The sequence below is a fragment of the Colias croceus genome, chromosome 18 (genome assembly GCF_905220415.1).
Source record: "Colias croceus chromosome 18, ilColCroc2.1".
NCBI lineage: Eukaryota > Metazoa > Arthropoda > Insecta > Lepidoptera > Pieridae > Colias > Colias croceus.
In genome coordinates, this window is record NC_059554.1 from 6,294,316 (window position 1) to 6,410,722 (window position 116,407).

At 34.6% G+C, this 116,407-nt stretch overlaps 6 protein-coding genes across 10 annotated transcripts; 2 read left to right on the top strand and 4 right to left on the bottom strand.

Annotated features, from left to right (window-relative positions):
• Nucleotides 1-1,102: 1,102 nt before the first annotated feature.
• Nucleotides 1,103-2,461, bottom strand: LOC123699911. Its single transcript, XM_045646959.1, has one exon. It carries the CDS (start codon nt 2,459-2,461, stop codon nt 1,103-1,105), a length of 1,359 nt encoding a protein of 452 aa, XP_045502915.1.
• Nucleotides 2,462-2,898: 437 nt separating this feature from the next.
• On the bottom strand, nt 2,899-38,427 carry LOC123699992 (transcription factor kayak, isoforms D/sro). Of its 3 annotated transcripts, none has more exons than XM_045647070.1 (5): nt 38,013-38,427; nt 7,607-7,778; nt 6,090-6,645; nt 5,419-5,557; nt 2,899-4,951 (listed from the first exon to the last, which is right to left on the bottom strand). In XM_045647070.1, the coding sequence occupies exons 1-5, from the start codon at nt 38,142-38,144 to the stop codon at nt 4,742-4,744; spliced, it is 1,209 nt and encodes a 402-aa protein (XP_045503026.1). In that variant the 5' UTR covers nt 38,145-38,427; the 3' UTR covers nt 2,899-4,741. The 3 variants fall into 3 exon arrangements, with proteins under 3 accessions (XP_045503026.1, XP_045503027.1, XP_045503028.1); XM_045647071.1 differs by lacking the exon at nt 38,013-38,427 and adding an exon at nt 28,598-28,887; XM_045647072.1 differs by lacking the exon at nt 38,013-38,427 and adding an exon at nt 8,945-9,342.
• LOC123699991 lies at nt 32,889-35,972 on the bottom strand. Its single transcript, XM_045647069.1, has 2 exons — nt 35,514-35,972; nt 32,889-34,986 (listed from the first exon to the last, which is right to left on the bottom strand). The coding sequence occupies exons 1-2, from the start codon at nt 35,606-35,608 to the stop codon at nt 33,249-33,251; spliced, it is 1,833 nt and encodes a 610-aa protein (XP_045503025.1). The 5' UTR covers nt 35,609-35,972; the 3' UTR covers nt 32,889-33,248.
• A 641-nt stretch (nt 38,428-39,068) lies between the features above and the next one.
• LOC123699733 (transcription factor IIIB 90 kDa subunit) lies at nt 39,069-67,742 on the top strand. Its single transcript, XM_045646746.1, has 11 exons — nt 39,069-39,504; nt 39,820-40,044; nt 40,826-40,930; nt 62,676-62,825; nt 63,089-63,315; nt 63,650-63,782; nt 64,050-64,172; nt 64,519-64,755; nt 65,146-65,431; nt 66,074-66,276; nt 67,005-67,742. Exons 1-11 carry the CDS (start codon nt 39,288-39,290, stop codon nt 67,124-67,126), a joined length of 2,028 nt encoding a protein of 675 aa, XP_045502702.1. The 5' UTR covers nt 39,069-39,287; the 3' UTR covers nt 67,127-67,742.
• Nucleotides 43,146-51,167, bottom strand: LOC123699734 (BTB/POZ domain-containing protein 6-B). 2 transcript variants are annotated; one of them, XM_045646747.1, is made up of 7 exons: nt 50,916-51,167; nt 47,190-47,359; nt 45,556-45,837; nt 45,255-45,402; nt 44,880-45,096; nt 44,021-44,386; nt 43,146-43,931 (listed from the first exon to the last, which is right to left on the bottom strand). In XM_045646747.1, the coding sequence occupies exons 1-7, from the start codon at nt 51,020-51,022 to the stop codon at nt 43,437-43,439; spliced, it is 1,785 nt and encodes a 594-aa protein (XP_045502703.1). In that variant the 5' UTR covers nt 51,023-51,167; the 3' UTR covers nt 43,146-43,436. The 2 variants fall into 2 exon arrangements, with proteins under 2 accessions (XP_045502703.1, XP_045502704.1); XM_045646748.1 differs by lacking the exons at nt 47,190-47,359; nt 50,916-51,167 and adding an exon at nt 46,026-46,217.
• A 2,344-nt stretch (nt 67,743-70,086) lies between the features above and the next one.
• On the top strand, nt 70,087-115,967 carry LOC123699737 (protein pellino). 2 transcript variants are annotated; one of them, XM_045646751.1, is made up of 10 exons: nt 70,087-70,342; nt 79,528-79,632; nt 86,868-87,099; nt 106,557-106,751; nt 108,834-109,013; nt 109,421-109,528; nt 112,198-112,354; nt 112,978-113,158; nt 115,252-115,384; nt 115,763-115,967. In XM_045646751.1, exons 1-9 carry the CDS (start codon nt 70,176-70,178, stop codon nt 115,376-115,378), a joined length of 1,452 nt encoding a protein of 483 aa, XP_045502707.1. In that variant the 5' UTR covers nt 70,087-70,175; the 3' UTR covers nt 115,379-115,384; nt 115,763-115,967. The 2 variants fall into 2 exon arrangements, with proteins under 2 accessions (XP_045502707.1, XP_045502708.1); XM_045646752.1 differs by lacking the exon at nt 70,087-70,342 and adding an exon at nt 70,816-71,259.
• The last annotated feature ends 440 nt before the right edge of the window (nt 115,968-116,407 follow it).

Consider the following 116,407-nt stretch of genomic DNA (forward strand, 5'->3'; position numbering starts at 1 on the left):
TTGCAGGTGTTCTAGGCGACAGACTCTCGCAAAATGTTTGCCAGCCTGCTTTCTTTTTATTTTTAAGAAAAAGTTTGGTACGCGCGGCTATTCTTTTATAATATATAAAATTGTCAACGGACATGGAAGCATTATACTGAATTTCGGCCTCTCTCCTTGAGTTGACAGAAGCTGAGCATTCATCGTCCCACCATGGCGGAGAGATTTTGCGAGAACCAGAGTTAGAAACAGACTTAAGAGGGATGTTATTCGCAGCTGCGTTTTTAATACAATCCACAAAGTCAGAATAAGTACATAGATTATTATCAAGAGAAACAGAAGGAAGGGACTCAACCAGATTGTCAAGACCAGTAGCATAATCCTGCCAGTTTGCTTTACAAAGTCTATACATGAGAAGGGGTGGAAAAGGGGAAGTCAATGGGATAACAGACTGGGAAAGAGAAGAAAGAAGAGGAAAATGGTCGCTACCGTGAGTACTAGAAAGAGTTAAATTGGTGAGGGATGGAGCCAAGGAGGAAGAACAGATACATAGATCGACTACAGAGGAGAGACTCTGATTAGGAAAGACTCTCCTAGTGGGAGATCCATCGTTAATTACACAGAGGTCAAGGTCATCAAGCAGATCCATTAGCAGGTGCCCAAATGTATTGCAAACAGAAGATCCCCAAGAAGTGTGCTGAGCATTAAAATCGCCCAATACTAAAAGAGGAGACGGTACGGAGGAAAGTATAAGTGAAAGATCAGGTATAATAGAAGGATGAGGATGAGAAATGTAGACAGAAATAATAGAGACATTATTGCATCTCGCAGCAACAGCGTTAATACGCTGATCATGCATAGGTAATAGAATACGAGAGAAATTTAAACAATGTTTAAGTAAAAGTGCTGTTCCAGCATACCCATCGGCTCTGTCATCTCGGAGACAGAAAAAGCCAGGAATCCGAAAGTGACTTCCGGGAACTAACCATGTCTCCGAGATGGCAAAAGCTATAGGGTTGTGGGTTGAAATAAGGTCAAGTACTTCATGACATTTCGGACGAATGCTTTGAGCATTCCACTGAAGGATGGTGAGGGCCATTGTTAAATAGAGAGAGAAGATTTATTAATCTATGGGCAACGTTGGTCGGTAATGTATCTGTTTTTTTAGAAAAGTTTCTAATGCTGAAACATAAAGCTCAACATTAGAGCTCAGTACAACAGGGGGATCTGGGTTCTGATATAAGGCACAACCATTCGGTTGGGTAGAAGGTAATTCCTGAGTTATTTGGCGGTGTGCAGCTACATCATACGTTTTACCTAGTGGTGCATGAGTGCGAGGGGGTATAGAATAGGTCTTTTTGTATGAAGTTTTATTAAGAGGACGAGTTTGACGAACACTATTGGATTGTTTCATAGAAGGGGTGGGAAAAACAGGTGATTGTTGTGATCTGGGCGCAAAAACGAAACTGGCTGTTTCCGAAAACGGTCTGTACACTGGAGGGGTAAGCTTAGAGGCTTCCTCGAATGAGATACCTTCTGTGGCCATCAAAAGTTTAATTGACTTTTGCCGGCTGTGTTCCGGGCAATTTTTGTCAATGGCAAAGTGAGTGCCATTGCAGTGGACACATAGTGCTTGAGATTCTTGAATGGGACAGGAGTCACCCGAGTGGTTTTGTGTACATTTGTAGCACCTCTCTTTTGAGCGGCACTGGTCTCGGATGTGCCCAAAGCGACAGCACTTGTGGCACTGGATGGTTGGGTAGTGATAAATTTCTACGGGGAGAGAAGTGTACCTACAGTAGATTTTTGATGGCATTACTTGGCCCAAGAAAGTAAGTACCACTGTTTGGGACGGGACCCAAGTTGTAATCCCATCAAGGCTAGATTTTTTATTAAGTCTACGTGCTTTAAGTATGCGACCGTGTCTGTTAGGGAATTCTGCACACTCCACCAAATCATCCATGGTCCATTCTACAGGTATTCCTTTTACAATACCCATGCGGGTGATGTGATAGGTAGGAATGAATGCCTTAAATTTAGCTTCGGCCAAAGCAGGTAAAGATAAAAAATTATTAGCATCCTCAGCCGATACAAACTCAACTGATATTCGATTGCGGCCAACAGATTTTACTCCATCTCTTAAAATATTAGGTACTTTTTGTCTATACAAGAAAGATCCAAATTTGATAGGACGGATGGACAGGCCAGCAGAAGGATCGTTTTCTACGCGAGATACGTGGACAATGTATGGTCCAACTTCATCACCACTATATCTTATAGGATTATTTAAAATAGGATCAACAAATATAGACGGATTAACAGAAGGTAAAATGGGATCTGATGGAACAAAGCGTTTAATTGGGGATTCATCTGTAGACTCAGGTGACGGACACCTTTGCCTCTTATTCTGAGAGATGTCCAATTCCATGCTTCTTTCCTGGACGTCAGGGGGCTTAGGGGGATCGGGTGGATCAGGGCCCATATTAGTGAATTGTTAGTACACTTACCACTATAACCACTAACTAAACACTTAAATACGAACACAATACAGCTCAAAGTGAATATATTATTGTTAAAATAGCCAAAACACTAAATTAAAAACCCAAACACGTGTGACAGAAATCACGCCAAATGTCAAAGTCCCTCTCAAATTCCTAAATAATAATACTTAACCCCAGTGTCTCCAGATAATTTAGATTCATTGAATTAATCATCAGTAAGTACGACTATTATTTTTAACTAACTGCTATCCTCGGCTTTGCCTGTGTGGTTTAAGTTGATTTAAAAGTGTAAATAAAACTAAAATTGCACTTGGAGTTGATGGCACCCAATGTGGTTAAGCCATTTTAAGAAGTGACTATAGGGAAAGGAAATGGGATAAATGGGATCGATTTATATCAAATAAAATAAAAAACACTATTTCGGGTGTACGTAAACAAATCTATATTTTCTGTTTTATATAATATATATTTTACTACATCTGGCGGTAATAAGTATAATAGATTTATCAAATATATTGCTTCGCTAACAATTTTATTTTATTTGCAAAAATACAAAAGTATTCTAGAAAGGCGTTACAAAATCTTTTAAAAAACTACATCTCGTTACATCTAGATGTTCATATTATGCATAAATGTTTTCAACGTATGCTAAAATATAAATTGTCGTATATAAAAGGCAAATCGCACCAGTCATATTGAATTAAGCTTTAAAATACATTTAAAATAAATACTCCGCAGTCATCCGCGTTCTAACCAATAATATAATAATTAATACTTTTCGGAAACGGAGGTTATGACTTAACCTAAAATAACGACGTAAATCAATATTTGGCTTAGATTTTAATTATATCTAAGATAAAGCACATAAAATAATAATTTGGTCTAAGTTATGCGTATAGTTAAACGGTTAAGTGCCCTTAGCCTAATTATTGCCTTAACTAATTATTCAGTATTACGAACCACTCATGCCTTTCCGATGCTAAATTTCGCTAAAAAGAGCTATTAATATACCAAATGTACATAGTGAAATGTTCGATTATTATAAAAAGGGTTTATATTTATCATAAGATATAAATTTGAGCTAACAAAAGCATGAGTGAACTACACAAAGGTACTCAATACAATTCCGTCCTCCCCACGGAGCGCTCACTGGACGTATCACAAATATTCCTTAAAAATAATTTTAACACTACCAGAACCTAATCCAATGGAACGGTAAGACATTACATCGACATTGAGCTAACTTACATTCAATATATTAATTATATATTAAGTATTATTGCTGTTAGTCTACGATTAACTAAATTCCGTTATCATAATTATTGTATTCCTGAGAGTAGACAGTAAATGGCACGAGGTTATTATGACAAGATTGACCGAGGATCATTGGATACATATTGTGCCTAGAGGTGTAAAAGAGATCTTTTACGTTAATATACAATAAATCTATTCTAGCCTCGCTAGATTAAGCACAACTCGAAACGAATCCCTGAAATGCTTCAAATAAAACTCTGTTTTATTTTTACATCACAATTATTATTAATGCAGAAATACAAAGGTATCGTATAAAAATATTCTTATTATAGGATATACTACAGCTCATCGAATTGACTCTAGAGGGCGTCGCCGCGCCGCTTGGGTAAAAATTTTTAAATAAAAAGCAATAGTGAGCAAGTTCGCACCTCCGTAAGTGTTCGAAACGAAATAAATAGAGGGAAAGAGACGGCCGATCGACGGAGGTTCGAGAGTATAGAAAGATAGAAAAGGAGAGAATAAATAAGTCGCTTTTACGAACTAAGTTCGGTGCGGTCGCGTTTGACGCGCCGGCAACGAAGGCACTACCTACTTGCGTCCGGGCTCAGCCTGGTTAATACGAGATACTAATACATCGCTAAGATATCAATGAATTTTTAATGCTATAGTAGAGCGGATACTGTCATTTTAAAGTGGCTGAAATTTTTCTTTAAGTTCTCTAAACTTATAAATTCAATTCTAAACTTTTTTAAAACATAAATTTGTGGATAACAATTACATCATCAATCCGAACAAGAGTAATTTTGGGCAGGTCCAGGCCACGCCTACAAATCTGCGCCAGAACAGATATACAGTCTACTTGGTATCCCCCGGACGCTAACGCTAAGCCCAATCACCGGCAGGCGGTTACATTCCACGATTATACATCTACAGCTAGTTCCCTTGTACGGGGCCGCCTATAGATCTGCGAGCGGGTCGAACAGACGGTAGGCGGCGTCTAGCTGGTCTCAGAGGCTGACCAGACTGCCGTGGTCGGGAGACGCGAGGTCTGGCGCCGCGCGGGTCTGCTGCGCGCACGGGTGCGGGTGCGGGTGTACCGGCGTCAGACCCGTGCCGCCCTCCATCAGACTGTCGAAGTTGAACGGGATCCCGTTGCTTGGTGTGCTGATCTCGATGCCTGCTATCTTGTTGTTCCCTAGTGCTTTGTTGTTGTGTATCTGTAAAGATAGAGAGAGAAAATTTATGAATTGTTTATGTAATATTTGTGATAGTTATCAGTTGGAAAGGTAGATAGGGTATCCATTGTTCATATCTCTACTAGATATAATGACAATTCTCAAAATAAAACCACTATCAAGAGAATAAGTTTAGATACAAATAGTAAATAGATTGACAGTACATGATCATGACACAACGATTGATCGATTGAATTTCATTGAAATATATTTTTCTGTACAAATATCATTTTAAATGGATAGTCTCTGACTATATCAGCAAGGAGTGAATTTGAATTATACTGTTAAGAATAAGGGACCTTACCTTGGACCATCCGTGTCCCGTCTGTGACGTGAATGAAGTGATTCATGCCTGACCGTGTCTAGGACGGGCCCCGGACGGGGCATGACGTTGAAATTTGTATGGATATTGTTTAATTTGTTTCGTAAACCAAGCTTATGTATCTCACCTGTGCGGGTGTGACAGTGAGCGGCACTTGCAGGAAGTTGGGTCTGTTGGGTCGTGCGGGCGCGTGCGCGGGCGGCGTGTCCAGCGACAGCCCCGCCGCGCTCGTCACCACCGCCGGGTTCGCCGCCGACAACATTATCCTGCAAATTTATTGTTTTATATTAGTATTTATATAACTTTCTTAAGTAGTAGACTAGAAAATATAGGATAAAAAAATTGAGAAATATTCAATTCGGACTATGTTTTCGCGAACTAGAAATATGGATACACGGTTGTGTTAGTAAATTTATGGTAATCATTTAGTAAAACTGAAGTGAGCAGTGGTGGCTCAGTGGTGAGACCTCGGATTTCGAATCGATAAGTCCGGGGTTCGAGACCAGGCGAGCGCGCAGGAATTAAATTGATTATTCAATTTATCTGCGCAGATACATGTTGAATTCTGATATTTTGTATCAAGTTAACTAACTATAGAAATATGGATACACGGTTGTGTTAGTAACAATGCAATGCTTAAAAGTTCAAAATTTAACATAGACATGTAATTATATAATCGTTTATAGTAGATGACGCTAAAATTACATCATATAATTATAGGTCAGATTCATTAAATCAACTTTTTGCGTCATGTCTCGTATCATGCCTTCCGAAATTAATATTAATGATGCTTCTCACCTTTTGTCCGGTGTCGGCGAGGTAAAGATATCATTATCTAAAGCGAGCACGGGGTCGACCGCGGGATCCATAACTTCGACCTTCACTCTGACGCCGTCCTGTGGTATTTCGGGAAGCACGTACGAGTCTTGGAAGGGCTTCACGTCGGGCGGACTGCTCGACCGCTTGTTGAGCCGGCACAGAGGTAAGTGGTTGTGCAATATCGCTTGCAACTGATCTCTATCAGAATTTAGCTTTCTAATTTCATCCTGTAACGCTTGCTTTTTCTCTTCCAGCCTGTCAGTTTCCTCTTGGAGTTCATTTGTGTGATCGAGCCTTCGTTTTCTGCATCGAGCGGCGGCCATTTTGTTTCGTTCACGGCGTATCTTTCTGCGTTCTTCCTCTTCGGGCGATAAGTCCTGTGGGGCTTTTGTCGGTCTCCTGCCCCCCATGTTGCGTCGTTTGGGCGCGGGAAGTCCCGGACTACTGCTGCTGTCTCCGCTCGCTGATAATGGGCCCGGCGACACATGGAGCGTCGTCGGACCCGAATCACAGTAGCCCACTGGATTCAGTATGCCTGCAAAAACAATACAGAAACGTTCAATAAACAACGTAGAACACGACGCTCGCACTGTATCGCGAGCGTTTATCAAAATAACGAGACAGATTGTAAAATAGAAAACACGTTTTGTATTTGCAATTGAAACGCGAACCGGTTTCACGTGGGATTTAGTACAATTGACATTTGTATCAACATCGAAATGACACGAGATACCCTGAGCGGAAGATCTAGAATAACTTTAGATGATGTAACAGACGTACGGTAAATAAATAAATGTTATTGTAAATATACGAGTTAACTATTTTGTCACAGTATAGATAGGTATGTGTATGTTGCAATCTAACGATACTTGTAACTTGTAAGTTATTAATTGCGTTGTATCTAATAAATCTACAATATTGACTATTGACTAACCTATTAAAAAAGCTATCAGTAACCCGATCGACTGCGCATAAGTTGAGTGTTCGATTCCCATACTAGAAAAAAATATTGTATTTCGTGATTATGACTTCATTAGGTACCGATTATATTTTTCCTTAAATGAAGATCGGCTTGCAGTTAATCGTACCAAGAAATATTAAAGGAATAATTTCATGCTTTACAACCAAACGATGCATCGAGGAATCTGCACTTCTCTTATATGGTTATTACTTATGTCACAACCAAATATAGTATTATAAACTTATGAAGTATGCGTATTATAATATGGAATACACTAGCTTTCCGCCCGCGTGTTTACCCGCTTTATCTAAAACCTTATAAATGATATAAATGAATGATGACTGAAATCTTTCTCTTGAATCACTCTATTAAAAAAAATCATGTTTCAATCAAAATCTGTTTGCGTTTAAAGATCTAAGCATACAGACACACAGGCAGCGGAAAAAAACGTTATACTTTGTAGTGATTACCAAATACCAACTCTATTAGGAACTCTGAAGTACCTATATGCCTATGTGTATTATATCATCCATACCGTAATTGGGCTGCGTGACGGACGGGGGGACGAAGCCCGCGTGGTTCGCCTGGTCACCGTGGCAGTTGTTCAGCTCGATGTAGGTCTGCTCGAAGTTGCGCAGCTGCGTGGGTGTGATGGTCGCCGTGGTGCGGGTTGGGACCCCCGACTGGAGGCCCTCGAGGTTTGCCAACTGGAAAAGAACATTCGGATGAGTACTTTGAAACATTCTTGCTGATTGGCTGGAGGAGTATAAATGCTGTTGTCTCAATATTGTTTGGCGGTTTAACGCTAACTTTAAATGTGTCTAAATGATAAAAAGAACGATTATGTGCATTGGGAGCACCAAAAATCATTATTACAGATTTATGATTTGGACCTGGTGATAGAGAAAAAGTTAACATTCCGATTTTTTTAGTTACGGAGTGTTATAGTAAAATTCCGATTTAGATACACCTATTCAACATTAGCTATTGTATTCTAGATATCGATTAAAACTTGCAAATCAACAAGCCAATAAACGAACATATAAAAACGTCTTGCACATTACACAATATTTGGTAATCAAACACATCCTTAGAGAACTATAAATTAATATCAATTAATTTCATAAGATATTTTTAAACATGCTGATAGTATGTATACCAATCGCCATATTATTATGCAATGTTTGTTGCATTGTAAAATTGCTATAGCTTCCACATTCCAATGGTACTTTTATCAACAAAACATACATGCAATATATATAAAACAATAACATACTTGATAAAGTAAACATAAATAACTATTTAACCAATTTCAATTATTTCAAGATTATCTCTTGGAAGTAAGAATTATGATAATAACATATTCGTATAAAAACCTGCCGCTCGTGCGCATTTAAAAGATTATGACATTCCTATTTAACTATGTAGTTAGTACTACAATTAATACTAATGCCTACAGATCATAATTTTAAAATTTTATTCCATTTTTCGTGCGTATATTTAGACATTAGCTTTATGTTCGCCGAGGGTGTTTCAATAGGTTGGTACATTTTGAAAGCAAACTCATAAATCTTTCACCTATACGTCATTTGAATACGAAACATAAACATCGCATCGGAGCTAATTTTGTTTATATCTTTTATATAAATTGTATTTACATTTAACGCTTAGACTTGCACTTATAGATCAATTTTAAAGATGTAGAACCGACAGATATAGTTGAAAGATCGACTTCGCAACGTGCGAAATTGCCGAGTAAATTGGTGACCTACTTTTATAGTCAGTAGGAGGATCTAGGTATATCTGCGGCTTATTCATTGGTAAATTAGATGGATGATTCGGTTGCACCGGCAACGTGAGCCGTAGCCCGTACCTGTTGGCACCACAGCTCGGTGGCCAGGATGTTGGCGAACTCCAGCGGATCAATGTTCTGCATCTTCGCGGTGCTAACTCAACCACGTTTAAAATTAGCCGCTTACTCTATTGTGTTGCGCTTTTTGCGACGCGACACCTTCGAGCGGTTCGTGTTTGTTAGTCGATTTATTCGTTATAAACCGCCCTCGCGAATATTAAAGATGGTGCACTATGTAGATTTTTTAGAGTTTAACGGTGCGAAAGAAAAGGGGTTCGTTTAGTTAGGGGCGGATCGGTATCGTTATTTGTTGCGATATATCGCAATGCAATTCGTGCGCGGGAGTGCGGGTCGTTCGTTCGTTGCGCGCGTGCGGCGTACGGCGGCCGGCCGCGGCGGATCGCGCGCTACTGCCTCGGCTCCCGCCGCCCTCGCCAGAACTCTTCGCCCACGAGCGACGTCGAATCATATATTTATAGAACACTCCTCTAACTCCGGAAATATTTCGCATCATTTCGCATCACACGCGGCTCTGCCAGTGCGAGTTATCAAAGATAACGTAGCGAAAACAAAACATCAACTAGATAACGACGCTTCCTGCTTTCGAGTGACATTATACTGAGCATATTGGCACCTGAGTCATCCATATGAATTTGTATATTTTTGTTATAAACCTATCAATTACATATACGATAAAAAGAAATAAGCTTATTAATTATATTGTTTGCGATACAATTTTGAATCGAATCAAAGTAGGCGGGAGGCACGGCCGGACCTTGGGGCAAGGCCGTTCTTTTTCATCGTGGGCGGCTAAATTTTGATAATGAGCCTTATAAGGTTATGTATAGGCAATCACCAAAATTGGAAACACAATTAAGATGCTTATTTAAATGATTCAAATCATATCGATTTTGCATTATTAAACTGTTAAAGTTTGGTAGATTCAAATGGTGACCTGTCACGTATTTAAAAAATCTACTTGAATCAACATCATGTCGTACTAAAAATATTAAAAATGTTGATCTATAACAAATGTAACAGGACAAAGCTGACGAGCGCTCCGGAAGACGCGCACTCCGGCCAATTACTACAATTGCTTAAATGAATTTCGTCTGCGCAAGCGCAGGCTCGGGCCGTGCGTTAATTGGTCACGGTGCTTACCTAGCAATTACCTAAACTTTGTTTTACGATATACATTCCTTATGATTATTTCTTAAATCAGTTTCTTTTATCGTCTTATATAAACCTCTAATCAATTATTACGAGGGCATTCACTTTAGGAAATTTTTTATCACGGATCCGACTGAGATATCGTAAAACATGGTACGCATTCATGCATTTGACGTGATACAGTTTACTCGAAGGATGTGGCAGACGCACCTACGTTCAAACGGCACTTCGCCGGTGGTTTTGAAGCGGCAATATTGTTATCGCACCGCGTGGCCCATGAGATCACCGCTAAATCTAGTTGTGACGTACCTTGAGCCACAAGTAGGCGATGTTGACAGAGGCGTCGATTTCATTGCATTAAAATTAATTATACCGCACATATAATTGCTACCTTTATCTTTAACCAAAAGAGAAATCGCATAGCGCACAAAATCTCGAAACTTCAAACCATAAACAACATCATGTACTAGTGCATGTCAAGCGTAAGCCGCGGAAAAAATAAATTCGAGACAAAAAAACATAAAACAAATACGTATAATAGTTTATAATAGAAACTGAAGGGTGGTATCAATATTTCGTAAACGATGAGCTAATATTTGCGGTATTTGATACACATATGCGAGTGTGTACCGCCTATCAGAAGTATCAGAGATAAGACCGGTCCGTTAACTGCACGTGTGCTTTGAGCTCACCCATGTATCAGAATCGGTTTGAACTCTACATTAGCACAAACTCGTTAAGATACGTTGGTTCTTGGTTATAGAAACAATGGAAACTATCACTTGAATACAATACAATACATTATAAGTATAAACCGATACTATACTGATTTCAGTAGTAAAAAGATGACTCTTTTTACCTACTTCACTATGCAGAGATCAATAACTATTTTTAAAACCATATTGAAAAATAGCTTTATGATATTACAGTAAATCCTATTTATAATACCAATTATTTGAACATTTCCTCAAAACAAGTCTTATTTTACTCGCTCGCAAGTACTGTCACCGTTTTATTTAGATACGTACCTAATCATGTACCGTGCGTTCCGAGAAGCCAATTGCATCTCGATTGTTCCAAAACAAAATCCAAGCTCACATAATAATATTATGTATAAGTACATTTGAATTTAATGTTATAAATCAAATCCAAAAGCTAGAAGTAAATAACATTATCATAATACAAGAACATAACAGATGAAATGCAGTAAGTACGATTGCCAATTGTTTTTATAAAAAAAACAAAATTGTAACACAAATAAGTAATAAATTAAGCAAATAATTAGAACGCAATTAGAGGGAGGGCCCCGCAGTGTTTTCATGTGATGTTTTCAACACCAATATAATGTGTAGTTGTTATCATGCCGGCTGCGTCGCGTACTATATTATGTATAGCAAGCACGTGGTGCCCGCGTGATCAGACAGGTGGGCACGCCCACTGGACAATTCGGACTTTTAGGAAACAAAAAATAAGTTCAAAGTATTGCTTTACACAAGGAAAACACGTACGCAGATATGTATATCATTAGCTGCGATGCTGGTGTGGCACGGCAACAGTCAAGTAGTAAGAATATTTAGTGAAACATAAAAACAAAGAAGACTGCAATGCAGTTTTTTAATCCTTAAATAATCAAGAGTGAAGAAAAAAGCTTCATCCTGCATTTGAAGTACATAGGTACTACAAATACATATATTAAATAAAACTAGGTAAATTGAAAATGCGTATTTGTTGTGGGCATTGTTAGTCTAAAGATAAGGTGACGTTTTATCTAGACGGAAAAGTTTATTGTTCGAAACATGGAACTGTCGAACTTATCGCTTGTACTGCGTTAGTTACAAGCGACGAATATCTCAAGGCTTTTCCTTAGAAAATTTACAACAGCTCTGTCTTCCGTGAAAACGAGAAACAAGGCCAACGACCGTGTTCACCATAAAGTATGTAAATTTCCGAAAACAAATACGGAAAGGTGTGAAACACCTCCTGTGGCGAGGTAAACATTCAATCAAGTCTAACGAACCCGGGAAGGATTGAATACAAAAGAAAACTGCATCGATCTAAAACTTTTTAGGAACTTAAAATTATTTCAGGTCTCTTATTAATCCGAAGGCATTTTGAGAAATTTAACATTTTTTGTTTATGGTACCTATCATGACCAATTGGGGTACGATTTAGTTAGCTAGTGGTTTTTTCCAAACATTATATCTATAAGGTACATTACACTATTCCTGGTAGGTTCTGTCTTTAGATGTCAATGGTCATATTGGAACTACCTATATTCGACCTTTGTTCAATACGCGTTTCTGCGCAGTGGCTGGGGAGCTCATTAACAGAGAGCTAATTGCTAACACTTTTAACATTGCTCGAATTGTGAAATAAAACATTCCATTATTTTTATCTAAAGAACGAGGTATCTTCATAGAGTAAGTAGGTAGTTGATTCGTTCCTTCCACTTTGTTCTAGATATTCGTATCTAAAAGGAAAGGCGTCAAGGCTAACGTTAATTCAGTCATGGCTAAGGAGTCATTAACAGTTAACAAGGCTTGTCCATTAGGGTTTTTCATTACAAAATTATACAAAATTGTCTACCTTTGTTATCTCACATCTAGCTAACAATCGAGCGTGTACAAAGGAATCTGTTTGAAAATAATGCCTACAAATCAGTATGCGCAAATGGTGCTCGTGTACTAATCCCTACATTAAATGTACTGTTAATGTAAAGCATACGACACATGCAAGCAGTGTGTGGCGCCTGTACCGACGGAGTGGCGCGACATTGACCGCCACCAAGCGAATAATAAATCGACTGCTGGCACCGAGCCAACAGCCCTTCCTTTACCTTTGTTGCAAACTGCATCCTACTGCACGTCCATAACGGAAAGTGAACAAATTTGCGAGATATTGATTCAAGAGAGTGAATTAGTTGGGAAACAATTCGTTGATTTAACTTTATCTTTGCTGAGTGCAGTGTATTAGAGGATATAAGCTTCTTGATTGTACCATTTCAGATGAGCTGCATGCGAATGTCATTCAGAGTATTTGTCAATATTTTTGGGAGTAGGTTTTACAAATAGTACTAAAAAATCTAGTCTAAAAACTTCTAGATTTAAAACGAGATTTATTGTTAATCTTGTCTAGTTAATAGCAATTGATTTGTTTGACAGATTGTTTGTAAACACTCAGTTCGAGTAAGTACCCACCTAGTAGTTACGATTAAACAGAATCCATTTGCATGTTCCATATAAATAATCAACGAAATAAATTAGACGTATCGGTACGAAACCATTTTAACAGTGATCGTTAATACACTAACAAGAATCGACCTTCATTTTCATGAAAACCGTAGCATAGTGCGTTTCTCGGAAAACCCGAGTGAGTCACCGTCACTCTCTACCGTGGGTCACTACGAGCCGCGCATTACATTCGTCGTCGGCTCAATTCAAAAACTCGATTACGTCGAGTGATTCATGCGAACTATGAATCAGCATTCAGCGCACGACACTGAAAATTTCACTTATGAAAATCACTACATGGAAACCATAACACGATTTCCATTTGACATGTTGCCAGTTGCGACCCTCAAGGTCGGTGACCAGGAAGCGTTAAACGAGGAAAACTGGTAAAATTACGGAAAATGATTATTACTTAGATATCATATAAACATATTTTACATATATTATTGCTACACAACATTATATGGAATAACAGATTAGTATCATATTTGTGTTCAAGTTTATCTAAAGCCGCAAAGTATGGCGCCATTCGGAGGACCGGATGTCGTCCGGAAATGGCGGGCATTCTTCAAGCCACTGCTCGTGCCAAACCGCGAATAAAAAAAACTATACATTCACTGTAGGTTGTATGTAGGATAAACAATTGCGAATTAAGTTTTATGTCGTATTAAGTATTACCTACAATCGTTACTTTGTAATAATCAAATCAATGTTCTGGGTATTTCTGAATGCATTTTATGTGTCTGGTCGAATATTGTCAACTTCCAAGTTCATTTTTATTTTTTAATAAAAAAATACGTGGATCAACAGAACAGTAGTAACGTAGGTACTTATTTCGTAATAATATCACCTACATCAGTAATGCAATCTAAGTTATTACAAGATACAATAATTGATACGCTTAATTTAATTAAATTTAAATGCAAATTGTAAAGGGCAAAAACAGGTTATCTCTTTCTAAGAAATGTTTTAAATCGCTATTTATTGTTCGCCGGCGATAAGAAACCGTTGAACAGCTGTGCGGTGCAACAAAGAATATTATACTAACGCGTTAAAACATTGTGCAAAATCTATTGTCGTTTATTATATGCTTCTTCACATTATAATTATACATTATGTGCATTATCTCAAATTAATTATCGGGGGTTTGTGTCGCAATTATTTTTACTATCTGCTAACACAATGTTAAAAGCACGTCCCTGATAAAGCATTTTGTTTTTGTGCAAAGTCCTATATAATGCCTTTATCTAAAAATACCCTCGATAATGTTATAGTACGATACATTTAAAACGGAAAAATATTCATAAACTGATATGAAAGGAAGTTATTTATTTTACCATAACCATGTTGAAAACGTACTTGTTTATCTAATACGGAATACCATAGTTGTACTTTGTTATCTTATAATCTATTATTATTGGAACTATCAACATAATGTTTACAATAACGACATCAACTAGAAATCTATTTGTAAATATTTTTAAATGAATCCAAGTCGGTTATACGACCATAAACGTCAAACAAGAATTTTTACAGTAAAAAAAGAAACTTATAAATATATTTAATATAATATTAAAGTAACTATGTAACTTTATAGCTTTTATAGTATGTAAAAAATATTATAGTATAGTTTATAATTATACCGAAAGCTTTAGTACAAAGACTCGAATAACCCACGCACGTGTTCTTGCTTGTTTTATTTAATTTTTTAATTACGTCGCCCACATGAGCTCAAATAAGTACACACTCGAAACACTCGAGTTACGAGGGAAAAGATCTTCATATAATTATTGCTATTAAAACTTTAGGGTTCAGCATAACTTTGCAATTGAATAAATATAAGTTCTTTGTTCATAAACTATCCATATGAGACGTCATTGCGATTAATCTTAATGTTTATACGCACGAAGTATATAATCCTGATTTCAAGATATTTAGTAATTTGCAGTACGTACATTATGGGCAATAAAAAGTAACAAAGCACACATCATCCAGTTTACAAACGTCGCACTAAACGACAAAGGCTGCGTTTTCGGAATCGCAATGATGAATACATGCTCGGTCTCTTTGGCGGCAACTATTTCAAATTAGCAACTCTATTACAATACATAATGTAAAACAGTTACAACGGCGACGTGTAGACGTTTAACCCTAGAACACTAACCTTATTTTTCAACGTTTAATACTAACCTTCGTCGTTTCGACTACGCTGTTTATTGGAGGGGATTTAGGGGTTTAATTTAAAAAATATATTTGTAGTTATGTCTTTATTTTAAGGACAAGGTATTAATCTACATATAAAAATATAAAAATATTTATTTTAACATAGTTTTAATTCAAACAGTCATCAAAATGAGATCACAGTTTACACGCTTTTTGAACATTCTTAATTTTTTTGAAAAATTCCGTACAAATAATATATACCTCTAAATTGCTCGAAATAAAGTATTACTTACAAAAATAATATCTGGAAAATTAATTAAAAATATAATTTTGATAATAGCTTAGGATCTAAAACATTTGTGACACACATCAAGTTTGTGTTCCCCACACAACGATTTTTGCACCTAGTGCACCTATTTTTAGGTCTACCTTTGCTTTACAGAGGGACATAATATAGCATATTATATGTTTATTTTAGTTTGCTATGGAGGCACATTAGCAGCATTACTTTGCTCAGTCTCATTTATAACTTTCACATTATTTATTTCTGGCATGTTTAAAATTTATGTAATTGAGTCCCAAAGAGTATCAGTAATGTCACCAGTAATTATACCTGAAAAACATTGAAGAGGATCTAAAATATCTTGAAAAAAGCGTCACACACAGGTCCACGTGCTATGTATCTATGTTCTTTGAAGGTCTTCTGCTTTGTGGCCTTGACTGTTGTGATGACCATAATATGTGTTTGTCTTTCCCAAGAAGAATGGTATGCGATGGTCTTGTAATCGCTAGGGTCAGCTGAAGTGCTAGGTATCTCATCTTCAATAGAACGTGGGGAGATGTATTACTACTTGCCTCATAATCTTGATCTGGAAATTGCTCTTTATTTACAGTAGAAACTTCATCATCACCCTCCGTTTCATGCCTCTTCAGTCTCAATGTGGTCTTCAGGCTCTCTCGCAGATGAATTTTCCTCATCGCTTTCAACTTCTAAAACTAACATATGAATCGTATCTAAAAATAAAATAATAGGCACCATTATAAAACATAAAATAACGTAATTTTAACTTAACTAAATAGTACGAAAAGTTACGTTAATACTAACCTTCGTCGATGTGACGAGCCATGGTTGCTGGAACACCACGTGTGGACCTTCCACGCACAAAGCACTACCGTCCATCGCAAGCGCAACGGGTTGGCTGAGATTAGCTGAAGTCAGAAAACCATACGGTCGCACGCGTAAAAGTTATAGCGATTTTTTTGGTGACGCGTCGTCGAATCGACGAAGGGTAGTAATCTAGGGTTAAACAGACAAAGCCATTGTCTCCACAACCGACGTTATGGTGTGGCTACACTGTTTGCTCAAGCCATCAAGCGATGCCCGTACATATATAGAATTCTTTGTTAAACTGTACTTAATGGAAGACCCTTCTATAGCGGAGCTTAATTATAAACAATCAGAAAAACTTTATTAATACCTCGTACTATAAAACAATGAACATACGATAGAGTTACGACCAAGCCCGCAGCTTTTGTCTGCGCCTCGCGGACGGGGCGTGTAGCCAAAGCCTAGACAGCATTTATGCTAATTTCTTTTCAAGAACGCCACAACCTTCCTTAGCGGGTATACAAATACTTTATTGCGTTTAATATTTTACAAGCCATTGCCGCGAACGGTCGATGACATGCAGTAATAAGGATTTCTTAAATTATCGTCCTTATTCGACGTTTTCAACTTCATATATCATTATAACACAGCAAGACTTATCATTAAGATTTATGAGCTTTATACTATTTTTGGACAGTATAATAAAATCTTGGTTCTTAAAAAGTTGACCTAATATCATTCATATTATTCATTTAAGTATCTGTCATATGCGGGCATCTGGCAGCTCTTTCAGTGAATAAGCTGCGCTCCTAAGTTCTTGGTTCTTCTTGGTCATTCTGCATACATTGGAATAGGTTGAAAATGTTATAGGTTATTTATATCAAGTACATATTAATATAGTACCTATCTAACATGTCGTTTACACTTCATGAAGATGTAAATTTTAGCTTAGTCGTAGGAATGTATGTAGGTTTAATAAATAATAATTAAGTAATAACAATTGAAATTAAACCAATCACAAAACCACCTTTAAATAACATCAGTTTAAATTGGTAGTGGATAAAGCAAGGAGAACAGGATTTTACGTGCTATAAATTAGGTTGATTATATAAGCACAATAAAACTATTAACTCGACATGTCCGTTTTCATTAATATTAGGTAGGTACTTTAGTACTTTGTGCTTTGTTCTTTTGTGGACTTTGATTAGAATGACTAGGTAGAAGAAATAAATATGAGTATGTACACTGTTTTTATTTAAATGTAGGTTATTTTTTTCCCAAATAAATAGGACCACATTATTCGTTCCCACACTTAATGAATTCCTAGAACAGAACCAAAAGCCTGACGCTTTAAAATATTTCAGTAGTAATGGTAGTATGCACAAACTATGGGAAATAAGTAAATAACTAAAGGACATGGAACGTTATCAGGTGCTGATAGCAGCGACCAAAAGGTCTGGTAATACTCCGCACCAGCTTATCGGTTTCCACGAAATCATCGACAAACACTCAAACACTTGCCTTTATTGCGAAATAGTAACTAGTGCGTTAGGAAAGCATGGACAGTCGCATGGAAAAGAAAATTGTATGCCCAAGATAATTTATTTTATTTCCAAATAAGAGATAGCACTGTCTTTCTCTGATATTTAGTGGTATGGGATAACACTTAGGGATAACAATCAAATAGACCTAATTTAAAATAAATAAGCCAACATAGTTTTATTGCAAAAACGGAGCATACGGAAAATTCGTCTCAAGAAATCTAGGTACATGACTTGCATAAACAAAACGTAATTTAACTTTTCCCATTGAGAATTTTTCTTTGCACGAGGATAAAGTCACATAATCACGTATATGTCGTGGTCATATCGTAGATTTGATCATTTCATGATATGAGTGGCCATTTCACGAAATGGTCGCATATCGTGAAATGGCCAATTTAGTTTGGCCACATCATGATGTGGTTTGGGCAGATCAATGATAAGAAATCGTTTCACGATATGGCCAATTAACGCACGGTTTTTTCATGAAATGATCAAAATTATTTGATCATATCGTAAAATAGTTACATTAATCGTTGGTAGAGGCGCTGCAATCTCTGTGTTTAGGTATGTGATAAGATGGCGGCCGCTGGCGAAAATTAAATTATTCGCAGTTAAAAACTTCATAATTCGTTTAATAACAATATTATGAAGAAATTCATAGCAAAGAATTTACGACGAAGAGGTACGAGTACTATGGAAAATGTGGATATCTTATATTATGTATTTAAGAAAAAATGCGACTTAAATAAAATAATTTAAGAAACTACTACTATATTATTATAATTGTTTGTTTTTTAAAAAGCGATCCGCTTCTGGCACTCGCCGGCCACTGCCGCGGCACGCTCGCTTTGCTCGCTCAGCTCGTGCATTGTTTATCAAAGTCTAACCTAACCTAACCTAACTGTTTTCTATTGCAAAAACGATTCGCTTCTGGCATTCGCCGGCCGCTGCCGCGGCACTAACTTAAATGACATTAAACAAGTTCTTAGAATATAGTTATTCTGAAATTTTTTAATATTTTATGGACTCTTTATATTTTATACGATCTGGCCAAATGTGGATGACCAAATCGTGAAACGTTGACGATTTAACGATCTGATCAAACTATGTTGGCCATTTCACGATATGCGACCACTTCGTGAAATGGCCACTCATATCATGAAATGATCAAATCTACGATATGACCACGACATATACACTATACTCTGCTCATTAATAAACTATGACGTACCTATGTCCCTTTTCATTAAAATGCAAGGGTATTGTCAGACCTTTTTTAGTATGTAGCATTAATTGCAAATTATGCTCTTTGTTAACATTTGCGATTTGCGATCTAAATTTTATTAATTCTCAAAATTCAAAGAGGCAGAAAATTGAGATTTAGGAACCTAATTACTCAAACATGTTTTCCAATTGGTAATTGGGCAATATAAGCCAAACAGTTTTTAAAATGTAACACAACAGAAGCATTACATTATTTCTTCGCATTACATTTAAGAGTATAGGTATAAAGGGCACAGGTATTCTGTTGTCATTGGCTCCACGCCCAAGGATTTGTAGACTGTGAATTGTAAATATAAAAGGTACGATAAATAATATTTGGGATACTATATACTATATCAGAAGTTGTAAGTTTGAGATACTTCTAAGTATCCCATATAATCACCTGTATATGTTTGCGGAAGATACATACAAGTTACGTTGAAACGAAGGCATATAAAGAATAAACACTTTTCTGCTTAAGTGTAAATATACAAGTAATGAGCATTCCCTTATTTGATATGGGTTTTTCCTTTGATTATAAATTGGAAACGTAGTCTTTAAATTCCCATTAAATATAACATTATCTTGCATTTTTCTCATTTAATCCCCAGTTATTTTTTTAACAATTATGTATGTATCAAGTTCAGTTAGATAATTTCTTGGTGCAATTATTCATTTTTCGATTGGGGTAAAAATATTGATAAAGTCAGGATGGACTTTTCATTCAAACTAAACGCTTGTTGCATAAGTACATACCTACTATCTTATCAGTCTGATTATCTTTCCATGTCCCAGATATTTAAAATATCTGTTAGTTGACGGATCACGATCCGATTTAATGCTAAACGCAATAAAATTAAAAGAATTAGCAAAATTAAAAGATTAATCGAAAAATTTAATTTTAAATCCAAGACATCCTTTGAATATGCATCTTAGTACGACGAACCTGATAATGAGGTACGAGGTAGCTATTTGTGAGATAAGAAGTCGGTCATTAGCAAGTGTGGATAACAAATGTACACTAATGACATAACTAGAAGTGTGCAAGTCTCAGTAGGTACGATGATGCAAATAATCTCGATTATGGCAAGGTTGACGTCGGTCGGCTGAGGGTTCGTTCAACTGACCGCGAACGATGACACGGGGCGCGCGCGCAACGTCGCGCCGACACATGCGCAGCGCAGACAACAGCCTTTCCGACCAACCTCGCAGCGCATTCGGATGCAACACCTCCTGACCCCGCGTCCACATTATGTGCTCTGTGCATTGCAAGTGTCGTCGCAAGGTCAACTAGATGGTCTGACTTGCCATCGTAAGAGGAAAATACTGATTTCTTCGGTAAACAGCCAATACAAGAGTTTAATGACACCTCTTTATCTATCATAATAAAGTTGTTTACATAGAATTCACTCACCGAATAATAAGGACGTAAGGCAATCCAATAACATACACTTCACCACACCATAAATTTATGAAAAAAATTGCAAAAGATACAAAAACTTGTTGCAACTTGATCCGACAAGCACGCACGCGTGCGCGCAACAAAAACAATCTAGTGACAGATGTCGATCGGTCCAGAAAACCCCTCGGAAAGTGCGCGTTGCGGAATGTAAATATTGCTTCGACTGGACAAAGGTTTTGTTATCTAAACCGGTGGCAGCGAGCGTGGTGCACACGAGACGCGCGGTCAGCGGTATATCGTGGAGTGAGGCTCGCGCGCCGGCCCCGCCACCGTCTGATAAGCCTGGCGCGACGCCCCCCGGCGACGCCTACGCCCCACTCGGCGCCGCCGTCGGTGCATCGTAAACACTCCACCACCGGCCGCCCCTCGGCACCCGGTGCCGCTACCGTCGACCAGACGGGCCCGCGCGCGACGTGCACGGTGCACCACACCTACGCACAATTTCACAATTGCATAGCACCACCGCGCTCCTGCAAAATCGACAACTTTCGACTCCTTAAAAAGGCGTGGAAACAACGAAGCTTGCGAAACCTCGGCCGCGGCGGCAGCCCAGATACCGATGGAACAATGAGGCGCAACGCGAAACCTTTTTAGTATCCTCCTAATTGGGCCGCGGTACTAACAACGGACAAACAGAAATTCAATATGCAACGCGATCCGTTCACTACATAAACAGAATAATTAAATGAGTAAAGTAATATCAAGCGCAGACTAATGATAACACTGACCACCAATGATGTTAAAATTGAATTCTTATTATTGCATTATGCAAGTGTGAAGAATATAAAACATATTGCATACACACAATGAGTTTGCTATTTATTAATTTAAGCTTTGGTTGTTTGTTTAGTCACGGTTATTATTAAATTAACCTATGCATTAAAATTTTAAGCTATAATAATGAAAACTTATAAAAACGCAATGTGCATTACAAGTAGGGAAGGCAGACAGAGATGCATTGAGGATAACTCGGTAGGTCATAATTATAGACACGCGGTACAAAAAAGTTGGCTAACATAATTCGATCTCAAACGTTTTACCTAAAAACCTTTACAATAACACATGCTATTATAGCTATTATAGCTTGCTGTATATGAATAATAATGGTAAGCACTTTAACTAATAATTGTAACATAATCCAATAAAAAATGTTAAAAGCGAATAAAATAAAAACCAATGCCAAAGTGTGTGGGAGCTGCAAAACGATAAATTGGTTTCAACGAAGTACAGGAATAATCGTGTACTAAAGTGGTAAAATGGTTGCATTTATCAATTTACGCATTAACTTTGTCTCTGAAAAAAGAGCAATCAAAATCCGTCAGTTTTTATACCCGCATAGTAATAATTTCATAAAACAGTAATAAATTTACAATGATTCTTCAATAAAATCTGAATTGAGCTTAAAAATGATTTAAATAACATTGACGCTCAAATGCAGTCATAAACCTTTACGAGTGCATTACTCTCTACAAACTGACAGTTCGTAAGATCCCTCGGAACAGTGCCCACATACAAGGATTTAATATAAACATTGTATTCATCACATCACAAACGACCTCATTAAATAGTATGATAATATTTCAAGAGCGAGATACGAGGGCCACTTTTCTGGTGATCATAAAAAATTTGAGGTCCTTTGAACCATACCACCAATGTCATATAACTCTGTCAGCCGAGAAATCTGGCGAGACGCATTAGGCCCACATAAATTACGAGATTAATCTTTTCAAATAATTTGACCTTTTCATCTGACGAGGGTTCATTAAATAATGGCGTCCGTATTGGAAGTGTGCTTATTGTGCCGTCTATCACGATTTTTGTTGAGGGATTGATCTTCACACAATACAGATTCCTAAAACATCAGGGATGAAGTAGATAGTCGAAATTTCGACGACAAAGAAATCGTACGTTCCGGCATCCCATTATAATCTAATAATATTTCATATCTGAATAGATTAACATTAAATTGAGACATGAAATCTTTGTTTTGTTTTTAAATGGAACCCATTTGCCTCAAATACGGATGTTTTTAAAATATTCCTTGTTAATTTATTGTTGAAACGACGTGGTATTTATCAAACTCTTTAGAACACCTTTTAAATAAATGTGGCCATTGTGTTCCATAAGTGGCGTACAATACTATGTAAATAGGGCACATAAATGTAGGACATGGATTTTATAACAATAATCAAATGCACGTGCACTCGATGCAAGTATGACATCCTTTAATAAGGTAGTCGAGGCGGAAATATAGAAAATGTCAGTAATCTATGGAGCCTATAAGAGTCATGACCATAATCGGTATAAGGACTCAGCAGCTGTTGTAAATATCGGTTTCATGCTTATTATTATGACGCAATTGTTACTTTGAACAACAAAGAAATAATAAGTTACGATGGGAATTAATAATCCTTTGTTAGTGAAGTAGTAAACTGATAAGTACTGCAGATAATACTCTACAGCAGTGCTTATATAAAACTATTATTTAATTCGTATCGTAAACATACACGTGTTTTATTTCAACCTTAACAAGAAAATAATAAATGATTGACATAAAACAACAATGTGATCAGTAAAATTTGTGGAATGTCAGTCATGTACCGTGCGATCCGAACTTATGAGTCATTCAACACCCGGTCGCTGGGGTGAGTAAAATCTTGTCTTAACGGACCTTCACAATCTTACCGATGCAATTGTTAACACAATTGCCAAATCCCGTTAAAAGTGACATGATATTTCCAAATATTTTAACTGGCTACCATTATGCCCAAACGTGATGGCTTCATTGTATTCTATAGAGCGAGAATAGTAGCTTGTGCTTTGGAATTGCCGCCACTTTAAACGACAAAAGGAAAGTGATAACAATTAGCAGCCTTTGTTATTTCTAAGAAACCTAATAGCTAATAAATAATGGTCCATTTGCGGCTACATTTTCAAAGATAATATTAAATAGAGAGGTAAAACCCATATTTGTAAACGATGCAATGTAACTTAAATTAGGTGAAAACCTATTTGCATTACCATGTCCAATTGTCAAGTGGTACCTTCATCAGAACAAAAATAAATGTATGGGAAAACCCGCGCACCATCATCATCATCATCAAGATATATTTTTAAAGAAAATAAAAATTCATATTTTTTGCTATGTAGGTAATTTGTCTGGTAGGACTTAAATTTCACTAAATCTCTATAGAGCGTGTGAATCACTTATGCTTGACATGAAATTCAGTTTAATCAAATCCTTTTAATTTTTAATTCCCTTGGCCTTAGGTAACATTATTTTAAATTGAAGATTAAACGCTATTTCGTGTTACATATTTTCTTAATATTGCAATTAATTGTTTTTATATTAATCAAGCAATTTCAGGTTTTTCTTTTAACTTCGAAATATTATCACGAAAATTAACATTGGTATACGTATACCTACTGTAGATTATCGACAAACTATAACGAACGGTGTGATTCTGACAAGCTCTGCGCAAACGCAACAAAATGTCTGAATGACATACTGCCCGACCTGTCAAATAACAAAGCCAAGTTGGAATCCGTCACAGGCATTATTATAGAGATTAATTATTTTGTGACTTCTTGAAATGTTTTTGTTAAATCAATTTTGAATAAAACGAAATTTCGAAATACATATTTAGGTGGCCCATAAATGTTTCCAATTGCAATGTTTCAATTCTTTCATAAGTATTATCAATCATCTTGTCATAAAAAATCATCAATTAAGTGTTTTTATTTTACAGAAAGATTAATAGGTATAGTGTTGGTTATGGTCAGTGTGACAACTAGATTAAAACAAATTTAGCGTGGCAGGAGAGTACAACAACCCTCTCAAAACACTGCACCTTTTTTGTAAACATTGACGTCAAACAAAAAGCCTTTGAAACGTTTACCATTATCTTTACAGATTTGTTAGAGGAATGTTCGTTACAGCCAAAGAAAGTGGAATTCTGTCAGACAATGGCCAACACTTTGTGTAATGGACCAAAATGGATAACATTGGTCAGGTTATCTCCAACGGAGGCAATAAAGAAGTCACTTTCAAATATTATTGTTTCGGCTTGTGCAACTGAAGTGACCACTTAACTTTATGGTGGCTACCAGCAAAAGGTTGTACAAAATGTTTTATGTTGCAACGTTTACTATTCAGTCTCTAAGCTATTCAAAGGTGATTATGAGTTCGCATTGTATAATTAGGTTTTTAAGGTACTTTGGACCTTGGGGTGATGCCAGATGGTGGGATTATTCCAAAATTTTTAATTAATGCATACCAATATTAAAGTTATGGTCAAAGCAATGATAAATAAAACTCCTCTGAAGATATCTGACTCGAACTTAAGATTATTAGAAATATACCTACTAGAAAAAAAAAATCAACTCCACATGTATTTTTTTGCATTCCAATCAATAATTATTTGTTCTGGTCATAAACTTCATTCATATCTATGTAAATCTAAAGAGTAAAGACTTAGATCTAGATAGATTTTTTGAGATATTATGTTTAACACATACCTATACATTTTCTAAGCATATGCACGAAATGTAAACAAAACATCTAAGTAGCATGATCGTTAAATAAAATGACCCATAAGTTACGTTTAAAAGCTTTTTGATTTGACTTTTCTGTGACAGATGGGCCAGTCTCTCGTTATGGTCACGCTTCTATTTTTTTCTTTGTACATATCATAATGTTATGGAGAAAAATGTTCAATTATACATGATTAACATTGAAGCATATTTTTAAACAGACGCACGCTATATTCATTAGCACCTACTTTTATTGCTCGCTGTAATATGTTAATTACAGTTAAAAGTTCAAAGAACTGGCATGGTGTCCTCTATCGTTTGGTAAATTGAGAGGACTTCGTTTTTCATTACCTATTTTATACACGTATTCCCAATCAATCAGTTGTTATATAGTAACAAATATTTATGTAGTATTATGTTGTCATGCAGATGTAGAATGTTTTGTAGTTAAAGCACTTCCGATTTCGCGACATCTTGGCACATGACTCATACTTCTGAGAAGCGTGACACACAATTTTATTATAATTGTATTATCTAACCACATAGTCTGAGACGAAAAATTATAAATTCCCAGCTCTATATTATTACTTCGTTCATTGATGAGTCTTTGTAGTACTATTAAATTATTACAATTTACAAGAATATGTTGATCTGTTTTTTAAACACATAGGAATACTGCACCACAACGATAATTTTAATCCGATGGCATAGCGTTCACATGGCTCTATACCTATTGGGAAATTTACAATTTAAAATTTCTTAGGAAAATTTATTGCAAAGTATAAAACGCTTTCTCTTTTATGATTCTGGCCTCAGATTCGCTAAAAGTTCTTTTTTGATTTTAGAAGTCTGAAGTATGCAACATAACAATGATAATAAAATGCAAGTAGGTACTTAATGAGAATATTCAAGAGTGTGATTATTATTAATCATGGCAGTTACCTGTTAAAGCCATATCTTTAAGGAAAAACCGGCGAAAACGTTTTTATTTTTCCTTATTAGATAATTATAAAAGGTACTTACTATAAAACATAGTCAGAGAGATCCTTAAAACAGTGTATAGTGGTTGATCTTAGTACTGTACAATTAGAACAAATTGTCCACATCCGGCTTTTATTGGTCGCAATATAACCGTTTAATAGGTGTCGGCTAACCGAACACATCTGCTCAGGCCAAGCTCAGGCACTACTTAACCACAATCATTTACGGGAGACAAATTGATGGGTCAGTGTTTTCATATCTTTACGATTTCTTTACAGAGATATTTGAAGCCATGGTGTCCATCATGGACAGTCCATGGTCTTATTTTAGTATTTCTGACCTTAAACACTCCAGAAAATTCTCTCTACTTTTGAAGGTAACACGATTTTTATTAGTTGTATCGTCATTACTCTACTTGTAGTATTAAAAAAAACTATATAAAAAAATTACGAAAAGCAGGTAAACCAAAAATTACGTCGTCAACGCCAACTATGTGGGAATTCCCAGGCGGACGTGCGTTCTTGGAAGTTAATATACAGCGCAGGAGAAATTTCACAAGCGCAATGTAGGTCAAGACAGCCGGACTTGAAGTTTTCGCCTCGGAAAGGTTAACATTGCTACCGGCGCGCCACCACCCGAGTCCGGTTTGGCTGTTGCGCAATTAATACTCATTTATCAGATCCTAAAAGATCAGTTGTTCTAGAACAGTCCCCCAAATAATAGCATCCATATTTTCCAACTACACTAGCATCACTCTATGACTCTACGAATATAATAGGATGACGATTATATCGCCTGTAGGTACATAACCAAACACTGTACAAATAGAGACCGATAAAGATAAGATAGGTACTTAATTATAAAACCAAAGACGTAATTTCCAACAAAATACCTGTAAATAGCTTGGCGAAATTTTATTATCATAAAACTTGAAAGAAAATTAGTGTCTGATTAAATAAGATTTGATTTGTAAGTACATATTTGCATCCTGGTACCAGCCAATGGATCCTTTAAATGCAACTAAGGTTTAGTAGTTGACTGAACAATTGTTTAATATTCAGCATTTTTAATTAATGCCTTGAAATTGCGCTAAACTAGAACAGTAGGAACTTGATAAAAGTATGAAATTATGATGTAACAAACTAAATTTATTTTGTAACAATTCTTCAAAATATGAAAAAGGAAGGAAATTTAGATACTATCTACCTAGCTACTTGGGATACTAAAACCTTAAAGGCTTTTACTCAATTAGTATCAGTTTCCTTATGCTGTATTATCATCGATATTCAGAAAACGAATCCGTGTAAGTGGAACAGCTGCCAGCGAGTTCGTGGAACTCCGTGGAGGGGGGCCTCATGACGTCAGAGCCGCGAGTGACGTCATCCACTCGTACGATTTATGACGTTTTCAAGGACTAGTTTTTTAACGAAATCGCTATTGGACCGATCGACAAATTTGATTTTGATAATAGAATTAAAACGATATTCAATCATACTTTAAAATTCTTGGCTAGTTACCCGGTTGCAAACTTAGGCCCTAAATTATTAACTTGAAAAATGTTATAACAGACCTATTCTTTCAGGGGAGTATTGTACCAAATACCAATAATTGTTGATTCACAAGTTATATTACATTAGTAGGTATATGTTTAAAAATCTAGGCAGTTAAGAAAAACACTAAACTAGCTAAGGTAACCGGAACTGCAACTTTCCATTCGCTAACCTTGAACACCAGAATTAGTGCTAAATAAACGCTTTATACCGATAGCAAAAGTTTTATCATAAACTGTTATCACTTCACAAGTAGCGCCATCTATCTTCAACTGTCAATATCATTTCACATCATCAAAAAATACGGTAGGTATTTTGAATTTTCTGAATAATAAATTACAATTCTCCATGAAAATGGGCTAATAAATTGCGCTAATAATTTCTAATTAGAATTAACTCAAAATTTTGCAAATGCATATTTGTGTAATAACTAGAAGAAAAAACTTTTTTATTGCATTTTATTGTTCAATATTTATCAAAGTAATAAGAAGAATATTTAAATTCAGTGTTGAGTTCATTCTTGTTGATTCAAAATTGCGGAAATATTTAAACGTGTTGGCTTGGCATTTGTTGTTGATAAGTGCAAAGGTTAAGAAGGCAGTTGACTGCATATTTGATGGGTTTAATTAATATTTTACAATGATGTTTAAAGGTTTATAAGTAAACTCACCACTGGTTTTGCATAGTCGTCGTTCTGGTATTCAAACATGGTAGCGAACATCAGACTATCGTCTTGCTCGCCGCTAAGAAGGTGATACGGCACCAGCTGAGACATGAAGACAGTTTTCACAACAAACGTTCCAAATCAATTCACCAATATCATTAATTAAGAAACCAATAAAAAATAGTCCGAATCGTGTAAACGCACTAACTGATAAGACGATGACTCATGAGTATCCAACGCATGTGATTGTATACACGTTCGCGTAGCTAGAATGTTTTATATCAGACTGACTCAACTCTCGCGGTAGCACCTCGTTTTGTGCGATTTCAACCGGCCAAACCGCGCACGCGCACTACTCTTCAAAACGAAAACGTAGCAAGCGACAACAATTTTAGCAATCCCACTGTTGATGCCAAAATATTCAAACTTTGATAGTTCATGATTCAAGGAATACTTTCAGAGTGACAATATCTTGGAATCGTTACAATTAACTACATATATATATCTTTCTGCATACCGTTTTGCCGAAACTTGATGTTAACAAATTTTGATGTTATCTACGAACTGAAAACGGGAAATTCCCAACATGTTCTTACTGTTCTGTGTTCCCAACAAACATTCGATTTTGATTTCAAAGAAACCAAGTCTCCAGTAGTTTCGTTTCAGTGTATCATATAAACAATAATAATACGCTAACACAATTAATTTGATATGGTAATGTGGGTCATGCGACTCATCCATTTGGTACAATGAATTTATAAACATCAGACTTCATAGTACCTATTTTCTATGCAAAAATGTGGATAAAAATGTATTTTCCTTAAGTGTATAATGTGTAATTATTATAAACATCTATTTATTCTAGATTGGAACAAAGAAAGTAAAACCAAAAGGAGCGTGATAAAAAAAAGTCGGTTAGAGGAGCGTGGAGCCATTCAGTCTGATTAAATCGTACGATAGCCAAGTACTTTTCAATAACAATGAGCCAACGTTTTCCACGTAACAGTGCTTAGAAAGATAACATACTGTAATAACTGCATATCTTTACCAAGTAAAGCATCTATTTCCGATGAATGAGGAAGTAAACCCCTGTTAAATTTTTCCTCCTGCAGGCAATTTACTTTAAACTGTAAATATAATTTTCATACTTGACAATTGACATTTTGGCAATAAATGCTTAATGTACTTTGACTATTTATTTGCATTATTCATCTTCAATCGTTTTAGAAAACAATTTTTATATTCTAAAAGTCAGGAGCTCTTTTTTATGACAAATCTGATAATCTGGAAAAATTTGTTCACTTTGGACAACTTCTCAATTTGAACAATGAAGTGTTTTTTTTTTTTTTTCATAAAATAACATCCTCATAAAACATTTCTGTCACAATTATAAAATTATTAATACTTAAATACTAAACATGCATCTTGTAAAAAAGTTACACGAAAGACAAATGTGTATGCCAGTATGTTTCATAGCGCGTTGCTACGATGCTTCTATATGATTCCTATAATTTTTCTGTCTGGAGATAGATAGACTGATTTTGGCAAAAGGTCTCATTCCTGTGGGAAAATCCGTTATTTGAATTCATATTTGAATCACTCCCAATTTTATTAATTGAACTTTAAAACAGCCTAAAGAGTATGGAATTAGGTAAGATTAGAAAAAAAAGTTATATTATATTGATAAGATATGTGCCAAGTCGTGTTCAAAAAAAATATATTTCCCCACACAAATGAAAACGTGATACATACAAAATTTTGTTCACCCACTCATTCTCCAGCAAAATTAGGGCTCAAGCACCACTCCAACTACAATTCCCAGAACTTGATATCTAGTTTATGGAATGTAATATCAATAACAAAACCATAGAGTATGTAAACAAAGTCAATAAGTTCAAGGGCAGCTCAGTAGACGGTCACGCGATGTACCCTCGTTTCCAGCTAGCGGTGTGATCATAGGCGATAATAAAACGTGTACTATCCGTAACCATGGCAACTGAGTAGGAGAAATAACAAATTGATATGTTTATTGGTTGGTTAATCCAAGGGTTAATCAAATGGTAGCTAGGGAGTAGCGATTTTATAGCATAGGTCACGAGATATTATAATACCCTTAATAATACTTATGATGGTGACCTGATGCTGACCACGATCCTCAGACATGAGGGACCGACAAGAGAGAGAGAAATAATACCTATATTGAGTTGATATTGAGTAATGACGATACTTTGGCAATATGTACTATGCACCACGTCATGTTATCCAATAAATCGGTGTGCATTAAATATCATATCATGGTATAATATTATGACAACTATTGGCTAATTAAGGCAAGCCTTAGGTTTTCTTACCTTTTCTTGTCTCGTAAAATAAAATGTCGATTACTGTGAAAAATAACTTTTAAATAGTAGACAAAAATAATAGATAATTAATTTTGTCAATAATGCCACGCGTTTAAGTACTTAAAGAAGAAAAGTTTCTGTGTTTTTTCATGAAACTTTTTCTATTTGCAATATTTCCAAATACATACAATTTTTTTTTTAGCAAAACACACATTATTCCCATTCTCATCACAATAATATGTTAATGAGGTTTCAATCTCAGTCCTCAAAATAATATTGTAACATATAAGTACATAAATATCGCAGCTATTATATTGAAAAGGAAAATTATCCTTGTTATTAGCCGCAAATATAAGATAGCGTTGTTTGTATAATGTTCATGTGGTTTGAGCAAGATGTTTTAATTTGTTTACTAGGTATAAGTAAACTAATTTTCGTCCCGGAAAATGTCAAGGCGAACGTTAGTCTGATAAAGACATGCGTTTTTATCATTTACTAGCGGTCCGCCCCGGCTTCGCCCGTGGTACATATTTACGTTTTCTCTACATATAAAGGCTGGTTCACACTTTGATTAGTGTGAGTGCAGGTGATTAGTGCGAGTGCAGGTGTGTAGTGCGAGTAGTGTCCAATTCAACTGCGAGTGCAGGTGATTAGTGGGAGTGCAGGTCAATGGTGCAATTCGCGACGCTACACACTACGCTAAACACTAAACACTAAACACTCGTGTCCAGACGTGTTTAGGCAGGCACACTGCGAGTGAGGGGGAAGGGAGGGCGCGCGGGACGTGGCTACTCGCAGTCCACTCGCAAAAAAATAGAACACGCTTCTATTCACTTTACTACACAGCCTACTAAACACTTGCACTAAACAGTCGCTGTCCACACGTAGTTACTAAACACCTGCACTAATCACCTGCACTCGCACTAATCAAAGTGTGAACCAGCCATAAGAACCATCCTCGTACTTCAAGGAATATAATAAAAAAAGAATTAACGAAATCGGTTCAGTTGTTCAACACATTTTGCGATTCATTTTTATATTATAAAGATTAGTAATTAGTAATTACTTATTTTAATAACTATCTCCTTATTGAAAAAAAATAATACAAAAAAATACTTAGACAACTTAAATATATTTTTTGTCAATTTGTTGATTTTTTTTGTTTTAAATTTAACAACAACGTAGGTACCTATTGTAATAAACAAGAATGTGCATTCGAAAAGGAAAATTTTTTCTTGTTTTTACAATTTACAATGAAAAATACAACAATTGGCACAGATCCAAACACGAAGTATCGTTTTCTTTATTACTCTGACCTTGAAAAAATGATTGTCAACTAGTGTTGGCTATAAAAACAGTCCACTCATAAAGAGTTAGTGCAAACGTATGAAAATTGAAAAAAAAAATTAAACCCAAAACTATTTTCAAGTATTTTTATGCTTTTATAAAACAAATTATCACCAGCCAATTGGCTTAAAGCTGGGATTGAAAATGCTGTGTGGCCTATGCGCATGCGCACGTCGCGAGTTTTCCACGAATGTGTGACGTCAGTAACCTCGGTCCACAGACCTCGGTCAATGCCTGCTTGTATACATTTTCCTGTTATTAAACTAATGTGAGGCAAATGAGGGGTACAGAATCAAAGGCAGCTATATCCACCTAGGCATTTTTTTCATAAAGCAGAAAAAACGTCTTATTTTATTTTTACTGTAGAAATACGTGTAAAAAAAGCCTTAAAAAAGTATTAGGAATGTTGGTACCACTGAACAACACACACCCATAAACCAATCCAAATTAAAACTTTTACGCGATAATTTTAAAATCACTTAGCTGTATTTGATACCAACAAAAGGATTTAGCTGTCTTTGAATCTGATTGTAATGGATATAGCTGTTTTTGATACCAATTCTTTGGTGATGACGTCACAGGAATAGTGATGTGCAGTTATACTTTATCTAAGGATTTTCTATCCAAAATGAAATGAAAATATGCATTCGTTATTATCACGTCGATTGCTTAAAAATTGATACCGAATTATAATCCTACTAATATTATAAAGGCAAAAGTTTGTGGATGGATGGATGTTTGTTACTCTTTCACGCGAAAACTACTGAACAGATTACGATGAAATTTGGTATGTAGGTAGCTGAAGACCCAGAATAATACATAGGGGGTAAGGTAGGTGTAGGGCAGGTATAGGGTAGGTGTAGCGTAGGTGTTGGATTGATTACTGGACAAGACGACGTCTGCCGGGTCAGCTAGTTGAGTAAATAAAAGAACATTTTTATAAAATCATTTTTATTATGAATTAAATTTTATATACTTAAATTCTCTCCTTCTTCTTGAACTTCACATAGATCTTCTACAGTATCGTTCTCTTCAACTCCCCTTTCTTCTAATAGCCGCAGCTCATCTTCGTCTAAATGATTCAATACGGCGTGAAAATATCTTAAATGTGCCAGGTTTTTCCAAGAGTCACCGTAGTGTTTTTGAAGCAAGTTTCTGACATCTCGCAACTTTAATGGATTCACTTGTATGCCGCTAGGAATTATTGTTGGTCGTATATCCTCAGCTTTTTTGCCTGGTTTACACAAACTTTTGGGGTTTCCCGTGTCAGAATTGTAATATAATTCACCACGTACCAACACACTTCCTTGTTTTTTGGATCTTCGAAGAATAAATCTTTTGCACTGAGAAATCTTGAAGTGAATTTGAGCCGGTGTTTTAACAATACTATTTATTGAACTTTTCCAGTCAAGCACGGGTATATCACGTAGTTGCGTGACTGTAGAGTGTTCACTGATTACAGCGATGTACTCTTCTGGCGATGTGATTACCTCAAGTTTTCGGATTTGTTTTTCAATATTCCCGAAAACTCTATCAGGAGGCATGAAAGAATGGCCTGTGATGGGAAACACTAGTTCCATTTTTTTTACATGACGGTTTTCTAAAAGCCATCGCATGCACATGGAAATCATTATATAATTTTTATTTTGGCCAGCACATCCATCTGCCACTAAACGGACGTGGGTTACATCAGTTAGGTCAGTTTTGTTGAGCCTATCATATACAGCAGAAGCAATTTGGTTTGAACCTTTAGCATATTCATTTTCTGTCCAGATGTATGCATATGTAGTGTTTTTATTTAAAGGATCTTTCGATGATCCTTGGACTATTGTAAAATTATACAAATACAGCTGCCTGCTGTAATAACAGCTCTGGTCGGGCACTTTCGGAAGTACTAAATTCTTTTGGCAATCGAATGAGAATGTAATCATTTGCCCTTCTTTTTCCCTTAGTAGTTTAAAAAATGCTTGTGCTCTTAATTTGTGTATCCTTTTCTCTATCATCAGTAGGTTTTTCTTTGATGTATCATTTTCGTTTTTCAATTTTTCTTGAAGTTCAAGGCATTTCGAGCACACATCCGTCCTTGGACTCCCAAAACCAAGATTAAAATCCTGATTAAAGATAGATCTAAAGTAAGATGATTTGACTGGGCTGTTTGGATGTGCTTGTTTAAAAAGTTTATATATTTTTTTAATATTGAGCTCACTAGGTAGGTATTTACGTTGCTGCGATGATCCTCTGCAATAATGTGCTTCAACGCAATTCAAAGACTTTAAAAAACTATGAACTGATTGTCTTTGTGCTGCAAACTTTTGTGTCTTACGGTCACCGCCTCTTTTCTCTGTAGGAACCCGACCAGATTCAAAGAAGTTTTGCATGACGAACTGAACACGATACTTCGTTATCCCAAGTGTATTTAGAAATACTTTCTGGCAAACTGGAATGGCTTTCTTAAGTGATTTTGCGTAAATTGCATATTTTATCGAAAAAGCTCTGCTTTTTCTTACGTTTTTTACAGGCCGTTTTCTGGCTGTTTTTTTTACCGAACAGCACTTCAATATTAACGCATCTTGATGTTGTTTGTTGGGTTTTGAGTAAAACGATCTGTGAAAATGCACTAGATCTAGTATTTTCAATTGTTTACACGCAAATGATTTTGTGTTATGATTGCAGGTTATGTTTTCAGGCAAAGATGGCGACGAGTACCTGTGAAACAAAACAAACGTAACCATTACTGTTTTAGCCTATTCAATTTTCATTAAGATGAAATACTTGCAAAACAAATAGCGACGCCTATATCTCTTACGGTGTGGGCAGAGCGTCACCGATCTCATAGATAGTTTATACGACGTCTGACAAAGTTTTGAAGGTAGGAAGGTGGAAGTTTATTGCTTAAAGTATATTCGTTCAGAACGTGTCGCGGCGACGGCTTCCTTTGACAAGCGCCGGCACGCGCCTAGGCAGCAGGTACAAAGAGCGATCGCTTCAGGCTGAACGTACTTTAATTATAGGTTGTCAGCTTATCGCCTAAATTCCAATACACTATAATCCCCGGGACCCTTAATGGAATGGACCCATCTATTGATAGAAATCGAACTGAACAACATTAAACTTATAGGTAATGTTAAACCTAGAATATATACCTCTTCCATCTATTCTTTAAAAAATTGTATCTTTTGTTAAAAATTCTATCGAACTCCATCGGATTAAGTACATCACTAGACTAGGCTTACCTGTCAATTTTCGCTTTGTTCGCCTTCCATTTCTCCGGCTGTCTTTTGCGCTTTCTTCCTTTCCCTGGCAATGCTTCTATTACAGGCACTTCCATTACACGTTTAACTAGTCGTATAACACGTTTTTAGTAAGAAAACTATGCAAAATCCTATTTAATTTCGATAAAAATCACACCCACGCAAACACGGTTCAGTATGAAATCCGCCATCTTGTCATTACGAAAATGGATGCCTGTGATTGGCCGAGCTCAATTCTAGCTGTGTTCGTTTCCAAACCCTGTGGATTTAGCTGACTTTGATTCTAAACCGATTCTTTAAACGGGAATTTGGCTGGGATTTAGCTGTTTTAGGTACCAAACAATTTTGTGAACTTATGTGGAATAGTATGAAGAATAAGATGGCATTCACAGTTTAAAAAATGACTTGTTGTGGATATAGCTGCCTTTGATTCTATACCCCTCAAATTTTAAGTGCTTTTTTTTCATACTGTTAAGTCTTTCTATGTCATAAAATATTAAATAATATTACGAAAATACTGATTAAAGTGCTTATTGACAAAATCAGATATAGATAGAGCCCAACAGTAGGAAAGTTAAATTTATTAAGAGTCATCAACATCTATTTACTACTTTGGTTTCTCTTTACTGCCATTTAGGTCCTGTCGACTTGCTTGCTAGCTTGACTAGATGGATGGGATACCTAAAGTTAAATGAACCCTCAAGTGAATTTTTATATCATGCCTAAACCATATAATAATAATTGATTCAATATGTACTAAAAATGTTTCAATACAGCCAGGTGATATTGACGGTACTTAATGCATTTATTGAAAATACAAGTACATACATTATTAAAGAAAAATAAATGTAAACCAACTTTTGTTTGAATACCATACATATTCTCATATCATATTATATGTACAACATGTACTGCACACCTGTTTTCTTTAACAAAAACATTTACTGTAATTGTTTTAAAAGTTATAATATTATCATAATATTTCAGTTAGTTTGATATTGTTCGGATTATGATGTAATGCTATAGGTACCTTTACTACTAATTCCAACTTAATTTTCAATAAAATAAAAAACAATATTTTATACTTTATAGCATAGTTCTCACACTCGCTAGATTCCTTTTTATTGTAAACTAGCTGTGCACTGCGGCTTTACCCGCATTGCTCTTCTCCTGTTGGTCTTAGTGTGATGATATAATATAGCCTATAGCCTTTCTGATAAATGGGCCTTATAACATTAGAAAAGGCCTTATAACATTAGGAAAGAATTTTTAAAATTGGACCAGTAGTTTCTGAAGTTAGCATGTTCAAACAAACAAACAAACTCTTCAGCTTTATAATATTAGTATAGTATAGATTATTACATGCGTTATTGAGACACATTTTAACAAAAAATGCAAAATATAATAGTTAATATTTATTATTTTTTGAAGTGTGTGTGAATAGTGAAAATGCTTACATCATATCCAATTTTAAGAATAGAATTATTATTGTACTTAGAATGGAAATAAATAAATCTTATCAGATAAGATATAACAGGATTTCAACAAAACATATGAGATAATAATTTTATCAACTTTTTACTGCTATATAAATACATATTATATTCACATTGTTTTAAACATAACTCAAAATGTGAACACTCTTTATTCCATACAAAAGGAACTAGAATGTTTTAGTTCATCTTTTTTTTTTATTCTTTTCTGTATTCCCTTTAAATAAGAAATCAAACTAAAATATCATTGAAAGATTAGTTATTAGTTTGTAAAACTAAGCAATAGTAATTTCAAAGTTTTCACACAACTTGCCCGTAAGATACCCAAATGTGTTTAAATCATTATGTTGCCAACATACCTAATGAATAATGAACATATAGAATTAAGATCTTTCGGGACTATACAGCCAATATAGGACTTAATAATATAAAACAATATGATAATTGACAGTACTAAAAACAACTTTATTTCTCGACCATAGAATCATACAGTAAACAAATATGATGCTCCCAAACTTGAATATATTGTGGTGTTTGCAAAAAATCCAATAAGTATGAACTGATTTAACGGAGCTGTTATCTCAGAATGACCTAAAATATAAGGTACTTAAGTATTTTTAGTTAACTAATGGAGATTCAGATATATGACCCCACTTAAGTTTAATAAAGATCTTATCAAATATTCAATAACATCATCAAATAAGTTGCAGCAATACAAAAATAAGTTAACTTTAGCAACTTCAATCTAAATTACTACAGGTATTATTGCGTCATATTTTGCGCGATTATATCCAAACTGCAAGACCATAAACTTATATCAATTTTAAATTTCGAATTATAATATTATTGTACCTACCTAGGTACTTACCTACGTCCTTATAATAAAAAATTTAAAAGTTGAAGAGTTGAGAACGGAAAATCTCCAATGATATTTCCATTTTAGTTAAATGACAAAAGCAAACTTCAAAATAAAAACTTTCGAACTTACCGTGAGTAGGGACCTCGAAGATCGAGCTGATGATATAAATTCATTTGTTGATGATCCTTGGGATGATTGACTATCACTTGAAAAGTCTGAATGGTTAGAATGACTGTCACTCATTTCCAGCTTCATCGTCATAACGTCCTTAATTTCTCTTAAGTTCTAAGTGCAACATAAACACAATTTACGTAATTTATTATCACTGCGTAGTAGTTTTTAGCTCCTAACAATCTAAATGACAGTTCATTGATGACATAAACATCAAAATATTAAAACGCGCTGAAGAAATCACAAACGAACAAGAACACAACAATGATGAGTCATCAATGCAGTTTGTGCGATGAGTCGATGACGTCGTCGTCTCTTTGGGGATGCCCTTCTCCTGAGAATTTCTTAATGCGGCATAACAAAATGACTTAACCGCCCAAGTTTACTATGAATGTTAACACTTTTTTGTAATGCTATCCAACTTTGGCCTTAACCATTATTTTAGGAGTGATCTCATCGCCTATAAATAGAATTTTAGCGTCATTTTTAGCCAATGAGAGGCTCTCTTCTGCATGACGTCACGTTTACTATTCGCGAAAGGCCGAGATGTTGATACGAGATAGCTTTATGGTAATCTATGTGTGAGAGACCAGGACAAGAAGTGGAGTAGGTATTAACTTTTGTATAATATATTGTATGTATTTCACTATTTTAATTAATGATATGTACCTAAATAATCTTAACTTCTTTTCATTAGGTTTATACATAAATATTGTGTCATCGACATAATGTTATAATAAAACATAATAAAAGCTCACCAATAATAAATAAGTATATGTTTAATAACTTTACAAAAATATGTGCAGGTAATAAATAAACTATAAAGGTGAATTATAATATAACAAATTAATAATAATTTTAATATTGGAATGTTATGTATTATGGGAAGACTAGAATAGAAGAATTTTGTGAAATGGATTGCACGCAATTATTTTATGACATCTGTCACCCTGCGTGGTGTCAAAATATAATTCATAAATTCAAACTTCAAAGTAGGTAGGTAGTACCTAGGTACTTTTAATACGAAAGTTGAAACTGTAAAGCATGTTTATGTTGTTTTACACGTATATTTCAATAATTTAGAGGCAAAAAATTAATCAATATCTAATAAAGTCATTCGAAAATTATTAATTTACTTTAACATAACATTGAACAATGTATAAATATAGAGAATTATAAAAAGAAGAGTAATATTTCATTAGACAATAAAACTAAGGCTGTACTGTACGCACTATGTCGTCTGGTAAAAAGTGTAAGCACTGTGGATCGTCTGAAATAGAAGTAGATCCTGCCCGAGGCGATGCAGTATGCACAAACTGCGGTTCTGTGTTGGAAGACAGCATTATTGTTGCCGACATAGAGTTTACAGAAACAGCACATGGCGGAGCCTCGGTTATTGGACAATTCGTTTCAGCAGATTCTAAAGGAGGAGCATCTGGGTTTGGAAGGGGTAAGTTTTACAAATAATTTCAATTTATTCTCGTCTTCATGTCGCCTTCAGTAATTATTTTGTAGGTACAAGAATTTAATTACCTGTAAGTTCATTAAAACAAATCGGTCTAGTACTTTGAAATAAATTTTTGTAATCGCTGTTATGTGTAGTATACTATTTTTAACAATATACTGGAATGCTTCCTCATTATGAGAAAAAATAATAAATGATACTATACTCCTACACCTTATATTAAAAAAAACATTAACATATTTTTAAATTAAATATTTTACTGTGTAATTTAGATATTTTATTATATATATTTTACTTCAGCATACAGTTCAGGCATTGGACAAGAGTCAAGAGAAGTTACAATACGTAAAGCCAGAGATGGGATCACAGCTTTAAGCCAACAGCTACGTCTCAATCCACAGTGCATTGACATAGCTTGTAACTTTTTCAAAATGGCTCTGATGCGGCATTTAACAATTGGAAGACCTGCTGCCCACACTCAGGCAGCTTGTGTGTACATGACCTGTAGAACAGAGGGAACTGCACGTATCCTTTTTTTAAATCAGACAATAAATAGAATTTTTAAAATTTTTATGAATTAATAACTATAGCTTTTAAATGTATACTCGATCCTCTGATATCATGTTGACATTCTGATTGATAATTTATAATTATATATTGATAAGTATTGAAAATTATTTGATGACTTATTACTAGGTTTACGCCCGTGGCTTCGCCTGCGCAGTCAAAGAAAAACCCGCATAGTTCGCGTTGCCGTGGGATTTCCGGGATTGCGTCATTTTCCCGGGATAAAAAGTAGCCTATGTCCTTTCTCGGGTATCAAAATATATCCATACCAAATTTTATGACAATTGGTTCAGTAGTTTAGGCGTGATTGAGTAACAGACAGACAGACAGAGTTACTTTCGCATTTATAATATTAGTATGGATATTCAATTATTGTGTATTTCAGTTTGAATTGAACAGGCCATTTTTTATTTATATATGAACTAGCGCCTCGGCTTGCCCCTGGTACTTCGCCCGTGGTACATATTTCGCATTAAGGGGTAGCTTATGTTCTTTTTCAGAGTCTTAAGATTGTCTGTACCAAATTTTATCAAAATTGGTTGAGAGGTTTAAGCGGGAAAGCGTAACAGATAGTGTATTACACCTAATTTAATTTTTTTACAGCACATGCCATAACATATCATATAAATTATAAAACATCATTTCCATTATGAGAATTATACCCATATTATGTAATTATATTATACAGAGTACCTTAATGATTTAAGTTGACAATAATTCTATTTAACCAACAGTACAGATCTTTTGATAGATATAAGTGATGCACTACAGATATGCTGTTATCAATTAGGCCGTACTTACTTCAAGTTGTCCAGGGCCTTGTGCATCAACATTCCTCCAACTGGTGAGTAGATAATTTATTTACTAATACTATACTTAGATACTATTGAAAATATGATTTAACTAGCGTACCTTTGTGTACCTCACATTTCACACATGGACCAAAGTAGGGTAAAACAATATATTTCTAATACATGTATTATTCATGTACATAGGAAACAGCGATGCTAAGTATTGGTCCGGGAGCCAGAAGCAGATTTTATGACCAAGTTCCTCTCAAGCGGTAATTAGTAAAATGCATCAAAGTATAGTATTATGAAGCCTCGTGAACGTCAGCTGGAGCTCGGTTGGGGGGATGAGCGGTTGTAGCCTCCCACGCACGTAAGAAAAAAAAGTATATTCATTCATTTCCTCTCAGTTAAAAATTTGTCAAATTGTAGCTTACCCAATATCTCAACAAAAAATAATAATCAGCTGGTTACAGCATGGTGTATTATACGTCAGCTGGTGTCTCGAATATAATGAGACATTAACAAAATCATCGAGATACGTGGAATTCCATCAACATAAGTCCCCGTAAAAGATAAGTAATAACTTTATTAATTATATATTATACTATTATTGTTTTAATAATTATAGTTAACTAATGTTTTTAGTGGGTTATTTCATATTTGTTACACTTTTAGGTAGTTATGTGAATTTGATGATATGATAGTTATTTTTAAATGCAGTTTATAATATTTGTAAAAACATGTTTACCGATGTGGCTGAATGTACGTAGTACCCCGATCATGCGCACAACTAACCACCTCCAAGTACCTTATTACTGTCCATATTATGCTAGCGTGTGTTGCTTGAATTTTTAAAAATAACGATAATAATTAAAGATACGTCATTTCATCTCAGATGAAAATTTGTGAGCTGATTGTTAATATACTGATGCGATAAATAAAAAAAATCAGCTAGCAATAATTCGAGGAAAACCTAGTAAGTTGATGCATATAAATTGGCAATAGATGCTTCTGTCTAACTCCTATGTAATAACTTTCAAAGTATCAGCTGACGGTTTTTCCACCAAGATACAGCCAGCTGACCTATATATATATCCACAGCTACACATAAGCTATCATCAAGTAAATTTTTGTTTGAGAGGAAATCACGGAAAATAATTTTATTTTTTTCATGTTCGAGACACCAGCTGACGTATAATACACCATGTTGTAACCAGCTGATTATTTTTTTTCGTTGAGATATTGGGTTAGCTACAATTTGACAAATTTTTAGCTGAGAGGAAATGAATGAATGTATTTTTTTTTCCTACGTGCGTAGGAGGCTACAACCGCTCACCCCCCCAACCGAGCGCCAGCTGACGTTCACGAGGCTTTATAATACTATACTCTGATGCGTCTGACGAATTATCTCTTGAGAGGAAATAATTAACCAAATTTGCACCTGGCTCCCTAACCATATCATCAAGATCCATTCCGTGCCAAATCATTAATATGTCAATGCAAGTTTATAATTTATAGAGACTATTCTAATGTTTTAAACAAAATTAAACTTAAATATTATCTCCTTGCATGTAACAATCCTTTGAACAAGAGATATTTTTTTATTTGTGGACCCCAAAATACAGGCTGTCCTAGTTTGGGGTCCAAATGTTACATGTTTGTACCTAACCCACAAATTGTTCAATAAATGATTTTTATTTATTTACTAGCGGTCCGCCCCGGCTTCGCCCGTGGTACACGATTACGTTTTCTCTACATAAGAACCATCCTCGTACTTCAAGGAATATAATAAAAAAAGAATTATCGAAATCGGTTCAGCCGTTCTCGAGTTATGCGCTTACCAACACATTTTGCGATTCATTTTATATAAGATTTTATTATATTTACTAGTAAAAATTACAATTATTTGGACAGTTGACTATTGCCATTGTTATGACCAATGGAGTTTGGTTAAACTTAAGGCTGGTTGCAGAGCTTGACCGACCGTCAGTGCGTACGTCAGTCGCGCTTGTCATATGTATGGAAATTCATAAAACCGTTCATAGCTAGACCGACCATACGCACGCGTATTGTCATGCGCATTAGTGTCATAGTCATACAATTGTTGATGCGTATCGTCAGGACCGACGGTACGCACTGACGGTCGGTCAAGCTCTGCAACCAGCCTAATTATTTTTCAGATATTTAAAAATATGTATTTTAAAAATCAGTTCATAAATCTCTAGAGGTAATTTTCCACAATGGAATGTTAAAAATTAAAACAATCCATAAAGCTACTAATTATTTATTGCAAATAACATTGAGTAATAATAATTAAGATCAATCTAAAATTTATAACATCTAGAGAGCTTTACAACACCCATATCACATTGTTATGGTACTTATACCAATCTCTAATTAACAATATACATTAATTTAATATTTAACAAAATAATTTAATATTAGGGGAATGGTTGAGACTTATTTACTCTATAGAATTTAGTCCATAGTAAGTTTGAATATTACAAGTCCCATGCCCTACACTGAATAGTAGTTTATAGGACGTTTTTTCCTTGATTGTCAGTCATCGTTTGAACTTGCATTGACCAGTGCAGTGTTGACTGTAGGTCCATAGTAGATCAATTCTGGAATTTGACCTCCTTGCACTCCAGTTCCGTTTGTACTTTCAGAAGAACAATGAAATTGGAATGTCACTGTTCCCATGTAGACCTCACTCAGGCCTTCTTGTCCAAAATAGCTTAGTTCACTGCCATCAAGCACTGCAGATGCAGTGTATAAACATTCTGGCTCAATCTGTATTGGATGTTCGAAATACACATGGAATGTACTGCTAGAGCCATCAGAGAAGAATTTCGTATTATTCTCAGCCAGTACCCGCCCCAATCTCTTCAGTTCAATCTTCACGTTATAATCGGCGGCGCCATTTGATGATCCGTAAAGGCCAAATCCAACAACAAATATCCTTTTATCAACACAGAACTGAATTGAATCACATCGTCCTCTATACCTCCATTGGTTACTTCTATAAGCACAAGACTGAAATCTGTGGCATATCTGAAAAACACAACAATTGTGTTATTTTTAACTGAATTTAAAATATTTTAATGTAAGTACAATTTCAACATCTCAATTAAATTATTTACCTGTGACTTAAGTCCTGCTCTAGTTTTAATTGGATATGAAAGTTGTGGTTTACTAGATGCAGTAAAATGTAAGAAAATATCTATAGTTTCTTGTGGCGTCAATATTCCCAATTGTGCTGCACTATTAGCAAACTCTTCTAAAGTCATTGTCGGAAATCTTATTAAATATATGGCACTGCCCAACATGGCTCTTTTGTTTGTTGGAGTCGGTTCAATTTCACGTCTAACACATTCAGCTTGAGCCCAAGCTAAGGCAGCCTCAAAAAGGTTAATTTCTTTACAGTTCAGTGTTTCTCTCGCCAATACTGATTCCAGAGTTGATACGTCAATATCAACAAACCCCTCGGAAGTGAGAGCCATTTCAGCCTAAAAATAATTTTCCATTAGGTACTTGAGGTTAGACAATTAAAACTGCAATACAATTTGTTTGAATGTTTTATTTTCATCAATTAATATTAATTACAACATCGACACATTCAGCAAATGCTATCACAACATGCAAGTATTATTATATTATAAACAAAATGTATTGCAGTAAATCTATGTACAATTATCATATAAATTTTGAACTCTTAACCTTTGACTAGATAAACACATACAGAATTTTATCAATACTTTGTGCGAATACTTTAATTCACAACCAAAAAATAATGAGTATTACAATACATTAACACTTAAAAGCTTGTACTAGGTTTTAGTTTAGTTAATTACAGCTGTTAATGTTTTCATTAGATAAACCATTACTGGTACATTCGAGGCTTGAAAGGTTCTGACTGGATTCTGAGATTTCCATTAATAAGCTACTGTAAGAGGAGGACGATTGCATACCCAATGTCAGGTTTTCAGTGGATTCACATACCTGAGCGTCAATTACTTCCCAACATCGTTGCATTAATTCTGGCTCTTCGAATAATCTAGATTGGCTTAACAGCAAACAGACATTTTTTGCTGTGAGACTAGTTTCTAAATAATTGACACATGCTCTTGCTACATGCGGTACAATGTATTTCTTTGCTACATAAAGCGTTGATAGCACCGTGTCTGCTTCCAACTGAATTTCATCACAGTATAAATACCTGTAAAGTTAATTTATTTCTTACTATTTTTTGGACCAATGACAGCTTATTGAGATATGTATTTTTGATGATGATTGATCAGTGTAAAATATTTAAAAGCTTTTGTTTTATGTCTTTTGATAGGTTCAAATTTTCTTTTAAAATATTTTTTTACGTACTTGAGTAATGTGAGAAATGCTGATGGTTCTACGTCAGGTACTTCTATTTCTTTTTTACATTCTGCTAAGCCTCCATAGAACATGGCATAAAATACTGAACTGCCAGTTGCCAATACATATTTGTGCGCAGGGATTGCCTGTGTGTGACCTGTAATATGTAAAACACACTTAAATATAAATTATTATTCAACATATTACTGTCATTGGGGTGGTGAAAACTCTAATACACATTATCTGTTTACAATGTTTGTTTGTAATTAAACTGTTAATGAGTTAAATGGCTCTAGTTCTTAAAATTTACCTGGTGGCCCAACTATGAATGTCACATCAGCCATCAACTGGTTGTTAAACATAGCAGCGTTTCTTTCACGAATCGTGGCCTTCGTGGCCTGCCAGTTAGGGTCGAGTGTGGCCGTGCCTGGTGGCGGGGTTTGCAGCACTGTCGGGGAAGGTGTGGAGCTCGTAGATCCACAGGGCGATGACGGCACACTGTAGGACTGGGACACCTGTGTTCCCGTCTCTCGCTGCGATATTGTGTGAGGCGGAGACAACGACAAACCGCCACCATTGTTAATATTCTCAGCTGGAAAAACACAGAGCGTCACATTAGCCAAGTGAATTATTCAACGCTTTAGCAACGATTTATCTAGAAAACTAATAGTAGACATTCATATAATCCTTCTATAACCAGTTTTTAATTCAACTACGTCACATAAATACGAGTCTTATGTGACCCTCAAAATAAATCAATATTTGCAGAGCGAATCTCACCATTCATCCAAGTATTCGTTTGTGCAACTGACAAATTATCTCTGCCCTCTCGTAATCTTTTGTCTTGTTTTGAAACGATTCTCGAACATAGATTTGACATTTTTGCCGTCTTTTAACTTAAAATTAAAACATAAACAATGCAAGACGCTAGCTTCGACTTAACTTCGTGACGTTAAGTCGCCATCTTGTATAACCAACAGTGTGGCCATCGTGCGTATTTTCTTTCCCTACAAGAGATTCTAAAAGAGCCACCACATAAATTAAATTATCGTTAAAACAATAATTTATTATAAATATATTTAAAAAATATTATTATACTCAATAAATAAACCATTATTAATATATATGCATTCAGGGTTTTTAATTCAATCAAATTTTTTTTAAATTCGGATGACAATATTATATCAATGTGACATTGAACTTCCTATTCATAATTGGATCACATAGTAAATCTTATTTAGAAACATTACTTAGCTTAATAAACTCGTAAAATTATTTTGACGATGCAATGGTTACTACAAAATATATTTTAAATATAAGTATGCGTATTGGTATATTTAATTATAGTATATTATGTACTTAATAAATAAACCCTGATGTTATCTTTTTTTTTTTAATGAACGCGTTGTTTAATATCACCCCTAGGTTCAAGTTTAAACGTCTTATTTGGCAACACTGACATACTGTCAAAGTTGAAATCCTGATTCGCCTGATTCGGGATTCCTGACCGGAAAACGGACCAGTAGTTCCTGAGATTAGCGCGTTCAAACAAACAAACAAAAAAACTCTTTTCAGCTTTATAATACATATTAGTATAAATTTAATTATATAGACTGTGCCTAAACCTTATGTTTCTCGGATGATTTAGTTTTCTGGGATAGCTTTTTCAAATTGATCCTGTAGTTTCAGAGGCTAGGTATTTCATGATAACAAACAAACAATCAAGTCTGCGAACCCATGCCATTATTAAATATCCTGTATATTGTTAGGAATGTGTAGACTAGTTCTATACTGGATTGGGGATTAGGGCAAGATTAATTATTTAAGGAGAAAGTTGAATGCGAAATTAGATTTTTTACTGTATGAGATTGTTATTTGTATTATGTGAGGTCTCACGCTTTCATACATAAGCTCTTTAAAGTTTAAAAATTAAAAAGTGTTTACCTTGTACTTGTGGCCGTATCCTCTGCACACTAGGCCGATGTCGCGGCGCGCGCTGTGTCGGCTCTTGGCAGTTTAGCTCCGAAAACCGACCGTCCTCGTCGATAAGACTTTCGAAAAAATCCACACTGCTATTCATTGATGACCGAGTGTACAGCGCATACCACACTATACTGAAATTAAATATGTTTACGTATAATAATTATCGTAGACTTTCTATGAGGAGGGGTCAGTGTGACTCTCTTTAATGAATCCACGATTAGTCATCGCACAAAATATGTAGTGTTTTGTAATCAGAGGAATGCTCAATGCAGACGTGATAGTGATAAGTAGAATAAGCGAATTGTGCGTGCATTTTTTTTTTCTTATTATTGAAGTGAAATTTCTCTAAACTTCTCGTCCCATCAAAAAAAAAAGGACCTATGTCACTATAGGAATAATTTTGTTGTTCAGACTCAAACTAGAACCACTTCTAATATTGCTCGTGAAGTTATTTGCAAAATCAGTACAGTAGTTTCTGAGTTTATTCGTTACGGACATTCAAAAGACTAAAATAAAAGTCTCCTCTTAAAATATACTATACAGGGTGTCCCACTGTTAGTAAACTAAGCTCAAAGGAGGTTATATTTTTGCATACATTTTGTCATGTTTTCATAGACAAAATGTCTATCAAAACATAATCTTAAACGATAGCTCACGTGCGGGTGCCAAAATAGAGCGGGTTGCTTGTTAGGGGTGTACATAATATAGAGTTTTAAGAATTCATCTATTTGAAAAAAAAATCGTCTAAATTTTTTTACGTACTCAGCATATGCAAAACTATATAATATGTACTCTTTTGATCTTAGTATGTCGACGGTGGGACACCCTGTATATCATCACGATAAGATCAACAGAAGCGGAGCCATGCGGGTGAAACCACGGAGCGCAGCTAGTAGAGTATATTAGAGGAAAGATTGTTTATTGTAAGAAATAATTTAAACCAAAACCAATTATATTCCATAGAGCGCAAATATTTTTTAATTAGTCGGAAAAAGTTAGTGCGTACAGTACATTCATTTGTGTGTGTATGCTTAAATGTGGATAAACATAATAAAAATATAAGAAGGCATAGTTAAACGGTTTCCTTATGTATGTCTAACGCAACATAGTGTATTTTAAATAAATTATAATATTAAATATCTAGTGTTTTTGCTGCTTTGAAAACGATGGCGATAATATATTTTACAGATAGAATTCATGTTGAAAGTTGTTCAATTTAACCCACAGTTAATTCGGCGTCTGAATATATGAATTTTTATGCGCATCCACCCTTACAGCGAGCTCTTTTCCATGAGACTGGTTAAATAGTCTGGAGCAAAAAAATGACACACCCCGTACATTTTTTTCAACGCTTACTCAGTTACATAAAGTGGGTCACCGACCTGTGATGTATCTTCGACCAGATTTCATGCCGATTGTAATACACACAACAATTACAATTTACAATAGAATACAATAATAATAACTAATAAGATACAATTTGATGTGCAAGTGATGTTATTTTTAACTTGCACTGCTACTTGACAAGCGATTTTAGTTAAAATTTTATGTTGCAAAATACTAATAATTATTATTTTCAGGCATATGTAATAATTATCTATTTTAAGAAAGCTTACAATAATACTTTAATTTAATTCAGGTCGTATTTTTTTTAATAAGTTTGGAACATAAAAAATATGTGCGGTTGAATTGAAAATGTAGAGATATGTGATTTATTTGCACGCGAGTGTAGTTTATCTATAGCTTTTTATTAATTGAAACAAAAATTACCATCTAAATTAAATCAACGACAAACAGTACCAGCTTCTGCTTAATATATAAAAATCTACGCAAAATATATTTAAGTTTTAATCTATGAATACTATTATTATGTCAAATGTTGTAAAGAAGAGTTTCATAAATGGAATCAAATCGAATAAATAATATGAGGGTTATTAATATTTTTAAAATATATCATCCCAGGTTCATCCAAATACGCATGTTGCGGAATTTCTGCAATTTCGATAAAATTGGTTCAGCCGTTTGGGAGGTTAACCCGAGTACAACGACGAGGAGTACAACGACAAACACTAAAAATTGACTTATTACGTGTCTATATGCATAATATTATCTCCAAATAATCACTCCCAGGTAGATTATTATTATTATTACAGGAAGAAATTAGGTATTCATTACATTACTTACATTTTTATGTAAGTATGTATGTTTTTATGTAATGAATGTACCTACTTTCTTCCAATAAACGGTTAATTAATAATAATCTACCTGGGAGTGATTATTTGGAGATAATATTATGCATATAGACACGTAATAAGTCAATTTTTAGTGTTTGTCGTTGTACTCATAAGTGAATATTTACCTCCAAATATCTCGGTAATGTGACGCTTTAGGGTAAGTACTATGTTATTAGACATTTTTTGTTTGTCTATGTATCCTCTATCCATGCATACAACTTTAATCGTGCGCCGCGATTTTGAAAAAAAATCAAAATGGCGGCCGGGTTGATATGCCAGAAAGTTTCAATGCCCTTTGTTAACTGTGAGACTGACCTGCAGATATAGTGATAAATTCGTGCCAGTAACTTGGGAAAACACAAGTCTTAGAAATTAACGTCTCTTTGTTTTCTAATTTCACTTCTTATCACCAAAATAAGTATTCACTGATGGAAATTATACCACAGCGGAGCGACAGTAAAATAATTTTTATCTAGTTAATCCATTTTATAATTATATGTTTACTATTACAATTTAAACAGACATGAAACCCTAATTTTTCTTTATTTAATTAGAATTTTAGAGGCAGTTGTATCGTCATAACATAGTTTACGGAAACAGTTTCTTAGAAAAGCCGGGAAGGAACTTCATTTCCACTAGCTTTCCGCCCGCGGTTTCGCCCGATTCGTTTAAAACCTAATAAATCATATAATAAAACTTTCCTTTTGAATTACTCTATCTAATACAAAAATCTCATCAAAAACTGCGTAATTTTTAAGATCTAAGCATACATACACACATACGGCGGACGCTATTAATTCTGCATTATTTATATTTTTTCGTAGTAGAGTTCAGGGTACTTTGTTTTTTATAATTGATATAAATAATATTTGTTTTATGGCTGAGTCAATATACCAAACATACCAAGCTTTTAATTTTTTTTATGTTGTTTTAGTATATTATTTACAGCCATTTTACTTGTGTGTCCCTATACTTAGTCGAATTATGTATCTGATAAATTAATTTAAATATGTTTTTCTGTTGCTCTACTTACCGGTTGTCGTATATTAGTAGTACCTAGTAGTAGTGTAGTAAATTTTTTGATTTTTGAATATTACTATTTATGTTAAATTTCACTATGCAGTATGCACCCAAGAAACAACACAGACACAAACACAATTCGCTTTCTTGAAATACTGCTATCAAACAACTCCGGCTCGATGCATAAGGCCAATGTGATTGAATACAGTTACATTACTTATTTATTGTATTTAATTCATTACACATACATGGAAATAGCAGGTATGTATGTGCAACTTTATCATATGGTAATCAGATAGTACAATGCCTACCTACGCCTCTTGTCATAAGAATTAAATAGACCGAATTAATTTGTATTTCAAAACACTGGACACACCTCTATATGGAGCGCCTATTATGATAATAAATTAATATCACATAAATGATCACAAACCGGTAAACGAAGAACACTAGATCCGCCTTAGTAAAGACCCAGCGCAGAAATATCTTTCCCAAAACAACAGGAAATTTGTGCGACACTGCGGTGGCCCTACCCTTCATTTCATGGTTTCGGGGAACTGTGTCATATCCTTAGAGTACACTGCACAGCACAAGATCACACACTTCACGTCGACTAGAGACACAAGACTAGCACGGATTTGTTTATTGTACGGCGTTGAGTGCGCGGTTTGAAATGCGTTGGTTCGAGTGCGCCAGAGCGCCCGTCGGCTCTGCGCCACTCGAGCCACACGCTTGCGCAAGCCTCGCTGGGGATACCTGTCTCCTATACGCAGTCGATCGTGAAAGTCTGTGATGTCATTCCTTTATCAGTGCCTTATTTCAATAAATTATGTTACTTATCGGCTGTTTGTTGTAACTCACGTTTGTGTCACCTTTTCGTTAATTGTATACTCCATATTTTGATTGCAGTTTCCTATCGAGACTTTGTTTATGAGCCTTAAGTATTAATTTTAGTGTCCAACTGCTGTTGTTTATCAGTTAGTTACTTGATTTATTTTGTTTCCCATTCAATTTCCACCTATGCTCTGAGATTTATTATGCACTCGGTGACTACATCATTAACATCTAATTATTATATGCAACGATTGTCTGTAGGACTTTGTTTGTATGTTAAATCATCGATACGTGTATACGATGTATAGACGAATAAATTATTTCCATCCTCGTTCATTATCAGTATAATTACCTAAAAGTAATGTTCAATTCAAACGCAGATCACATCTCTTACGTGCAATACTTGGTGACCCACATGTCAGGGCTTAATGTATGCGCTCGGATATTGATGCATTTCTACTGGCGAATATGTTATGATGTCTTTACATTGGGTACCATTGCCGTTTGCAATTCAGAGCACGCAAGTGCGAGCGATAAACAGACTATCAACATGCAGTCACTCGACAGGATGATGCTGGTTTTGATTTTTTATTTTCCATTTACACGGGCCGATTGCTCGCTATTGGCAGTGCGTTCAGGGACGGTGTGCCCAAGTTCTAATAGTACGTGGTATGAATTTTCTCGATAGCTTGGTGATATTTAGCCTAGGAAGCGGAACAATGCTTGCTATTTATGTGGAACCAGATGATGAAACTTGTTTTGGTTGCCAACAGCCTGTTTAACAATGCAAGCTGTAAAGGTTAAACGTTTTCTTTTTATTTTATCTATCCTAATACCGAATAATATAATTGTTGAATGTTAAAAATACTTATGTAATGACGATTCGAAAGTGCTACTAAAAGAAGTCTAATTGAATAAATAAATGTTTGAGTTTGAGTTTTTGAAAATAAAATTCAGAGTGCAAGATTTTTTTTATATTTCTTCACCACGTATTGTGGAAATTCTGCTGAAGCCTGATGAAGGGCAGGGTTACCAATCTTATTAATTTTAACAATTTTTCATGGAAATTTTCAAAATGGACAACATTGAAATGATGTTGAATGCCTGTTTTATTGTCTGTCTCAATTATAGATTGCTCAAATCGTCTGAAATTTATCAATAATTTAATACAGAAGTTTGTGCGGCGGTTTGGCCTTGTTAATATTGCAATAGCCACGTGAGAAATATTTGAATGTGTTTTCATTTGAATTTTAATTCATAAATCTATAAGTTATTTATTTTTATGCAATTGATTACATTTTTTTGGGAACAAGAATCAATGCTTAAAATTAATATAAATATTAATAAAAATAAAAAAGGACTTTCTTATGTTTGTGACTATATTTAGGCAGATTATTATGACTCACACCAACATAAAACACCGATTACAAGTTTGACGAAATATAAAGAATGAATTATACACTTTTCTCGTTAAAATTAATATTTATTCGTGACCATAACCTAAAAAGTTTAACAGCAGAGTAAAAGCAACCACTGCACGGCCTTGCCTTGTGTCTCAGGTAATTATGTACATTTTGTAATTAGTCCTACCATTATCTTGTATTATGGGAAACACTAGATTACAAAATAGACTAAATATCTATTATCCACTCTTTCTCGGCATATTACGTAAAACGCATACAATATTTAATTCTATGATTTAATTATACACTCTGTTATTCCTTGTTACTAGAATGACAATCGAGGTTTTTTGCGGCAAAGTCTGGAAAATTGCAAATAGGTACATACTTACTAATTAAGTAGGTACTGCAACGTTGTTAATTTTGTATCGGACTGGTGCAGTCTTCATCGTGAATGGTACATAAAATGCTTTTTTATTTTTTTCTTATCGTATAGGGAATCTTTATTGCAAGATGCGATAGTACATTTTTATTTTTCCCTCTTAAATATCAAAGATAAAGTTATTTTATATTTTACTTTTTTGTGCTCAATCATGTCATAAATATTTTTTCACATCTAATCATGAATTTGAATTTTTATTGAAATAAAGGAGACTCTATTTTATTTTTAAAGGTATAATATTATAATATTTGAAATATAAAGTTTTATACAATAATAAAACGTTATTTATGCAGTTTTGTGAAAGTGTGTGTGATGTAATAAGTTTCACCATTAACGAAGCCTTCCGCCCCGCGATCACGGTCTGGCGCCAGCGCATTCTTAAAATAATACATTTTTGCACAAAATGAATTAAAATTGCATTGCTCATTAAGTAGGTCGTGCAACGGGACAGAAAGTTATGTAAAAACGAAACTTGCAAAGTGAATGCTCCACAAAATTGTAAACTGTTTCTTAATCTCAAAAAAGTTATACAATTTTACACCCCAGCTCTTATTACATTTACTTGGATAGAAATTTTCAAATGATTGCACTAGAACAGAGTAATATTTGAAATTCTAATTTGCTATTGAAACTTATATTGTAAATCAAAAATTGCTTGTGGATGAACATTTAGAACCAGTTGCTGGTATACGTATGGTATGCCGGAAGATTACAAAATAGTTTGGAAAATCCAAGAGTGCACGCCTCATAATCTCATCCTTTACAATAAAATTGATTATTTATACAAATCAAAAATTTTTATCGTTGTTATCTCTGTTAGCTACCACAATCGAGACTTTCGTACACGAAATTATTGGGTGTCTCATCAAAATAAAGCTACAAACGGAAAATTAGCTTGATAGTAGTCACTTGCAAAAATGGGCGATGTATCCTGAACTATATAGGCATCACAAGAGCAAGGCCCATGAAACATTACTTATTTATTACACATTCGAAAAAGAAACTTTCCAAAGGGTTTTCTATTGTTGTATTTGTTAGAGATTGGAATGTAAAATTTCGTTTATTTTTTGCAATACTGTTTATGAAATATTAGTATTAAATTATCACGTTTTATTACGCATAACAACTTACGATACGATTACTACCTCTATATTACAATAATTCTTTATAAATTTAAAGAGTTACCTAATGGCTGACTTAAAGATATATTATAATGTTTAATTAAATTATTTTGATGCGACTCAGTAACCTTGCCTAACTATTTACATAGTATAAAGAGACTTCTCTTTATACTTTGCTATTGACGTAGCATGCGAATATTATTTCATTGTTGTCCCATGTATGTCAACTGTATTTTAGCTGACCCTTGCTATATCGAAACAGCTTATACAGTGGCTGAGATCCGTTATCGTCCTCGTAGATTGAGTTTTATTTCGAACAGTTTGAAGGAATCGTTATCCTTTTTCGAAATAAAAAACTTTGTAGGTACCTGTACTATTAACTATTCTGTGATATTAGTCCCGAAATCTATCCTGCTATTTCGGAGACTTGTCGAAACAATCGTTTGTTTTGACTAAGTAGGTAGTCGATATAGGTATGTTCTAAGTAGGTAGTGTATATGTAGTGGTATACATACTTACTTACTGACCGCGTCGTCCTTTGAGCGTAGGGCGTCCAGTGCTGAACAAACGACCCGTAGGGAGGTCAAAATTGACTTCTAATATTTATAGGTAGTTAGTTTTAGATTCCATCGTCAGATCCTTTCTGCTGGAACACTTCGATAACACTTTCAAACTAAATGTTTTTTTTTTAATCAATGGTAAAATTACCGACGATAATACTCACAACAATGCATTCAGAAGAATATAAAACCTCCTCTTCTTGCAAAAATATTATAAATAAATAATAATACAACTTTTTATATCGATACTTTATTTTTATTACTATGGAACAGTTCAAACAGCATAACAAAGACTGAGGTGTGAAAATTGATTTTGGAATTTCTACAGTTAATGTATGTTAATATTTAAATCAGGTCAAAGTAGTAAACTGTATTTTTTGTTCATACATATTAGCATCAGAAAGCATACGCGAAACATACCCCTGACATTTTACTTTAAAAAGTGGTGCTGTTTATTATCTTGGCCGTAAATACTTAATCCCTATGAAACTAGTTGGAACTGGTTCCAATACTTAATCCCTATGAAACTAGTTGGAACTGGTTAATGCCCGTTTTCACCAACAACCCGTAAAATTTAAGTGTCACCTAAGTCAATTTAGGGGATAGGTACCTACCTAACGTAAAATTTGCTTTCACCGACAGATAAGTGTCACCTAAATCGTTAGGTTTGGTAGTGATTTGAAGGGTCCCTTAAACTAAGGAACCCTTACTTAGGAGACTGTTTAGGGGTTATTGGTGAAATCGGGCATAAGTATAGTAGGCAGATAGAGCTATTTATCGCGCTTGTCCTGTTTTTGATCATAGAGTCGTATAATCTCCTACCAGGGGATAAAAACAAACAAAAATATCCTATTTCATTTAGCTGATGTAATTTTCAAACCAGCAAATTATATTTATTATTTTAACATATTATAGAGTGTGTCAAATTATTAGGTACTAGCTTCCGCCCGCGACTCCGTCCGCGCGGATGTCGGTTTTCGCGTGGATGTTTTATTTCTCCATTTTGAGTAACTCTGACAATGACATCAGATTATAAATATCTATTGGACCCGAATACGGCTAGGCCTATAAATTATTATATAATATGCGTATATATACGTATTAACGCAACGTGTGTTCGCGGTTCTACAGAACAACGTCTATGGATAAAACTGAAAAATTAAGATTAATTTTTTTTCTACGTATTTTTCCAGGATAAAAAGTATCCTATTTTATGCCCAGGATAATAAGGTATAATTATACCAAGTTTCATCGAAATCGAACCGGTAGTTTTCAAGTGATGTCTTCACATACAGACAGACAGACAGACAGACAGACAGACAGACAGACAAAAATTTTTTTAATCACATATTTGGGTTTGGTATCGATCCAGTAACACCCCCTGCTATTTATTTTTTCAATATTTTCAATGTACAGAATTGACCCTTCTACAGATTTATTATATGTGTTACAGTCAAAACCCTGAACCAGTCAATAACGTTATTGACCAGTAAAATCAGTTAATAAGGATATTGACTAAGGGCGTCGGTTAATATCCTTATTAACTGATTTTATCTGATTAAACCAGTTAATAACGTTATTGACTAAGGGCATCGGTCAATATCCTTATTAACTGATTTTAAGTCGAGACATCTAGTCAATATATGTTTTAACCGACGTGCCCAGTAAAAACTCATAAAAAGTTAAGGATGTTAGTGAAATTATACTAGAAAATCCTTTAAAAAGGTTCAAGTGCAATATTTAAGAGTTTTATGTTTTATTAATTAATTCGGGGTATTGTTTGTAAACTGCAACCGCGCGAGAATACGTGCCCCAAAATATTTTTGAAGATGGCAATTGTGTTTTAATAACAACTAGGTTTCCGCCCGCAGCTTCGCCCGCGCTCAGTCGCCGCCGCTGAGCCCGCCGGTCACTCAATCAAGTCCGGAGGTAAGGTCTCAACGTTACTAACAAAACGAGCCCAAACTCGGCACACCTTGCTCTACTCGTCTATTAGTTCCAGTAGCAGTCTTCGAAGTACACCTGCAGGTCACTCCATCAAGTCCGGAGGTAAGGTCTCGACATAACTAACAAAACGAGCCCAAACTCGGCATTCCTAGCTCTACTCGTCTATTAGATCCAGTAGCAGTCTTCGAAGTACACCTGCAGGTCACTCCATCAAATCAGAAACTAACGCAATCCCGGAAATCCCACGGGAACGGGAACTATGCGGTTTTTCTTTGACTGCGTGGGCGAAGCTGCGGGCGGAAACCTAGTTGTTATTAAAACACAATTGCCATCTTCAAAAATATTTTGGGGCACGTATTCTCGCGCGGTTGCAGTTTACAAACAATACCCCAAATTAATTAATAAAACATAAAACTCTTAAATATTGCACTTGAACCTTTTTAAAGGATTTTCTAGTATAATTTCACTAACATCCTTAACTTTTTATGAGTTTTGACTGGGCACGTCGGTTAAAACCTATTTAAATAAACCTATATATTGACTAGATGTCTCGACTTAAAATCAGTTAATAAGGATATTGACCGATGCCCTTAGTCAATAACGTTATTAACTGGTTTAATTAGATAAAATCAGTTAATAAGGATATTAACCGACGCCCTTAGTCAATATCCTTATTAACTGATTTTACTGGTCAATAACGTTATTGACTGGTTCAGGGTTTTGACTGTAACATATGTATATAGATAAAAAAGTAAGGCAATTTTTTTTAGTTCATTCACCTAAACGAGAAAAACGTGTGATGTTTTTGTTCAGTTTAAACTGTTTACAAATACGTATACCTGTTTTGTTCGTTAAAGGCCGAATAACGGTCCGCCTTTATAAGTATTTGCCAAAAACTGTATTTCTTTGTCAAATATTTTACAATAGTTATTGTGAACCCTTTGTTTGTCCATATCTTGTCATGCTGAAACCCCGTTAACCAATTATTGAAGAATTTCAGGGATAGATAAGATAGCATTGTAATTTGTATTTTGTATCGTAGTAAAAAATGTAGTATTGAGCATTTTTTAAAATGCAATCTGTTTAACAGCCATATGGCTTAAAATTTTACATACCTACTACTTGATATATATCTATACATATCCATACTAATATTATAAATGCGAAAGTAACTCTGTCTGTATGTCTGTTACTCAATCACGCCTAAACTACTGAACCAATTTGCTTAAAATTTGGTATGGAAATATTTTGATACCCGAGAAAGGACATAGGCTACCTTTTATTGCGAAATATGTACCACGGGCGAAGCCGGGGCGGTCCACTAGTGCATATATAAAAATGAAATGGCATCTCGTTTGAACGGGTGGACTGATTTCGATAATTCTTTTTTGCACGCCTCATAAGCGAAGCGTTGAGGTGGGTACTACTGTCACTTCGCGCAAAACATCTGATTTTTCAAACTTAAAATGTCTTTATGTATCATACATTGCACTTGTAAGATAATACATACACACACATATTAAGAAAAAACACTATTTTTAATATTCATGATATTTTTGATGTCATTTTTGTTATTTAAATTAGTTAAAAAACAGTTTAAAAAAGTTCTGTCTTGGACGTCCGTGTGTCTGTATGTGCGGAGGATTTTCTTGTTAACACGATAGCGACCGAAATACTTTACTAATCGAGTCTTTTTTTTTCTCTTACGATTACGAGTATGCTCAGGAATAGAACCCTTTCATTTTTCAGGGTCTGATTCGATGTGGTTTAATTGTTATTAAATAAACAAAAAAAAAATCGACTGTTCTCCATAATTTTAGTATATCTATATATATATTATTTTTTTTATATTTATAGTGTACTCAAAATTCACCATTATAAACTCGATTCTTTATATTATAAGCCAAGGTTTAAAAAAATAAGTTGGTAGTCAGTCCCTTAAACCTGCGCAGTTTCACATCTAGGTGGGGCCACAAGAAAAATAGCTCAATTATTACGGTACCGCTTTCTTTACTTTTCCAACTGTTTTATTTTATTTCTTTTTTATATTTATAGTGTACTCTTTATAAATAATCAATTTTATTGTAAAGGATGAGATTATGAGGCGTGGACTTTTGGATTTTCCAAACTATTTATTGTATTGCTTGAACTTTGAAGTACAAGGATGATTCCTATGTAGAGAAAACATAAATATGTACCACGGGCTAAGCCGGGGCGAACCGCTAGTATCAAATAAATTCGTCATAATAATACGAAAATAGGTAGGTAGGTACATACAATAACATGCTAAAAGTATAAGTTAAAAACTACATATTATATCTATGAATATATTTCACACACAAACAATGTATAGGCCTGCGCACAGGGCCTGCGGCTTCACCTTGACACATAAAAGCCCAATATATCTATCGCATATATGACGGTTTCGTAATATTTAGACTCATATCTCTAATTAATATGTCTCGATGTGCTAAGTGTCCTTTGAAATATTTAAATTTTTATTGAGAATCGAACGGCAAACTATCGCAATAGGTAGGTGTGTGGAGATACGGTTCATCTATACGTTTATAGTATTGTTATGCAAAAATATTGTACCTAGTCTCCAATCAAAACAATTATATGTGTATGGCAGTATGGCATTAAGTTCGTGTGGAAATAATTGTTTTGAACGTAATATAAAATTTATATGCATTTCAATAAATGTATTGATCATCTTAACGGTGCATTTATATCAAACGAACATTGATCTAGATTCTAGAGCTAGAGCAAGAGTATTCTTTCGTGATATTTTAGTGTAAACGAAAACTCTTATCCAGTGTTGTTCAGTATTAGGACATTGCACAGAATCTTTTCGAACGCACTAAGAACAACGAAAGCATGCTCTACGCCCGCTTACACGAAAAGAACTTGACATAATGGGGTTAGAATGAGCATTCGCTCTTTTGATGTAAATGCATCGTAGATTTATACCAATCTGAGAGAGATTGGTTTAAAGATTCGGAATAAATTACGATGATCAATATTTAGAAATGTATTTTTGCATATTATATTGCACAAGTATTGTCATATAAAAGCACTGCAATATATTTCTCTATCTTTTGATCGTATTGGATGGCATTGGTAAACTTATACCACCTTTGCCTTTATGCGTTCCCATTTCAATAGGCCTATGATTTGAAATTGTTATACCTATCTACATATTAAGTAATTTAAACGTTTATATATATAGTCATACAAAGTTATCTAAAGCGGTTATAATAGCTTCTTTAATGTTGGAAAAATCCTTGACCGGCCTTTAAAATTACCTACTGTAATAAGTATAATAACACACACCAATAATTATGCACAATTTAATTGTTTATGCAGATTCAATAATGAATCTAGAGCAATGGAAATTGATGTGGTATAGGTGAACAATGACTAGTATTTATGTTATATATGAATATGAATATAATGTTATATTTATAAATTTATATAGTATTTATGTACCAAAATTATTATTATGGTAGTATTACGGGTCATTTTATATTTGTGTTACAGAAGCTATAATTATTGCCTAACATGTTGTAGTAAGTAAAAATGACTGTTGCGAATTATCAACTATCATTCACAAATTTTATGGACCTATCATGACAAAGCAATTCTTTCTGATTTTTATTTATCAACTTCAGGCTCATTGATGCATCAACTATTTCACACTCGAGGCGTGAATATTGATTGTATACGCACAAGTTAATGTAATTAATAAAGTACATAACAATTATCATCAATATTTTTTATTGCACAGCGCGTGTATCTGCATAATATAATATACTCACCTCCTATGTATACACGTCTCGCGTGAATAATTATGTAAAACTAGCTTCCTCCCGCGACTCCGTCCGCACGGATGTCAGTCTTCGCGTGGATGGTTTATTTCTCCATTTTGAGTAACTCTGACAATGACATCTTATAAATATCTATTGGACCCAAATACGGCTAGGCCTATAATAATATGCAACGTGTGTTCGCGGTTCTGCAGAACAACGTCTATGGATAAAACTGAAAAATTAAGATTAATTTTTTTTCTACGTATTTTTCCAGGATTTAAACTATCCTATTTTACGCCCAGGATACTAAGGTATAATTATACCAAGTTTCATCGAAATCAAACCGTTAGTTTTCACGTGATGTCTTCACATACAGACAGACAGACAAAAAAAATTTTTTAATCACATTTGGGTTTGGTATCGATCCAGTAACACCCCCTGCTATTTATTTTTTCAATATTTTCAATGTAAAGAATTGACCCTTCTACAGATTTATTATATACCTACGTATCTATAGATAATCAAACAAATCTCAAATTGCTAAAATAGGCCGGTCTTGACCTTTAAATACTTTAAAGTCTGTGTAAATACATAACTCTATTTGTTCAGTTGATGAGATGGCTTTAGACAAACAAATGCACAATATTTTTAAATATTGGATCTTATATATTCCAGACATATTTTATAGTGAAGAATGCGTTAAAATTTACCCATATTTATTTATTAATTTATTTAGCCTTTATAATCCATGACATTTAGATACAGTTTACAACAAAAGATACATAATACATGAAAATATTAAAAAATGCAGTTAGGTTAAATGTCCTGGCCCCTTTCGGGTATAGGCCTCCTCCAACTGTCCCCATTTCCTCCTGTTTCCAGCTGCCTTCATCCAGTCTTTGCCTGTCAATTGTAGAATATCATCAGCCCAGCGAGCCCTTGGTCTGCCTTTCTGTCTCTTGGATCCTGGGCCTATAATTTACCCATATTACGTTTAAGTATATCAAAGATATTAAATAGGACGTGTCGTAATATGTCCTACAGACTACAATACTACTGACCAGTTTGCGCGGTCGTGCCATTTTCAGTGGCGGTGTCCCCGTAGCATACAGTTATATTATGCAAGGGGCCTTTATAATAGATAATATTGCTATTAATTGTTGGAGAAAAAACATCTTTCTCAACACAAGTTGCGCAAATTAAATGATGCTGAATGGGGGATCGTGACCTTAGTGTTGCTGGTTAGGCCTTTTCGAAAAATAAGCGTAAAATAGTAGTTTATAAAAGAAATAATATATTAAATGAAGTATTACGAAATTAAATAACTAACGCAAATAACGAAACTTTTGCGTTATTCATGGGGCAATGACCCTGGTAAAAAAGATGGAGAAAAAATGTTAGAGGGCAATACCTGAAACCGAACTTTTGCATTGAAAAAGGTTAACATTGTACAATTATTTTCTCGTTGTCTTTTAATTTGTTCTTCAAGTTATTCTTCAGAGAGTTATGAGCAGCTTGATCGAAATTTTTTATGCGATTGTCTAATCCAAGACCACACGTTTTTTACTATCGTAAAACAAAATAGGGCATCGGTATCTTGACCGTTGCCTTAGAGATTTAATTTTCATACAATCAATTTCATAATTAGCTTTACAGTCTAGCCAACGAATACCTAATTTAATTTAAATGGTAGGTATATAATTAAATGTTATTTTCCAAAAAATTATTAATAATTTTTGGTAAATGTCATTTTCTTTTTTCTACTAAAAGTTGACTTTCAACGTTAACAAAAACAATGAAAAAAATGTGAGACGCAACACGAGTTCAATAGTCGTTTTGAAATGAAAACATTTGCATACAATATAACTGTAATTTAGGAAGCGATGGTTTCTAAACTACGTAAATTAGGTACTCCTTTCTCTCGACGTAACTAAATATGCTTAATTTTTTAAACTCTATTCAAAATTTGTGAGTTAAACATATCCTTCTTTAATGTGAACCAATTTTATGCCAAGCAAATGTTGATACTCAACTATTTATTATTTTAAAGGGTCTTAAATCTCATATTATTTGATTCCAGACCCATGTCTGTATATATTGCGTTTTGCGTCGCAATTACAGTTCGAAGACAAGCAGCACGAAGTGAGTATGACAGCGCTGCGTCTGGTGCAGAGGATGAAAAGGGACTCCATACACTCTGGCCGACGGCCGTCGGGTATATGCGGAGCTGGTAAGAATCCTTTTGGCTCATCATATTTCTTAAAATACTTGCTTGATACACCTTATGTGATATAAACTATGTAAACATTTTTAACATTATAATAAGTTTTTCGACTTTTTCGAATTGCATGCCATGCAACAAAAGCATACAATAAACTAAATTTGAAAGAAAAGAGTACTTGGGACAATAAAAACGTCCATCAAAATTATTATGGTACGTGTAGGTACTACAACAACAACAAACCATTTATAAGCACAATTCCGACCTTCCAGCCCTACTAATAGCGGCCAGAATACACAATTTCTCCCGAACGCCCGCTGATGTAGTGCGTATAGTCAAAGTCCACGAGTCCACGTTACGGAAAAGGCTCATGGAGTTCGGTGACACGCCATCCAGTGCTCTCACATTGGATGAGTTCATGACAGTGGATCTGGAAGAGGATCAAGACCCACCAGCTTTTAGGGCAGCGAGGAAGAGGGATAAGGAACGTCTGCAGAAGGTATGGAGTATGTAGGAGCTAGGATCTAGAAGGTGTGATTAAATTCGTGAAGCTTAGAAATAAATTGGTTATAGGTAATGTTTTATATGTTATACCAATTTAATTGATAAGATATATGGATAAACTGGCAAAAAATCACCTAAATATTAGTGTCAATTTGCATTGTAAGTTTTAATCCAACCAATAGGTATACCGCAAATACGTCGACATTTTTACTTGGTTATTCTGTCCGGTTGTTGTGTTAAATCATCATGATCTTAATTAAAAATAATTCACTGGTTGTAAATCGATTAATTACATATTGGATTGGAATATTAAGGCTCTTTTGATTTAGTTATTAGAAGAAGAAGACGGCGAAAAAGAACTAACGGAGCTTCAGAAAGAGATAGAGTCGCAGTTAGAAAAAGACAATTTGAAACGGAAACGAGGGCCGGCCCCTGCTTCTGCGTCGTTACTACAAAGTGCTGGTAATAAATATTTTATATAATATGTACATAGTTTATTAGTTATATTCATTATCTCCAAAAATCATAAATATATAAAAGAAATATCTTAACTATCTAAAGCAAACAAAATTGGCAATTTTTGTTGGAAATAAAGCTTTTTTTCTTTCTTTCTTTCTTTCAAAATTAGGGCAGTTTGACTAACTAGTAATAACGTTATAACTATGACCAATCTTTACATATTTTTTCCATAATATTAAACTCATTATAGATAACCATTACTCATTTCAGATAGAGAAGAAAGAGTATGTGAAGATGCAGAAGCGACTCGCTTCGCGGCTGAGAAGACCATCAGCATCATCGATGAGCTGGCCAAGCAGTCCGTGTCCAAGGAGGGCGAGGAAAAAGAATTAGGTAAGACTTTTATAAATAGTAATATTATAAAGTAGAAAGTTTGTGAGGAAGACTAGACGTTTATTTTTTCACGTAATAAAACGGAACGGATTTTTGGGCAGTGACTATCTACATTGAAATATATATCACTATGTATGCTTATGTACCAGAATAAGCACATAAGTACATAACACTGCCAATATAAATAGAATATCTTGATTTATTACTTTAACTATTATTTTTTATTCTTGTAGTAGCACAGAATTCCGAAAAGCTCTAACTAATGTATACTTGCCCATACGGATTAATCAGTGAATTTTTATTTTTGTCGTTCGAATTAAACTAACATGATATGTAATTCTTTCAGGTCCAGAAATAGCAGTAATCGGCATCACGCAAGCCGACGAAAAAACAGACACGGATACATTTCTAAAACCGGAACCGAAGAACCAATTCAACAGCAATATCCACAACTCGGAGGAGCTGGTGATGAGTGAGCGAGACGAGGAATATATAAGTTCATTGATAATGTCGCAAGAGGAAGCGAGACACAAGACAAGGATGTGGAATATGGTCAATGCGGGTTACTTGAAGGAGCAGAAGAGTGAGTTGTAACTCTTTTAAAATATTTTTTTTACTTTTTTGTTAGATTTTGATTGGCCTGCACTGTAAGTTCTGTATAGTGGTACAGAGTACAATATGATTTTGAAACTCTTTCAAAAATAGACATTCAAATAATCTTCAGGAGTCCGGATAGCATTTTTTTCCTTTTTGAAAGAATGTTTACGTGTTTATAAAATATCATACAGCAAATAATTGTAGCTTGATTACAGTGGTTTCCAAGGAAGGCAGCGTTTTTGCTTTTCTAGAGATACATTATACACTATAGTGCTTTCATTATATTTAATATACCTAATTCTATAAATACACACAAATATTAACACAAAATAGAACAATGCTTATAAAACGTTTTAATAAAGTTTATATAATTTAGTCAAAGAAGAAATGCGCGCCAGAGAGCGCGAAGAGGGCAAAGACAAAAAGAAAAAAGTTCGCGGTTCATACAAGAAGAAGGTTAATTGTAATGCTGCAACCGCGGGAGAAGCAATCGGCAAAATGTTGGCTGAAAAGAAAATGAGCTCGAAAATTAATTATGATATTCTAAAGAGCCTCGACCAACCAGGAGTGTCCATACCGGTGACCTCATCGACGGTTAGCAATGGCCTGAAGGAATTATGTACGAGTATTGTCACACCGGTGGTTATGGATTCGAATGATAAGTGAGTATTTTTTAGAAGTTTTTTAAAATATACACATTTATTAATCAGAATTCACTATGGTACAAGAAGTAGGTATCAACAGACTATAGGATTGTGGCTGAGGGTATTATATTATGTTTTGTACTTACTTCATACTTCTTCATGCTAATTGGATACGTCATATCTAATTTGATTTGGATTGTCTTCCTTGATCTTAAGAAGGCATCTGACACAGTTTCGGTTCATTTACTTATAAATAAATTAGAAAAAATAGGTTTGATAGGAACTTTATTAAAATTATTTAAAGACTACCTACAAAATCGTTCACAAAGGATTAAAATTGGACAATACTACTGCGATGACACAGATATAACTACTGAAGTTCCTCAGTATTTTGGGCCCTACTCTTAAATAAACAATTTTATTTTATTTTTATTTAGACTTCATTGAGAAAGCATCAAAGATCAATATTATATAATATGTGTATTTAATGCAGTACCTACTATATACTCTAATTAATATACAGCATTGTATACACAAATTAGCGTTGTCCAAACTTTTCGAAATGATGTGATAGCAGGCGAAATATATATCCTTCCATCCCAAATATCAAACAATAAACTTATGGTAATGTGATAATTTTTTATACAATTTTTAAAACAGGCCAACAAAAGAGCCACCCTTAGAGAAAACGCCCGGACCAACACCAAAGAAGCGCAAGAAGAAAGCGGCTCCCACGTTACCCACGAACGCGGAAGCAAGCTCGGACTCCGCCCCCGCGACCCCCGCGCCCGCAACGCCCGCGCCCGCGCAGGACTCCGCCCCCGCTACACCTGCGCCTAACACGCCGGGACAGAAGGAAGCTGGTATGTTAACATCCTGCTTTGATCCTCATGATTACTATTACTAAATTACTATATTCTTATTACTACATTACTACTAGCTTTCCGCCCGAGGCTTCGCCCGCGTTTTCAAAGAAAAACCCGCATAGTTCCCTTTCCCGTGGGATTTCTGGAATAAAACCTATCCTATGTGTTAATCCAAGTTACCCTTTATATAGTGTGCTAAATTTCATTGTAATCGATTCAGTAGTATTTGCGTGAAAGAGTAACAAACATACACTTACACATCCATCCTCACAAACTTTCGCATGCTACTTATTAGGATAGTAGGACATTAGTAGGATTACAATTTACAGTACGATTCAAACTTAATGACGGCTCGGAACATCGAACGATCTGATGCGCAGAAAACAATTTTAGAAATTACCGGAAAGTTAATAACGGTCGGATACCTGCGCGCTCGTGCATTCGCAGCTAACTTCTAAACCGCCATTACGTTTGAATCGAACTGTACAAATACATATTATAAATGCGACCATGTGTTTGTTTTTCATTCACGTCGCATCAGAGCCATTTTACAATATTATTTTTATGTATAGATATAAACTCCAGGCATATAAATCAAATCATATCAACTTAACTTCGAGGATAGGTTATACTATATCCACGAAGTTAATAAGGCTGGTTGAAGTTCCTTAAAATAAAAAAAGGTTTTATGTGTGTTTAGTTCTATTTTATTATTTTATTTTTAGAAGTGGAAGATTATGAAGATGAACTGGAAGCAGATGTGAACGAAGCAGACTCCGAATTGTCGCTGGCGGCCATGTTGCAAACGCAGCAAGAAGACGATTATTATGATTATGAAGAATATTAACATAAACTTCCAGATTTTAAACGTACCTTGTTAACGCTTTAGTTTTAGCAAAAGCGAATTATGCATAATGTAGCTGATTTTAGAATTTAAGGATACATATGACGATGAGGAAATGAGGAATTGTATAAATCATATAGTTTTTGGGAAAATTTTATGTTTTAAAATACTCCAAGGCGATTGTTGTAATTATTGTTTCTTATGTAAATATTGCACTGTTTTCACTTCATTAATTTAAGATTTATTTACTTTGTTTTTAGTTAGTCGGGGCACTATTTACTTGTATATAAACAGATGTTTAAACACAATAAATAAAAACTCAAGAGCCTGTTTTTTTAAACTGTTACATACTAATCAACGTAAAAAAAATATTAAGGTAAAATTTGTAAGGTAACTGAAAAATGATTGAAAAATATTTTTATTAAGTCTATTTAAGTATGTGTTTGTATTTCAATATTATTTGTTCAATTATTAGTTAAACTGAATTTTATTTGAAAGCCCAGTATTAGCTCTTTTATGTAACGTAGATTTTTTTCTAAGGCTGGTTGCAGAGCTTGACCGACTGTCAGTGCGTACCGTCGGTCCTGACGATACGCATCAACAATTGTATGACTATGACACTAATGCGTGCGTATGGTCGGTCTAGCTATGAACGGTTTTATGAATTTCCATACATATGACGAGCGCGACTGACGTACGCACTGATGGTCGGTCAAGCTCTGCAACCAGCCTAAGAGAAGTGTAAAGTTAAACATACTGTAGTGTAGTACATTAGTAAAAAGTGAGAAATGTATTATATTATAGTTATTATGTAGATCCATGTTTATCCAGGTATGTTTAATTTATTTATACTTGGTGGAGGGTTATACAGAATATGAGAAATGGCTACTCGAATGATACTGTGGTTGCATTATGCCTTATTATTTTGTTGAACCAAGACTTATGTGAATAATAATGCAGTTTAAAATAATAAGAATTAAGGAAATCTAGTTCCTCATGAATGAAGCTAAAGTTAGAGCTAGCGCGCAAGAGCAACTTTTGTCTCCGCAACTATTTTGTCTCTCCCATCAACTGTATGGGGAGTTGCGTCGCTACGTGCGCGCACTTTCATACTAGCTCATAGGTGGGAGAGACAAAATAGTTGCGGAGACACAATAGTTGCGGAGACAAAAGTTGCTCTTGCGCGCTAGCTCTAACGGAATTTTACTATAACTTATCAATTTTTTTCAGTATAAAGTTTAAGTGATAGTGCCGTGAACTAAGTTCGACTGATACGTATTTTAAAATGAAATTATTTGTAAGAGTAAGATTTTATTGTTACATTTTGTACTATAATATGGTATGTAAAGGTAAGTTTTTCAATGTGAAACGAATATAACAAATTTTAATTCTTAATGAACTGAAGAATTCCGGGTTGTAGGTATTGTTTTAAAATTTGATTTTTAACATTGAAAAGATTACTGCTCAAAGGCAAATTCAACCTTTTAATCTCGCCATGAATTTTACCAGACAAACGGATTTTAGTTAATTTTACTGTGACTGTGAACTGAATAATATTGTAGTTATGTAATTAGTATAATTTTACTAAGTTTTATTTTGTCTTATAATACAGGGTTGTTTAATGCATACTACGCACGATAAAATGATTCCGTATTTTTTTGTATTTTTTACTTAATCAGCGTACGAAAATCGAAAATCTACAATGTCTATCTAGTATGGTTAGCACATGCGAGACACCCTGTATATATAAGAATGGTAGATCTCGAGCTAGAAGCTATATTAGAATCATAATTTTGAGCAACTTTTCAGCCGGCATTACATGTATGGATTGTAAGGTATTGATTTTATTGTTGTTTACTTTTTTATTTTTTCGCATCGTAAAATTATAAAACCTGTTGTTATAATTATTTGTACCAATAGTATGTACCTAAATACATATTTTGTTTAGAAAAGCTTGTAAAGACTAATATAAAAGGTCTAACATTTTTTGGATTTTTATTTATTTTAAGTATACATAATTTAATTTATTTAAAAATTAAAGGAATTCTATAAGATTTAAATTCCAGTTTTCTGGCATATTTCACATGAAAAATCTTCTTAGAAAAAATAGTCTTCTAAAACAATATTTTATTCAAACGCAAATTGATTTTCTATTTATCTGCATATTATTTTTTACACCACTGTTGCAATTCTAATTGGGAAAACATCATTAGGGAACCAGCATCACAACCAAAATAAGATTTGTGTTAAGATATAATAATATGTATGTGGTTATGTGAATTATGAAATTGAATTTCACAACATTGGTCACAAATCACAACTATTTAGATTTCTATGGTCATAACAATAATATAATCTTTCTCATGTGACTTGTCTAAGCCCTCTTATGAATATGCCTGTATTCAACCTGTGTTGGTACAGTGCAAGCTTAGACTTGATGATGATGAAGATAATAAATGTAAAATAAACACCTGTACCTACAGGAGTAACCTAACTCATGTAATAAATCTTATAAGTCATTGGGTACGTAAATGTACCTAAAGTATCAATAACACTCGGTCACTCGAGACTCGTGAGATCAAGTCTGATCATGCCATTTACTAATTTGTATGACGTATTTCCTTATGTCTCTCTAAATACTTACAGCTTACTTAAGTACCTACCTAGGTAAGTACATATTATGATTAAACTAAGAGTACGTAGGTATAAATTACTTGTTTGCTTAATTAGTTAAAGTGTAGATGATTTAAATGTTTATGTAGTTGAAACTAAAAAAAAGTATAAGAGATAAATTATTAAAATGTTACGAAATAATATTAATTTTACTCATAGGTACTTGATATCAAATTGACTAAGCACAATGTTACGTAGCTGCACCAAACGTGTCGCGACATGAATGCTGCGCTAAGTCGACAACCTACCTACGTTCGAGTCATGACTTTCAATATAAACTTAGCATCGTCCCAATTCAGACTCGATTTAATCTGCAAGTGTACAATTCAATTGTTAATAAATAAAAGTCGTATTTGACTACGTAAACCGAATAAATATTATGGGCTTTATGTGTAAAAAGGATGATAGAAGAAGAAAAAAATTTGTGAGAAATACAATTCTAAAACTCTTAAAAACTGAATTGGTTGTTCGATTTAAATGTGGTCATATTCCCTTTCAAATGATTTATTGCCCTAGTGAAACAATAATTGGAAGCCTAATACATAGGTAAGTTTCAGAAAACATATTATATTTTGCATGCATAAATACACAGTTATTTAAAAAAATGGTAAAATTAAGTTATTTAAATAATATATTTATATATTAATTAAATAACTTAATTTTACCATAACTTCACTCACAGAAAATGGAAGTTACAAATATAATAAACAAATTGAATTTCCCGCCGAGCAGTAATAAAATATATCCCGCCTTTTTTAAAATGAGTACCCACTTGTTAAGGCGTATCTTCACAACATAATATTAATAAATAACATCAAATTGGTTCGCCATAACTGATTATATATTATGATAGTACTAGTATTACTACGTAAATAATAATACAGCATAATAATAATAAATTAATTATTAATGCCTATTCCGTGAAATATAACATCGAGCCATAGATATAGTTATATCTCTATGGTATATGTATAGTCTATGGGACTCTGAACCAACTTCATGTCGCTGTTTATGGTCGACGAAAACGATAGACAATACAACTCGGCGATCGTTCATTCTACCAGTAAATAGTGAAGTTGTCTGTTTCTAAACTAACTCAAACAAAATTTTAATTTCGTTTGTGTTTATGAGTTCGTGATTTGAACAGTTCAATCGGTTTACCAGGCATAAAGGTGTTTGTGATTTAATTAATGTTGATTGATGAAAATTATAACGAGAACAAAGGATTTTTCTCTCTAAAATACATGTTTTCTAAGGTGAAGTGCGCGTTGTTCAGCGACAGTGGTATTATGAAGAGATGTGTATTTATCGCTTTGTAGCGATGTGTGAATTAAATAAATTGATTTGATGGTGGTTTAATAAAATTCATGGTGTTTCCTAAATTGTTGGTGTTGTTATCAAAGTATAATTCAAAACATAGGGTCCACAAACGAGCAGACGGATTCTATCATGGTCGTAAAACGGTAAGTGTATAAATACAACGTGGTTTATCAAGTAATTGTAACTTTTTTGTGTTTGTAGCATAGTCTTTGTGTCGAAGGAATAATTTAAAGCATAGGTATCGAACCTATGATAATATTTATCCGCAAAAATGTGTTAAATATTGTGTTTACATCGCGTCGTCATAATCTATAGGTACGCAGCTCTATGTGTAGGGATACACTAGGTACGTATAAACCTGTTTGTTTACGTTTTTGTATAAAAAAATAAGGTTTCTTAATTAAACTGTTTCTTTAATTATTTTCTAATAACATTTATTGATATGTTTTTCAAGTAATAAGTTTCATTTGCAAACAAAATCTTTTGTAATTTTTTTCAAACAAAATCTTTTGTAATTTTTTTCAAAATTAATTTTATTCATTATGAATAGGATTGGAACTAAACGAGGTTATATTAGAATTGTTTAACATTACACTATTAACCCGCTTTTAACACAAAAAAATCTAGACTGTAGGTAGTAGATTTTGATCTCATTATAATCCTAAATATTCGAATCCACTTACAGAAAAAAAAAATCAGATAGTATCTAATGGTCTTCTTAGTATACTATCTGTAATATACTAGCTATCTTTTTTAAAGATTTGAGTTTCACAAGTACTTCAATACATTCCATAGTTTATTATTGGGTATTACTATTATGAATAATGTATGTTTTGTTTAATTCTACTTTTCATTAATTTTCTGTGATTTTAGTAGTGAAATCATTAGAGGACAAAAATTATCCAAATCATAATATTGTCAATTATTTGAAGCCTCAACTTGAATATATATTTGTGTATCATAGCATTTAAACACATTACACAAGAGAATTCAATGAAATAAATAATTATTAATTGTCATGTCTTGCTCTGAATGGATCAATATTACAAGCAAATTATAAATGTTGTTAATAATTCAGTAGAAATAACTTTATACATTTTCAATACTCTTCGATATAGCAATATGGTAAGTAATCCAAATAAATACCTATGACAAACAAATTGTTTGTGCACAGTTATTAAAAAAAAATCTTTGATACATAATATCATAATTAATTATCACATACTAAAGAAATCAAAAATTATTCTACAGTTTTTGAAGTGAATTAATTTTCTGAATTATTAGTTATTATGCTTATTTTATTTTCATTTATCCACTTCCAAGTCTTATATAGAAAGACGCTGCATGTATAACAGTAGGAAAGTTTTACGTAAGGTTCCAAAATGTATTTTGGTTCAATGCTTATAAATTATTGACATTCCATATTGACCTTTAGTAATTAGTTAAAGATATGACCCAAGATCTAAATAATATACCTACATATGCCTATGTATGTCATTCAGTACAGTTAAAACATTTTTTAAAGATCATGTAGTGAGTTAAATCATGATTTAAAAAAAAAACTACCTCTTATAAGTTTAGATCAAAACTCAAAAGTGAAATCCCATCAATTTTTTTTTGTTTATTGGCCTTATATTTTTAGAAATGAATCGTAGGTTAATTTCATTCAATTATTTTTTGTTAAATACCAGATTACAATAGATTGTTTTCCTGGAGGAAAGAATTCCTGAGAAGTTTGGATGAGATTTTTTGTTTTACATACATCTTAAACTAACTAACACTTTAATGAGCAATTGTAAAATCCAACTCGATGTGGAGTTTGACACGGTGCGGCATGATAAGAAGTGGTTCTACAATCATGTGAAAACCACATTACTTGTATGAACAAGACATAATCTAAATTAATAATATACACTAATAACTGAATATTTTTCTCTTATATATCTATCTATATATAGTAGTATTATGTTTTCAGTATTGATTGCTTTTAAATTAAATATTATAAAAGACATTTACGAAAAACAAATATTAAAAAATCCTGTTTCTTTAGAGATTATTCCATAAATACTCCATAATAATTATAATATCAAGATTTCAAAAATTTCAATAATTTTCTGAAAAAAATTCAATTACGATCATTATTTTAGCGCGGCGTGTCCCGTAACGATATCCGTTCGCGTGGGCCCCACACCTGCCTTTCCTTTACGGGACACCTGCTCGGCAGATGTGGCGGCGGCGTTAGTCCCTAATACGATTATGAACAGCTGATCACGTTAGATGTAATAGATTTTAAAGGTCTTCTTGGGAATAACGCTCTATCGATTTCTTGTACAAAAATAAACGTAATAAAGTTCAAATGTTGGATTTTTGCGTACGAACACAGCTCAAATGCTGGATTTTTGCTAACTGCTGTTATAGGGAATTCTTACGATTCAATTTTGTACTATCAGCGAATTTGAGTCATGGTAAAAACCGCCGTAACTTCCCTGCAGTAGTTATTATTACTCGAACAAACGACATGATAATTATTTTTTGCAATCAATATACTTGAATATAAAAGTGTTATTTCGAGACACTATTAAACAAACAAATAAAACTCCCTACATCTCATAAATGTTACAATATGCAATCAAATTCCCCTTCATAACGTCTTTGGCACGTGCCCGGCGCCGACGAACTCAAATGTGTCCGCGGGGTTAAGACAGTTCCTTGATTCATATTAAACGGGATCGATTCAGATACATCGAAGGAATTAACCCCCATATGCAGTGCACACGAAAACTTGTGTTCGCGTGCTCAAGTTCACTGACCTCTCCACTGGCCCCGATACCAGCGCGGACTTCCAAATTTTGATACCTACAGACGTATTTTCAGATGTGTCGCCTACATGTTTCTCAGTTTTGTCAGCGTTGGCTGTTTTTCTATTATCGTTTATTTTTATCTCTTTATCTATAGTGTAACATGCGATGTTTTATTAGACGAAATAGGTCAACCCAGACATGATAAATGAAGGAAATAGAATACATAATATTATTGCATAAGTATGTTTTTATTAAATCGAATGTTGGATGTCGTCATTATTTCAGTGCTTTTGTTATAAGGGCAAGGTTTGTTAATTGTTATAGTTACCTAGTCGCGTGCAAAGGACGCGTCTATTGCAGTAACTAACGCTCGCTTGTTGCGCAGTAGCTATATTTTATTGCAAAAAATGCTTTAAATACCAGCCCTATGTACACATTAGAAAAAAACGTTTCCGCAAAAAAATACCATGGAGTAGAACAAAAGAATATAAAATGTTATACTTTACGTGCGTAAGAAGATTTTTGTAGTTATTAATTGTATTCTAATACCTACTCTTTTAATCAGTGCTTATTTCCGCTTGCAAAAAATTGACCGTTGGGCTGCCGAGCGTTGCCATCTAGGTACGGAATAACGTTCGTCATAGCATAGCAGGTAGCACGCTATTGGGTATTTTATAATTTATATTCTTTAAAACACAAGTAGTTAGGTACCCTAGGCATTGTAAAGTCATTGAACCTTGTATAAAACGAAACATGTATAGAAACATTAAATAAATTCAAATTAATGTTTCTATCTTTAACTATGTATAATATGTTCTTTACCTACTAGGTATGCCGACGTTTCATGAATGACTCCTTTAGTCTTGATATATTGTAAAAATTAAATACAAACATAGGCACGTGCAAAATAACTGTTGACAAAAATACGGAGAAGTCCCTAAAGATGAACATAGTACCTATGATACTCATATAGTTACTTGTCTCAGTAGGGAACGACAGGAATATATGGTCAACGTAAATATTTAAGTCTACTTAAATCTTGCCTTCATACAACCCCTATGGAAAGTGTCTTGTAAACAATCTTGTTTGTTTAAATTATCGTCATTCTATTCGGTCATAGAAATAATAAACACACTTCAAGGCTATTGAATATTTACCTACATCGACTTGCAAATCGTGTAAACAAATTACGATCTAATTAACTCATACGATGTGATGATAAGCCAGTAAATTATTATAGGTATAAATATGTACAAATCGTTCATTGGAAATTTGTTGTTCTCATAATTATTTGTAAATATCGATATTTCGTCGTAAATGACTTTGTTCAGCAACCGTAAAATCAATTGACACTGCCAACGGCCATTTGCGGTGAACTAATCTCAAAGTGAGGCCTTCGTGTGCCAATTGAAGTAGAAAGTACAGCCAGAATGAGCTACCTACCTTATGATCGTGATCGTGGGACCGGGGAAAGTAGTCGAACAATCCCTGTTTACGCACTGTATTGTTTTCGAAAATACAATTTGGATGATATTTATTTTGCCCTTGACCTATGTTTTTGGTACATAAATGTAAGTTGTTTTAAAGTAACATACAGTTTGGTACCTACATTGAATTTGATGAGCCGATTTTTACTTAAATTATTCAAAAGACAACTTTTTTACTTAAATTATTGCGATGATAACATTCAATAAAGGGAATACATATTTACATACCAACGAGCTATTATTATACACATGCCTACCTACAATCTGCTACTAGTTGAGCTTGAGCAAGTTTATAGTTTGCTAAACTTCCTTCCGTAAGATATCTCATGCGTCGGATGATCCTTTGGTCTTTAATTTACAACAAATACCTAATTGATTAGAAATATGTTTTCAAATAATAAGTAGGTAGTGCGAATATATTGAGAAATGAACAGAGCTATAGTTATGGCATGGCACCTTGTAATTAATGTTAAATTTAACTGTCATTTTAATTCGCGCCTTAGTAAATTTCCCCTAACCCTTAACAAAATCTTCATCATCGATGAGTCAATCGCGAAGTAGGTGTGACAGCGTAAACTTCCGTTGTACCCGCATTCTACTCATCGGCGTTTTTACGTCAAACCGGATGCTAAGTAGCATATTATCGCCACGTGCTTCGCTTGCTATAACCACACTGCTACAACTAACGCACCGCCGGCGTGACGTGAGCTGAATCATCGTCTATACCGTCGAATGATACTTGGAATAGCGTCTTGGAGTTTTCCTCGAATTGTATGCAAAGTTTTGGTGATACTCTGATAGAGGGGGCGTTGAACCGCTCTTTTTTATCACTCATTTCCTTCCTATATTATTTTCACTGTTCGCCGGATCCGCGAAATTTCTGAACTATCGAGTCGAATGGACAGATTCTATAGATAATTTAGGGACAGTGGTGAAATAAAGGTAACATTGTATTTCATTTGATCTTATGCAGCAAATAATAATTTTATAATTTAAATTAATTTTCTTCCGTACGATTTACTTGCACTTGTTACCTATGCGTTTTTAATAATTGAGTTAATTAATCTGCCAGATTTCCGTTCCTAGGTGAATTTGTAGTGTTGTTTATGTAAAAGACTGCGGAACTGCCGGGTTTCTAGATTCGCGTGTTAGATCACGGTCTAATCTAAGGTAATCTGGAAAAATAGTTTCGCTAGACAAAGGCGAGACTTGTAAAAGCAACGTACGGAACAATTAGAGGTAGGCACTTGAAATTGCTAGCGGTCACGAATATAATGATTCGCGTAATATCTGCTAGCTGTAACTTTGTATGTTGGGATTGATAAAATAATTATTTATATTGCATGCATTAACGACGCAGTAAGTAACGCGGTAATATGAAGACCAATTAAATACGACTGATAAGAGTGTCTTGATGAGATTTTATTTAACGTTCGTTTAGAATGATGTTTTTATGAGTTTATACTTTATATGTGAGAATTAATACAATACATGCACGAACCCCGTGCAAGGTGTTTTCACGGAGAGGAATCAAATAGTATATAATATCTACATTAAGGAACAAATATTTTATATCTTAACGTGGTCTATCTCTTTGATGTGGGCTTTAATTATGGCTTTGTTAATTGGAACATTTTATTGATATATTGGCGATAAAACTCATAATTTGGTACCATATAAGTAACAATAAGTATCGTACTTTTATCCTTTCTACGGCTAACTATGATCATCGGAGCTTGATAGATGGTTCAATAACCGCAATCACCAGTAATTATGGTTGGAAATCGGGCCTCGAGATAAATTTTTAATTTTGAGATAAAAATTGCCTTTGACCGAACAGAATTCACGGCCACTCGAGACGTCTTGATCTTTTTCCTTTTACGCTGCCTCTGGTACGACATTTTATCTTTTTACCCACATTATTCAATAAAAACGCTCCTTCGTTTTAAGCTTTTTAACAGCGGCTAGATAAATGACGATGGTAAACTTGGTATACCAATTTAAAAATTCATCACGATCAATAGTATTGAGCTCAGGTTCACATGCTAATTTATTAAATACATTTTGGCGATAACAAAACGGCAAGTTGTTCATGTGAGATACTCATGCGATGAGGAGATAAGTGCTAACTGCCAGTGTGTTTAGAGCTAAAGTGACCCAGATTTGCTTTGTGACCAGATTGCTGTTGTAAAGGGTCGATAGCTTATCTACGCGATCGATAAACACTCGATGTTAATGACAGAAATGTCAAAAGAACAAACCCGATGTTTGAAGATTAAACATTCTTCGTTTGGAACTTTGGAATATGAACCATCCAATTTATGCTGAATAATGGTGTATGATTTATTAATATGCTACATTCAATGATGATAAAATATACACTAATAACTCCGGAATTGAACGATTTAATATGCCGAGATAAAAAGTGTTCCAACGTGTATGTCGTTACTCGTTTGTAAATTATGGTACTTTTTATCCACTCAATAATAACTTATTTGTAGATGCTGTCGCGCCAAATATTACGCCAGTCTGTTTGACCATTTCTATGTCATTGATACGAAATGATTCTTGTATGTGATTCGAAATAATTTTTGAAATAGTCTTGTAAATACGCTATAGGTAGTCTATACAATAAAATTTTTGACTGGCACAAAAATTTGTTTCGTTGTTTTTAGTGGGATCTTGTCAAATCGCCAAGACATCACTAGCCCGTGAAAGCGGTCACTCAAAATATAGTTATCTTAATGTAAAAAATTGCCATGTTCTTTATAGCCTATAAAAATTAAGATACAAATGTTGCCAAGTTTAACATGTTGGCAAGATGTTTTGACTTGCTTGAGAAACGATTAGACTGGGCAATTCTTTGTACGGAGATTTTGGTGGCTGAAAGAAAATAATTATTATTTTTAAGTTCAACAAAATTAAAAATCCAAGGTTTGTTTTTCATAGTACCTACCTACTTAAAAGATTTTTTCTTTAATTTTAATTCATAAATGATAATTTTTATTTGTCGATAGCAAAAATAGCTTGAATATAATAACTATAACTGGTTATAAAGGAAGTGACTTAAGAATATTTGATTTTTCTTAACATCTTAGATCTTTTTCGATATCTACAATTACTTACGATACCTACACTAGTTACTGCTAATTCCATATAAAGAAACCCAATGCGGTTTGATAGGTCATTAATTCTCGACTTATCCGGGAAAATGCCACAAGTATTAAGTTTGTATTGTTATAACTATGTACAGTTTGAGAAATACAACATTGTCTCCGCGTGCAACTCAGGGTCTCAAACATTTTGTTTGTGAACTTATGAATAAATGTTACGTAAGTAACAACGCAGTGCTCCCAACCGGTTTTCACGGTAATCATAATTTACATCGGTCGCTCTGACCCACAACTTGCTTGAACCAGTTCTCTGGTGTTAGACTTGACCTCGGGTTATCAAAAATCCCTAACGGAAGTCATAAAGTATGGTAAGGTGGGTGGGTGCATATGCTGCGGCGCTATTGAGATGACGTTTACGTTGCTTATAAATATGGTCATTATTACCTGTACTCAGCATGTGTGTCCGTAATCCGAAAACGTCTTACGTCCATGCATAATAGTTTCCAGATTAAGAATTAAAGTTAGGCTGCCCGGTAAAGGTCGCTCATCAGTTGTCGCTTCATTTTATTGTTTTGTTCAAAATACTTCAATTATAATTTACTAAATTGACTTGAAATGATCGCGGCGCATGATAGGTATCAGCTGTATACTGTTGCGTGATTGATCCGTGTACCGTGAGCCATATTAATTGGCACAAATGGCATGCAAAAAATCCCACTAAATGCAATATTGACCGATCAGTGTCGGCTTTTAAATATAAAGTAGATACTATGTTCAGACACAAGAAATATCGTCTCACATGACATTACAGTATTGAATTACTCTGAAGTAAGAAGAGTAAGAATTATAACTGCGTTCGTAAATATAATATGCCTTGTTACAATTTGATTTATTAGTCGTATAAACTCAATATTATATTATCCTTTGCGAGAAATACACATGCATAAACCAAAGTCCTAATTGTTTCTATTTGTATAAAATTAAAATGTAATTTTACTCTATTGTTACAGTGCTGCGGACAGTGCGGATTCACCAATACTGGAGGAGGCCGGTGAGAGCGGGTCGGAACAGAAACCAAAACCACTGGTCAAATACGGCGAACTCGTCATACTTGGGTAAGATTACTCATAGATTTGATAAAGCAACTTACTAAGGATTTAAATTAGAATGAGGGAACTGTGAAAGTATTATCTTAGTAATAGATATTAAATGAAGAAGGTAAACTCAAACTCAAACATTCATTTATTCAATTAGACTACTATTTAGTAGCACTTTCGAATCGTCATTACATAAGTAGGTATTTTTAACATTTACCACCGATTCGGAAAGCAGTATCTATGGAGAAGAATCGGCAAGAAACTCCATAGTTGCTCTTTTAAAATCATGTCAATATTACATAATATGTAATTTATATAACTAAATAGGTAGGTAAGAAAGCACAAAATAGATGCGAATGCAGTTGTAGTGTGTGCTGGACACATGGTGCTGTTACACATTGTAGCTCTGTGGAACAATGTGGCTACAAATGTTCCGATGTAATATCATCAACATTAGATTTTCCAGTGCGATCAATGTAGACTAGATTGAAGTCAGTGGTCGAGTACAAGGTTGAACGCAAGGCCCGGTTGGCGCATTCGTATTCATCTATCGGCTTGCAGCGTGACGTCACAGCCTGGTAATGCGTATGTCGGGATTAGTTACTTTGATTGTGGACAAACGGACGTCATTTATATCTATATATGGTATTTAGGGTATTTATCTACTACTATTAAACATGGTATTCTTCATTTTTTTTGTATATACAGCGTAGATGTGTATCAAGTGTTATTTCAAGAGTAAAAATCTGGTTGTGATATTTAAAATTTAGTACCTCGTTAAATAATCCTGTATAATTACTATATGTAACGAAAGCAGTTACGTATTATTGTGAAATAATAACGTGGTTTATTACGCATTTTAAGAAACTAATTGATTACGTCGCACTTAATATTGTTTTAAGTGGCATTTCTTAATTTATATTTAATAACCTTTTGATGCATTTTGATACCAACTGCAACGTTATTTCAGAAGTGGTTAAATGTCTTATAAATATTATTAGATACTAAAGGTCAAGATCAATTTGCCGGTTTTTCTGCGACTTTTCGAAAGAGTCGATTATAACGTTGATTTTTTCCTTATTGACATACATTTTACAATGTGTTCGTTACTATTATTCTTTGCTTTAATACGCTGTTGTTATTGTAATACAGTTAATGTACCTACATCCCTAAGACCTTAATCGCAATGTCTTAAAGCAAATGCAACAGAATCGAATATTTTAAGTCTTACGATTTACTAATTACTACCGTGCCAACGTAATATTTGATTTTATTATCAAGGCGATTGAAATCTTATTATTGGGCAAATTATGACTTTGTTATAAATTATCATATTAGTCAGAATTATAGGACTTTAAATTATCCCATTTTTCTATATTATTATGTAGTCGCTAAACGCTCTTGGACAATTTTCAAAAAGTTACGTCGTTGTTACCGCCATGCATGCAAGGTCCTCAGATAATTGAAGTGTCGCCAGTAAAATTCAAACGAGATGAATTTATTATAGATGGTAGATTGTGGTAGTTTTATGTAGATTTCATACCTACGGGCTTTATAACCATCGTTGTGTAATGTAGGAAATAGAACAAAGGCGCAAATACGGGGGAAGTATTAAAATAATCCGTAACTAGGTTGTGCTATTTTCATGATATGGTATTGGGCATTGAAGTTGTTCTTAATTTTGTTAAGTCGCACTCCGAAAGAAATGTGTATTTCGATAGAGTCAAATGTTCCTTCTAATGTTTTGTATATCCACATTTATGACTATATTGCCATACGTTTTAACTATAATCGAATTGGTACGTGATTTTTACACATAATAACAACGACGCTGTTCATCATAAAATCGTTACGGAATTCGATGTCTATATTCGGCATCGCCGTACGCGGCGCATGGCGCATCAACACAACAAAGAATGTCAATCAAGTATCAACTGCACAAGTACTCAATACAATCTTAATGTCCTTCAGTATATACTGATAAAATGCAATTGACTTATGATACTTGAGCCTCATGTAAAAGTTAAAGGATGAGCGAATTACTTGATTGCTCTACATTGTGTTTCAAGTGCCCAAAATACATTAGTATTCATGAGTTCGAAGCAGTTCTCTCTTGTAGAATAAAATTTGGAGTAGGTTTTTTATACGATAGTTTTCAATGGTAAAAGGTTGGATATAAACCATCATCATTTATCTCAAGTATCTATTAGTATATATATCTTACACATATCTTAGTGCACTAAGATTAGCGCTTTTGTCACTACTCACAATTGCGCTGTTTTTATTATCTATGTTTTACAGTTTTTTTCGTCTGGAGTCTCAAAATGTGTAAGTTTGTTCTTCGATTGAGTTTACAGCAAAGTATACCTATAATAGTATAACTATAAGTAAGTACTTGTTAACGTAGTACGTAAAAAAAATACTCCAGATTCTTCTTAGTGATGTTTAGTTCCATTCTCAGAAAATTTGTGACTAGAAAAATAGTAATACCATCATAGTGTAACAGGATTTGGGATATTGCCAACGTTTCCTCATAATTCTTGTAATACAACATTAATAAAATCTGTGCTATAACTTTACTGCAACTTATTGTTTACCCTTTGTATGAAGTATTTTATCGTAAAGAAAAGGAAAAAATGTAGTGGATGCTAGATTCTACTGTGACATTGTTTTATAAATCAACAACAATAGTATAACTAATTTATCAAGGAAAATAAAGCCAAATTGATCGTGAATCGTTATTAAGAATTTCTTTTTGTTTTTATATCAAGCCCCTTAGATCAAGCCATTGTTGTCTGAATAATTTGTAAAACGTTATCAACTAGAAGCAAAGTTTTCCCTGTAGCCTTATTATTCATAACTAAATGATTGAGCTCAAATTGCTAATCGATACTGAATGGTTATATTTTTACTTCGCTTACGAATATCTTTTTTAACGTTTACTATGAACTGATTACGTTGTTAGCTTTTGAAAAAAAAAAATGCTTTGTTATAAATGTCTGTATCTCAGAGATATGTATCAGTTAAAATATAAACTGTTCCACATTGCCAGGTGAAATTTTATACAAACCAAAACACAACACTTCATTATCGCTAATTACCATTTCAAGTTACTTTCACGTCTACCGTGTCAATCTTTTACCTTCCCTTATGGATATTGGTTAAGTATTCAATATTTGTATGTCTAAGCTAATATTATTAAGAGGAATCATTTGTGTTTTTGCTTTTATGTTTTAATGTTTTCACACAAATACTACCGGGGACCCATTCCAAAAATCCACAAGCGGAAAGCTACATTTTTTCTGCCTCATATAGGCTTTATTTTATTTATTTTTATCCCGTGTCAACGTAAGCATGTAGTTCTACTTTAGATTATAAATGCGAAAGTTTGGAGGGTGTATGTATGTTTGTCTTTTACGAAATGACTGCTGGATGTCAGAATAATACATGAGCTATAGAATTACAAGATTAGGCCGGGGGGTTCGTCACACAGCCAGTACCTATAGTGTATACCTAGATATATTTTCAATGTCTCGTCATCGATACTCAGCCCCAGCTCGCGGCTTGGTGGTGGCGTTACGTAATCCTAGCCGCACTAATTCAATTAAACAACAAACTTCTATATTTAACTTGTGTTGTTGTAAAAGTTGAGTAATTGCGCGGTCTCGCTGCGAAGACCTGGCCTGCTGCTCGCTTTTAATGAACCGAGTTTACATAAAACAATATACTTAAACGGAATTTTTAATAAGGTTCGCATAATTTTTGGTATAATTTTAGCGTAGCGTACTGAACAGTTTAATTGTTGCTTTTTACGGGATGGACTTTGAATAATATTATAGCAATTATCTTTATATTAGTTTTTCTAAATTTATTTTTGTATAGATATTTCAAGATACAACTGTCGGAATATTTTTTGACTGACTTTTCTTTCCAGTAGTATCAGTTCATTTTAAACAATACAAACAATAGGCAAGAAAGTATTTCGTAAAAGGGCAACTAATAACTATGAGTTATAAACATAATATGACGGTGTGACCAATAAAACGCGTCAACTTTACGAGCTCAACACATATATGCCACAATTTATGACGTAGCGTAGGTACACGTACGGCATAAAGAATTAAACTCTCGTCTTGAACTGCCTACGCATCATTCTCTTTGCCATCTGTCCAGACTGCATCACAGACACGTTCTTAAAATTCTCAAAGATTTTTAAATGCTCGAAATTTAATTTTATCTCCTTTTAGTTAAGAACGGAAGAGCAGAAGGCGTAAACATATAGTTGTTACTTTGTGTAACTAAGTTCATTGCAGTTTATTTATATTTCAATTTCAAGAGAACACTTAGTCTGAAGCACATTCATAGAATTTTAAAATTATTATGATGTACCGCACCTAAATAAAGTAACATTTTAACGTCGCTATTCGTAAACATCCAAACAAATGCAAGTAGCAACGTCCACGCCGCTTACCAGACTTTAAATATCTATTCTTAATCGGAACTCTTGCGAGTGCAGCTGTAAAGGTTGTCTATACGCATTATGTCAGGAGTTACGACGGCTTACACAATAACATACAAAGGCCGCACTTGCTCGGCTTCCCATGAACCGCATCCAGCTCGACATTGTCCAATTTCTTGCTATCTTGTTACAGTAATGCTTCTTCGTACTGTGCATGCGAAATAAAAACAGTGTGAATAATATGAAGCAGTCATTGTCTTTGCCCTCGTTTCGGGCCACGCCGTGTGGCGAAAGGAGCGGGAAGCGATATTATCGAACTGTAAAGTATACAAAAGTTTAAACGTTTTCATTATTTTGGTGCGATTGATGGGAAGCGGAAAAGGAAACGACGAAACTTTGAAACAAGTAGCGCACGTCTCGCATATGCTAAGATTACACAATTTTGAAATTAAAGTGTGGGAATATTCTGTTCATAGTTCGATTAATATGCAGACTTTACAATAGTTCGTTGCGTTACTTAAGGATCATAGATATGGATGACCAGACATGACAAATAGAAGACAGACGTAGTTATAAGAGGTTTTAGTCTTCCCATCTGTTGGGATCCCATCCCATAACATTCATGTTAGTCGTCAATCGTCGCGGCTCATCGCTCCGTAGCTGTATGGATGATGTCTCTATTATAACAATTTAACACAAACTCGCGGCGAATGACATCACTCCTGCAGGCACAAGCCGGTGCACGAAACATCCGGAGAATAAGTTATATTGTAATATTATTATAAAATGTTTTATGGTCCATCAACGCCGTTTATATTATAACGGTTGTGGAGTCGTGATGGGAATGTTTATAATGTCCTAGTTTGTTTCAGTAGGTACGGTAGTAATATAATACCGCATGTAGTAACTGGTGCTTTTTAAAATAGTAACAGAGATTTTCGCTATTAATTGAACATACTTACCTACTATAAGATTTGATTTTGAATTGATATTTATTTTCTATGAAAAAGGTGTAGACTGCATTATATACAAACAAGAGAAAAGACATAAGCCTAATTTACATATGGATTCAATTCTTGAAGTCTAGCGTGACACAATTCATATTCAAAGAATCGAGAATGCGGTTGGTATTCCTACCTAATCCTTGGACAAAGGTAAAAAACATTTAAAATGCAATTAAATACACTCATACAGATGAATGCTTTGTAATGGTATGTCTTCTCTATTGGGAACTCCTACTGCGATAATATAATCATAGGACGAAAATACTTGTGTTATAATCTGAATAATTTGCTATCAGTTACTTTGAGAAACTGTATTCATATTTAATTTCAATAAAAATCTATCGTCTATTCAATGCTTTACAAAGAGAAAACTAGCAAAACTTTTACATAAGAATACCCCAAGTCTATGTTTACACGAAAAATTTTTAATTTGATACAACGTGACGAAAAAAATGCGCCCATTATACGCGTTTTCTATTTTCACTATACCCGTCTGCTTTGAAGGCGATATTAATAGCATGGGCTATTTCAATTAAGCAAATGGAGCGCATTAAAAGCTTTTGTGCGATGCGGTGCAAGCCGTCATCGTGCGGGCTAATGGCTCCAATGACCAATGATATTATAAGTTAATCTATACTAATATTATAAAACTGAAGAGTTTTTTTGAATGCGGTAATCTCAGGAACTACTGGTCCGATTTGAAAAATTATTTCGGTGTTAGATAGCTCATTTATCGAGGAAGGCTATAAGCTATAGGCTATGTATCATCACGCTAAGACCAATAGGAGCGGAGCAATGTGGGTTAAACCGCGAGGCACGGCTATTTAAAACAATAAAAAGGTAAACAACTGAAGGTTGATTATGAAATACTAATTAAATATAGCGGTCTTGCTTTGATAGGAAGTGGATAAGCCGCTGATCCTATTGCATTACGCAATGAATACGTTGAAGTTTTGGTAATACGAGATAAAGTGGGATAATCTTATAACAATTCATTTATATGTGTTATGTATCAGTATCTAGTTACAGTAATAAAGTGCTTTTAGATGTTATTTACAGTTAATATAATTTCTTGTTCAGTTAGAGAATTGATATTCCTCTATGTACATTTACTTAAATTATCTCATATATACATAACTAGAGGTCCGCCCAGGCTTCGCCCGTGGTATATAGGTATTTCGCAATAACAGGTAGCCTATGTCCTTTCTCGGGAATCAAAATATTTCCATACCCATGCAAATTGGTTCAGTAGTTTAGGCGTGATTGATTAACAGACAGACAGATAGAGTTACTTTCGCATTTATAATATTAGTAATTAGTATAGATTGCAGACTGACGATCTTGCTTCATTTCTTATTTGTAAGTTCTCGTCTATCTTTCCCTTTGAATGAAATTCAAATGACGTTTATCTGTTGAGTAACTTTTACTTTGACGTTGAGAAACAGGCACTAAGTATCTCGTACAAAAGTAGGTCAAAAGAGTTGGTAATAAAATACTGGAAAACCATAAGGAAATTAGCTAAATAAACAAAGTACTTTTGTTTAATTTGTTTTTCCTTATATAACTATATGTATGTGCCATATACTATCAAGTATTTTTTAAAGATTTTTGATAATTCTTCTCTTAATTTTACCATTAAGCACCGACCTTACTGCTTATTGACCTATACATAATTGTTTAATAATGCCCTATTCATAAGTTAAGCAGAAGAACAAAAACGTACCTAAATCAAAAGCCCCTTCACGCTAAGCTTCTTGTTAACATAAATAAATTAATCATCAAATCCACAGGTACAATGGATTCCTTCCCGCCGGCGAGAGGGGTAGACGCCGCAGCAAATTCGTGCTGTACAGGCGGCCGCAAGCGAACGGCGTGCGCCGCTCGAAGCACTATGTGGTGAAGACGCCGCACAGCAGCAAGGCGATACTCGACGCTAGCCAGCACTCGATATCGTACACGTTGAGCAGGAGCCATGCGGTCATTGTGGAATACACGGAGGACCCAGATACGGATATGTTTCAGGTTAGTGCTGTTGAATTTAAGTGTAATGTTGGTAAAGTTAGTCGTGGAGGATGGTGTACTGCATATAAGTATCGAGGAAGGGATATAGGGTGTACTTCGTTATCGAAGTTGTAGTTTAGACGATGTGTTAGTGTTGTTTCCTGCTTGTAACAATGATAACAGTGCTGGTAACAATTTAACATGAATGTCTTAAAAACTTAAAATATTTTGAAGTCCTTTCAACAATGCAGTGTAATGGTCTTTCGTTGGCAGTTACTTGAGTTGTTTTATAAAAACAATGAAGATTACTTAAACGAGATAAGTAAATCTTAGCAGAAAAACGTACCTTTATATAACATCTGCGCAGTTGTTACTTTTTGTGATCAGTTCTTAATCTGTGTGAATTGTCTAAACATGGATCATTAGAAGACAGTATAGGTTCTTTCTTCGCGCGTAACTTCTTAGAAAAGTAAGGAAATAATGATCTTAACGTTTGTTTGATCATAGCATTGTTTCAGTTTCACATCTTAAACTGTTCACATTGTGTAACAATTTACAATTCGAGATGTTACAGAGCAGACAATGCATGTCGTATTTCGAAATAATGTCAACGATCCCTAGAGGTAGTCCCACCCACGCATTCGAGTCGCTTATCATCCACCAGACGCCCCGTGTTTATTCCACAAGGCGCTTGAACAATATGCCACGTGATCGCAAACAATAGACACCCCAGTTGTTAGCTTTTAACTGGGGAGACAGCCATGTTACGATATAATAGCAAATTCCTATGACTATTCAAATTCCTACTTCACTTAGAGATACACTTTCTTCTTCCATTTATTTTTGTACGATCGAAGCTATTGTTATACGATCTTTAAATAGCCTAAGTTTTTTGTTTTGGTGGTTTGCCAGGAAACACGTGTTGTTATATAACAATTATTATTCTCGGAGCAGATGTGAAAATCATTTGTTTTGTTTTTAATAGTATCAGTATTAGCTATGAAAATATACAAAAAGTGTTTTGTCGGTTTACGTTACATGTGTTTACGCGGTATCCCAGCATGCATATCTAATCGCGCATGTGGGTTAGTGCCCCCTGGAGTGAGAACAATGCGTTGGTCCTTACTGGCGCGATGCGTCGGCCTGCAAGTGACAACGAACCTATCGTAACATCTCAATGAGTAAACACGCGTGTGCTTGATAAGGATGCAGTCGGCGCCCATTCGACAGCTAAATTACTCTCTTTGAAACTAATTAGCCGCGCGCTCGTCGACGCGTAACTGTCCGAGATAGCGCATAACTTGGTCACTTTGCAGCTTGGCTCAGTCAATTGCATGCGATTCCTATGGGGCGTCGAAGTTCGTTGCCGCCGCGGTCGACGCACCGCTCCACATCCTGTTCATTCGACGCCATTTCATTGTTGTCGCTAACGTTTGCAAACCGCACCAACGAAACTTAATAACGTTCCAAGTCCCATTATTCAAACCTGTAGGCTCGATTGTTTCAAGCGCGTAAAACTGACGTTAAGATGGCTCAGTTGTTCTCCGAGAGAACAAAGTCCTTTGTCTGGTACCATTTCCATTATCTAGATTAAATATAAGCTGCGCTGTTACGCAAACGTAAACACACCTGTGCTATTTAGACTTTCCAGCTATCGGTCTTCCATATCTTGTTGTCTTGCGTATTTTTATCGTTCTTTCGCGACACGATAAGCCATAACCGATTTGAGAATTCCCACGGCGTAGTATCAATATAAACACCAGAATAACCTGTTTGCTTAGCGAACTATTTCTGCGGACATACCTACCAAAAGTATTTGCGTAGTATAATTTGCCGATTTTTTTACGTATTGTTCAACTTGAATGAACCGACATTTACATGGGCCATGATGAATGGTACTGCCCCGCCCCCGGACCGTCGACTATTTTAATCATGACCCACTAACCTGAAACTAGTTTATGACAAATTCCTTATCAATTCTTATAATTAAAATATTTGTTCGATCGAGTGAACATTTAACGATGATAATGCATGATATTTCAAAATTGGTTGAAACCGACCCCAATCAAAATGTTTATGATGATCTTATGACTTATAACTTACCGGCACCAATGTTTGGTAATTGGTTAAATTTCTTCGAAATAAGCAGTGCGTGATGCAGGCGGTAGTATATTTTTTTAAGGGAGGTTAGGCATTTGATCTCTATGTCACCGTATCGTAAGTAGGTATAATATTATAGTTGATTGTTTATTGCTTCGCATGTTTGCGCAAGGTATAAAAAATAATATGGATACTGGATATTAATAAACCGAAAATAAAGTTGACATTGACTTTGCCTCAAGAAGGTTGGAAAGATGTGTGGAACGGTCGGTGATAGAACTTTCTTTGAAACTTTATAGTTCCTCTTTGTTTTCTTGAAACTTGTCAGATATATGAAGACGTTAAATTGAATAAGCAAATGGAATAGAAGAAAACATTTTTTCATTAGAGAATATTCCAAAGCAATCACACTTGTATCTCGCTCCGCGAAGCCGTCGCGTCGCAAGTCTTTATTGGTAAATGGATGAGACTTGTGACGTCACGGAAGATCCGATTCGCATGTCAACAGGGGTGGGGTGTGACGTCAGAGGGGAGGGATAGCGAGACGGCGTGGTCGGGCCAAGGACGTCGCCGGGCCGACGGACCCGCAACATCGCGTTAATCGATACGTATACTTATAACATTAGATTCTAATACATTACAATTTATAATATCTACTAACTATGCATTGTATGTGGAATGCGGCACCTACATCTGATCTTTTAAACATTCCATCTGAGGATCAGGTTAATGCTAGAAATGCATAAGCAGAATGCATATAAATCAAATTTGATAAAATTTGCAGTACTGCATAAAGTTATCCAACCCTTCTTTCATGTTGGGTTTGCTTCACATAACATTTATTATAGAGTAAGATCCCAGAGCGATAAGACATAACTTATTTTCTAAAAGATGAAACTTTAAGTTCTCAGTAGTGTCTAATGTACTTTGTATACCTGCGTGTTTGTGAAGTTTGCCCAGTGACACCTGGGCAGGTACCAGGTGAGAAAGGTGACTAAAAATAAGAGTTACTTTACTTAAATTTAGATGGCTGATTTTTAGATATATTTCATAGAATATCATTCTCAAATGGTATCGCAAGTATCAGACACTTTTCATGGACCAAAACTTTTGTCAGACGCTTTAAAGCTCCACCAAAAATAAATAAACTTTGCTTATTTTTTAATGTCTGATTTTTTAATATGTTATCAACATAACTATTACAAAATTATATTTAATCAGTCAGACAAATTGGAATGACCAAAATCCACTAAACACAAAAATTATTCAGCCGTGAGTACCTACGAACGCGAGAGCACTATATGAGCATGCGTGTCAGAGGGAAGAATGTAAATATTCCAAAAAGTACTTACTGCTTTCGATAAAATATTTCTGCATCTCTTTTCAAATAAAATGAATTTCAACATTAAGGTAATAATTATTAATTATTAAAATTAAAATAATTTATTGCATATATTCGGTAAATTATTTTTTAGCATAGAACCTCCACCTTTTTGTTTTAGGATGAAAAAGAAAATAGTGTGACAGGCTTAGTGCTTGACAAAGTGGTAAAGTCACGTATCGATAAAAATACAATAATTATAATATCTATCTTTTTCTTCCCTAATATTTACGCAATTATGCACATAAATTTAAACAATATTTTTTAAGGTTTCCATTTTTTTAGATTTTTGTGCTCTTCTAGATTGCGTAAAAAATAGATGCGATCTTTAAACAGACTGGACTCCTAATAGGCTAATAGTGACTATTTGTAGCTATCATTTTGAGAGAAAATATGTCAACATAATTTAAAACTCATGCTGCCATATTATCTATAGAAATTTAAAAATAGTCTCTTTTTAACTTGTAGTCAGATACGGTATGTACAAATATATTTATTGAAAGGGCTACAAACTGAAACAATCGATATTTATTTAATGTGAATTGACATTACTTTTAACTTTTTTCTATACTACGTATCTTTGTTATTCAAAATCTGTGGATGTGTCACGCGCTACTATCGATCCCCCTCAATACCCTTAGGATACTCGTGAACACGCTTGCTTGTGCGCGTGAGCCATTTCGGACGTTTTGTATGAAGTTTCCTTACTGTATGTATCTGTATATTGTGTTACTATGGACGTCTCACTCGCTCTGAAACGCATGCATAATGCTCTCGCGTTCGTACTCACGGCCGAATAATTTTTGTGTTTAGTGGATTTTTGGTCATTCCAATTTGTCTGACTGATTAAATATAATTTTGTAATAGTTATGTTGATAACATATTAAAAAATCAGACATTAAAAAATAAGTAAAGTTTATTTATTTTTGGTGGAGCTTTAAAGCGTCTGACTAAAGTTTTGGTCCATGAAAAGTGTCTGATACTTGCGATACCATTTGAGAATGATATTCTATAAAATATATCTAAAAATCAGCCATCTAAATTTAAGTAAAGTAACTCTTATTTTTAGTCACCTTTCTCACCTGGTACCTGCCCAGGTGTCACTGGGCAAACTTCACAAACACGCAGGTATACAAAGTACATGAGACACTACTGAGATCTTAAAGTTTCATCTTTTAGAAAATAAGTTATGTCTTATCGCTCTGGGATCTTACTCTATTATGCATGCGTTTCAGAGCGAGTGAGACGTCCATAGTAACACAATATACAGATACATACAGTAAGGAAACTTCATACAAAACGTCCGAAATGGCTCACGCGCACAAGCAAGCGTGTTTACGAGTATCCTAAGGGTATTGAGGGGGATCGATAGTAGCGCGTGACACATCCACAGATTTTGAATAACAAAGATACGTAGTACAGAAAAAAGTTAAAAGTAATGTCAATTCACATTAAATAAATATCGATTGTTTTAGTTTGTAGCCCTTTCAATAAATATATTTGTACATACCGTATCTGACTACAAGTTAAAAAGAGACTATTTTTAAATTTCTATAGATAATATGGCAGCGTGAGTTTTAAATTATGTTGACATATTTTCTCTCAAAATGATAGCTACAAATAGTCACTATTAGCCTATTAGGAGTCCAGTCTGTTTAAAGATCGCATCTATTTTTTACGCAATCTAGAAGAGCACAAAAATCTAAAAAAATGGAAACCTTAAAAAATATTGTTTAAATTTATGTGCATAATTGCGTAAATATTAGGGAAGAAAAAGATAGATATTATAATTATTGTATTTTTATCGATACGTGACTTTACCACTTTGTCAAGCACTAAGCCTGTCACACTATTTTCTTTTTCATCCTAAAACAAAAAGGTGGAGGTTCTATGCTAAAAAATAATTTACCGAATATATGCAATAAATTATTTTAATTTTAATAATTAATAATTATTACCTTAATGTTGAAATTCATTTTATTTGAAAAGAGATGCAGAAATATTTTATCGAAAGCAGTAAGTACTTTTTGGAATATTTACATTCTTCCCTCTGACACGCATGCTCATATAGTGCTCTCGCGTTCGTACTCACGGCTGAATATTTTTTGTGTTTAGTGGATTTTTGGTCATTCCAATTTGTCTGACTGATTAAATATAATTTTGTAATAGTTATGTTGATAACATATTAAAAAATCAGACATTAAAAAATAAGTAAAGTTTATTTATTTTTGGTGGAGCTTTAAAGCGTCTGACTAAAGTTTTGGTCCATGAAAAGTGTCTGATACTTGCGATACCATTTGAGAATGATATTCTATAAAATATATCTAAAAATCAGCCATCTAAATTTAAGTAAAGTAACTCTTATTTTTAGTCACCTTTCTCACCTGGTACCTTCCCAGGTGTCACTGGGCAAACTTCACAAACACGCAGGTATACAAAGTACATGAGACACTACTGAGAACTTAAAGTTTCATCTTTTAGAAAATAAGTTATGTCTTATCGCTCTGGGATCTTGGACTATTACCAACTCCTTCGCTAAAGCCTAAAACTCATAAATTCGAAGTAATAAAAAATACACTCATAAAAAATGGTAAGAATTTGCGAATGGAATTCTGAATAATAATAATCAGCCGCTGAATTCTAGGCTAACAATATTATATTGATAGTAAAAAAATATTACTGCTCTTTTATTATGTGCTAAAAAACCAATAGTAACGGTTCCGACGATCGTTAAACCATCAATCAAGACAAGCTATTAGAATTATATGAAAACAAAAGATTTATATCAGTTATAATGTCTCTGTATTCCTGAACGTTGAACAAAATTTTCAACGGTCCAAGTAAAATTATTCTAACGATAATTTATATTTTGTTGTTTTGAATACGTAATCATTAGAAATCAAAACAAAAGAAAGACTCTTATTTATTACCTAAATGTCAACTTTTCGTAACCTTAGGGTCCGTTCACACAGACAGGCTCGGAGAGCATCGGCGCGCATTTTTCTTTTCACACAGACCGGATCGTATACGCTTGGAGTTGGTCGGAGCGGAGCCGTCAACTATTTCACATAGACCAGCTGGAAGCTATCTGAAAGCGGATGCGAATGTAATCGGAGCTGAACGGCTGCGCGAACGAGAAAAAGTACGCGATCGGAGCCGGTCAGCTCCTCTTATTATTTCACACCAAGCGCGTTCAAGCATTCTTAATGTCAAAAGCAGTGCACACGCAAAAATAAACCTTAAGTTACAAATACTAAAAACTCTGTTTTCATCGTGATAAGAATCCGCTCTCCTCTCAGAGCCGGTCTGTGTGAACGGACCCTTAACGTACCTTGACGATTTAGAAACCAGCTTTTGGCCGAAAATACATACCTAATATCCATGACATTTTGTTGAACCTTAGCAAATTCCATTTCAGTTTCCTAAATTTAATTACAAAGAGAGATATTATTACTTTTCCCGAAGTACGGTTTACAAAGGAATGTAATCGGATAAAAGCATCGCGCTGGATAGGAAAAATAACTCGATATAGTTCCATGTTCCCTGGCCAGCGTCCAGACGGGCGAAAGTGCAGGCAGCAGGACGCATGATAGGAATCTATGAAAGCCAATGTCAGTATTATTTCTTTATTAGATGTTTTCAATTCAGCAAACACAGTTTGCAGATAAAAAGTTGAATTCCTGGATAATAGCTTGCGTGTTATTTCATAGAACTAGTTGGTATGTTTTGTGGTTTTGTTCTTTTAGTCGATTGTAGAGTAGGAATACTTTTTCCAGTAAAACTTGTTTTATGTGTAGTCGTCGAATTATCTTATTGTTCGCGTGTATTTGCTTGATTTTATCGAATTTAAGGAATAGCAATATTCCTTCGTAAATGTATAAAATGACCCCTGCTATTAATACACACATAAAAAGTGTACAAAATCCTTTGTCCGAACAATACAATTAGATAGAAGACAATGAATTTGCGCGCCGTAAGTACTTTGCCTTGAGATTCACACAGTACATTCAAATTCCACCATAATATCATATTAATTGCACAGTCGCGTCCTTGATGAAACCAGTTAGGGTATATCACCGTTCCGCTATCTCACGGAAATCCACCTTCTCACTATTGTACTTGTCTTCAAAACATACACACACCTAGATGTAAGTAAATGACGCTCATTCATTGTGTGTATATTCATTCGTATTTGAAGAATCCATTTAACTGTTCTCTTTTTTGCTATCAACGGTACAATTGATCTAGTTTAACGTGGGACACGATAATGAATAGGCATAGTGACATTTTTAAGATTGATTCAGCAGTTATTGTTTCCATTTTTTATAGACTTGAAATGTCTTCTAAGTTATTTTATTTCTTAGTGTAATAATAATCCCACAGTCCAATGAGAAGGGTGCCATAATTTCATTAAGGACATTTAATTGCAGTCAATATTGTTCTTTAATTTACGATGATATTGTATTGTACCAATACAAGGGCGAGACGGTTCATCGGACCTCATCCCTACAGGGGATGATGCCACATTATTCTGTCTAGACGAATCCAACTATCGAAATTATATCTCTTAATATGAGGGGAGGTGTTGCGACAAGTTAGTTCTTCAAACAAACATCGTTACAGCTTTATGTATCTTCAACCCTAGCAATATTAAGATTGGAGAAGAATTGTAACTTCATATTTCTTATAGAAACTTCAAGTGTTGTTTACAGTTGCAGTACGTTATTACTTATTATATAAGAGGAATTTTCTGTCGCGTATTTCAATTATTTAATAACTTATTTCTTTAATTCCCTGCATGAAACCTTTCAAATGCGCCATGCGATTCATAATACGGGCCGTCATAACTCGCTCGTTATAATACCAATGCACTTAGGGTTGTCACCTACCTAACACTTCTTTTATAAATATATATTTAAATGTTCACAAAGAAATAATTCTTTCAATATTAAATTTATCTTAGTGTCCATTGTGTGTAATTTGGATGATTATGTTTTGTTTGTAATGGATTTACTCATAAATAAAAATTCCTTAAATATTATTAAAGGTACAAATGATATCTTGTACAATATACGTTCGCTAGCCCTAAATGCAGTTGACCTCTCTGTGACTTAACTCAATTTACTACTCAATAGGCAATAGCGCAGCAAGGTTTGACTTCTTCAGATAAGCGAATTATTATTAGTTTACATTTCAATCGACTGCGTATTTTGTGTCTTCCAGACCGATAACAGTCGCGATTAACGTTTGTACTCATTTCATATTTAATCTTACAAACAAAGGCTAATCGGTCAATCTACCTTTATTGCTTTCCTCATTAGATGCTCAGGTAACTGAACTATGATAAAAAGTATCTGTTTATGTTTTTAATTTCGTATAAAATGTGACGTTATTTATTTACTTGCGTTTTAAAAGACATTGCTATTCAATTAATTAAATCAATACATCAACTCGATAACGACGTAAAAGCCAGTTTCGATAGCTGACAGTTGACACCAAACTTAAGTGTGATTTATATGTATTTATGGAAAAACCTTCACTTTACCAACACATGTGCATATTGTATACCGCAGGCAAATCCATTTGAGTCCAAACACGATATTCCATGGTATCTAGTGGATAAATTCCTATGGCTTTCTTATTTAGCCATGGTTAGGTCATCTATATTTAGAAATGTGTAGTCTTATCTTATAATTCTTAATTATTTACATCAAATAGTAAATGTTACTTAATAACTAACTCAATGGAATGACTTTTTATTTATTAACTCCATACAAAACAAAAGGTAATCTGTAATTGATACAAAGATCGATGTAGCCACAGCTTTGTGTCAAGGGTTTGAAACCTGTCAGGTGGGTAAATAACGGCTTATATGTAATGCTGACAAGGCTTAGAATTATACAGTAACAAGCTGCTCCGCGCGGTTTCACCCCCGTGGCTCCACTCCTGTTAGTCGTAGCGTGATATATAGCCTATAACCTTCCCCGTTAAATGGGCTATCTAACACGGAAAGAATTTTTCAAATCGGACCAGTAGTTCTCGAGATTAGCGCGTTCAAACAAACAAACGCTTCAGCTTTATAATATTAGTATAGATTATATTATGTGTGGAACTCAAGAGCTAGACGCACTGGAAGTAACATTATGTATATGTTTGAGTGTAGATGGACATTCTTCGGGTATGTTATTGTGGTCGTGTAAACGATATGCTATTATTGCTAGCATCCTGAAGTTTTAGTTTTTGATATTTGTTTTATAATTTGGATGCTTCTGGAATTTAAATTATTCAATCTAGAAAAAAGTAATGATTTGTATACAATTGAGACTTGGTGCGGTTTTTAGGCTTACTAAAGATGAGACGAACTTGAATTTTGAGAACCACGACTATCGAACCCTGTCGAACCATTGTATTTTTGGTAGAAAATACCGGGAATTAATAATTGCAATCTGATTTATAAAATTGAACCCCAAGGCATGTTTATAAAACGTACGATTTACGTATTTGCCGCATTATTGAGCAAGAACGTATATCAAACGATTCCTTAAAACACTGCCATATAATGAGGTCATACGTGCAATGAATATTTTATGCCGCTTTTCGCACGCGATATATGTATGTATATAAAGACGTATCTAACGTAATATGTGCAACGAGCATAGTGCATTATCATATTAAATTATGGATGTAGAATAACAGTATTTCAGCGGTGTTGTTTCAAACGGATTAACGCACTTTTATTGGTTACGAAAATTATCAAAAGTAAATAACATATTATGGTTTTTAAAATAAATATATTTTCAAATAAAAAAAGTCTCTCTGATAATAATCGCATACAGGGTTTAACGAAATATCTAAATAAAAAATGAACGTACCCTAATTATTATAGTCTTACCTTGGTAACGAAATCATGGCTCACACAGTGTGTGTTATTTTATAATATGTAGGTACTAAATATATAATAGCACTGTTTATATTCGATTCCATTTTCCATGGTTCTTATGTAACATTTTAATTAAAAAATCCTTGTAAAACGTAATTTGTCAACCTCTAACATAATATTATGCAGTCTTTGTTTAGTACACAATGGTGACGAGAATTGGGATATAACTTCAAGGCAAAGTGATTACATGTATTTTCAACATTCGACTACACACTGTAAACGCATCAATTTAATGTTTTTATGTTAAATTATAAATGCATTAAAATTAACTATGTACATGTATACGAAATACGAATACAAAAGATTTCTTTTTATTCGAATACATGTACCTAGCAAGTAGTATGCAATAAAATCTGCTTCATCGACCCTTATTTTAGAGTCTTTATAAAAACTTAAAGAGAGAGCTTTTTAATTTATAAATCAACTCCATTAGAAGCTTCCTACAAATAGCACGAGCATTTCCTACTGTGATTGTAGTCCTTTTATTGCGAAAATTTATTTTAAATCTATGTATTTCATCGTTTACACATACTTAAGTCTAACTATTGCCAAATTTTTTAGGTCTGTTCTATTTACTTTACTTAAATAAGACATACATATTTGAATTGGTTTTTCCCTATAGCGAATCGTCTATGGTCAGATGAAATGTCGGAACTTGTGCCGACGTGATTGGAGGCACATTCTTCTCAAATGATGAATGCATAAGGGACCGTTCCTACTTGATGAGGTTTTTTGTGAAGAAGAACGTAAAAGGAGCGTGACATACAAAAAATTGGCCAAGGGATTCATAGTTAAAAGTTAAAACTACTTTTCTTTTACATATTTTGTCGCCATTAAATCTCTGATAGAAACACATAAATATGAATAAAAACTAAAGTGTTAAAAGATGTAGAAAAACCCTACATAAACATTTTTATGTAAGTTGTCATAACAATTAAAACGTAAATGCGTTTCAGATAAATACTTTTCTCCGTAAACGATTTCCGGTTGCTTTAATTATCTCAAAACATCGCCTAGTCTAGGTGGTCTATTGTTATGTTTTATCTGCAACCTTAGTGAAAGTAGGAACGGCAACAACGGTGACGATAAATAAAGATTTCATTAAATACTTTCACTGCAGGTAATCGATTTAGCATTAGAAATAAATCGGCTTTGTACAATTTATCGTATAATTATGGAAAACGGTAAACTGGGACTAGAAAAAAGGTCAGACATAAAATGCTCGACTTATTTTAATCTTTATTAGTTTCGTTCATACATGTTTGTTTATATTTTTTCAGGTACATATAATTGTACATAGTTCAAATGAAACGTCATTAGTGGTTCGAGGTGTAAATTATTTTATGAAGAATATCATCTAAATGTAGCCCAGAATCCGTCTAATTAAACGAAACTACCAGCCGTCAAGTATTCTTAAAAATTCAAGTTTTATAGAGCAAGATGACCCAATTTGCCTCTCGGCGTCATTTATGCGACTCGCTTTACGTCTATTACGTCAGCCTTTTCAATTTACCCGCAGCTTTTCATTGTATTTATTACATTCTCGCAGCGGATGCATATTGACGTTCCCCTGTCAGGTCAGCCGATTCAAAGCGCTTCAACGGCACCTCCATTTCCCTACCTTCATATTTGTGTCACGTCTATCTACTATTCTATGAGATCTGTCTTCTCGGTTTCGAATAACCGTCAGCGGTCGTGTTTGTTAAGTTATTCAATAATACCCACCCGTGTTCAATAGATGCCATCGCGGTAAGCCCTTCTCGGAAATATTGGGATTGTCATTTGATGTGTATCAGTACTTTTTCTTCTTCTTTATTATCATCACCATTAGAAGGTGTCACGTGAATGATGTTTTGTGACGTCTTTATTCAATGTTTTTTTATTAAAAAAAATTGTTTGTTAAACTCATTAAAGCATCAAAATCATAATAAATGTCAGCCAATTTGTGCAACACATCGTACACCACTACAAACTGTACATCGCCTACTATCCACCTACATTACAATGATTAATTCCTCGAGTCTCCTACAATTAAATGTTTAATTTCTAAAGTATTCGTGTTGTTGATGAACTTTTAACATTTCATTGATTAGCTCTATGTCCAGAACCTATATAAATTTAGTTTTATTAAAATCAAATCAAATTTTTCAATAATAATCTGTTCAAAAAGCTTAAACGAACCTGATACATATTTGAAACATATCTGCAGTTACGATTCAGTATTATGTCCGGTTGCAAATGCATTTAAAACTATATATAATTTCTATAGTCTTTGTACACAACAATACGAAACGAGTTAGGAAGCGAATACAAACACTATAATTAACACCCTTTGTAATTTCCATACGAAGAACTTCCAGCGTAATCTGGCCTCTTTACTCATTGCCCATACAACGACAGAGAGGTCAACTAAGTACATTTCTATTATTTCTGAACAAAAGGAGCAATACCGTTACGTACAGAAAACTGACTAAAGTTTTAAAATACTCGGGCCATTTCAATACGAGGTTCGTTTGGCAAGAAAAATGCCATTTGGGAAAGGTATCGAAAAAGCTAATAAATAATGCGTGTCTCATTGGTTTCTCAGAATTTACTGAAGATACACAAGAGCATGTAACATCTGTTGAGGTTTTTTCATATTGCACCTTTAGTCGGCTCCGAACTTGTCAAAGAAACATGTCTGGCGCCATTCTTGTAATTCTATCCATTCAATCTATGTTAAAAGCTTTCTATTGATAGGCGAGAGTGACAACGTAACACTATAGAATATGTTAACTGGTCTTCGGAAACATTTTTTTTTATTTTGTTGTTTATTTTAAAATTATTTTATTCGTCCCACTATTACATTCTGTTCACATAAAACGACAATATAAGCTTCTGAATATATGTTGCCTAAAATATGAAATAATGAATGTGTTTAAGCTTCATTTAGTACAATATTAACGTAATGCGGTATTATTTCTGCGAGTTATGAAAACATCAATTTATCATAACGGCACATTTGCAAAAAAATCAATGGACCGTTAATTTGTAAAGAAAACTTAACGGTCTCGTAAGTCTATGGAAAATTTATTTTCTCCAATTACAATCGTATTTACGTTTATTTCATAAGATTTATTGTAATTTGACCTGTCGTTAAGATAATTTGCGTTGAAAATTGTCATTAAGAGGAATACGTATTTTACTAGATCCGATTAGCTAAGATAACTAGTGATGTAATTATAAATACATTTTGTGTACTTTGAATGTCACTAACTACTTACATTAACGGTTGAATGAAGATATTTAATCAATAAATCGAATTGAATTCTTAAAACGAGCCTTTATTGCCTTATGTCGAGCATATGATTAAAATAAAAAAGGAAAAAAAAGTGTGATCAAAGTTAACTTATCGAGTTCAATATTGGGATAGTTATGAGTTTATGACTACCATGATGGCTTCTAAAAATGATTTTATTTTCATAAAAACCTCGAATACAAGACACGCTCGTGGCATGTTACATAACATGCCATGAATAATATAATATTTATAAAGAATCCGATTTAAAACACGATTTAATATCCTTATCTTCATGCATGTAGCACAGCTGATTGTTTTGGTTATCATGCGTTACATTTGTGCATTAGCTTTGCTTTGGCTACTTTAATTACGTCTTTTAGTTCTAATGTTTGAATTAGTTTTATTTTATAGTATTGCTATTTCTATGTGTATATGATTCTTGTGTAAGACTCATGTTCCCTTCTTCTCTTTCTGTGTCTTTCACCTACAATTTCGTCGTGTACATTATGGTTTTAGTGATAAATTTCTCTGTTTATATTTGAACATCCGTTTTTAATGATTCGCTATTGATATATTACATGTAAAAAATGCCTATAACTTGAAATGCATGATGGACAATTTAGACAATTTTTTCCTTATTACATTAGTGAATTCTGCACCGCCGAAAGCCGTTGGGATATGATTAATTTGGATTTCAGCGAATTCAAGTGATGCACAGAATTGCGATATAATTTTGCCTTCTGGCTTCGATGATTTTAAATATAATCATGTAGGCTTTGCATGTTGAACGCGCCAATCTTGCGTCGTCACAATGGTCACGCTTCGTGATCCAATTTTGGGGGCCACACGAAAACAAGTTTGATATTATAATACTGGTATATCATTTATAGATTCTCAATTGGCAAAACGATCTGTAAATGCGTATTTAGCTCCGAATAATAACGATTTCATAAGTAATCGTTGACGGTTACAAAATGTTTAAAAAAATACTCTTTCGCGGAACCAGTTTTTATTGGCGAGGCTTTTTGTGTGGTCATGCCTTTGATTTGCTTATCAGCGCGCCCTTCACGCTTGCTTAGCCTAAATACGGTACAGTTTTTCTTTATTCCTGGTTAAAAAGTTATTAATTATGTTTTTTACTTTGTATAATATATAAAATATTTCGCATAGAAAAAAAGTAAAATTAATGATGTACTAAATGTGAATGTGATATACATTTTACATAATATTATGTATGATTTATTAACTCGTAAGTGATTACATCCAAATCTATCACGTTCCCACTTTTTTGACTAGATCAGGTTAAATTTATTCAAAGACTTCTCAGTTCTCACAGAATTTGCTGAATCATCAATAGGTGCTCGAGGCTATTTGCCCACATGGCCCACGAATAGACGTTTAATTGAATCCATCTATATAAATAAAACTCAAAGGTGACTGATATAGTGATCTATCAACGCACAGCCCAAACCACTGGACGTATCGGGCTGAAATTTGGCATGCAGGTAGATGTCAGGACGTAGGCATCCCCTAAGAAAGGATTTCCCGAAATTCTTGCGGGAACGGGGAAAAACGGGGATGCACGTACAAAGTCTAGTCTAAGTTTGATTTATATAATGGCTCTTTAATTATTATTGTTATATACCTAATATTTTTTAATAAAATGACAAATTGTAGTTGAATTGTAATGAACATTGAACGCTGTAATTTCCTGTAATTAAAGGTACAGTAGATGTAATAAACGTGAACTGTGTCCTTTGTTGGAAATTCTATAATAATAAATAAATAAAGTCGTGGGCGGAAGCTAGTTAAGAGATATAGCTACTTGCTGAAGTGCTTAGTAACCCGATGGACTTGTGTAGATGTGCCATTACTAACCTGCTGTCTGCTAGTGAACTCAGTGAAGTCACGCATTGTCTCGATATGCGAATCTATTCGCAATTTACGATTCCACATTAAATATGGATACCTAAAATCGATTTGTACTGCGATTTTTTGCTCCTTTTACTCGCCCTTGTATCTCGTTATGGCTTATGTCATTTATAGCGATATTAAATGTACTTCGGGGGTAAGCCCTTCAGTTTATTTTAGTCTACACGATTACGCAATGAAAGCTTTATGATTTTACCGCATGGTATGTATAAAATGGAATTGCCTAAGATTTGGAAATGTCATACAATACATAAAAGGAACTTTCGCTACTGCATGTTTCTTAACAATTAGAATTGATGGCAGAATATATCGATCTATTCCAAAGAAAACGTGGGGATTTTTTTAAACTTATAATAATACTGGGATAAAAAAGGTAAATAGGTAATAGAAAAAAAAACAAAACATTACAAAAGGCCTACGTAACCACGGCACGTTTCAAGCGTGAGGCATTTAAACACCCTGGCATATTCATCCAAAGGTCACACGATCGATAGCACAAAATTTCACAAGTGCATTATGCAGGACTGAGCCATTCAACGTGGGTTTGCACCCCACGGCAATCGACGAGCTTTGGAGATTAGCGAGATTAACTATGAGTGATGTTTTCATTTAGTTCAGTGTATTTCTAGATGATTTATGTTTATGGGATAGCTCGAAGGGACTTTATTGGTCTCAAAGAGCAATTTGACAATTGCAAGGGTATAACTAGGTCGGTAAGTTAGTCTAGGTTGTTCTTAATAATTGATATTATAACAAATTATATATATTCTCTATTCAATAAAGCTTTTACCTTAATCTGTACGCGTCGCGTTCTATTGAAATCATATGTTCGATAAAAAAAATGCATGAAATACCAAAGGATACCCACATCGAATATAACAAACACTAAACAAAAGTTAAGACATTCGAATCTGTTTTAATTTTAAAGAATTGCTTTTGTTTACCCTCAACGTTTATCACATAATATATCATAATAAATAATAATAATCATCAACATAAACTTATAAAGCTGTACGACAATGTTATTTACAATCACACTGGGAGCTACGTGAACCGTTACTCAACCGCACGCGGCGGGCAATAAATCTGCATTTGAATAGTAGGAGTTAAAAACCTCGCTATTGACGGCCAGTGATTAACTGCGTTTACACAGATCTATCAATAACTTAAAAACGTACTTTGTACTACTACTTTGTACACACTTGACTACCGTTTCATAAAAGGTTGTCAACATCTTCAAATGTATTTCAAGTGTCAATATAATTATTAGCATGAGTTATACTACTGTGTGAATTAATACTATGCAGTATTCACTGCATGGGCGTAGCCACGGTGGGGCAGGGTGGGGCACTTGCCCCACTCTAGCTTTAACCTGGAAGGTAGGTAGATACCTAACCAAATCTAAAAATTGAAGTAAGTACCTACTAACTCTTTTGACTGACTAACACCTAACAAGTGTCATACGCCCAGCGACCAAACGGCTGAAGATTTTTGGACCTATTTCGTGGTGTGGTAGGTGAACAATAAGGTGTTTTGAATAAGAATAATTCGAATAACGAATTACACACGAAAGAAGAAAATAGCTGAGGTTTCTATGTTACATGAACTGTAAGAAAAATGAGTATAGTACCCCAATTAGTTACCCCACTAACTTATCCAATTTCACTTTTGTTGTTTTACACGTTCTACAACTCACTGATACTTTTTACTTTAGACTTATTCGCCGTCGCAAATGCCTTCGCAAATGCCTTCGCGAATGCCTTCGCAAATGCCTTCGCGAATGCCTTCGCCAATGCCTTCGCGAATGCCTTCGCAAATGCCTTCGCGAATGCCATCGCAAATGCCTTCGCGATTGCCTTCGCGAATGCCTTCGCAAATGCCTTCGCGAATGCCATCACAAATGCCTTCGCGAATGCCTTCGCGAATGCCTTCGCGAATGCCTTCGCGAATGCCTTCGCGAATGCCTTCGCGAATGCCTTCGCGAGTGCCTTCGCGAATGCCTTCGCGAATGCCTTCGCGAGTGCCTTCGCGAATGCCTTCACAAATGCCTTCGCAAATGCCTTCGCGAATGCCTTCGCAATTGCCTTCGGAAATGCCGGCGGTACAGCCGCCGGCATTTGAAGACCTGGATATAACTTTGGGTACATACTTGGTACAAACAGGTGCTAGTTACATATTATTTTTTATTGTTGCCCCACCTTGAGCCCATGGCTAGCTACGCCCATGATTCACTGAGTAGGTACATGATACGTACCTACTTATTGATTTAACGAGTTTAATGTAACGTTTTAAAAGATGTTGATTTGGTATTGAAATTGCGAACATATGCAATTCTGTGTAATGTAGGTACAGCGAAATGTTGGCGCACGATCTGGCAATGAATGAAGAATTTAAAACAAGAAATGTTTACGATGATAATCACATCTATTCTATTTTCAGAGTACTAGCATAAACTATGAATTGTTTTTTGTTATGATTGAAGGTTAGTGGATACAAAGGAACGCATATTATAACAATAAATATTGGTTCGTTATTATTTCGGTCAATGATAAATAACTATTGGGATATGTTATTAAGTGTATTCCAGTGATCAATTTTACATATTTTTAAACTATGTTTGTTTCTATGTTTCAGTTCTCTCGCTCTTTAATCACAATATATGTAGGTAGTAACGAAATAGCTTACGGTGCAAACAATTAATGTTACCTTCTTTCAAATTTTTGATGTAATATTCATGATTTAAATAAACCGGAATAGATAAGACCGGCCTCTATTACCGACGCGTTCAGCTTCGACCATGTCTTGAAGGCACAGTCGAGGTTAGTCGAGCTTCAATGCTTCATTCAGATCCAACCTAGATTTAATTAAAACCACAAAAAAAGATCTTCTTCAAGACGTGAGCTTAAAAAGTTATGCGCCGTGACAACAACACAAGCTTCCGGTAAAGAAATATAAATTTGCGTAATTATTCCGTTTTAACAGAAGCGCTGCTTCGGCAATGAGCGTGCTGAATGTAAACGTTATACATTATTCTTGTATGGAATTAAAACTTTTTAAATGGCTTTGTAATGTTGATAAAATTGACGTCCTTCGCTTTATGGAATACTGGACAAAATATAGGCTCTTTGGGCTAATTTTGCTGAAGTAATTAAAAAAGGAATGTATTAGTAGATTACAATTTTATATTTTTATCGTTGTTAATTCTCCTTAATTATTTTTGGATAAATCCTTAAAAAGTGGACTATTATCAAAAGTTTTTCATTATTCCTTTGTGCCCTTCTAATATTGGCCTCTGCTGTCGAACTTGAGACGACATTAATTGTCGGATATGACGTCGTCGATCATATCAATTACATCGTTACCGTTGTGAGGTGTGAAGCCTCAATGTTACCTCCCCAGGAAACTAGTAGAGCGGCGCATTTGTTCAGCGGAACTTAGTGATGTAACGCAACCTTCACACTCGCCGCTCATGTGAGCCAATTGCCTAAGAATCTTTTAAATTGTTCTTAGCTCGTACGTTGAGTGTTTTGTTGTCACCTTTTATGGTAAACGTGGGAATGCTAGCACTTGTCTGGCCTTTTTGTGGACATTGATTTGCATAATTAAAAGTTGGTAATGCTACTTGAAGTATACATAAACAAGTATGCTTATGTACTTATTGAGATGGTATTTGAAATAGCCTTAAACTAGTCTTAGATGTGATTTATGATCTAACTAAAGTCTGCTCAGTAAGACATAGCTCTATAGTATAGAGTCGACTATACTACGATTTATTATCCGACCTTTTAGTACATTTGTCTCTATGTATAAACCAAGTAGTATAAATAAACATATTGTCCTTCCAGATCGGGCGATCCTCCGAGTCCCCCATAGACTTTGTGGTGATGGACACAGTGGCGGGCGACAAGACGGGTGATACAAAGGTCCTGCAGAGCACCATATCGCGGTTCGCCTGCCGCATCATTGCGGACCGCAACGACGTGAATAACTGCCGCATTTACGCTGCCGGCTTTGACTCCTCGAGGAATATATTTCTTGGTGTAAGTAGCACTTTTTCATGAGTATATAGCAGGAAAGTTGGGGGAGTGGAACGACATTTGTAATAACCAGTTAAGGTTACTTTTCCATTAATAAATTTGTATTGACTCAAATAGGGAAAAAAGATTTCATAAAACAGGTTGCTTACCAGGAATTGCAGTCGGTAGGAATTTAATGTAAATAGTTTTAAAATTATTCTGTACCAGTATTGCTTATATAATTATATCATTAGGAGAATAAATGCACGAATTTTGAAATACCAGATTAAGATATGTTTCCCTGGGTAGGGAAAGGCACCCTGCCTTCTACTTCTTGAGTTTGTATAGTTTCTCTCACTTTTTATTTATTTTAAAAATCTGTAACGATTCAATGTAAGTGTTCAATTTGATACCATTAAAAATTATGGCATCACAATAACTCTTCAAAACTGTTGCTGTTACTTCTAACGATGTTAATTGTAAAACTGAGTCCACTCTTTAAATGTCGCTAACATGTCCCGGTCGCAGCGGCTACGATTGCTAATGCTTACTATTACGTGACCGGTCTTAATACTTACTCTCACTGTCGTAAAAAAATATTGAAACACCACTTTCGTTGCGTCGTTATCTCAATAGCAGTAAGGACCAAAATGGCGGGGACGTATCCCGTTTCTAAGCAAACGAAGTCCCTCCGAGGCAGGATATCGCGGTCTGTTTGCCGTATCATTGCAAACCGCAATTACGCGGTCAGGGTTGGCTCCCTGGAGGTTTTTGTTTGTTTATGATTGGATGGAATCGATTTTACAATGGGGAAAACAAACTTTCGGTCGACGAACTTTGTTAAAAATGTATAAAAGTATATTTTAACATTATTTTTGGTGTCCATTATGTTGCTGCCTATTACGCTGCCCAGTATTTTTTGCTAAGATTAAAAGAATAATGCTAACACAGAGCTATTTTTTATAAATATTATCCAACTGACGTTCGTGTTACAAGTAATATAGGCTATTCTTATCCCTTATAACATCAAACATGCCAATTAGGGTCCCGTTTTAATCTGTCCAGTCGCTTCGTGGAATTAAAGAAATATTGTGAGGATAAACTCGGCAACGGGTCTGACGATTTTGTCAAAACATATTATTATAGGAGCATTTTTATCTAAATAATAAATGTATGGAATTTCCTGCAAAATATAATCTCAATAACGAGATGTGCCAGGCATTACCCAGTCATTACAGAAAAACCCCGCTTAGTTTCATTTTGTATTTTATGTGTTTAGACTTTAGTTGATTGTGATACAAATAAAAAATAACAATTCAATACAATTTTCTCTTTAATTTCCAAAGCTGAACAATGGTTACTTATTACCTCGCCATATTACTCAAATATCTAGCCTTGAATCCAATTTAAGATTTAATCGTTTGAAATTTATTAGAAAAATTACGTGTTATTATAGACGTGTATATCGATACGAGATCTGCAATAGCACAATGTGATATCCTATTACGTTAGTGGCCATTTATTTTAATTGCAAGGAAAATACCAGATTAGTTATTATGTGAGAGACAATGCGGCGACCCTCCCTTGACAAAGACCTTTGATATAATATACAATGAGACAATAGATTTTTTTCATAATCCAAATCCACAGCGCTTAGTTACATTGTAGGTTGAATGGTAATTAACATGTTGATAATGGATTTACGTTTTAGAATGCGGCAGTTGCATTTGAGTTATGGGAAGGTTAATGAAAGAGCATTTTAATTATAGGATAGTGGGTCATCGAATCTTATTAAAAAGATAAATTATTAGTGTTTACTAATTATAGTTCTATTTGTCCTTGACTGAGATTCTTAGTCCTATTTATGGTTTTATTGAACTCTTACTCCAATATATTTTAGGTATTTTTTTTTTAATTTTACGATTGGATCTTTGTATGTGTAACTTCTGTTATCCATATAAAGGACACATAAAGTGATTTTTATATTAATAAATTGCACTATCCTGTATCAGTGTTAAAGTTTTGGAAATCAATGTTGTCACTAATTCTAAACAGTAAATTGAGAAGGTTCTACTACCTCAATTAATTTAAATTAACATATTACAGGAGAAAGCGACGAAATGGTCAGAGAACCACGAGATAGACGGTCTGACCACGAACGGTGTGCTCATAATGCACCCGCGTGGAGACTTCTGCGGCGGCAGCGCGACGTGCGGCCCGTGGCGCGAGACCTCAGTGGGTGGGGCTGTGTTCTCGTTACGGGAGAGCCGATCCGCTCAACAGAAGGTAAGGAACTAGTGGCTTTACTTGCAGGGGACATGTACGAAGGCGAAGAAATGGTCAGAAAACCACGAGATAGACAGTCTGACCACGAACGGTGTGGTGATAATGCCGGTTGCATTGTCGAAGCGACTATTAAAAGTTCGTCAAAAAAATGGCCAAACATGCATTGAAATTAACACCTTATTTCATGGCAGTAATTTGGAACGTCTATTCTATAGCTTATTTAAAAACTCTGCCTAATAAACGCGAAAGCAGAGTTTTGTTTAAGACACTTTGATTTCGACTTTAGTCGTTTATTTCAGGTTAATGTTCTTATAGCTTCATCAACAAATTAATAGACCATCAAAAGCTAAAAAAGTATTATTTTTCGTAGCATTTACACTGTTATTTATTTATTTTATTTATTTCAGGGCTTACCATGTCAGGCGGAGACAAATGTACTGAGAGACGGGACAATGATAGATTTGTGTGGAGCTACACTACTATGGAGAAGCGCTGAGGGACTCAAAAATTCACCGGTAATTGCTTTTAACTATTTATTCAATTTCAATATAGCGTTATTGTTTAGTCATCTCTTATAACATCAATCTTCCTTCCTTAGTTTACCTTGTGATGAGGTACAAATTTCATTAGAACTTTATTCAAGTTAAAAACTTGATAGTATTGCTGCTACATCAGTAAAAATTGAAAAAAATGTATTAGTGCAAGTAAAGTCTTGTCATTTTGTAAAAAAAATCATATCCATATCATACATGTTCCACGGGATGATTTTCTTTTTAGCGAAATGTTCCATTCTTTGCCAGACTGAGAAGAACTATTTACTTTCAAGTCCAAACTGCTCCTATTTGTAATGTTTTGAATAAACCAAATAATCATGTATATTATAATCCCTGTGATCTGTCCTAATGAAATAATCATATATGTATAATATAATATATCGCACACTTAAAACATAAGTGGCACTATACAAAAAAATTCATTTTTGAGTTAAGTATGCAGTCAAAAGGCATAAAACGAAACGCGCCTAACGCAAAGATCCCGGTAGCTCTAATGCGTCAAATTTTTGCTAGATGTCGCTAGTGTCACTTATGAATTTGTCACAATTTGTCCGGTCGGTAATTGATAAACCGGCACTATGCCATTTCGCGTCAAGTCTCCGGTGGAAATCCTTGTCGAGGTGAGTCAAAAACTGGCACTTTGTGTAAAGTGCCACTTATTTAATTAATTTGCTTTCGAATATTTACAGTGAGTAAATGCATAAGTGGCAGTTTGAATATAATGCCAGTTATTTAATAAGTTTAGTGTGGATTTTGTTTTTATACGAAATTCAATAACGGGCATTTTCTTTAAAGAGCCATTTAATCAATAAATATGCTTTTAAATTTTCGCTGTGCGCAATTACATTAGTGTCAGTTATATTATGTTAACTTTAATTAGGATTTTGTTTTTATACGAATTTAATAATAAAAAAAGGCATTTTGTTTAAGGCTTTTTGTATTATACTATCATGGATCCGAAAAGAAGTAGATGTAGAAGTATAATAGAATTATCAACTCAGAACAATCAAAGAAAAAAAGAAAATGATGACGATGATGGATCTCAAATTACTAAGCCTGCTTCTAAAAGAAATTCCGATATTGTTGAACCGCTTTCAACAATGAGTGCGTCCGATTTGAACATCATGAGAAGTTCATCCTTTAAGCTCTTATCACAACCAAACTAACACTGACGATGGTAACTTTTTTCTCGCCTCAGACGATGACAGAACAAACTTTCCATCAAAGAAAAAATGCAGGAGATCAAACTCAAACTCGTCGTCATCGTCTTCGTCGTCCAGCTCGTCCTCATCTTCGTCCTCAAGCACATCATCCAGTTCAGCTTCAGCTTTGTCTATACAAAGGCCATAACCTAACCCAACAAATTACTCAAAGTAGGTACTATAGACACACGTAATAATTTCGACCCTTCTAATCCGGATGACGAAACAGAGAACCCAAAATGTAAAGTAAAAGGAATGACCAAATGCAAAAATTGATGACATTTCCTTCACTCAGATTGTTGAAGTTTCTAATAATCATCAAAGAAGTGATCATCTTCCTGCTGATTCGAATCTTAAAAGTGGTCTTGCTCCGAATGATGGTTATCTTGTCGCCTCTTCCAACCCTGCTGATAACGTCGAAATCATACATTTTAATACAAATGACACATGAACGATGAACAATACTGCAAAAGAAGCTCCAACTCAGCCAGTTGATGCAATTACAAGAAAACGAAAAATAATAAGATCGTTACATACTACAAATATTGTGAAGATACTAATAAATACAGGCAAAAATATGTTTCAAACTCAAAACGTTTTTCCAGCTAAAATGATTAAGCAACCTTGTGGAAGTACATGTCGTCTGAAAATCGCAGATAGAATTTCTGAAGAGTCACGAAAACTTATTTTTAACTTAACTGAGATAAAGCCCAGATATAAATATAAAAAGATTAACTCTAATAGAAAACCGAAGAAGGTTAACGAAGTTACTGCAAGATTTTTACTGACCCATGATAATTAAACCTTTGATACGCTGATTTTTACGTAACTTTAACAGTTCCTACTTCGAAAGAATTTGACCTTAGCAGATTAATTGAAATACCTCTAATAACTGTACTGATTAGTAAGTAGTAAGAACAAGATGTTAATGTAAATGTTATTTATGACAATACTTTTATCTAGATTCCAACAGACTTGTTAATTATGAATATGTGTGGTAATTTTGACCGAAAACTATGAGCATGTGCCAAATAAATACAATTCTTTATTATTTTAGTAATTCTACTGTTTTATTTCTCTTTTTGTTATTATTACAATGTAGGGAAAATAACATTTTAGAGGTCATTAAGCAAAAAGTTTTGAATAACTAGAAAAATATAACCGACACAATACTAAACATTTTTTTTAAATGCTTCTCCATTAATAAATAATCAATAATTTTATTGTTTGCCACTGGATACTGAAACAGCGTTAGTTAAACTGTTATTTTAATCCGATCACAAGTCTATATTTATATTTTTTTAGTTCCATATCACCCATTCAATTTTTAAAAAATCTTAAAACGGCCGTACTGTAAAATTAACATTTTCGTTTAGTGCCATTTATGTTTTAAGGGTGCGATATTATAATCCCTATTACACATTGCAGACGAAACGCGACTTAGAAGCATTGGTGGACGAGCTGAACGCCGGGCGGCCGCAGTGCCCCGTGGGGCTGAACACGCTGGTGATACCGCGCAAGCTGTCCACCGCGCACCAGGACCTCAACCAGCCGTACGTGTACCTCAACTGCGGGCATGTGCAAGGTAAATAAGGAAAAAGAAAAAAAAAAATGGAAAAATTTTGGTTGGTGTTCCGTACCCTAAGGTTAAACGGTACCGTGATAAGTAAACAGTTGAAATTTTCACAGATTATTTTTTACACCGCTTTAACAATAAATAATGAAAAAATAAAGTTAAGCAACGGTTGGCGCGGTCATATATCGGATGGGTGAATTTTTTTTTTGCAGAACGTTTGATGTAAGAAATTTTAGTGTAGCGAGTCAGGCTCGCACTCGACTGATTTAAAATTTTTATGTTTTTTTTTTAATATCTCATTTTTTTGCAGAACATTCAATGTGCGTACCCAAGTTACATTAGTGTCGCGAATCTGTCTAGCAATTATTATTATTGATCGATGTATAATACGAAATTTTAATAAGAAAGTCAGATCTGCATTTGATGTATATTAATACGAAATTTTGAATCGTCACATCCACACTTAGTGATTCTTAATACGAATTTTTTTTAACATTTCAATGATATTACAAAAGTGTCGCGAATCTGTCTCGAAATTGACCGATGTATATGAAATTTTGATAAGAAAGTCAGATCTGCATTTGGCCGAACTTTTGTATTTTTTTTAACATGTCGATATAATAAATTTGCAGGCGAGCACTCGTGGGGCGCGGAGGGCAGCGAGACGGGCGTGCGCCGCTGCCCCATGTGCATGACGGCCGGGCCCGTGGTGCGCGTGTGCATGGGCATCGAGCCCGCGTTCTACGTGGACGCCGGCCCGCCCACCTACGCGTTCAACCCGTGCGGACACATGGCGTCCGAGCGGACTGTCAAGTGAGTGTGTAATAGGCCATCCACACGTCTGCTGAACAATGTGACAAACAAAGAACACATAGGGACAGCACTATACGAAGAAAAGAGATGTACTTATTTCCTTCTCGCTTCCCTGTATAGCGCCGTCCCTATGTGTTCGTTGTTTGTCACGTTGTTCGGCAGACGTGTGGATGGCCTATTATATCGCACCTTCGGTAGAACAAGGGCACAATTACAGTTTTTGCAATTTTACAGGAGAGCCATTTTAAGATATTTGTAGTACTTAATGTGGTCTAGCTATGATAATAATTTTTTTATGGTTGTTCTGCTTTGTATGACATAAACTATATACTATATTCTTTTAGGTGTATCGTTTACAAATATTAAAAACTGCTAGTTTTTTTTTAATAATATTTTTTTCTTAAGTAGGTGTACATTTGTGCCCTTGTTCCACCAACAAGAAAATTAATTTGTAAATATGGCCATATCTAAAGCTTTAAGTTAATAATTTTGGAATGATAATAACGTGTTTTTTTGTATAAATGTTTTATTTTCTTAAACACTTTAGAAAGCCGCAGTACTTTATCACAAAAATAGAGATCAAAACTTACTAATCAGCCACAACAGATCTTCAACAATCTGAAACTATTATGTTTCCTAGCAAAATTCTTTGGAATCGCTTTAAAAATTGGAATAATATTATATTAAGATAACAGAACAAGAAAGAATCATAATTCAATTCCTTGACATTAAATAATTCCTCCTTTTTCGTGGCATTTTTTATAAGGCTTATGTATTCTGCCGGAGTGCATATTGATATTGGGCCAGCTTTTATTGCACGTTTTACATTCCAGAATGGACGGCATCGGCTTTATGCTGGGTCTCCTAATTTATGTATGATCGATTTTATAGGCAATGTGTTCACAGCAAAATAATACATTCCAAAAACAAATTTGAAAAAGAAAAATAATTATTTACGAATAAATATCTTACTAATATTATTATTTATTATGTAAACTCGAAAGTTTTTGAGGATAGATTTGTGGGTGTGAAGGTATGTTTGTTGTATTTTGATTGGCAGTCCTATCGTTTAAATTTCTAAAAAACTAACTTGTTTTTTTGCTCTCTACAGCAATTATCGGAATAAAATGTTACTTTTAAGACCATGGAGTATAACAAATCTTGGACAGACAAGGGCACAATTGTCTGAACGACTTTGTCCTCCCAATTTTTAAATCGTAAACTAGGCATAAGTGTGACAGATATGGCCTTGTCGTTCCAGAAATCAAAAACAATATAGGGCATATTTACATAAACGACGTTAGCGCTCCAAGTGACAGCTAGCTCAGTCCCCGCCGATGGCACAACTAACCAATGAGACTTTGTCTCGCCAAGAGAGAAACAAAATAGCGCCAAAATGACAACGCCACTATTTCAATCTGGCTGTTTTTTGTAGGAATTAAACGAATGTCTTTGTCCCTCCAGTTGAAAGGGCCTTTTTAAAGCATTTCTGCATATTTAAGTCATTTTGGCAATTTATGACAATTATGCCCTTGTTCTACCGAAGGTGCGATATGTCAATTGTGTGAAATTGTGAATTTGTATCGTTAAATATATTGGTCAACGCAAAACTAAAGAACGACTAATTTTGTATTTTTTCTGTTATTAACTTTAAATCTGTAATCTTAATGTAAAGACATTGTAAACGAACGGGAATAGATGTATCTCATATGACTATATTATTTTATTAGCTAGGTTTCCGTCCGCAACTCCGCCCCCTTTGCCTTAAATATAATCAATTGTATTTACGTGTGTTAATTAAATGTATTGAATCACTATCTATTAAAAATAAACTTCATCAAAATCCATAACTTAATTTTAAAAATTTAAACATACATAGGGACGAACAGACAGTGACTTTGTCTATACTAAGTGATAAGAGAATGTGTATCGTCAAATGTGCTGCTACCAAATCGAGAAGAGCCACTTTAGTATTTATTTAATTAAAATCTATATCTTCAATTTAAAAACATCAAATCGAACCAATTAACGGTAATAAATACAGCTTTCTTTATCTATATTATTTAATTAACACACAATTAACGTGTCGCCAGATACTGGGCGAGCGTGGACATACCGCACGGCACGAACGGCTTCCACGCGATCTGCCCGTTCTGCGCGGCGCCGCTGCAGGGCACGCCCGGGTATGTGCGGCTCATCTTCCAGGACAACCTCGACTGAGTCAAGGTATGTATACCGCACACATATACGCGCCTGTGTCATATACATATACACATACGTGAGCGTGTAGTACACATGCACACACGCGCGCGTGTTATTACACGCAAATGCACTTATAGAGGTACACGCCGCACACACATTTAAACTAGTATACGACGCGCGCACGCATAGAGGTGTACCTCTACATACGCATAACATATTCACGTATGTATGGTACATGCCTTCAGCCTTTGCCACAGATGCGTCATACACGCACGCACGCATTCACACTCATACACTTTATAATCACACATATCGTTCCACGCACACGAGTATACGCTGTACATACTTACATTCTACTTACATTAGACACGTAAATGTAATTAATTTTACTTTAATTTGCAGGTTCGCAGATGTGCGAGACGAACGAATAATGAAGGAAACATCAATGTGTGACGAGACAGCGACGTAGTTCGGTGTAACTATATTTTGTTTCGGTTATGGGGCCCTCCGACTTTTGAGGGCACATTCATGACTACGTTAGTTCACTAACAGCTAAATTTTGTACCAAATACCGATTCATGTATATGGAATCTCATTTGTTTACTAAATCCTAATACATATAAACATCAAAATAGTATTTTGATGTTTATATGTATTCAAGTTTATTTTCACTCTCCCCATATACGCCGAAGGATGCTTTGGTAAATGAAGTAAGAAGTGTAACGAATAAAGTACAAACAATACTTGCCTTGTATTTAAAGCGCTTTGCGCCGTTTTCCCGTCGCATTCACCGATAAATGGTACAACATTGTAAATACCAAAAGCATCCCGTTATTTCGATACACTTTTTAGTTTTATGAAGACGTTCGGATGAATATATTTTAATAGTATATATTTTCATGTTAACACGGTAACGGAACGATTTGTAATGTTCCTAATTAATGTATTTTTTTGTCCCCATATTGAATAATGTAATAATATCGGCGTGTCCTAACGAAATATTTATTTAAGAGTCAACGTTGTAAGATAATATTTGATAATAAGATA

What these genes read in the sequence shown, in the direction of transcription:
- LOC123699911 (XM_045646959.1), bottom strand. Translation starts at nt 2,461, where the DNA reads ATGGGCCCTGATCCACCCGATCCCCCTAAGCCCCCTGACGTCCAGGAA.
- LOC123699737 (XM_045646751.1), top strand. Translation starts at nt 70,176, where the DNA reads ATGGGCTTTATGTGTAAAAAGGATGATAGAAGAAGAAAAAAATTTGTG. An exon ending in GGCGAACTCGTCATACTTGG is followed by an intron (nt 79,633 to 86,867) that starts GTAAGATTACTC and finishes TCAAATCCACAG; the next exon opens with GTACAATGGATTCCTTCCCG. An exon ending in CAGATACGGATATGTTTCAG is followed by an intron (nt 87,100 to 106,556) that starts GTTAGTGCTGTT and finishes TTGTCCTTCCAG; the next exon opens with ATCGGGCGATCCTCCGAGTC.
- LOC123699733 (XM_045646746.1), top strand. Translation starts at nt 39,288, where the DNA reads ATGTCGTCTGGTAAAAAGTGTAAGCACTGTGGATCGTCTGAAATAGAA. An exon ending in GTCGGGTATATGCGGAGCTG is followed by an intron (nt 62,826 to 63,088) that starts GTAAGAATCCTT and finishes CCGACCTTCCAG; the next exon opens with CCCTACTAATAGCGGCCAGA. An exon ending in ATAAGGAACGTCTGCAGAAG is followed by an intron (nt 63,316 to 63,649) that starts GTATGGAGTATG and finishes CTTTTGATTTAG; the next exon opens with TTATTAGAAGAAGAAGACGG.
- LOC123699734 (XM_045646747.1), bottom strand. Translation starts at nt 51,022, where the DNA reads ATGAAGGGTAGGGCCACCGCAGTGTCGCACAAATTTCCTGTTGTTTTG. An exon ending in GATACGGCCACAAGTACAAG is followed by an intron (nt 45,838 to 47,189) that starts GTAAACACTTTT and finishes GTGTTTTTCCAG; the next exon opens with CTGAGAATATTAACAATGGT. An exon ending in GCATTTCTCACATTACTCAA is followed by an intron (nt 45,097 to 45,254) that starts GTACGTAAAAAA and finishes TTAACTTTACAG; the next exon opens with GTATTTATACTGTGATGAAA.
- LOC123699991 (XM_045647069.1), bottom strand. Translation starts at nt 35,608, where the DNA reads ATGGAAGTGCCTGTAATAGAAGCATTGCCAGGGAAAGGAAGAAAGCGC. An exon ending in AACAAAGCGAAAATTGACAG is followed by an intron (nt 34,987 to 35,513) that starts GTAAGCCTAGTC and finishes TTTGTTTCACAG; the next exon opens with GTACTCGTCGCCATCTTTGC.
- LOC123699992 (XM_045647070.1), bottom strand. Translation starts at nt 38,144, where the DNA reads ATGACGATGAAGCTGGAAATGAGTGACAGTCATTCTAACCATTCAGAC. An exon ending in CGTCACGCAGCCCAATTACG is followed by an intron (nt 6,646 to 7,606) that starts GTATGGATGATA and finishes TTGTTTTTGCAG; the next exon opens with GCATACTGAATCCAGTGGGC. An exon ending in TCGCCGACACCGGACAAAAG is followed by an intron (nt 5,558 to 6,089) that starts GTGAGAAGCATC and finishes ATAAATTTGCAG; the next exon opens with GATAATGTTGTCGGCGGCGA.